This window comes from Ranitomeya variabilis, chromosome 1, assembly GCF_051348905.1.
Source record: "Ranitomeya variabilis isolate aRanVar5 chromosome 1, aRanVar5.hap1, whole genome shotgun sequence".
NCBI classification, from domain to species: Eukaryota; Metazoa; Chordata; class Amphibia; order Anura; family Dendrobatidae; genus Ranitomeya; species Ranitomeya variabilis.
In genome coordinates, this window is record NC_135232.1 from 911,312,545 (window position 1) to 911,456,723 (window position 144,179).

A 144,179-nucleotide genomic window follows, 5' to 3' on the forward strand; every position below is an offset into this window, starting at 1 on the left:
CCGCCCTATTTTACTCTTTTTCTGTTCTGTTAAAACCAATGAATACACTTGAAATAAAGAAAAAAAAGGTTTTACTACTGAGTTCAACATTCTGCTGTCCTGCAGCCTCTGCAGATTGCCGTCTGGTCGTTGGCGCCTCTTCTGTTCACCATCTAACGTCTTGCACATTCTCTTTTTAATCTTCATTCAGGCTAGGTCTTCTGGCCTGAAAAGGTATTGGCGCCACTTCGCGATATCACCTGAGTTACAACATGGTGCACAAGGAAGTCTGTCTGAAGCTTTGTTGTGTTGTAATCCATGGCCTGGAGTGAAAAAGGCAAAAGAAAATGCGCATGACAAGGGAAGAAGAAAAGAATAGGCACCAAAGACTGGACAGTATGGACAGAAGGACGGGTGATCGGTGAAGGCAGTATTCCTTATTTTTATATCTTACATATACTACACTTAGGAGTTTGGAGAGACCATAGAACATAATCTGGAATGTTCAATTAGCTGAGAATAACATTGTTGAAAATCAATTATTCTTGTAAAATTGATAAATTTGAATCTCCGCAGATGCATTCATCATCACTAGTATAATTGACACACTAGCTTTATTCTCTGAGTCAATATGATTACGTCGACACACCAAACTCATAATAAATCATTTATTTGTTGGCCACTATATTCCGAGTTATGCTTTTTTTTGGCTGTAGCTTTCATTTTTATCATTTAAATGCATGTACAAAATAGTATGGAAACCTGGGAACTAAAAACATTTTTTTATGGTGTTTACTGTGCAAGTTGAATGAGAATTTAAAATAGTCACTGTTGACAAACCTGACATTAAAAAAGAACATTTTATTAGAAAAAATCCTCTTTCTCTTCTTGTGACATACACTTTTTTCATCCCCTCTTCACGCTAAACTCATCATTGTCTTTAACATGCTGCTGAAAAAATCCACGTTGTGAGGCTAGTAAGAACTTCAGCTCACTGAGCGATCAGGTTACATGCAGATCTGAGAATAACTTATGAGGTGGTAAGATGGCAGCAACTAAAGCAACTGATGAAAGTGAAGAAGACAAAGGACCACATCTGCAAGGAGTTTGTATGTTCTCCCCGTGTTTGCGTGGGTTTCCTCCCGATCCTCCCACATTCCAAGACATACTGATAGGGATTCTAGATTGTGAACCCCATCGGGAACAGAAATGGTAATGTGTGCAAACTGTAAAGCGCTGCGGAATATGTCAGTGCTATATAAAAATAAAGATTATTATTATTATTGCTATTAAGACAAGAGAGACACATATAGAAGTGTTTTATCTCTCTCCAGACCTGGATTTCCAGCTGCAATGTTCAACACTGTTAGATAATGTCCTCCATGCCACTGCTGCCTCTGATGGTATTCTGCAGAGAATTAGAGAAGGATCTCCTCTTTTCTGTATTGTATTTTTCCTGTAGTGTATGGAAAACATTTACGCAATTAGTCTTCACCTCCTAAGTCAGGGACAAATAAAATTAGATATGGATTCTGAAAAGAAGAAAACTGGTGAAAATGCATGATACGAGTTATATAATGGCCAGAAATAGTGTTATTCCTCATGCACAGACAAGGCTTCTTAATCCTAAAAGTCATCTTATTGTTTTGGTAATCTCTAGACATGGCAATACGAATTACATGTAATTTTTTAATGAAAGAAGGCATGTTTCATTGTCACAAAAGAGCATTACAGCATAGAAACCACAAAAAAATTCTTAACTGATCATTGCAGTGACTTCGGCAAATAAAAATAATACAATAACAATAAGCAGAAACAAAAAGTAAGAGAAATAATAAACTATTAACATAAGGGATGTAGGGAAGAAAGAAGCTCCAGGAACCAGAGCACTTGGAAGACAAGGTATGCCGCCCAAACTGATGTAGTTACAGTTGGATGTAAGCAGGGCTGTATTTAGGGTTTCTGCTGCCCTAGGCACTTTTAGTGCTGCCTCCCCCTTTGGTGAGTATGACACTATCGGCAGTGACTTTAGCAAGAATTGCTGATGTGAAAGTCGCCTTTTGCAGCAGATCCGTCAGTTTTTCTGCATGTGCCGCGTAACGGATCACTTACAGCAACACTGTGTTCGGCCTCATTCCTTCCTTATGGGATTTGCGGCACTTGCCATGATCTGGTAAATGCGGTACCATACCTCCCAACTTTTGAAGAAGGGAAGGAGGTATAAAGTGTGCAAATCTTAGGCCACGCCTCTGACCACACCCATTTCACAACTAGTCACACCCATATCCACATCCTAACCACAGCCATTTAGCACTGCTGATCACACTATTTTATATACAAAAATTATAAACGAAACAATATGGCCACAGTGCTCCATACTGTATAATGGCCACACATGATGCTCCATACTGTATAATGACTACACATGATGCTCTATACTGTATAATGGCCACACATGATGCTCAATACTGTATAATGGCCACACGTGATGCTCCATACTGTATAATGGCCATTGGCCACACATGATGCTCCATACTGTATAATGGCCACACATGATGCTCAATACTGTATAATGGCCACACATGATGCTCCATACTGTATAACGGCCACACATGATGCTCAATACTGTATAATGGCCACACATGATGCTCAATACTGTATAACGGCCACACATGATGCTCAATACTGTATAACGGCCACACGTGATGCTCAATACTGTATAACGGCCACACATGATGCTCAATACTGTATATCGGCCACACGTGATGCTCAATACTGTATAATGGCCACACATGATGCTCCATACTGTATAATGGCCACACACAGTTCTCCATACTGTATAATTACCCCCCCTCGTGTATGCATGGCTCATGTTCCCCCCTGTATGCATGGCTCATATTCCCCCCCTGTATGCATGGCTCATACTCCCCCCCTGTATGCATGGCTCATACTCCCCCCCTGCATGCATGGCTCATACTCCCCCCGTATGCATGGCTTATATTCACCCCCCTGTATGCATGGCTCATCTCTCCACCCCCCCTGTATGCATGGCTCATCTCTCCACCCCCCCCTGTATGCATGGCTCATAATTCCCCCCTGTATGTATGGCTGATGGCTCATATTCCCCCATATGCATGGCTCACAATTCCCCCCCCATATGCATGGCTGATGGCTCATAATCCCCCCCCCCTGTATGCATGGCTGATGGCTCATATTCCCCTGTATGCATGGCTCATAATTCCCCCCCACCATATGCATGGCTGATGGCTCATATTCCCCTGTATGCATGGCTCATAATTCCCCACCCCCCATATGCATGACTGATGGCTCATAATTCCCCCCCTGTATGCATGGCTGATGGCTCATATTCTCCTGTATGCATGGCTCATAATTCCCCCCCGTATGCATGGCTGATGGCTCATAATTCCCCAGCTTTATGAATGGCTGATGGCTCATATTCCCCTGTATGCATGGCTCATAATTCCCCCCCCCATATGCATGGCCGATGGCTCATACTCCCCGGTATGCATGGCTCATCTCTCCACCCCCTCCCCCGCTCCTTCTCCCATCTTGCATGGCTTGGGCGGCTTACCTTCCTCCTTCATCCCCCCGCCCCCCGTACCCCATCCCTCATACTCACCTGTCAGCTGTCCCACACACCGCGCAGCTGCGCCGACATCCTCCCTCTGGCTCTGTCCCGCCGCAGCGCCTTCTTCCTGAGTGAGCGGTCATGTGGTACCGCTGATTAAGGTCATGAATATGCGCATATTGATGACCTTAATCAGCGGTACCACATGACCACTCACTCAGAACGCGCTACAGACGCTGAGAGCAGGCATCGCTGGAGCAGGGTGAGTATCGTCTTCAAGGAGGGTGGGTGGGACTCGGAGGCGGGCGGGGGCGGGGCGGTCGTTCACCTTGCTCAGGTTCCGCCCCCGCAATGTCGCCGCCCTAGGCACGTGCCCTCGAGTGCCTAGTGGCAAATACTGCCCTGGATGTAAGGGAAAGGAACTCTAAACATGATTGGTCCAGCCATAATGACACACCCTATATTGCACTTAATGAAGGTGCGAGAGTTTTGTGGGGGTGGTTCAAATGTTTTGTAAATCTTTAATGTTACATTCTTTACATTTATTTCCATAGCAAAAACTCATCAAAAACACATGTATTGGATACACAAAAAACGAATGCCGCAGTGTTTGTAAAAAATGATCATATGTCCATGAAATTAATTAAAATTAGATTTAAAAAATTATCAATTTCATTCCGTTTCTTTCTGAATGGAAAAAAAACTGCCTTTGTGCACAGCCTCCTGGGACTTGTGAATTTTAAAAAAATTACTCAAATCAGATTTGCAATGAATCAAATTGCATTTGTCCTTTGTATTTTTTTACGTTAATGTAGTAATCACAGATGCTTATTTGCACAATATTCATCAAAATGGCATTCGAGGTTCTAACGTTTTTGTGACTTTTTATTGCAAAAAGTTGTACGTTTGGCTAAAATATCACAAAATTTGCACCAAAATTTTAGATGTACATATAGAATCACTCCAGAGGACTGAAGTACAATTGTGAAATTTTTTTCAACTTTTTCAAAAATTGTAAATGATGAATCAGGTGAAAACTTCTCAAAATCCTAATCCTAAACTGCGCTCACAATGGCGAATGAATAAAACTGATGCATAAAAATATATCTTGTAAAAATGGAAAAATGAATATGGTGCAAACAAAAAAAGGCACAAAATACCAAAAAATTCGACAGAAAACAGGTGCAAACGCATTAATTCATCAGTTACTATGTTCCTCAAAAATACAGCATGCCCCACAAAAAACAAACACTCATGTAGTTACCAGCAAATTCAAACAAATCTCAACTCAATTACAAAATTAAAAAAAAGTAAATTACCACAATGAGTATTGCAGATGACTGCATCAGTCAGAGAAGGCTAACAATGACAAGAATTTGTCCTGGGACTCCCCAGGAAGAAGGCACACAAGCGGAAACGCGCTTTGGGGCAGTGGCACCGCAGGTCTTAGGTAAACACTTTGGGATATATGGCTTTATTCCCCTTCCTAACCTCCACATATTGATACTACTTGCCAGTAAACTTGTGTATTTCATTTTATCAACACATACATGGTTAAAATGTATTAGGAATTAATTTGGCAGGGTGCTGATACAATTGTTATGGTTATTTGCCTTTGACCTGTGGTCCCATTTAGTAGTTGTTTCCATCTTTGAATCCCGTAGTCAGGGCCGGACTGGGACCAAAAAGCAGCCCTGGCACAAAAAAAATTCACCAGCCCACATACAATGAATTACATACACTTCATATATGATGTACACCACACACATGCTGGACAACACAACCTCATTATATACACATCAAATAGTCACACAGACACACACATACATGTACACAGCACACATGGTGGACAACACAGGCTCATTACATACACATCATATAGTTACACACATCATACATGTACACAGCACACATGGTGGACAACACAGGCTCATTACATACACATCATATAGTCACACACATCATACATGTACACAGCACACATGGTGGACAACACAGGCTCATTACGTACCCATTACTCATTATTACACACACACGCAAGTATTATACACACACACACAAGTATTACACACACGCAAACACTACAGATACCACACACATTACACACACACTACAGATACCGCACACAAGTATTACACTACAGATACCGCACACACATTACACACACTACAGATAACGCACACACATTACACACACACACACTACAGATACCACACACACAAGTATTACACTACAGATACCGCATACACATTACACACACACACACTAGATACCGCACACACACTACAGATACCACACACACATTACACACTAGCACACTACAGATAACTCACACACACTACAGATACCACACACATTACACACACACACTACAGATACTGCACACACACACTACAGATACTGCACACACAAGTATTATACTACAGATACCGCACACACATTACACACTCATACACACTAGATACCGCACACACACTACAGATACCACACACACATTACACACTACAGATAACTCACACACACTACAGATACCACACACATTACACACACACACTACATATACTGCACACACAAGTATTATACTACAGATACCGCACACACATTACACACTCACACACACTAGATACCGCACACACACTACAGATACCACACACACACACACTACAGATACCGCACACACATTACACACTCACACAGACTAGATACTGCACACACACTACAGATACCACACACACATTACACACTAACACACTACAGATAACTCACACACACTACAGATACCACACACACACTACAGATACTGCACACACAAGCATTACACTGCAGATACCGCACACACATTACACACACACTACAGATACCATACACTCATGTTTTACACACTCACAGACTACACACACACTTCTGTGGTGCAGAGCAGGCTGATATCCATGCGCAGCTCTTCAGGTTCTCCCGCTCACAGCAGCTCTGTCCCGGAACCTCCCCCGGGCTCTCCTTCTCTGCCGGGAATGAAAGCAGAGAGATCAGAGCAGGAGATAATGTGACTGCGCTGACTGTGTGCTTCCAGTGAGAGCTAGGGAAGCAGTTATTACCTTTCAGCTCGCATGTTGCTGTTCTCTGCCACTGTTCTCTGATGCTGGTACTTGCCACTCAGCCAGCATGCGCCGATTGAGCGGCCCACTACACGCATCGGCCCTTCTGGCATTTGCCCGAAGTGCCCGATGCTCAGTCCGGCCCTGCCCGTAGTTGTTATTACTCATGATATTTTACTAATTATGTATTCAATAAATGTATTGTTTTTATTATCTGGATCCCTTAGTGTATTTTTCGTATGGGTTTAAGCATTATAGAATGCTGTATATCAGCCCTGAAAGGCGATTTCCTTAACTCGTGTCAGCCTAATCTGGTGACAGGTTCCTTTTAAAAGATGGAGCTCCACATTGCAAAAAGCACACATGTAGCCCTGTATGAAAACATATGGCGATGTCAGAAAACAGGAGGCTGGAATAAGATCTCAATGTGTATTGTGAGAATACCTGTAAGATAGCTGACAGAATGGCTAATAATTCATAATAAATGCAGCTTCTCACAGAATGCTTGCACACAAGTTTGACATGTTTATAGTAGCCTAATCTGGAAAATATGGCGATGTCAGAAAACAGGAGCCTGAAATAAGATCTTGATGTGTAGTGTGAATATGCTTGTGGGATACTTTGCTGTATAACCAATCCTTCACGTTACAGGCTCACATATTTGATTGACATTTTTATAGTAGCCTAGTCTGGAAAACAAAAGAGTAAAATAAATATATGGTGTGAACATACCTGTAAAAAAGCTCTCAGTATAACTAATTATTCAAAATCAATGGAGCTCCACCTGAATAGCTCACACATTTCATTAATATTTTTATAGCAACCTAATCTGGAAAATATGGCAATGTCTGGAAACAGGAGGCTGGAATAAAGTCTCAATGTGTAGTGTGAACATGCCTGTAGGATAGTATACAATATAAAAATAAAATACCCAAAATTAAAGACCAAAAGAGCAGAATAACTCGGTACACTTCCTAAAGTAAGATAGCCCAAAGAAGAGGGAAGTACAAGACCAAAAGTAACACTAAACAAAGTTTATTCATAATTAGTAAAATCAATAATCATTAATATAAGTAGGGAAATTGAACAAGGCAGATTGAACTCCAAACATTCCACAAAAAGTAATAGCAACACCCACACTGAAGATCATAGGGACCAATAAGTCTCAAGTAAGTACAAATGTCCAGTGGTGTGGATGTATATAGATACAACAACAGGCTAGGGGGTTGAAATAATTCAACTTCAGAAAATGATAGCATACAAGCTAAAGTGCAAATGCATAATTAATGAGTAAACTTGTCCAAATATCAAAGACTAAGAGTAAATACCCCACAAAAACAGAGTGTGACTAGTGCCATATTGCAAGTGCCAAGTGCTAAATGAGCGGTAACATCGTGTTGTTTTACCTGCAGGGTGAGGATTGTAGGGAGAAAGAGACCCCGATGAGCGTTTCACTAATCGCTTCTTCCTGGGGGATCACACATTTCATTAACATTTTTATAGTAACCTAATCTGGAAAATATGGCAATGTCAGGAAACCGGAGGTTGGAATAAGGTCTCAATGTGTAGTGTGAACATGCCTGTATGGTGATTCACATTATGTCTGATCAGCCATAGTGAATACAGCTCTGCATTACAAACTCACCCATTTAATTGATGTTTTTGTAATAGCCTAGTCTGGAAAAATGGTAGTGTCAAAAACAGAAGACTGGAATGAAGTCTCAATGTGTAGTGTGAACATGCCTGTAGGATAGTTTGCAATATAACTAATCCTTCATAATAGATGCAGCTCCACAATACAAACTCGTATCTTTAGTTGACATATACCGTATTTTTCGGACTATAAGACGCACCGGACTATAAGGCGCACCCAGGTTTTAGAGGTGGAAAATAGGGAAAAAAAATATTTGCAGCAAAAAAATGTGGTAAAATATTTAATAACATAAATAACATACTATTATATGTGGTGTTATTACATATAATAGTATGTTATTATGTTGGAAGCTGCAGGACCTGTGTGGTGTCTGTGAAGTATTATATGAAGATGCTGGAGGGTGAGTATAAGAATGGGGGCACAGGGCTTATATTGAAAGCTCCACTCCAGCACTGCAAAATAGCACTGGAGGGCTGCTTTAAAATCCCATGGGAGAACTATAACTCCAAGCATGTCCTGCAGATCCTATGACATGCTGGGAGTTATAGTTCACCACAGGAGTGGCAGAGTGCTTTATTGTGTTTTGTAAAGACTAACCTCTTAATTGTGGCAGCCTGCCAGCCACTGTGGTGAGGTAAAAGCATCCCATGACTGCACACAGAGGCCTCCCTCTTGTTGCCTCTCCACAGCACAGGTTTTGAGGAAGCCTGCAGATTCTAGTGGAGAGCCTGAAGGACCTGTGATGATGTCAAGAAGAGGGAGGGCTCTGAGCTGCCATGTCATGCTCCAGCCCGCCCACTCCCGACATCACACAGGTCCTGTTTGTGCACAGCACTCGGCATCCAGGCATGGCAGGCAGGTACGCAGCGATCTCCTCTCCGCTCTGGCCCCTGCTGCTGCTGCCTCCTCCCCAGGACACACAAATCTCCCTAGCTGCTGCAGCAATCAGCGCTGAGGAAGCCATGCGTGTCCCTGCTTAAGTGCAGTATTCATTTGCTGCTCCCGGCTCACCGCTCAGCTGATCGGTGGGCGGGGAATAGCTAAAGAATATTCACTGCACTTAATCATCGGGACCACATGGTTTTCCCAGCGCTGATTCCGGGCAGCGGGGACATCCTGAAGTGGGATAACAGTGCGATCCCACTCACTGCTGCCCCCTCACCACATGCTACATCCCTACCATAAGACGCACCCACACTTTCCTCCCAAATTTGGAGGAAAAAAAGTGTGTCTTATGGTCGGAAAAATACGGTATGTAGTAGCCTAATCTTTTAAATATGGCACTGTTAGAAAACATTAGAATGGAGTAAGGCAGTGCTCGGTCCAGTCCTCAAGAGCCACCAACAGGTCATGTTTTTAGTATTTCCTTGGTATTGCACTGTGTTGACTGCATCACCTGCACAGGCAATAATTCCATCACCTGGGCAATACTAAGGAAATCCAGAAAGCATGACCTGTTGGTGGCTCTTGAGGACCGGAGTTGGGGAACACTGGAGTAAGGTCTCAAAGTGCAGTGTGAATATGTCTGTAAGATAGTTCTACGTATGCCTAATCATTCATAACAATGCACCTTACAAGCTCGCACGTTTGATTAACAATATTGTTGAGGCTTAGTTTAGAAAATATGACAATGTCAGAAAACAGGAGCCTGGAATAAAAAAGTGGTCTTAATATACATAGATTAAATCATTTTTAGAATTCACCCCATTGGGATATTTAGTGTATAGAGTCAGGATCCTTCTCTCCGTTTCTCAACCTCACCTTCTCTCTCTCCGTCCCTCTCTCTTGATAAAGAAATAAGCAAGATTGGATAAAGTAGATTGGATACAGTTTTGGGGAACTGCAGAATACTATACATGGCTTCTTAAAGCATTTGGATTTGCTATAAAAAAAATAGTCGAGAAATTTGAGAATCAAATTTTGGGGAAAAATTCACTGAAACTGAGAAATTGGAAATTTCTAAAGGTTCCATCATCTCTGCTACTGACCCGTAAGATAAATATAACATGTTATTTATGCCACATGGTAAATGTAATAACTGTAAAATACTAACATTTCAGACTTGCTGCGTTTGTTCATTGTCTGTTTCCTTAAGGGGTTAAATGATAGCTTTTTTTTCTGAAATAATAATGGTAATAAGTGTTCTCTTGAAGTAAGATATGTTTATAGTGTGTTTTATCTGTTTTCAGGCTGCCATGAAATGATGTATGGACTGTAAGTTAGACACCAGACCACACAGAACCTGTCTATAGCAATTTACACTAATACAAAACCCTCGCCTTCAGTTTACAATAGCAGAGGAAGTTCATCAATCTGGAACATAGATGACAATGTTGTCATGCATCACCATGTCTTAGTCTCTGGCAACACAAAACTGCAAGCCTCTGCCGTCATGTCTGCTGAGAAAACATGTAGCATATGCACATTATTCTGTAATTAGAACAGTCATACAATGACAAATATGACATGCTCATTTGCATTTCCACAGTTCATAACGTAGGTTCTGTTCTCCGCCTGTTGTGTCTCTACGACATGTTTAGTCAGCTGTAGATGAAACTTTAGTTTTACCATATGCTCATTACCATTCTTACAGTTGTAGACCTAGTTCATTTATCACTGTATCAAATTATATAAATTCATAGCAGAAAATCAAATCTTAAAATGTAGCTTCATTTTTGCTTAAGTGTCTCTGTCTTCTACTAACTGGAAGAAACAATCACCTGACACCTACCCAACTGAAAGAGCAATCCAAGAGACGTGGGAAACACAGACCGTAGAACAAAGGTGCTGCGGAGCTCTGGTAGGTGAGAATGTTTTTTATATTTTTTTAATCGAGACCACCTTGAGTTCATTATTAAAAAAACTATTAGTTGTTAATAAATTGAAAAAAAATATTTGCATGGTCATTGTCTAGCAGATACATCAGTACTTCATGGCAATCGGTCCAAAGTCCATTTCATCCCCAGCACCTCTTCTCGTGAACCAAAACAAAAAAAAATGAGTCAGAGCCTATGTTGATAAATGTGCAATGGATAGGTGTGTATTCACATTGTGGCTATTTAACAGATAGAATTCAAGATAAGAACAAAAATCATGGGGGGTGGCTTTCACTCTTTTTTGTATTTTTTGATCATAATAGTGCTAAGTACTATATTTTATTTTTTATGTAACGTACTACTACTGTTTATTATTTTTACTTATTTTAGACTCCTTTTTTGGATTACTTTCAGGTTTTTTTGCACTTTGTACAAACAGGAGAGTGTCTCCTTTTTGGTTTGTCCATTTTGTTTATATAGCTTTCCACAGATGGGTGGCTTCACATTTGAGACCAGGTTCTGCTGTGCCCTTATCTATTTGGACATCTGCTGACACACATTGAGGTGATCTACAAGAGACTCAAATGGGCTCATTTTATTTTGTTGTTTTGTTTCTTTTTTGTGTACTTAGTACAAGAAGGGGCGTGTCTCTGGAATAAGACATCAACAAATATCAAGGTATCAATTTATTCAGCTTCCTCTGACCTGCATGTCCATATAGACGGCTTAGGAGGAATGACCCTATTGACAGATTCACTTTAAGGAAATCCTATTATCAGGTTAAAACCTTTGCCCTCTGGAGATTTCTCATGTTCTCTGGTGACGAAGTCCAACTCTAGTTATTCAAAGTCCTGCATTGACCAAAATATTCTTGGTCACCCTTAGTATTAGTAGAATATTGTCACAGAGCAATTTGACATGGTGAAAACTAGAAACAATAGTGTGCTGATACTTAAGAAAATCTTTATGGTTTCAGCCACATCTATTTTCTATGCTGTGAATAGAGTGCTAATAATTTTCCCTTAAGGTACCTTCACACGAAGCGACGCTGCAGCGATAGCGACAACGATGCCGATCGCTGCAGCGTCGCTGTTTGGTCGCTGGAGAGCTGTCACACAGACCGCTCTCCAGCGACCAACGATGCCGAGGTCCCCGGGTAACCAGGGTAAACATCGGGTTGCTAAGCGCAGGGCCACGCTTAGTAACCCGATGTTTACCCTGGTTACCAGCGTAAAAGTAAAAATAACAAACACTACATACTTACCTGCGCGTCCCCCGGCGTCCGCTTCCTGTACTGTGTGAGCGCCGGCCCTAACAGCAGAGCGGTGACGTCACCGCTGTGCTTTTACTTTCACTTTAGGGCCGGCGCTCAGTCAGAGCAGGAAGTGGACGGCAGGGGACGCGCAGGTGAGTATGTACTGTTTGTTTTTTTTACTTTTATGCTGGTAACCAGGGTAAACATCGGGTTACTAAGCGCGGCCCTGCGCTTAGTAACCCGATATTTACCCTGGTTACCAGCATAAAACATCGCTGGTATCGTTGCTTTTGGTGTCAAACCTAACGATACACGCCGGTCTGACGACCAAATAAAGTTCTGAACTTTATTCAACGACCAGCGATATCACAGCAGGATCCAGATCGCTGCTGCGTGTCAAACACAAGGATATCGCTATCCAGGACGCTGCAACGTCACGGATCGTTGTCGTTCTCGTTGTAAAGTCGTTTCGTGTGAAGGTACCTTTAGGCTTTGTTCACTATGCTTTTGCTGGGTGAGTTTTTTTGCTTGGGGGTGGGGGGGATAGTGGGGGGATTTTCTGGCAGACACCTTTGAGGTACTGTAAGCAGTTAATAGGTGCCACTGAGTAGCATCTGTCACCCAAAAGCTATGTCATCCATTGTATTTATACTTTGTGAAAAGCACATGACAGTTCATGATGTATACACTGAACTCTAGGCTCCAGTGTTATACCAGCTGGAAAGAAGCCAAACGGACACGATTTATGCTTCTTAAAAGATGTCTTAACAGTAGAGATGATCAAATTGGTTTGCTGCAAATAAAATTTGTGCTGAATTTTTCGGAATCATCTATAATGGCTGCCACCATTTTACACATTGAAACACACTGCACTGGCAAAAGAGGGCTAACTAGTCTTCAGGTATGGTTGGATGGGCTTCCCCATAATGCTTTGCAGTTACCACATCACATAGTATAGCCCAGCCAATCAGAAAGGACTGTTATAGCCCATAAAAAAGCAGCCATTTTTGTGATAAATCTGGAAAGTAAGAGGACATTTCAGCTAACAGATTAGTCATAAGTCATAAAAATCTTAATCTAATGTACAGGTAGTATTTGACAGCAAAACAGTGAAAGACAGTTATCATCCACTCACCCAAAGCCATATATGTTGAGGTCAGTTTGACATTATTAACTCCTTAGTTTTGCTAAAGAGCTTGAAAGCAATTGGAAAGCAATACATACTGTATAAAATTATATATATAGTGCTGTGCAAATTAACCGGGACAATTAAATGTTATAATGCACTGTCACATACTAATTCTGAAGATTACCTTTCTCCACTGGCTAGTTGACCAAGATTTATTTATTATATATAAAACTTGCTTGAATCACTGACTGGTAACCAACTTGCGATTTTGCTTAAATAATGCTTTGTCCAAATCAATTTGCACAGCACTGTGCATATATATATATGTGTATATATATATATATATATATATATATATATATATATATATATATATATATATATATATATATATTTATATATATATATTTATATATATATATATATATATATAGCTGTACAAAATAAAGGGAACATTAAATCCCACATCCTAGATATCACTAAATTAAATATTCCAGTTGTTAAAGTTGTTAATCTTTATTCATTAATGAAATATTCCAGTTGTGAATCTTTATTCATTACATAGTGGAATGTGTTAAGAACAATAAAACCTAAAAATGATCAACTTAAATCGCAACTAATATCCCATGGAGGTCTGGAGTTGGAATGATGCTCATAATCAAAGTGGATGGTCTCCTGAGAGATCTCCTCCCAGACCTGTACTAAAGCATCCGCCAACTCCTGGACAGTCTGTGGTGCAATGTAATGTTGGTGGATGGTGCGAGATATGATGTCCCAGATGTGTTAAATTGGATTCAGATCTGGGGAAGGCCAATTCATAGCTTCAATGCCTTCATCTTGCAGGAACTGCTGACACACTCCAGCCACATGAGGTCTGGCATTGTGCTGCATTAGGAGGAACCCAGGGCCAACCACACCAGCATATGGTCTCACAAGGGGTCTGAGGATCTCATCTCGGTAGCTAATGGCAGTCAGGCTACCTCTGGCGAGCACATGGAGGGCTGTGCGGCCCTCCAAAGAAATGCCACCACACACCATTACTGACACACTGTCAAACCAGTCATGCTGAAGGATGTTGCAGGCAGCAGATCGCTCTCCATGGCGTCTCCAGACTCTGTCACGTCTGTCACATGTGCTCAGTGTGAACCTGCTTTCATATGTGAAGAGCACAGGGTGCCAGTGGCGAATTTGCCAATCCTGGTGTTCTGTGGCAAATGCCAAGAGTCCTGCACAGTGTTGGGCTGTGAGCACAACTCCCATCTGTGGATGTTGGGCACTCAGACCATCCTCATGGAGTCAGTTTCTAACCATTTGTGCAGACACATGCACATTTATGGCCTGCTGGAGGTCATTTTGCAGGGTTCTGGCAGTGCTCCTCTTGTTCCTCCTTGCACAAAGGCTGAGGTAGCGGTCCTGCTGCTGGGTTGTTGCCCTCCTACAGCACCCTCCATGTCTCCTGGTGTACTGGCCTGTCTCCTGGTAGCACCTCCAGCCTCTGGACACTACAGCAAACCTTCTTTCCACAGCTTGCATTGATGTACCATCCTGGATGAGCTGCACTACCTGAGCCACTTGTGTGGGTTGTAGAGTCCGTCTCATGCTACCACGAGTGTGAAAGCACAACCAACATTCAAAAGTGACCAAAACATCAGCCAGAATGCATTGGTACTGAGATGTGGTCTGTGGTCCCCACCTGCAGAACCACTCCTTTATTGAGTGTGTCTTGATAATTTCCAATAATTTCCATCTGTTGTCTATTCCATTTGCACAACAGCATGTGAAATTGATTGTCAAACAATGCTGCTCCCTAAGTGGACAGTTTGATTTCACAGAAGTTTGATTTGCTTGGAGTTATCTTCTGTTGTTTAAGCGTTCCCTTTATGTTCTGGAGCAGTGTATGTATACTGTATATATATATATATATATATATATATATATATATATATATATATATATATACACTCACCGGCCACTTTATTAGGTACACCATGCTAGTAACGGGTTGGACCCCCTTTTGCCTTCAGAACTGCCTCAATTCTTCGTGGCATAGATTCAACAAGGTGCTGGAAGCATTCCTCAGAGATTTTGGTCCATATTGACATGATGGCATCACACAGTTGCCGCAGATTTGTCGGCTGCACATCCCAAAGATGCTCCATACAAGGCAGGATGGATCCATGCTTTCATGTTGTTTACGCCAAATTCTGACCCTACCATCCGAATGTCGCAGCAGAAATCGAGACTCATCAGACCAAGCAACGTTTTTCCAATCTTCTACTGTCCAATTTCGATGAGCTTGTACAAATTGTAGCCTCAGTTTCCTGTTCTTAGCTGAAAGGAGTGGTACCCGGTGTGGTCTTCTGCTGCTGTAGCCCATCTGCCTCAAAGTTCGACGCACTGTGCATTCAGAGATGCTCTTAGGCCTACCTTGGTTGTAACGGGTGGCGATTTGAGTCACTGTTGCCTTTCTATCAGCTCGAACCAGTCTGCCCATTCTCCTCTGACCTCTGGCATCAACAAGGCATTTCTGCCCACAGAACTGCCGCTCACTGGATTTTTTTTCTTTTTCGGACCATTCTCTGTAAACCCTAGAGATGGTTGTGCGTGAAAATCCCAGTAGATCAGCAGTTTCTGAAATACTCAGACCAGCCCTTCTGGCACCAACAACCATGCCACGTTCAAAGGCACTCAAATCACCTTTCTTCCCCATACTGATGCTCGGTTTGAACTGCAGGAGATTGTCTTGACCATGTCTACATGCCTAAATGCACTGAGTTGCCGCCATGTGATTGGCTGATTAGAAATTAAGTGTTAACAAGAAGTTGGACAGGTGTACCTAATAAAGTGGCCAGTGAGTGTATATATATATACACTGCTCCAAAAAATAAAGGAAACGCTTAAACAACAGAATATATACACTGTATATTTATCAGAAAATGTAATTATTTATAGTTAGGAGCTTTCCTAGAACATGACAAATTTACTGCTAGTGTGAAAAAAGTCTAACCTGACACACACAATAAAAAATCAGGGTATGGAAAAGTCAGTGCGCCATGATCGAAAGTTTTGCCTTGTACTGGATGCATTGGAAATCTCATGTATTTCTATATTTGAATACACCAACAACATTCCTAATAAATAAATAAATATATATATATATATATATATATATATATATATATATATATATATAATTTATATATATATTTCTATGTATATTGTGGGATTTCACTCGCTCAAGTGTGACGGCTGACACTTAGGAGGCACGTTCCAACAAAAGTTCAAAGGTTTATTGCTTCATAAACCATATAGCAAAACAGAAAAACAAATAGCCATTAGCTTAGGCAAAGGAAAGAAACAAGTGTCCAGTCCTTCAGGCTCAGTCCTGGAGCCTCAACAGACTCTGGAGGCTAGCACCTCCACACATATCTGCTGTGTCAAGCATTAGGCTTTCTTTTATAGGTCTAACCACACCCAGAACCCATCACATGATTAGACATGTGGTTGTGATATCACCACAGGTCCTGAAACACATATAGATAGCTACGGTTACATCACAGCAGCAAGCCATCTATGTGACATATATCCCATCGATTAGACACCCTTTAGCCACGCTACAATATATACAGTAAAGGCCAAAAGTTTGGTCACACCTTCTCATTTAAAGATTTTTCTGTATTTTCATGACTATAAAATTGTCATTCACACTGAAGGCATCAAGACTATGAATTAACACATGTGGAATTTTATACTTAACAAAAAAGTGTGAAACAACTGAAAATATGTCTTGTATTCAAGGTTCTTCAAGGTAGCCACCTTTTGCTTTGATGACTGCTTTTCACACTCTTGGCATTCTCTTGATGAGCTTCAAGAGGTAATCACCGGAAATGGTTTTCACTTCACAGGTGTAGCCTGTCAGGTTTAATAAGTGGGATTTCTTGCCTTATAAATGAGGTTGGGACCATCAGTTGTGTTGAGCAGAAGTCTGGTGGATACACAGCTGATTGTCCTAATGAATAGACAGTTAGAATTTGTATTATGGCAAGAAAAAAGCAGCTACGTAAAGAAAAACGAGTGGCCATCATAACTTTAAGAAATGAAGGTTAGTCTGTCTGAAAAATTGGGAAAATCTTGAAAGTGTCCCCAAGTGCAGTTGCAAAAACCATCAAGTGCTACAAAGAAACTGGCTCACATGAGGACCGCCCCAGGAAAGGAAAATCAAGAGTCACCTCTGCTTCTGAGGATAAGTATATCCGAGTCACCAGCCTCAGAAATCAAGGAATGGACATTAGACCAGTGGAAATCTGTGCTTTGGTCTGATGAGTCCAAATTTGAGATCTTTGGTTCCAACCATCGTGTCTTTGTGCGACGCAGAAAAGGTGAACGGATGGACTCCACATGCCTGGTTCCCACCATGAAGCATGGAGGAGGAGGTGTGATGGTGTGGTGGTGCTTTGCTGGCGACACTTGGGGATTTATTCAAAATTGAAGGCATACTGAACCAGCATGGCTACCACAGCATCTTGCAGTGGCATGCTATTCCATCCGGTTTGCGTTTAGTTGGACCATCATTTATTTTTCAACAGGACAATGACCCCAAACACACCTCCAGGCTGTGTAAGGGCTATTTGACCAAGAAGGAGAGTGATGGGGTGCTGCGCCAGATGACCTGGCCTCCACAGTCATCAGACCTGAACCCAATCAAGATGGTTTAGGGTGAGCTGGACCACAGAGTGAAGGCAAAAGGGCCAACAAGTGCTAAGCATCTCAGGGAACTCCTTCAAGATTGTTGGAAGAGCATTCCTGATGACTACCTCTTGAAGCTCACCAAGAGAATGCCAAGAGTGTGCAAAGCAGACATCAAAGCAAAGGGTGGCTACTTTGAAGAACCTATAATATAAGACATAATTTCAGCTGTTTCACACTTTTTTGTTAAGTATATAATTCCACATGTGTTAATTCATAGTTTTGATGCCTTCATTGTGAATTCACCACTTTCATAGGCATGAAAATACAGAAAAATCTTTAAATGAGAAGGTTTGTCAAAACTTTTGGCCTGCTCTGTCTGTGTATGTATATATATATATATATATATATATATATATATATATATATATATATATATATATATATATATATATATATATACAGTTATATGAAAAAGTTTGGGCACCCCTATTAATCTTAAGCTTAGTGTTTTATAAAAATTGTTTTTTTGCAACAGCTATTTCAGTTTCATATATCTAATAACTGTTGGACACAGTAATGTTTCTGCCTTGAAATGAGGTTTATTGTACTAACAGAAAATGTGCAATCTGCATTCAAACAAAATTTGACAGGTGCATAAGTATGGGCACCTCACCAGAAAAGTGACATTAATATTTAGTAGATCCTCCTTTTGCAAAAATTACAGCCTCTAGTTGCTTCCTGTAGCTTTTAATGAGTTCCTGGATCCTATTTTTGACCATTCCTCTTTACAAAACAATTCCAGTTCAGTTAAGTTTGATGGTCGCCGAGCATGGACAGCCCTCTTCAAATGATCCCACAGATGTTCAATGATATTCAGTTCTGGGGACTGGGATGGCCATTCCAGAACAGTGTAATTGTTCCTCTGCATGAATGCCTGAGTAGATTTGGAGCGGTGTTTTGGATCATTGTCTTGCTGAAAGATCCATCCCCTGCGTAACTTCAACTTTGTCACTGATTCATGAACATTATTGTCAAGAATCTGCTGATACTGAGAGGAATCCATGCGTCCCTCAACTTTAACAAGATTTCCGGTGCCGGCATTGGCCACACAGCCCCAAAGCATGATGGAACCTCCACCAAATTTTACTGTGGGTAGCAAGTGTTTTTCTTGGAATGCTGTGGTTTTTTGCCGCCATGCATAACGCCTTTTTGTATGACCAAACAACTCAATCTTGGTTTCATCAATCCACAGGACCTTCTTCCACAAAGAAATTGGCTTCTCCAAATGTGCTTTTGCATACCTCAGCCGACTGTTTGTGGCGTACTTGCAGAATCGGCTTCTTTCGCATCACTCTCCCATACAGCTTCTCCTTGTGCAAAGTGCATTGTATAGTTGACCGATGCACAGTGACACCATCTGCAGCAAGTTGATGCTGCAGCTCTCTGGAGGTGGTCTGAGGATTGTCCTTGACTGAACTCACCATTCTTCTTCTCTGCCTTTCTGATGTTTTTCTTGGCCTGCCACTTCTGGCCTTAACATGTTCCTCACAGTGGAAATTGACAGGTTAAATCTCTGAGACAGCTTTTTGTATCCTTCCAATGAACAACTATGTTGAATAATCTTTGTTTTCAGATCATTTGACAGTTGTTTTGAGGAGCCCATGATGCCACTCTTCAGAGGAGATTCAAACAGGAGAACAACTTGTAAGTGGCCACTTTAAGTAGCTTTTCTCATGATTGTATACACCTGGCTATGAAGTTCAAAGCTCAATGAGGAAACCAAAAAAGTGCTTTAGTAAGTCAGTAAAAAGTAGGTAGGAGTATTTAAAACAAGAAAATGATAAGGGTGCCCATACTTATGCACCTGTGAAATTTTGTTTGAATGCAGATTACACATTTTCTGTTAGTACAATAAACCTCATTTCAAGGCAGAAACATTACTGTGTCCAACAGTTATTAGATATATGAAACTGAAATAGCTGTTGCAAAAAAACCAATTTTTTATAAAACATTAAGCTTATGATTAATAGGGGTGCCCAAACTTTTTCATATAACTGTATATATACAGTTGAAACTAGACAAAATTGTTAAAAGGCGTAGTAATCTTGGTGTATGTAAACTTTTGACTTTGCAGTAAGTAGTAAAAATGCCTTAAAATATTCTCTCTCTCTCTCTCTCTCTCTCTCATTATTCTGGCATTTGGCAAATATTAATAACTAGCTGAAGAGCCCGGCGTTGCCTGGGCATAGTAAATATCTGTGGTTAGTTATAGCACCTCACTTCTCTTATTTCCCCATCATGCCTCTCGTTTTTCCCCTCACATCTTTCATTTTCCCCCTCACATCTCTCATTTTCTCCCTCACACCTCTCATTTTCCCCCTCACTCCTCTTATTTTCCCCCTCACTCCTCTCATCCCCCCCTAACACTTGTCATTTCGAGCTCACATCTGTCATTTTCCGATCACTCCACTATTTTCCCTCACTCCTCTCATTTTGCACTCACACCTTTTTATTTTCACCTCACTCCTCTCATTTTCACCTCACACCTGTCATTTTCACCTCACACCTGTCATTTTCCCCTCAGTATATACATGTTTGTCATCTTCCTTATATATAGTATACACCTGTATGTCATCTCCTGCATATAGTATATACCTGTATGTCATCTCCCCTGTAAATAGTATGTACCTGCTGTATGTCATCTCTTCCTGTATATAGTATATACCTGTATGTCATCTCTTCTGTATATAGTATATACTTGTATGTCATCTCCTCCTATATATAGTATATACCTGTATGTCATCTCCTGTATATAGTATATACCTGTATGTCATCTCCCCTGTATATAGTATATACCTGTTGTATGTCATCTCCCCCTCTATATACCTATGTGTCATCTCCTCTTTTATATAGTATATACCTGTAAGTCATCTCCTCCTGTATATAGTATATACGTGTGTCATCTCCTCCTGTATATAGTATATACCTCTAAGTCATCTCCTCCTGTATATAGTATATACCTGTGTGTCATCTGCTCCTGTATATAGTTACATAGTTACATAGTTATTAAGGTTGAAGGAAGACTTTAAGTCCATCTAGTTCAATCCATAGCCTAACCTAACATGCCCTAACATGTTGATCCAGAGGATATAGTATATACCTGTGTGTCATCTCCCCTGTATATAGTATGTACCTGTATGTCATCTCCTCCTGCATTAGACCTCGCTCACATGTTATTTGGTAAGTATTTTTACCTCAGTATTTGTAAGCTAAATTGGCAGCCTGATAAATCCCCAGCCAACAGGAAGCCCTCCCCCTGGCAGTATATATTAGCTCACACATACACATAATAGACAGGTCATGTGACTGACAGCTGCCATATTTCCTATATGGTACATTTGGTGCTCTTGTAGTTTGTCTGCTTATTAATCAGATTTTTATTTTTGAAGGATATTACCAGACTTGTGTGTGTTTTAGGGCGAGTTTCAAGTGTCAAGTTGTGTGTGTGTTGAGTTGCGTGTGGCAACATGCGTGTAGCGACTTTTTGTGTGTCGAGTTGCATGTGACAGGTTAGTGTAGCAAGTTGTGTGCTTCAAGTTTTGCACAAGGCGAGTTTTGCGCGTGGTGAGTTTTATGTGTGGTGCGTTTTGAGTATGTGCAAGTTTTGTGTGAGGCAACTTTTGCATGTGTTGCAACTTTTGTGCATGTGGCAATTTTTCCGCAAGTACAAGTTTTGCGTGTGGCGAGCTTTCCATGAGGTGAGTTTTGCACGTGTGGCAAATTTTGCACGTGGCGAGTTTTGAGCGGTGACTTTTGTGTTTCGACTTTTATGTGGTGAGGTTGGTGTATGTGTGGGGAAATGTGTGCTGAGGGTGGTATATGTGTTCAAGCATGTGGTAGTGTGTGGTGCATTTTGTGTGTGCGTTCATATCCCCATGTGTGGTGAGTATCCCATGTCCGGGCCCCACCTTAGCAACTGTATGGTATATACTCTATTAGATCATGGTAATCCTAATTGACCTAAACAGGAAAGGGTTATTCTGATTTCATGTCAGATATTGAGAAAAACATGCATATGTGTCTTTTTATATACTGTATGTAAACTTCTAGTTTCAACTGTACATAGAAATATATATAAATACATCAGTATATATATATATATATATATATATATATATATATATATATATATATATATATAAAATCTGAACACACTGAAATGTTACATAGCGATTGAGGTAAAGTTTCAGAATTTTTGCTTTTTGCTCCAATAGTGTTGTCAAGAGGAAACATGTTGTGATTTGTGATGTGAGATTATTTTCATCCTAATCATTTTCCTGCCAGAGTAATCTGGTTGATTCCGCTTCTCATACATGTTTGATGCTAGTTTATTTAGAGTATCCATAACAACAGATATCGTAGCTTGTGAAGTTATTGCAAGAATTGTAAGCTTTTCCAGGCTAGTACATCGAGAGCTGATAAAGGTGGTATTTCCGCTCTAGTAGTTTTCGGTTCAGTGATAGCATATGCATTTGCATTCATGAATTATTTGCTTTTAATCTTTTTAAATTTGTAATTGAATCTGCATAATTGCATTATTTTAGAATAAATATAACTTTTTTACACAAAAAAGTTTTTATGAACTGAATATTCAAATATCAAAAGACTGATCCTCACTTCCAAACATAAATCAGGTGTGTACAGGTGCTTACTAAGAGTAACCATCTACATATACAAACAACAAATAAATTAGCACTCTGTAGCGCTAAAGCATGCAAACATGAAATATGAATTTTTAATTGCATTTCTGCTCTAGAAAATATGAAAAATTAAGAATACTTTAAATACATAAATTGGCACCATTTGCTATTCGATTTGCCAGGATTGCAAAAAAAATGCTCAGTGCAGTTTCACACACTGATGAAGATTGCAGCAGCCAGAGAGTTTCCCATAATACCTTCCAGCGATCACATAACATGGTGTAGCACAGTTAATATAGGGAAGCCATCACAGACACTATAAAAGATGAGGGCCAGCCAAGCAGTCAGTTTAGGATTTTGCAACCAAGGAACAGTAGGTCAGAGTGCACAGAGTGCACAGCTCACTCCACATAGGTTTACAAAAAAGCCTATGGCTGGGGTCACAAGGCCATCGATTCCCTCACTTAATTTCTCCATTATCATTATCTGCAGATGTCGAACTGCACATGGATGACATCTAAGTGCAGTCCAATGTTTTACACAGACCCACAGACTTGTATGGGTGCACATTATCCAATTATCGGATGCACTTGCTGCATGCTGCAATTGTTAATGTTATATATATATATACAGTTGAAACTAGACAAAATTGTTAAAAGGCGTAGTAATCTTGGTGTATGTAAACTTTTGACTTTGCAGTAAGTAGTAAAAATGCCTTAAAACATTCTCTCTCTCTCTCTCTCTCATTATTCTGGCATTTGGCAAATATTAATAACTAGCTGAAGAGCTCGGCGTTGCCTGGGCATAGTAAATATCTGTGGTTAGTTAATATGATTGTGGCATACTATTGAAATTCTGAAGCACACTGAACGCGGGAGCGGTCGTCTCAGTCAGTGAATAATGATCCATAGATTCAAGTGATAGGGAGGTGCTGGACCTGCAGGGTCAATGTAATTGTGAATTGAATGGTGATATACTGCAGTACAGCACCTTAAAAATAGCTTTATTTTTATGCTTCACATATTGCAAAAAAGGATGGTAGTCAATACTCTTATGTGATAAGTAAAAACCTGAACCCAAACTTTGTGTGAGAAAGTGTGTTTCTGGGCCTGTGAGATGGATAAGCCATATTTTTTTTTACCACAAAAGAAAACTCGAAACATGTCAGAAATTCAAACACAACTGTACAACAAAGCATGGCTGTTGTTAAAAAAAAAAATACATCAACAGAATCAGGGCCTATTACAGGTCCTCTCTTTTGGGATGTGAACTGACCTATCTTTTCTTGTTTCATCCATGTATTAGGTTTTGAATAACTGTTTTAAGCCCTTTCCAACATCCGGCATAATAGTATGCCGATGTCAGACTCCCACTGTTTCCGAGCACATGACAGCTGATTTATACAGATGACATGTGCCTCTAACAGCCGCAGGTGAAATTACGATCCACCCGCGACTGTTAACTCGTTAAATGCCACTGTCAAACTCTGACAGCGGCATTTAACATATGCTTCCAGCAATCAGCTGGAAATCCCGCTCATCATTGATCTCGTCACATGATCATGGGTCACTGATGGGTTGGCATGACTACCAGGGGTCTCCAGCTGATCTTTATGGTTGTCATAGCAAGTCAGCATTCCTGCTACATAGAGGCAATCTGATCATCACCTGTGTGTAGCAGAGCCAATCAAAGTACGGCAGCTCCTAGTCTCCCATGGAGACTATTTAAGCATGCAAAAGGTAAAAAAATGTTTTTAGAAATATATATATATATATATATATATATATATATATATATATATATATATATATGTTCAAATCACCCCCACTCACCCCATTTAAAATATAACAATAAAAAAATCAAATGTACACATTTGGTATTGCCGCCTTCAGAATCGCCCAATCTATCAATATAAAAATAAAATTAACTCTATAGTTAAACGGCATAAGGAGGAAAAAAGTCACTTGAACGTTTTTATCGTGCCGACGGTCCGCCAAAACACGATGGATCCATTGCACGACGGATGCGACGTGTGGCCATCCTTTGCGATTCGTCGCTAATACATGTCTATGGGTAAAAAATGCATCCTGCGAGCACATCTGCAGGATCCATTTTTTCCCAAAATGACGGATTGCGACGGATTGCTAAAAACGCAAGTGTGAAAGTAGCCTTAGAAACATCGGCCTTTCTATTATATATCTATGGATATATCTATCTGTAGACATATTTATAGATAGATACATCTATTGATACATAGAAGCATTTTTCCATATATCTGGCTGCTTTCACACATCAGGTTTTTGCTGTCAGGCACAATCCGGCGGACCCGTACCGACGCAAGTGTGAAAGAGGCCTTAATGAGCGTTGAATTAAAAAAAAAAAATGGAAAAAAATGGCGTGGGCTCCCGTGCAATTTTCTGCGCCAGAGGGGGAAAGCCAACGGCCGGGGGCCAATATTTGTAGCCTGCTATGAATATCAGCCCGCAGCTGTCTGCGTAGCCTTTACTGGCTATTAAAATAGGGGGGCCCCCCAAAAAATGACGTGGGGTCCCCCTATATTTTATAGCCAGAAAGGCTACGCAGACAGCTACGGGCTGATATTCATAGCCTAGAGAGGGGCCATGGATATTGCCCCCCCGACTACAAATACCAGTCCGCAGCCACCCCGGAAATGGCGCATGTGTAATTCCGGCACTTAGCCCCTCTCTTCCCACCCTGTGTAGCGGTGGGATATGGGTTAATAAGGGGTTACTATCACCTTGCTATTGTAAGTGACATTAAGCCGGGTTAATAATGGAGAGGCGTCAATAAGACGCCTATCCATTAATCCAATATTAATAAAGGGTTAATAAAACAGACACACATTAGGAAAAAAGTATTTTAATATTCTTCATTTAACCATACTTGCCATACTTCAGAGCCTGCAAAAAAAGTAAAATAATAAACCGTATAATACGTGTCCGCCGTAGTCCAATTAATAACGAGTGTCCCACGACGATCTCCCCTATAGAACAGTGACATCGGGGGATGTCACTGCTCTATAGGACCCTCAGTGACACACTGACAGGAGACAATGGCTCCTGCAGTGTATCACTGAGGTTACTATAGTTCAAAGTCTCACTTTATGGCAATTGCTGTGTGGGAAAATTTCTCACACAGCAATGCCATAAGTGAGACTAGGGACTATTTTTTTTACAGCGGCGGAGGAATACAGTGCGAAAGGATACCTTCCTCCCGTCATTGTGTTCCTGGAGCCCTGTGATAGAAATATATATATCATGTAGATCTCACTTGCATGTATTCTCCTCTATAATCAAATATATACTTATATGCTCACAGCTAATATATACATTATAATCAATGGTTTAAAATGGCTGACACGAACTGATATAACCCAGACAGATCATAAAATGGCTGACATGAACTGATATAAGCCTGATATAACCCAGACAGATCATATGGGGTTTTCCATCCCAAAAAGCGGAATAGTGTCAGATGTATTGACTGCTGATCAAATGTCTCAACTCTGTCCTACATGCAGAGAGCTACATTTTACTTGCTTGGTCAGCAGTCATATGAGCATTAATCACAATATTCCATATATGTTTAGATAACCAATGACAGAGGAGCTAGACAATATGGTAATTAACTAACCACCCCTGACAGCCCCTAACCACTCCTTTCTATGTGAAAATATAAAACTATGTATGTACAATAAAGTTTCAGTATTGATGGATTGTTGTTCTGTCACAGTTGTGTACAGTCCAATCTTGATGAGCGCTCAAAATACTCGGTCTAATTGGGAGCGGCCGCAGCACACACAGAGGGATAAATTTATCCAACCCAAATATTTCCATAACATAATGGCGCCCAACAGCGAGGCAAAAGGACAAAACGCACGGGATTCTTCTGACCGGAGACATGGAGGTTTTGGCCGTGGCCTTGGTTCAGGGGATGGAGACTGCGCAGCTCCATAAGGTAAGAAAATGTTATCATCTTACCTGAAAGTCCCCTGTGCCCAGTCCGGGTCTATACCTCTTGCCGGTCAGGTGTGGTCACCAATTCCCAGGTAGTGTAAAAAGTCCGAGGCCGAATCCTAACCCTGGGAGGTGTCTGCTGTGTGCCGTGTATGCGTTCTGTGTTTGTGTAAAATCCGGGAGAGGAAGGAAAAAGTGACTTTTGTTTTTGGTGGCTGGGTAACAGACTGCAGGAGGTCAAATCGCTCGATAAGTTATTGCAGGATTCCCGTGCATAGGAAGGACAGGTAGTCCTGGGGCAGGTAGTCCCATGTTCCAGGCACGGGTAGTGATAACTTAGAGGGCTACTGCAGATTCCCGTAGTGCCGGCGATCCAGTTAGGATGACCGGACCGGGGTGGTAGATTTCCCGCTTGTTGTGCTTCTCACTCAGGCACTCAGGCGGCCCGGGCGCAGGTGCGTCCAGTGCGATTGGCAGTAGTCTGTTCCCAGCGCAACCTGCACGTGTCACAGAATTTAAAAGGGCATCTCTTGGATTGTCTATCTGTTTCTGTCTGTCAAGTGTTGCTTCTTTAAGAAGCATGAAATAGTAAAAGAAAGTTTGTGTTTTTTTTTTCCTCTCTCTTGAACTTCCTCTTTTTTCAGCTGCGAGCAGAGATGTATTGTAAATCACACTGTCACATCTGTTTTTTTCCCTGACTGTTTTCAGCTGCAATGCCGGCTATGTGTAGCTATTTGTGAAGAAGTGATTGTATCTATCATTTTTGGTGCGACATACGTGTTTTCAGATACGTTATTTTAGTGATATTTGATACAGCAGCATATAAAAAGAGGAAGTGTGTCTCTGACTGTATTTGAGCGCAGAGATTCTAAAAGAAAAAAGGAGAAGAGAAAAGCCGTTTTAATTTTTAATTTTTTTTTTTTTATTCTCTTAAAAGGTCTTTTTCTTTTTTGCGGCATTTTAAAGTTTTTTAATTAAATTTTCCTCAGTCTTCAATCTCTTTACCTTTTTACTTTTTTTTGGGAAAAAGTTTTTTTCCCCTTCCTTTTGTATCAAAATTTTGAGTTTTTGGTTGTGAACTAAGTTTTTGACGGTTTTATTGTTTTGGGGTTTTTTTTGAGTTTTTTAAATACTCATTTTTAGAAGTTTTTTTTAGTACCGTTTTTTTTTCATTTTTGTGTGTTTTTCATTTTTTTGCTTTTGCCATGGGGAATAAAGTGGCCAAGCAACAGGAGAGTCTTTTATTTCCTGATGAGCAAACAGCCCCTAGATAGTGGCAGAACACGAAGGTGTTAAGTATGTGAAGATTTTGGAAGGTATAAAGTACGTGAAATTCATTAGAATGGCAGACTTCAAGCTGCGGAATGGCATGACGTAGAAGGGAAAATAAGGGAAGTTAGCTGATGTTAGATTGCTGAATACTAATACATGGTATGAAGTAGCAGCAGAGCTTACATCGTTTAGGTGGTACAGAAAGTTATGTGAGCAAACCAGGAAGTGATTTTTGTGGGTATAAGATGGGAGAATCTGCGCAGTAGGTAGTTATTTTTTGCACAGTATGTGGCGCGCCCCGTATCTCCCTACAGGGAGAAGGCATAATTGCTCCTCTCTATTATTCTTGTTGTTCTCCTCTATCCTCCTTTTTCTCTGTCAGTCTTTTCTCTCCGCATTCTTCTCTCTCTCTCTCCTTTCCTCTCCTCTTCCTCCACACTTTTCTCTCTCTCTCTCCCCCTCTCTATCTCTCTCCTCCATACCCTCCATCTTCTCCTCCCTCCTTCTCCACTCCCCCACCACACCTTTCTCCTCCTTTTCCTTCTCCACACCCATCTCTCCTCACCCTCTCTCTCCCCTCCTTCTCCACTCCTCTCTTCTCCTCCCTCTTCTCCACATTCTCTCTCCCCTCCTACTATTCCTTTGTCTCACTCATCAACCCCTCCTCCTTCTTCTTCCTCTTTTTTTTTCCTCTTAGTTGCCGGCTGGGCCAACGCCCAATTCAAACAATATGGTGCTTACAGCACAAGGTTCCCCTTCCATGTCCCTGGCACAGTCTAGCCATTGCCATTTGTGATATCGGGGAAAGAAGGTGAAAGCCCCCCCTACAGTGGGCAGCCCCAGACACATCAGGTAGCAGACAGCTCAGCCCTGGGTGCAGAGGGGGGAGGACTGATATCACCATGTATTGATGGTGTACAGCTTCAGCACCGGTCAGAGCTGCCTACATTCACACCAACATAGAACTATAAGCCTAATCCATCATAGCTTCAGCAAGGGGGGAGACATCCTCACATAAAAAAAGCAACTTCTAAGTCCAATATCAGTCAGTGTACGACCCCAGTACAAGCTATCACAACTATTCCTCTGATGAAGATGAAGAGGGAACATCATACATGCTGTCCAGTACTAGAAAAGAAACCCACAGGCACCAAGAATGCAAGGGCAGATAGAGGCACCACCATTACACTATGTGCACTGCACTTCAAGTCAGGTGACAATCTTCCAGACCCAGGGATGCATCCCATGCCATTTTACCGAAGAATGTAGCAGAAGCAGTAAACATATGAAGCCACCTGATATGCAGCCACCTGGAATGATCTCTGGGCCATGAATGAAAATAGAAGCAGGTGATGAACTCTGGCCAATCATGAAGGAGCAATTCAAACTTCCAGCAGAATCAGACGTACGCGCTTGGGAGTCAGAGCCACAGCTAATTGAACAGCTCAGAGAGTGGGCCAAAGGCAGATTGGCAGGACAAGCCATGACATGAGCCAAGATAAGACAAAGTCTGTAAAGAAGTTTCATGGCAGAGTAATGCAAGTATTCCAAGACTTGGGCTTCACCATTCATGACCAGATACACAGGCCTTTGGGCATGGACTGAGACAGCCAATCAGGAAACCACTGATAGTGGCTAGGCCTAGGAACAGGTCAATAGCAGTGGACTGGCCCAGAAAAAAAATGTTTCATGTGCCCCTAGGAGACTGTTTATTGCTAATTGTTGCCAAAACTGCCACCATTATAGCACCACAAAGAGCGCAAAGAAGGAAACGGGTGCCGTGCTGCTGAGAACGCCGGAAGGGGAGCCAGAGGTGAAGATGCTGCAAAGTGCCGATCAACACACCGGAAGAACCGCTGCAGATTCCAGAGAGGAGACAACGATCTCAATAAGGTTAGCAAAGGGGAGAAGCTATGTCAGACCAGGGGTAAGAAGTGATGGCAGATGCAGCCGCAGCCCCTGTAATGCCCCAAGACCTTGGGTTGGATGCAGCCGCCGGTCTCATGGCACCCCCGGGCCTCGCCACGAATGCACCTGCAGGCCCCGTCTTACCACCGCAGCTTCAATCAGCAGGCCGGACCCCGCTGCCGCTGCAGTACCCATCATGCCGTTGTCCACAGTAGCCAAAGGGATTGAGTCCCAACCAGGGGTGCAGAAGACACCCCTCTCATGGTGACCACTAACCTGGAAGCGCAACCACCCTACAAAGACAGAAGAAGTGTCAAGTGTTACATCTGTGGCAAGTTTGGCCATTATTAGAACCAGTGCAAAGCACCCACACCCCCGAAGAGACTGGACCCATGCAACCCAAGAGTTGGTCCAGAGAAACAGGTCAAGGAAGAAGTGCAGAAAGCAATGAAGTACCCCGTCCATAGGACAGAGGCAAGCAAGCCAGGTCCTCAAGACACTATGCTCCTGACATGTAAAACTTCATCTGCAAGACCAATACCTCAAATTACCCTTAAAATGGATGGCGTTGTCAGATCCAATGTGGTGCAGCCAGAAGTGTGATGACACCTGTGGAACTCACTGATCCCACCTGCCTATCAGAACCCTCTGTGTCTCGCATGGGCATTGATGGTCAAGTCAGACATTCTCAGCTTACAAAGCCACTGAGCGTGTGCACTCAGCCAGGACACTCTATCCTGTCCCAGTTTGTGGTGTAAAGGACCTGCCACTCAACCTGCTGGGAGCGAACCTACTGCAGAAGCAGAAGGCAACCACAGTGTTCCAGGAAGATGGGACAGTGACACTTTCTTCATCCCTGACCCGAGAAGAGTCATGCTGGCGGCCCTACAAGAACATTAAACAATCGATGAGGCCTACCCAAGGAGGTACTGGATGTAGTACCAGAAAGTCTATGGTCTAAGGGACCCCAGCACATGAGAAAACCTCAAGTTGCCCCAGTACGGGTGTCACTCAAGCCATGTACCCCGTACCCTCGTAAGGCCCAGGCCAGGCCTAGAGTCAAGCTGCCTCTGACCAACTTAAGGTCTACCTGGAAATAGGAATCATTGTTCCTCTCAAATCGCCTTGCAATACCCCGCTTTTCCCCGTCAAGAAAAAGACTGTAAAAGGAGAGCCAGCCAAGTTCAGAATGGTATATGACCTGAGAGCTGTGAATGACGCCACGGTGTTTGAAACTGAAATTATGCCGAATCCGCACACTCTGCTCTCAAATGTGCCTGCCACAGCAAAAGTGTTCACAGTGAACAACCTGGCTAATGTTTTCTCCAGTGTTCCCCTTCATCCGGAAGACCAGTTCCTGTTTGCCTTAATGCACCAGGGGGGACACCACACATGGACAGTGATGCCACAGTGGGCCCAGAACAGCCCTCCACAGTTCACCAAAGCAATGTCCACAGTCCTCACCAACTGGGTCACAGACCATGCAGAAGTAACCCACCTACAATACATGGACGATCTACTCCTTTGTGCAATTGACTTTGACACGTGTAAAGCCCATTCCTTGTATCTCATACTCTACCTGGCGGAGCAGCACTGCAAGATCTCAAAGAGCAAGGTCCAGTGGTGTCTGAAGCAAGTTACGTTCCAGAGACACTGTATTGCTCACCAGGCGAAACGCCTGACAGATGACCGGAAGACCACAGTGGAGAAGATGGTTCCTCCAACAACTCCGAAGGTGCTACAGGCCTTCCTTGGTCTAGTTTCGTATTGCAGAGCCTGGATCCCTGATGCTTCCGTCCTAATGCAGCCTCTGTGTGAATATGTCAGCGTGACCCCGTTCCTCCAGACAGATGTGGCCTTCAGTTCGTTCAAGAAGTTAAAAGGCTCTGTAGTCTCAGCGCCAGCACTAGGCCTATCTGACTACAAGAAGCCATTCCGTCTCTACTTGATGAGAAAAGAAGGCCTTGCTACTGGAGTCCTGACACACCTTCAGGGGGGAAAGCAGAGACTTTTGGACTACTTTTCAGCTCGCCTGGATCCAGTTGCAAGGGGAGCCTCTTCCTCCCGCTTGAGAGCAGCAGTTGCAGCACACGCCCTCCTGGACAGGACTACTGACATCAGTGGAAAAAACCATTGGAAATCCTGGCTCTGCATGACATCTGAGCAATCCTCAACCAAACCCAGCCAAAACATCTCTCCACCGCCAGGCATCTTCGCCTCCAGTGCTCTCTACTCCTGCCCGACAATGTCACCAACTGCAGATGCACAGTCCTCAATCCACCCACTCTACTCCCACTCCCAAGGGGGGATACAGATACGGATCCTCAGATAAAAAGTCTGATCAAAATCTGCATGATACCTTCTGCAGGGATCTGAATTTGCTCCGGACGGATGACCATGATTGCTTCAGCATCATGAAACAGGAAACAGCAGGACTACCCAAGGTGGCAGAAGAGCCACTGACCAACCCAGGGTTGATCCTCTCTGTGGATGGCTCCAGATTTGCAGATGATGAAGGAAGATTCCACACGGGATGTGCAGTGACCAGCAATCAAGAGATCCTGTGGTCCAGAAGTCTGCCGCCCAGTCTGTCAGCCCAGGAAGCAGAACTGATAGCGCTGATGAAGACCTACCAGATGGCAGAAGACAAGACTGAGAAAATGTATACCAATTCGAGGTACTCGCATGGCATAGCACACGACTTCGGACCCATCTGGGCTGCAAGGGAATTCATCACAGCAAGTGGAACAACCGTGAAGCATCATGGAGCCATTACGGACCTGCTGAATGCACTTCAACTTCCAAAAGTGATGACAGTACTAAAAGTCAAAGCGCGTGGAAAACTAAGCACAGTAGAGGCACGAGGCAACAACATGGCGGATATGGCAGCCAAAGAAGCAGTCAAGGGAAGACAATATGGAAAAGTGGAAGAGGTCGTAGAGCCGGACAGCTACTACAGGACGGCTGAAGACAGGAAACCTGACAAGATGACATCCTGGGATCTGCTCAAAAAAGCTGCAAGAGCAAGCCCCAAAGGACAAGAAGGAATGCTGGATGCAGAAGTGAGCAACACATGAAGAAGGAAGGGTATACTCAATAGACTACAAACCTTGTTTACCCCGAAGCATGTACCCTATGGTGGTCCAGTGGGCACATGGGCCCACACACAGATTAAAGACACAGATGAATGATCCGATTGGTGCTTACTGGTTCGCCCCAGAAATCTCCACCCTAACAGCCAAGTTCATAAACAGCTGTCTGACCTGTGGCCAATGCAACCCTGGAAGAATGGAAAAAGTTCCCATACATCATCTTGCCAGACCACCGTACCCCTCCCAGAGGATCCAGATAGACCACATCCAAATTCCGCCAAGTGAAGGATTCGAATATGCCCTTGTGGTCATGGACGTGTTCTCAGGATGGCCAGAAGCTTTCCAGTGAGTGAGGAACCAGTCAGCAGAGACTACTGCAAAGAAGCTACTCTCAGAGACGAGATATGCAGCTATGGGGTCCCAGAAGTGATAGAGAGTGACCAGGGACCCACATTCACAGCAAACCTCACATGAGAGATCTAGTCAGCAGTAGGGTCAGACTTAGGCCTACACACTCCCAATCACACTACTTAGTGTAAGGCATACATCCAGAGGCCCAGCAAAGCTGTCACCGTATGAAGTTTTATTTGGGTCTAGTCCCAGGTTAGGGGTATCCTTTCCCTCAGCAGCTCATTATGTAATATGATACTTTGTCTGCTTATGTAATTGAAATCACCAAGAAACTTGCTAACATCCATTCTCGAGTTTTTTTCTTCATTGCCAGATCCAGATTCAGTGTCCGGTATGCACTCCTCGAAGCCGGGAGACTGGGTGTTGGTGAAAAAGTTTGTAAGGAGAACACCACTCGATCCCAGATTTAATGGTCCTGTTCAAGTGCTGCTGATGACACCAAACTCTGTGAAACTGGAGGGAAGACCCGCTTGGATCCACTCATCGCATTGCAAGAAAGCTCCCCTACCAGAAGATGACACCCAAGCCAGAATGATGTTGTGGATGCCCTGCCTGACCGAACAGATGACCTACCTGATAAAGACTACACATCGCTCACCACACATGCTATTGACTAAGAGACTGATTGCAACGAACCCCCATTAGGGACAGATCTCCTGACCGCCCATTTGCGAAAAGTCTGTACGGAGTGGAACACAGGCGTTAGGCTTGTGTCAGTTCGCCGACAGCACAAAAGAGTTGCAGCGCTTTGGGACAGGAGGCTAGGATTAGGGCAAGTGATATCTAAGGGGGGCTTGTGATAGAAATATATATATCATGTAGATCTCACTTGCATGTATACTCCTCTATAATCAAATATATACTTACAGTGGGGCAAAAAAGTATTTAGTCATTCAGCAATAGTGCAAGTTCCACCACTTAAAAAGATGAGAGGCGTCTGTAATTTACATCATAGGTAGACCTCAACTATGGGAGACAAACTGAGAAAAAAAAATCCAGAAAATCACATTGTCTGTTTTTTTATCATTTTATTTGCATATTATGGTGGAAAATAAGTATTTGGTCAGAAACAAAATTTCATCTCAATACTTTGTAATATATCCTTTATTGGCAATGACAGAGGTCAAACGTTTTCTGTAAGTCTTTACAAGGTTGCCACACACTGTTGTTGGTATGTTGGCCCATTCCTCCATGCAGATCTCCTCTAGAGCAGTGATGTTTTTGGCTTTTCGCTTGGCAACACGGACTTTCAACTCCCTCCAAAGGTTTTCTATAGGGTTGAGATCTGGAGACTGGCTAGGCCACTCCAGGACCTTGAAATGCTTCTTACGAAGCCACTCCTTCATTGCCCTGGCGGTGCTGCTTTGCATCATTGTCATGTTGAAAGACCCAGCCACGTTTCATCTTCAATGCCCTTGCTGATGGAAGGAGGTTTGCACTCAAAATCTCACGATACATGGCCCCATTCATTCTTTCATGTACCCGGATCAGTCGTCCTGGCCCCTTTGCAGAGAAACAGCCCCAAAGCATGATGTTTCCACCACCATGCTTTACAGTAGGTATGGTGTTTGATGGATGCAACTCAGTATTCTTTTTCCTCCAAACACGACAAGTTGTGTTTCTACCAAACAGTTCCAGTTTGGTTTCATCAGACCATAGGACATTCTCCCAAAACTCCTCTGGATCATCCAAATGCTCTATAGCAAACTTCAGACGGGCCCACACATGTACTGGCTTAAGCAGTGGGACACGTCTGGCACTGCAGGATCTGAGTCCATGGTGACGTAGTGTGTTACTTATGGTAGGCCTTGTTACATTGGTCCCAGCTCTCTGCAGTTCATTCACTAGGTCCCCCCGCGTGGTTCTGGGATTTTTGCTCACCGTTCTTGTGATCATTCTGACCCCACGGGGTGGGATTTTGCGTGGAGCCCCAGATCGAGGGAGATTATCAGTGGTCTTGTATGTCTTCCATTTTCTAATTATTGCTCCCACTGTTGATTTCTTCACTCCAAGCTGGTTGGCTATTGCAGATTCAGTCTTCCCAGCCTGGTGCAGGGCTACAATTTTGTTTCTGGTGTCCTTTGACAGCTCTTTGGTCTTCACCATAGTGGAGTTTGGAGTCAGACTGTTTGCGGGTGTGCACAGGTGTCTTTTTATACTGATAACAAGTTTAAACAGGTGCCATTACTACAGGTAATGAGTGGAGGAAAGAGGAGACTCTTAAAGAAGAAGTTACAGGTCTGTGAGAGCCAGAAATCTTGATTGTTTGTTTCTGACCAAATACTTATTTTCCACCATAATATGCAAATAAAATGATAAAAAAACAGACAATGTGATTTTCTGGATTTTTTTTTCTCAGTTTGTCTCCCATAGTTGAGGTCTAACTATCATATAAATTACAGACGCCTCTCATCTTTTTAAGTGGTGGAAATTGCACTATTGCTGACTGACTAAATACTTTTTTGCCCCACTGTATATGCTCACAGCTAATATATACATTATAATCAATGGTTTAAAATGGCTGACACGAACTGATATAACCCAGACAGATCATAAAATGGCTGACATGAACTGATATAAGCCTGATATAACCCAGACAGATCATATGGGGTTTTCCATCCCAAAAAGCGGAATAGTGTCAGATGTATTAACTGCTGATCAAATGTCTCAACTCTGTCCTACATGCAGAGAGCTACATTTTACTTGCTTGGTCAGCAGTCATATAAGCATTAATCACAATATTCCATATATGTTTAGATAACCAATGACAGAGGAGCTAGACAATATGGTAATTAACTAACCACCCCTGACAGCCCCTAACCACTCCTTTCTATGTGAAAATATAAAACTATGTATGTACAATAAAGTTTCAGTATTGATGGAATGTTGTTCTGTCACAGTTGTGTACAGTCCATTCTTGATGAGCGCTCAAAATACTCGGTCTAATTGGGAGCGGCCGCAGCACACACAGAGGGATAAATTTATCCAACCCAAATATTTCCATAACAGCCCCTGCAGAGCGGTTGCATCAGCTGATGCTGCCGTTCTCTACGGGAGATCGTCGTGGGACACTCGTGGATTTCTGCGGACAGGGAGTATATTGGTTGTTTGTTATTTTAATCTTTTTTACAGATGACACTGGCTTCGGGGAACAAAGTGACAAGTAATGGTAAGTATATAATCTATGTTTAATGTACTGTATGTCTGTATGTATGTTATGTATGTATGTATGTAGTATGTAGTATGTATTTTATTTTTTTTTTACATTCAACACATTAGCCGGATGATGGCACTACTACTGTCCCATCATTGGCTAATGTGTCAATCACTGTCACTGTAGCAGGCATCGTCTGATGGGATGGGACTTGTAGTCCCATCGGACGATGCCTGCACACAAGCACAGACCTCCGGCAGCTCGCACAAAGCCCCGGCAGGCTGCACAGACCCCCGGCAGGCACACACATGGCCCTGGCAGCCCACACAGAGCCCCAGCAAGCCCACACAGAGCCCTGGCAGCCCGCACAGACCCCCGGCAGCCCGCACAGACCCCCGGCAGCCCGCACAGAGCCCCAGCAGGCATACACAGAGCCCCGGCAAGCATGCACAGAGCCCCGGCAGGCATGCACAGAGCCCTGGCAGCCCGCACAGAGCCCCGGCAGCCCGCACAGAGCCCCAACAAGCCCGCACAGAGCCCCAGCTGGCACGCACAGACCCCTGAGAGGCCTGTACAGATCCCCGGCAGGCCCGCACAGACCCCGCCCGCACACACAGACATGCACAGTGTCTGCCCACGCACCGCCCACACTCTTCCCCTCTCCAGAACAGGATGTAGAAGGACTGAAAGGGCTTATTTACATTCCGATATTTTTGTCCCATTGACTTGCATTGGTATCGGGTATCGGTATCGGCGATATTGGATATTTTTTTGGATATCGGCTGATCCAATCCGATACCGATACTTCTGGATATCGGAAGGTGTCGCTCAACAGTACCAAGGAATTATCTTCAGGACCAAAAATTTCCACCTAATGCGATGTTGCCGTCAATGTCTGTCATGTCTTTAACCCAACACTCGCTCCCCCTCATCCTTCAGTACAAAACAATGTGATAAAGCAGCAATCTAATCATTCTTAGTATCAGGGAGATCAACAGCTTCAGTAAACCAAGAGGAAAAGTCAAAACCCAAACACCAAGAGAAAGAGTGTGTCTCCTGTGACACAGAAAGAGACACTGACCACAGAACATGGTTAAATGAATTTAATGACCATAAAACTATAAGTTTGATGGATAAATAATTGTTGTACGCTTAGACTTAAGAAAGTTATAAGACTTTTTTTCCAATTTTGAAGGTTTTCAAAGGCCATCTTGAAAATATCCAGATGAAAGATTTTGATAGTTTTTTTATATTGATCTGTATCCTTGGTAGAGACAAAAACCTTTTGCAGACGTTTTGCTGGAATGTGTTTTATTCACCCTAGCAAGTGCTCTGTTCAGTTTACCTTCTCTGCCACCATAACACTTCATGTTGTTCATAGCTGAGTTTCATTTTCACGAATAGCACCTAACCACAGCACCCTGGGGACTAAGGAAAAGAAGCACTAAGGATGCACTCTGAGCCAAACAACAAGGTGGAAATGTGGGGAGGGAGGTTAAAGCGGTTAAGTAGTTCCAACCATTTTCTGCACAGACGCACAGAGATGATTGATAATCATAATAATGATTCTGGGATGGAAAAGAACTGAGAAGGTATGTTGTCATTCACACTATATAGCACTGGTGACTTGCAGTGAAAAGATTCTCTGGGCCAAAAACTGCTTTTTGTATGATGAGCTCTGGAGCAGGTGATACCACACATGCAGTGGGTGAAGAAATTTATTCAGAATCTGAAAGATCTGGTGGATGTTGTGGCGAGTTGCACATGTGGGAAGATATTTTGCACACTGCTGCCAGATAATTCTTTGGCAGTCTCTGCTAGAGGAAAATAAGTGGACTTCCCAGCTCATCAAAACTTAGAATTATGGCTCTCTATCAGCACATGAAGTAACATCAATCAGTGAAAGCATCAGATTGTCAACCTCCTCCTCATCATGCTTGTCTTTCTGTCAGCCAAGCACCATCCTCAAGTAGTGCACTGTGCAGGAGACTTGCACCTTAACCCCTTAGTGACACAGCCAATTTTGTACTTAATGAGCAAGCCAATTTTTACAATTCTGATCACTGTCACTTTATGAGGTTATAGCTATGGAATGCTTCAACGGATCCCACTGATTCTGAGAATATTTTTTCATGACATATTGTACTTCATGTTAGTGGTAAAATTTCTTCAATATGACTTGAGTTTGTTTATAAAAAAAACCCAGAAATTTGGCAATTTTCAAACTTTCAATTTTTGTGCCCTTAAATCGGAGAGTCATATCACACAAAATAGTTAATTAATAACATTTCCCACATGTCTACTTTACCTCAGCACAATTTTGGAAACATAATTTTTTTGTTAGGATGTTATAAGGGTTAAAAGTTGACCAAGAGTTCTCATTTTTCCAACAAAATATACAAAACCATTTTGTTTAGGGACCACCTCATATTTGAAGTGAGTTTGGGGGGGTCAATATAAAAGAAATTCCCAAAAGAGATATCATTCTAAAAACTGCACCCCCCCCAAGGTGCGCAAAACCACATTCAAGAAGTTTATTAACCCTTCAGGTGCTTCATGAGAACTAAAACAACGTGGAAGGGAAAAAAATAAGATTTTACTTTTTTCACAAAAAAAACAATTTTTTTTTTTGCAAGGATATCAGGAGAAACTGGACCAAAAAATGTGTTGTGCAATTGTGGGAAAGCCACTGTTTGAGTGCATGGTAGGGCTCAAAAGGGAGGGAGCACAGATTTGGAGACCCCCTGATGTACCTAAACAGTGGAAACCTCCCAATTTTAACTGCAACACTAACACTGCCCTAACCCCAACCCTAACACACTCCTAACCCTAATTTCAAGCCTAACCATAACCCTAACCACAACCCAAACCCCAACACCACACTAACCCCAACACAAGCCTAAACCCAACACAACCCTAACTCCAACACAACCCTAACCCCAACCCAAGCCCCAACCCTAACCCTAGTCCCAACCCTAACCCTAGTCCCAACCCTAACCCTAGCCCACCCCTAACACTAACCCTAGCCCAACTCTAACCCTAGCTCTAACCCTAGCCCCAACCCTAACTCTAGCCCAACCCTAACCCTAGCTGTAAATCCAACCCTCACTCTAGCCCCAATCCTAACCCTATGGAAAAATGGAAAAAAATACATATTTTAATTTTATTTTAACCTAATTAATGGGGTGATAAAATGGGCTTAATTTACTGTTTTTTTTTATTTTGATCACTGTGATAGACCCTATCACAGTGATCAAAATGAACCAATAGAAAAAATCTCCTATTGTTGCCGGGTGCCGGCTGGCAGATCTTGGCGGGTGCACTGTGCATGCGTAATAAAGTTGCTTAATAAATTAAAATGAAATATATGTTCTAAAAGCCAAGTAGCGCTAATTCCTAACTGATTCCAGTCATGAGATCAACAGTAGTGTACAACTACATATGGTGTACTGCCACATTCAGGAGATATTGTATAGCATATTACGGGATCCTATTTCTCATTACCCTTAATGTTTCTCAGGTAACAAAATCAAACCAGGCCTTTTAAAACAGGTTCTAAAAAAAGTCCAGTGATAAGGTACTTATTAGCATCGTCCACATTTTCCTCAAGTTGGTCAGGAGATTTTGTCTACTTCACTTGGCTGAGCTTTAAGTATTTCTCATTTTCTGTGCTCCTGACATCAGTGCTACAGCCATCATTAATTCAAAACTCAGTCTACCTTGCTAGGTGTTGTCTACTCTAATCTCTCAGCATGCAAGATATCAGCTCCTCATAACTGTTCTCCATCCATGTCACACCTGGCCCTTGCAATCAAGGTAATGCATCTCTTCAAGTGTGCCTCCAGTTTGCATTTACCTTTCTGCAACATTGCTGTAATTAACCATTGCCCTGCTGAAATATACATGTTTGCATTTACTTCTCTGTTAAATGGCTGCTCCTAACCATTGCCCTGCTGGAAGATATCAGATTGCCTTTTTTCTGTATTACACTACAGACATAAACCATGCCCTGCTGGAAGATACCAGATTGTATTTATTTCTCTGTTGACTACTGATGTTAGCTATTGTCTTGCTGGAAGATACCAAACTGCATTTACTTTTCATTCACTCCTGTGTTTAACTATTGCTCTGTTAGAAGCGATCAGAATGCATTTCTGTGATTAACTGCTTCCCTGTTGAAAGATATTATTTCCTATAGTTACAGTTCTTCTTTCTTATTTGTCTGTAATTTTCTCATACACTGCTGTCCTGGTCCTTGCTGATTTCATGTGGTAGGTTAACACTCACTCCACAGGTCCATTGACTTCTGCTCACCCAGGCATGCAGCTTAGATAAACCACAATGAACTCACTTCACCTTTCTGACGTCAGCGTGAACGCTGTGGAAATTTTTGCAGGTTGAAATCCTCCAAGGGAAATAAAAAATAAATAAAAAAGGAATTCTTATAAAAAATAAAAAACTAAAGGTTAAATATATTTGGCATTGTTGCATCTGTAAAAGACCAATTTATCAAAATATAAAGCTAATTAACCTGCAATCCTCTTCTCCCACTCTTGACACACTGGTAGCAACACTGCAGAAGAAATGCTAGCACAGGTTTCCAGTATCCATTGTTTCAAATGCTGGGGTCATCTGAAGGCAATTGCCTATGCTGTGAAGATACGAGATGTGCAGCATCTGAAACAATGGATACTGGAAGCCTGTGCTAGCATTTCTTCTGCGGTGTTGCTATCAGTGTGTCAAGAGTGGGAGAAGAGGGTTGCACTGACAATCCAACACAATGGGCAGCACTTTTAACACATTTTAGAAGTGGTCATAAACTTGTAAATAACTCATGAAAGAATTAAGTCATGTTAAACGCAAGCACAACATTGTTTTTCTTGTAAAATTTTCAATAAGTTTGATGTGTCACATGAGCCTCTTCGCAATGTTGCCAAAAATGAGAAGCTTCCCAACACATGACATCATCTCTTAGGCAGTACAGCATTGTTTAAATGCATAGTAATCCTAGTTTATGTAAACTTTTGACTTTGCAGTAAGTAGTAAAATGCCTTTTAAACATTTTTTCTCTCTCATTATTCTCGCATTTGGCAAATATTAATAATTATGGTAATCCTAATTGACCTAAAACGGGAAAGGTTTATTCTGATTTCATGTCGGGTATTGAGAAAAACATGCATGTATGTCTTTTTATATAGTGCATGTAAACATCAGGTTTCAGCTGTAAATATGTGTGAAAAATTCCATTTTGGACATGTTGCACATGTATAATATACACTGCATAATATGTAGTGACAATGGTGGCAAATATACAAAAAGCAGGCACAAAGTGATGAGGAATCAAAGTACAAAGTATATTACAAGTATAGTATTATAAAGCTATAATTAACATATATTAGATGGGTGGAGCATGCACATTCCAGCTCCATTCAAGGACTTTGACCCTGATGGACTCTGCTGAGGACACTGGTTTGGTGCTTCCATCAGTCCTGTAGGCTTTGAATAGAGCAGTTGTGGATATGATCAATCCACTGATTTAAACTTGTTTACTGCAGTTGTACAGTCCAAAGTAAGTGTACCGTCACACATTGAAATTTCCATCGCTACGACGTTACGATTCGTGACGTTCTAGCGATATCGTTACGATATCGCTGTGTCTGACACGCTACTGCGATCAGACACCCTGCTGAGAATCGTACGTCGTAGCAGATCGTTTGGAACTTTCTTTCGTCGCTTGATCACCCGCTGACATCGCTGGATCGTTGTGTGTGACAGCGATCCAGCGATGTCTTCGCTTGTAACCAGGGTAAACATCGGGTAACTAAGCGCAGGGCCGCGCTTAGTAACCCGATGTTTACCCTGGTTACAAGCGTAAACGTAAAAAAACAAACCGTACATACTCACCCGTCGGTGTCCTTCAGGTCCCTTGCCGTCTGCTTCCTGCTCTGAGTGCCGGCCGGAAAGTGAGAGCAGAGCGCAGCGGTGCTGCGCTCTCTGCTCTCACTGTACGGCTGCACTCAGAGCAGGAAGCAGACGGCAAGGGACCTGAAGGACACCGACGGGTGAGTATGTACTGTTTGTTTTTTTACGTTTACGCTGGTAACCAGGGTAAACATCGGGTTACTAAGCGCGGCCCTGCGCTTAGTTACCCGATGTTTACCCTGGTTACCCGGGGACTTCGGCATCGCTCCAGCGCCGTGATTGCAACGTGTGACCGCAGTCTACGACGCTGGAGCGATACTCATACGACGCTGCGACGTCACGAATCGTGCCGTCGCAGCGATGAAAATTTCAATGTGTGACGGTACCCTTAAAGAGAACTTGGAATTTGCTGTTCTAGCTATCAGTCTTCATCATCTATCCTGATAGACCACATTTTATATTATGAGGTTCATTGGGCACTAGTGGTATTACAAAGAAAAAGAATGATTTCACCGTGATTCCTACTGCTCCTTTTGTTGTTTAAAGGGAGTCTGTCAGCACAGAATGACTGTTCAAACCAAGTACAGGAGCTTGCTGTTTCGTGGTGGGGCCAAACATATAAGTTGACATTCTCTTCTGCTTGTTTTTGATCTATCTCTGTCCTTCTCTAACTATCAATCCAGAGCTGTCAATCAAAGAAGAGAGGGGTGGGGAAAGAGAGAAAACAAGCAGGTGGGAAGGTTCACTTAAATGTTTCGCCATGATATGATGCACCAAACTCCTGTCCTTGGTTTGAACAGGAATTTTGTGTCGACTGAATAGGTTTAAGCACTTTTGCATGGATACCCTCGAACTACACATTGCAAATATGTCCCAAAAAATCCAGCACAAAGGAGAATTCTTAAAAAAACTTTGCTTTTATTAAATGCACATTAATACCTACAGAGAGATGGTCAATTTCATTTTTGCATTTCAGAAATTAATTGCTTAGTCATAGGCTATAACCAAGAAATAACTTCTAAAATGTGTAAGCCAAGTTTACTCACATTTTACTTCTTCACATACCATATATGAAATAGGCACATGTTCACTGTACACACAAAAGACTGTTCCCTTTCATATACTGGATGTGCAGTTATGTTGATGTATAGCACATGTAATTTCTATTTTTGCTCACAATAATTATTGTCAGCAGCATCATGAACTGGGAGCAAATAATCATGGAACTGACCATCTACTTAAATTCATTTGACAGCTATGGTAATGCCGGTTTCTGAATTCAAATACTGAGCTAACCAAAGACTTCAAAGAAAACTTAAGTATAAAGAGGACTCCCCAGCGCTTTTCATTATTTTGATAATTTCCACAACGTACATGACTTGGAAGGACACCAGTGCAGAAAGTCTTGAACTATTTCAGCTTGTGGAACTGTTTTATTGAAGAGCCTGAAAATAATAATTAAAAAACTAAATGATTAGAACTCAAAAGAAAATAATAAAGACAGGCTAATTTGAGCTGACATGTCATTTGTAAGGAGTAATTCTGAAACCTGCCAAATTTAGCTAAAAAAAATAAATAAAATACATCGCCTCCATTTCATCAAACCAAGTTTGCCCGAAATCTGGCGTAAATTGATTTGAAAAGTTGCAGTTTGTCTAATTCAATCTTCTAATTCAATTAACTCGTCTAATCAATTCTGCATTGAGCAGGGGGTTGGACATAATGACCCTCGAGGTCTCTTCCATCTCTAACATTCTATGGTTCTTTAGCAGCCATAGTGTTCCTCATGCGATAAATCTTACTTCGGTAAGATTCTTGGCGTGGCGCACGAAAGCACACACCACTTGTCAGACACTTCAGATTCATGGAGTGGCCTGCACCTCTTCATGAATCAGAAAGGTCTGACTCCACCACTCCCCCTCATCAAGACTGGCAAGAAAATCAACGGTCTTCATAAATCAGGACCATAAAATTGAAATTTGTACAGCTTCATGCTTGCTTTATAATTTAGAAATTGGTGTAAAATAGTAAATTATAAATTAGTAAGTTCCATAACTTAACATTTTACAGTTTTGCAACAGGTACATTAAAAATTTCCAAATCTTAAAATTGAATTTTTTTTTATTAAAATGCTTGTTTGACATACAGTATAATAATACAATAACACAACAATTCAACTGAACAACAAAATCCTCATTCAAATATTGTATGGAAGACGGACCAAACTTAACTAGACGACACTCGTTCTTCCAGTATATCCAACAGATGCTTGAAAAGACTAGGATCTCAGAAATTTGAAGGTTTAGTCAAAATCTTCAAATCTTTGTCATGTTCCACAAATAGGTTTTGAACAATTTTTGCATCATAGCAGGACTTGCCTGCACTGGGAGGAACCCAGGGTCCACTGCACCAGCATAACATCTTACACTAGCTCCAAGGATTTCAGCAGTCACAGTGCCATTGGCTATCACATGGAGATTTGTTTGACCCTCCAATGATCTGCTTCCCAAGAACATCATGCACCCACCACCAAATTGGTCATAATGGATGATTTTATGGGCAGCATAGAATTCACTATATTGTCTCAAGAATCTTTCTTTTTGTCATATGTGATAAGTCTGAACATCTACAGTATGAAGGTAAAGGATTGACAATAATTTGGTGTTTTCTCAACAGTATGGTGCTTGGCAGTTAATCCAGTTACCCCTACAGAATATTGAATGGTCATGCTACCCTCATCTTGTCTGTCAATTTGATCAGAAACATACATACCAATAGCCCATTACAGGCCAATTTGTAATCCTCCCATTTCTCCTTGTCTAGAAAGAGGTACTAAACGTTTTTTCATCTTGGTTCATGTCATTCAATTGCTCTGTTTGTCACTGCTTATCTAAATTCTTGTAACTAGTATCTGCTCCATAATTGTGAGACTGTGGTGCAGATGCAACAAATCTTTGTATTATGACATTTATTCGCGTGCGATTCTGGAGGAGCTGGACAAACAGAATATCATGCATCAGGCTACTCATAGTGACAAAGACACTGGTAAAATGCTAAACTAGAGAAGAAACAACCTAGAAGGATAAGGAGAAAGTAAATGTCTATAGCCCCTACCTGCAAAAGCATTCCTTTTGGGGATTGTCTTGCTGCTGCCTCTCCAGTGCATTTCCATTAGCACCAAAGCAGGTAAAATTGATTCGGATTCGCAATCACTTATGCGTTCTAACTAAACACATTGATATTCCTAGACTTTATTTGACATGGGGTTACATTGTGATGTGTAAGTGTTCCCTTAATTTTTATGAGCAGTGTATACACTGTATATATTGTTAGAAAATCCTCCCTCTGATTCCTTTTTAGTTTTTGTATGCCATGGTCACCACATCATGATGTAGTGTCTGCACCCCATTCAAGTTGCACAGGTAGTACAGCTCCCCCAGAATGGCATGTCCATGAGTGAAAAATAAAGTTTTCTGTGTCTCCTAACACAGTCTCAGTCTCAAGAGCACAGAGCAGATAATAAGACGAGACATTACACAGGAAGAGCAAATCAGGGCCATAGAAGGACATCAACCAAGTAGCAGGAATGGCATATGCTCCTTTGTACAAGGAGGAACATGTAAAGTACTGCAAGAGCTGTACAATATGACATCCACTTGGCTAATGGTCAGCATGTTTTTTTACCAAATTGTCAGAAACAGACTCCAGGAGGGTGATATGATGACTAGTGTTGAGCGATACCTTCTGATATCGGAAAGTATCTGTATCGGATTGGATCGGCCGATATTCAAAAAATATCGGATATCGCCGATACCGATACCCGATACCAATGCAAGTCAATGGGACCAAAATATTGGAATTAAAATAAACCCTTTCTTTCCTTGTAGGTTCATTCTACATGAAGGAAAACAAATAAGAATAATGTAGGATGTATTGGGGGAGGTGGAGGAGACATTAACGGCATATAGGTTGAGCCCAATCAAATAGAATAGCAGGAATTTTAATTTTTTTTTAAGACGTTCGGAGTTACAAAGATATTGACTATGTTAAGATTTTTTTTATTTTGTCAGATATTGATGTTTCACTACTCCCATGCCCTTCACCTTCTTTTTTACTTCTTTGACACTTTCTTCTTCATCATCCTCAGCAGCAGCATATTTGACATCAACTTCTTCTTCACCTTGTACCGATAAAGAGCAACAATTGGAGGAGCAATATCCAGTATAAATCATTTATTAATAGAAATGTTCACAATACTACATACATTTAAGCAGAACAATTGTAATACAAAAGAGTACAACTTGATGGAACAGTCCATCAGTGGATGGGTATCAGCAGAAATAGAAAATAACGGAAACAGAATTCCTGGCCCAACAGACCAACTTTAAGAATATCCCCAGGGTGATCTGGTAATCTGCCCTGAGTGTTTGTGCAATCAGCAGTCTAATATTGTATTACACCCAATAAAAGAGCAATTTATAACATCTCATGTAGCCCACTATTTATTGCACCAGCCCTATAGCCTAAGATGTCAATCAGACCTATTTTAAACCAATATCATAAGGCATAAGGGAAAACATCAAACGGTTTGTGTAGTACCTGTGGTCATGATGGCCAGAGCGTCTGACCCGTACTAATACACCTCGACGCGCGTTTCTCCACGCCTGTGGCTTCGTCAGGAGGTAGATAGGCTGTAAATGTGGCCTCTATATATATATGTGATGGCTTAAATTCTAAATTGTAATCAGCTTGATGTGGCGCGCTTCCGCCATGTTGCGTCACCGCCGAGTAGGACGGCGCTCATGATACCCGTCACCACGTCACGTGTAGCCGGTCAGCTGACCAGCCCCGTGACCATGGCGACGCATCATCATTGTAGAGCGCCCTCCACCTCAGCGAGAAGCAGCGCATGCGCGGTGCGCGCACCAGCTGATAGAGGGAAGGGTGAGTAGATCAAACTATGGAATCCCGTTGTTTACATGTGACGAAAATAGTTATTACTATCGCCCTCTGGATGTACCTGACCACCTTAAAAAATGACTACTAAATTAAGAGGATGGTTCCCACATATAAATAACAAGTATTAATAGATAATGAAATAGGTACAGAAGGTTGTGTGTCTGTGCACACACTGTTTACACTGCCATACTATCTCCCAGTATTATAACCTGTTGTTGATTGTCTAAAGAATACATATATATGTAACCTGATCCTCATTACATTCAAACGGCTAAAACAGTAGGTGGACTGCTGTATGCAGGGATGATAGATAGACGAGCCGGCCATATAGGTAAACTGACGTCCATGAAGTCTTTTCCAGGGTTCCTTATTTCACCTCCTCCATATATTCACCAGACAATTCAAAAAATGTATTTGTATATGACAATAATATGGACCTAAACTGTATTACAATAAATAAATAGTAAAGAGAAAAAAATGACAAATTAGATATCCCATAAAACAAAATACACCCAATAAAAACAAACTCAAACCATAATTAGATAGTCAAAAAGACCATACTATATAAAAAATTTAAAATTAGCGCCTACTTATCATAGAAAGGACTTAAAGCTTATGGCCTCATTCAGGCCTTTGGGGGTCACCGTGTCGAGGCAGACCATCCACCTAGTTTCCTTTTTCAATAGTTCCTTTTTATAGTCCACTCCACGGATCCCCAACTGCACCCTATCAATACCCTTGACCTTGAATTTTTTGGGATTGCTATTGTGGTGGATCCGAAAGTGTTTGGGAATTGACTTTAATATTGAGAGGTCACTAACAGAAGCCGCATTTTTGATGTCCCTGACATGCTCTAGGGTTCTAACCCTAAGCTGTCTTGTTGTCATGCCAATATAAATTAATTTGCATGGACAATAGGCGTAGTAAACCACCATGTCTGTAGTACACGAAATGTGATGTGTAATTTTATAGGTCCTAGTCTCATCACTGTTGTTAAAAGTAAATGACCTTTCCATGTATTGGCATGCTGAACAGTCACCGCAGCAAAAGGACCCCCATATCGGACCCACCCTTGTCGAGAAATAAGATCTCTGTGGAGCTACATAATGGCTTTGAGTCAACAGGTCTTTTAGATTTCTGGAACGTCTCCAGGTTACCGAAGGGTTAACAGGTAGATATTTACTTAGATCTTCATCTGCTTTCAAGATGGACCAATACTTACGCAAAACTTCCATAACATCGGTCCACCTTGAATGAAATGTTGTGATCAATCTGATCGGTTCCTCTTGTCGATGTTGTGATCTTTTTTTGACTAATAGTTGTCCTCTCTGTGTGCTCATAGCTCTCCTATAGCCTTTACGTATATACTTATGATTGTAACCACGCTGTTGTAACTGCTTGGTGAGGATTCCTGCCTGATTCTGAAATTTATTTTCATCAGAACAAATGCGTTTCATACGGAGGAATTGACCCACCGGAATCGCCCTAGTTGTCTGGGGATGATGTGCCGAAGAGGCATGAAGGAGGGCGTTTACCGCCGTGCTCTTACGATATACATCTGTAGTAAGAAGACCATTACTGTCCGTTTGAATGAGGACATCTAAAAATTCAACCTCCTTTTTACTAAATTTGTAAGTGAGTTTTATATTGAACGGATTATCGTTCAATTTAGACATAAATGTCATCAACGATGCTTCAGAGCCCTGCCATATAAATAGTATATCATCGATATATCTGGACCATGAGATCACGGCAGAGAAGTCCTCCATTTCATATACCACCTCTTTTTCCCACAGCCCCAGGAAAAGGTTAGCGTATGAGGGCGCACAAGTCGCCCCCATCGCGGTTCCCTGGAGCTGTAGGAAAAATCGGTCCTTGAATGTAAAAAAATTATGAGTTAAAATAAATTTCAAAAGATCCAAAATAAAGTAAATTAAGGAGTAATCTAAATTAGTCATCTCTAAGAAGGACCTCGATGCCGCGATCCCATGGTCATGAAATATCGATGTATACAGTGACTCCACGTCACATACCACAAGATACATATCTTGCTCCAATTGCACATTATTGAGTCGTGTAAGGATGTCTGTGGTATCCTGAATGAATGAAGGCAGGGTCTCTACGCAGCGTTGGAGGTAAAAGTCAACAAAGCGGCAAATGACCTCATTGATGCCCCCTATCCCCGAGACTATAGGGCGACCCGGTGGGTTAGTCATGTCCTTGTGTATTTTAGGTATCAAGTAGAATGTTGGGATGACCGGTGTAGGGGTAATCAGCCCCTCCAACATTTTACCCGTAATGATACCATCTTGATGTGCTTGCTGTAAAAGCTCATCAAGCTCCTCCTTATAGCGCTCTAATGGATTGCTGTCTAATCTTCTATAACACTGCTTGTTATAGAGCTGTTTGAAAGCCTCTCGTTCATACATTGCATTAGGCCAGATCACAACATTTCCCCCCTTATCAGCAGGCTTAATAACTACCTGCTTAAGGTTTCGTAGTTCCTGGATAGCCCTATTCTCTGTGGAAGTGAGATTATAGGACCCTCTATTTTCAGGGATTTGTACAAGGTCCTTTTTAACCAATTTAAGAAAAATATCCACATTGGAACAAATACCTGAAGGGGGGAAATGCTGTGACCGGGGATGCAGATCGGAGACCTCGTGTCCTCAGTGATAGACTGTTCAGCAAGGCCTGAATGAGGCCATAAGCTTTAAGTCCTTTCTATGATAAGTAGGCGCTAATTTTAAATTTTTTATATAGTATGGTCTTTTTGACTATCTAATTATGGTTTGAGTTTGTTTTTATTGGGTGTATTTTGTTTTATGGGATATCTAATTTGTCATTTTTTTCTCTTTACTATTTATTTATTGTAATACAGTTTAGGTCCATATTATTGTCATATACAAATACATTTTTTGAAGTGTCTGGTGAATATATGGAGGAAGTGAAATAAGGAACCCTGGAAAAGACTTCATGGACGTCAGTTTACCTATATGGCCGGCTCGTCTATCTATCATCCCTGCATACAGCAGTCCACCTACTGTTTTAGCCGTTTGAATGTAATGAGGATCAGGTTACATATATATGTATTCTTTAGATAATCAACAACAGGTTATAATACTGGGAGATAGTATGGCAGTGTAAACAGTGTGTGCACAGACACACAACCTTCTGTACCTATTTCATTATCTATTAATACTTGTTATTTATATGTGGGAACCATCCTCTTAATTTAGTAGTCATTTTTTAAGGTGGTCAGGTACATCCAGAGGGCGATAGTAATAACTATTTTCGTCACATGTAAACAACGGGATTCCATAGTTTGATCTACTCACCCTTCCCTCTATCAGCTGGTGCGCGCACCGCGCATGCGCTGCTTCTCGCTGAGGTGGAGGGCGCTCTACAATGATGACGCGTCGCCATGGTCACGGGGCTGGTCAGCTGACCGGCTACACGTGACGTGGTGACGGGTGTCATGAGCGCCGTCCTACTCGGTGGTGACGCAACATGGCGGAAGCGCGCCACATCAAGCTGATTACAATTTAGAATTTAAGCCATCACATATATATATAGAGGCCACATTTACAGCCTATCTACCTCCTGACGAAGCCACAGGCGTGGAGAAACGCGCGTCGAGGTGTATTAGTACGGGACAGACGCTCTGGCCATCATGACCACAGGTACTACACAAACCGTTGGATGTTTTCCCTTATGCCTTATGATATTGGTTTAAAATAGGTCTGATTGACATCTTAGGCTATAGGGCTGGTGCAATAAATAGTGGGCTACATGAGATGTTATAAATTGCTCTTTTATTGGGTGTAATACAATATTAGACTGCTGATTGCACAAACACTCAGGGCAGATTACCAGATCACCCTGGGGATATTCTTAAAGTTGGTCTGTTGGGCCAGGAATTCTGTTTCCGTTATTTTCTATTTCTGCTGATACCCATCCACTGATGGACTGTTCCATCAAGTTGTACTCTTTTGTATTACAATTGTTCTGCTTAAATGTATGTAGTATTGTGAACATTTCTATTAATAAATTATTTATACTGGATATTGCTCCTCCAATTGTTGCTCTTTATCGGTACATATGTTCATGTGGAGGTATATATATCCCTCTTTTCCTTTTGCCTTTTAGATTGGTATATGAGGCGCTCTCTTTTGGTGTATTCTTCTTCACCTTATTCATCTTCTTCTTCATCTTCTACCTATTATTTTTTTTGTTACATTCTTCATATTCTTTTTATTAAACTATTATTCTTCTTCATATTCTGCTTCTTCATCATATTCTTATTTGTGACAGGCATTCCTGTAGTTGTTATCTATAACAGTTTGAAGATTACACCTTCCGTTCTACCTGTCACAAAAGAGTTACAACAGGATTTGTCCGCGTTCAGTTAGGCCTGCAGCAGCAGGCTTTTTCCAGGGGCACCACGAGGAGGAACGGACTCACCCCCATACACTGCTTAGTCTTCTTCTGCTTATAATTTAGATAATATCTTTTGCTCTGATGTTTTAGTCTTGTGCTTAATGTTCTTCTGCTCTTTGTTCTGCAGCCTCTTGTTCTTCTGCTTCTCGGTCTTCCGGGTCGTCGTCTTTAGGGTCTTGAACTTGGAAATGTAGCAGAAGGTACAAGAAGGCTGAGAAAATGCCGATAACCAGCTGATGGAACTGGAACTCGGATGGCTACCCGAAGGTCCAAGAGCCAATGGAACTACCGAGGACCAGCTGACGTTACTGGAACCCGGTTACTAAGCAGGAGGTACCTGTGCCAGAAAGCACTACCAAGAACCACCTGACATTGGTGGAACTCAGATACCCAGAAGGAGGCACCTAAGCCAAAGGCTCTGCCCAGAACCAGCTGATGGTACTGGAACCAGGATGGGGAGCAGAAGGTAGAAGAGCAAAAGACACTGCCGAGAACCAGCTGATGGTACTGGAACCCGGATGGGTAGCCGAAGGTACAAGAGCCAATGGAACTACCGAGGACCAGCTGACGTTACTGGAACCCGGTTACTAAGCAGGAGGTACCTGTGCCAGAAAGCACTACCAAGGACCACCTGACGTTGGTGGAACTCGGATACCCAGAAGGAGGCACCTAAGACAAAGGCTCGGCCCGGAACCAGCTGACGGTACTGGAACCAGAGCGACCTATTCAAGATTGTCTTCCTAGAGCCCCAACTAGCGGTGTTAGAGCCAAGGGTCAGCAGGGGGAGCAGAGTGTAGGCCGAAGCCTGCACTGGAGGCAGCTTATTGTCTGTTGTGTCTGCGTGGCGTTTGCAGGACACGTTGTCGGCTACACAGCAGTGGAACAGCTGGCGTTACTGAACCCCACTGACACAGTGGCAGGTGTTTTTCTCTGTGCAGCCAGCACTTCCGGGCACCAACTGGCGGTGTTAGAGCCCAGGGAATCAAGGAGGAGCAGAGTGTAGGCCAAAGCCTGCACTGGAGGCAGTTAAATATCTGTTTTGTCTGTGTGGCGTTTGCAGGACACGTTGCTGGCTACACAGCAGGGGAATAGCTGGCGTTACTGAACCCCACTGACACAGTGGCGGGTGTTTTTCTCTGTGCAGCCAGCACTTCCCGGCACCAACTGGCGGTGTTAGAGCCCAGGGTCAGCAGGAGGATCAGAGGAGCAGAGTATAGGCCGAAGCCGGCACTGGAGGCAGTTTAATATCTGTAGTGTCTGCGTGGCGTTTGCAGGACACGTTGCCGGCTACACAGCAGGGGAACAGCTGGCGTTGCTGAACCCCACTGACACAGTGGCGGGTGTTTTTCTCTGTGCAGCCAGCACTTCCGGGCACCAACTGGCGGTGTTAGAGTGCAGGGTCAGCAGGAGGATCAGAGGAGCAGACTGTAGGCTGAAGCCTGCACTGGAGGCAGTTTAATATCTGTTGTGTCTGCGTGGCGTTTGCAGGACACGTTGCTGGCTACACAACAGGTGAACAGCTGGCATTGCTGAACCCCACTGACACAGTGGCGAGTGTTTTTCTCTGTGCAGCCAGCACTTCCAGGCACCAACTGGTGGTGTTAGAGCCCTGGGTCAGCAGGAGGAGCAGAGTGTAGGCCGAAGCCTGCACTGGAGGCAGTTTAATATCTGTTGTGTCTGCGTGGCGTTTGCAGGACACGTTGCCGGCTACACAGCAGGTGAACAGCTGGCGTTGCTGAACCACACTGACACAGTGGCAGGTGTTTTTCTCTGTGCAGCCAGCACTTCCAGGCACCAACTGGCGGTGTTAGAGCCCAGGTCAGCAGGAGGATCAGAGGAGCAGAGTGTAGGCCGAAGCCTGCACTAGAGGCAGTTTAATATCTGTTGTATCTGTGTGGCGTTTGCAGGACACGTTGCTGGCTACACAGCAGGGGAACAGCTGGCGTTGCTGAACCCCACTGACACAGTGGCAGGTGTTTTTCTCTGCGCAGCCAGCACTTCCGGGCACTAACTGGTGGTGTTTGAGCCCAGGGTCAGCAGGAGGATCAGAGGAGTAGAGTGTAGGCCGAAGCCTGCACTGGAGGCAGTTTAATATCTGTTGTGTCTGCATGGAGTTTGCAGGACACGTTGCCGGCTACACAACAGGGGAACAGCTGGCATTGCTGAACCCCACTGACACAGTGGCAGGTGTTTTTCTCTGTGCAGCCAGCACTTCCGGGCACCAACTGGCGGTGTTAGAGCCCAGGTCAGCAGGAGGATCAGAGGAGCAGAGTGTAGGCCGAAGCCTGCACTAGAGGCAGTTTAATATCTGTTGTATCTGCGTGGCGTTTGCAGGACACGTTGCTGGCTACACAGCAGGGGAACAGCTGGCGTTGCTGAACCCCACTGACACAGTGGCGGGTGTTTTTCTCTGTGCAGCCAGCACTTCCGGGCACTAACTGGCGGTGTTAGAGCCCAGGGTCAGCAGGAGGAGCAGAGAAGCAGAGTGTAGGCCGAAGCCTGCACTGGAGGCAGTTTAATATCTGTTGTGTCTGCATGGAGTTTGCAGGACACGTTGCCGGCTACACGGCAGGGGAACAGCTGGCATTGCTGAACCCCACTGACACATTGGCGGGTGTTTTTCTCTGTGCAGCCAGCTCTTCCGGGCACCAACTAGTGGTGTTAGAGCCCAGGGTCAGCAGGAGGATCAGAGGGGCAGAGTGTAGGCCGAAGCCTGCACTGGAGGCAGTTTAATATCTGTTGTGTCTGCGTGGCGTTTGCAGGACACGTTGCCGGCTACACAGCAGAGGAATAGCAGGCGTTGCTGAACCCCACTGACACAGTGTCGAGTGTTTTTCTCTATGCAGCCAGCACTTCCGAGCACCAACTGGTGGTATTAGAGCCCAGGGAATCAAGGAGGAGCAGAGTGTAGGCCAAAGCCTGCAATGGAGGCAGCTTAATATCTGTTGTGTCTGCGTGGCGTTTGCAGGACACGTTGCCGGCTACGCAGCAGGGGAACAGCTGGCATTGCTGAACCCCACTGACACAGTGGCAGGTGTTTTTCTCTATGCAGCCAGCACTTCCGGGCACCAACTGGCGGTGTTAGAGCCCAGGTCAGCAGGAGGATCAGAGGAGCAGAGTGTAGGCCGAAGCCTGCACTAGAGGCAGTTTAATATCTGTTGTATCTGCGTGGCGTTTGCAGGACACGTTGCCGGCTACACAGCAGGGGAACAGCTGGCATTGCTGAACCCCACTGACACAGTGGCGGGTGTTTTTCTCTGTGCAGCCAGCACTTCCGGGCACTAACTGGCGGTGTTAGAGCCCAGGGTCAGCAGGAGGAGCAGAGGAGCAGAGTGTAGGCCAAAGCCTGCACTGGAGGCAGTTTAATATTTGCTGTGTCTCAGTGGTGTTTGCAGGACACGTTGCCGGCTACACAGCAGGGGAACAGCTGGCATTGCTGAACCCCACTGACACAGTGGCGGGTGTTTTTCTCTTTGCAGCCAGCACTTCCGGGCACCAACTGGCGGTGTTAGAGCCCAGGGTTAGCAGGAGGATCAGAGGGGCAGAGTGTAGGCCGAAGCCTGCACTGGAGGCAGTTTAATATCTGTTGTGTCTGTGTGGCGTTTGCAGGACACGTTGCCGGCTACACAGCAGGGGAATAGCTGGCGTTGCTGAACCCCACTGACACAGTGTTGAGTGTTTTTCTCTGTGCAGCCAGCACTTCCGAGCACCAACTGGTGGTATTAGAGCCCAGGGAATCAAGGAGGAGCAGAGTGTATGCCAAAGACTGCACTGGAGGCAGTTTAATATCTGTTGTGCCTGCGTGGCGTTTGCAGGACACGTTGCTGGCTACACAGCAAGGGAACAGCTGGCATTGCTGAACCCCACTGACACAGTGGCGAGTGTTTTTCTCTGTGCAGCCAGCACTTTCAAGCCCCAACTGGCGGTGTTAGAGCCCAGGGTCAGCAGGGGGAGCAGAGAGTAGGCCGAAGCCTAATTGGAGCAAATTGAAAGGGAACCTTTAAACCCCCCAGGCGTTAGTAACTAGAAGAGCTATCTTGTGCAGTAATGCTGCACAAGTTAAAGGTGGCTCTTTTAATTACGTTCCTTACACATGCTGAATGAAATACTTCTAAAATTTTGCCCCTCATACCGTGAAACCGTCTCGGAGGTGGGAATTTCCTTCTTAATGAGACGAAGAACAGTTATAAAAAATACCCCCTTGGTGCTGGGCGCAGCCTCCTGAGCGTTGTTTTTTTGTGTTCCGGAGTCTGCGCTGTTGTGTTATCCCTTGGCCATGCGCTGTTACTGTGCATGCCCATGAATCCCAACCCCGCAGTGTCTTTCGATTTATTCACACTGCGGGGATGGGATTCATGTCCTTGCGCAGTAAATATCTTCGCCTCTCACTCATGTCCTTACACCTGCTTCAGACTGTGCGGCGTCAGCTGATCCCTTATCGCATACCACGGCCGTGAAGCCGCACAGTCTGAAGAAGGCAGAAGGAGATGAGTGAGGTGCGAAGATATGCACTGCGTATGCCCATGGATCCCAGCCCCGCAGTGCCTTCTGATTTATTCACACTGCGGGGCTGGGATTCATGGCCTTGCGCAGTGAATATCTATGCCTCTCACTCATGTCCTTACGCCTGCTTTAGACTGTGTGGCGTCAGCTGATCTATTATCGCATGCCAAGGCCGTGAAGCCGCACAGTATGAAGAAGGCAGAAGGAGATGAGTGAGAGGCGGAGATATGCACTGCGCATGCCCATGAATCCCAGCCCCGCAGTGTGAATAAATCAGAAGGCACTGCGGGGCAGCTTAGTGTCTGTTGTGTCTGTGTGGCGTTTGCAGGACACATTGCTGGCTACACAGCAGGGGAACAGCTGGCGTTGCTGAACCCCACTGACACAGTGGCGAGTGTTTTTCTCTGTGCAGCCAGCACTTCCGAGCACCAACTGGCGGTGTTAGAGCCTAGGGAATCAAGGAGGAGCAGAGGAGCAGAGTGTAGGCCAAAGCCTGCACTGGAGGCAGCTTAGTGTCTGTTGTGTCTGCGTGGCGTTTGCAGGACACATTGCTGGCGTTTGCAGGACACAGCAGGGGAAAAGCTGGCGTTACTGAACCCCACTGACACAGTGGCGGGTGTTTTTCTCTGTGCAGCCAGCACTTCCGGGCACCAACTGGCGGTGTTAGAGCCCAGGGTCAGCAGGAGGAGCAGAGGAGCAGAGTGTAGGCCGAAGCCTGCACTGGAGGCAGTTTAATATGTGTTGTGTCTGTGTGGCGTTTGCGGGACACATTGCTGGCTGCACAGCAAGGGAACAGCTGGCATTACTGAACCCCACTGACACAGTTGCGAGTGTTTTTCTCTGTGCAGCCAGCACTTCCGAGCACCAGCTGGTGGTGTTAGAGCCCAGGAAATCAAGGAGGAGCAGAGTGTAGGCTGAGGCCTAATTGGAGCAAATTGAAAGGTAACCATTAATCCCCCCCCCCAGGCGTTTGTAGCTGAAAGAGCCATTTTGTACAGCACTAATGCTGCAAAAGGAAAAGGTGGCTCTTTTTATTATGTTCCTTGCAAGCACAGAACTAGACACTTATGAAATGTGTCCCCTCACACCTTGAGACCGTCCCAGAGGTGGGACTTTCCTTCATAATGGGACGCAGCACAGCCGTCATTCCTCCCCCCTTGGCGACGTGCGCCGCCTCCTCAGCGTTGTTTTATTCTGTACCGGAGCCTGCACTGTTATGTTATCCCTTGGCCATGCGCAGTTAGCGCTGCCCGTCTTCTGCCATCATTTGGTGTCAGGCTGGCTGCGCCTGTGCGGCCGCGCTGCCCGAGATCCCACCTCGCAGTGTCGTCTAATGTAATCACACTGCGGGCCTGGGATCCCTGGGCATGCGCAGTGCATATCTTCGCCTCTCATTCCGGCTTTCTCAGACTGTGCGGCGTCACAGCCGTGGCATGCTATTAGGGATCAGCTGACGGCACACAGTCTGAAGAATGCGGAGGGAGATGAGTGAGAGCCTGAGGTGAAGATATGCACTGCGCATGCCCATGGATCCCAGGCCCGCAGTGTGATTAAATCAGAAGAGACTGCGAGGTGGGATCTCGGGCAGCGCGTTTGCACTGGCACAGGCAGCCTGACAACAAATGATGTCAGAAGACGGGCAGCGCTAAATGTGCATGGCCAAGGGATAACATACCAGCGCAGGCTACGGGACAGATTCAAACAATGCTGAGGAGGTGGCCCATGGTGCAAAGGGGGTAGGAATCACGGCTGTGCTGCGTCCCATTACGAAGGAAAGTCCCACATCTGGGACGGTTTCATGGTATGAGGGGACACATTTCATAAGTGTAAGATTCAGCGTGTGCAAGGAGCACAAAGAAAAGAGGCACCTTTTCCTTGTGCAGCATTACTGCTGCACAAGATGGCTCTTTCAGTAACAAATGCCTGGTGGGGACAGGTTCCCTTAAATTTCTGTAGTTGTGTCAGTGTGGCGGTCGCAGGACACATTGCCGCAACACAGCAAGGGAACAGCTGGCGTTACTGAACCCCAATAACAGAGGAGCAACTGTTGACTGTGCAGAAAGCACTTCTGGGCAGCAACTGGTGGTGTTAAAGCCCAGGGACAGCAGGAAAAGCAGGCTGGATGTATTGCCGCAACACAGCAGGGGAGCAGCTGGCGTTACTGAACCCCAATAACAGAGAAGCGACTGTTGACTGTGCAGACAGCACTTCCGGGCAGCAACTGGTGGTGTTAAAGCCCAGGGACAGCAGGAGGAGCAGGCTACAGTTATTGCTGCATCACAGCAGAGGAGCAGCTGGCATTACTGAACCCCAATAACATGGCAGCAAGTGTTGACTGTGCAGACAGCACTTCTGGGCAGCAACTGGCGGTGTTAAAGCCCAGGGTCAGCAGGAGGAGCAGGCTACAGTTATTGCCGCAACACAGCAGGGGAGCAGCTGGCGTTCCTGAACCCCAATAACAAAGGAGCGACTGTTGACTGTGCAGACAGCACTTCCGGGCAGCAACTGATGGTGTTAAAGCCCAGGGACAGCAGGAGGAGCAGGCTGGAGGTATTGCCGCAACACAGCAGGGGAGCAGCTGGCTTTTCTGAACCCCATTAACACAGCAGCAAGTGTTGACTGTGCAGACAGCACTTCTGGGCAGCAACTGGTGGTGTTAAAGCCCAGGGACAGCAGGAGGAGCAGGCTACAGTTATTGCTGCAACACAGCAGGGGAGCAGCTGGCATTACTGAACCCCAATAACATGGCAACAAGTGTTGACTGTGCAGACAGCACTTCCGGGCAGCAAATGGCGGTGTTAAAGCCCAGGGACAGCAGGAGGAGCAGGCTGGAGGTATTGCCGCAACACAGCAGGGGAGCAGCTGGCGTTACTGAACACCAATAACAGAGGAGCCACTGCTGACTGTGCAGACAGCACTTCTGGGCAGCAACTGGCGGTGTTGGAGCCCAGGGACAGCAGGAGGAGCAGGCTGGAGGTATTGCCACAACACAGCAGGGGAGCAGCTGGCATTACTGAACCCCAATAACAGAGGAATGACTGTTGACTGTGCAGACAGCACTTCCGGGCAGCAACTGGCGGTGTTGAAGCCAAGGGAAAGCAGGAGGAGCAGCGTGTAGGCTGAGGCCTAATTGGAGCAAGTTAAAAGGTAACTAGTGTTGAGCATTCTGATACCGCAAGTATTGGGTATCGGCCGATACTTGCGGTATCAGAATTCCGATACCGAGTTCCGATACTTTTGTGGTATCGGGAATCGGTATCGGAACCATATTCATGTGTAAAATAAAGTATTAAAATAAAAAATATGGATATACTCACCTCTCCGGTGGCCCCTGGATCTTACCGCTGTAACCGGGAGCCTTTGTTCCTAAGAATGAGCGCGTGAAGGGCCTTCAATGACGTCGCGGCTTCTGATTGGTCACGTGACCGCTCATGTGACCGCTCACGCGACCAATCAGAAGCCGCGACGTCAGCCGCAACGTCATCGAAGGTCCTTCACGGGCTCATTCTTAGGAACGGAGGGTCCCGGTTACAGCGGAAAGATCCAGGGGCCACCGGAGAGGTGAGTATATCCATATATATCCATATACTCACCTCTCCGGCGGCCCCTGGACCTTACCGCTGTAACCGGGAGCCTCCGTTCCTAAGAATGAGCCCGTGAAGGACCTTCGATGACGTCGCGGCTGACGTCGCGGCTTCTGATTGGTCGCGTGAGCGGTCACATGAGCGGTCACGCGACCAATCAGAAGCCGCGTCACATTATTAGTGGCTGTAGTGACATTTACAGTAATTGGATTTGCCTCTGATTTAAATTCTTTAGAGTAATTTTTAGGGTGATTTTGCATCCAGCTGTCATGAATCAGCTGCCGGGTGACCCGGGACCAGGGGCTCCTTCCCTGTCCTCACCATTAGGAGGTGCCCTATTCCAAGGGATACTTCTGAAGGTGAATATGCCATGGTCACCACCCTTGCCTTATCTTGTGAATCAGACCACTGTCTGTTCTCTTCCCCCACCCAGGGAAGAGGGGCACTATTGTGCGCCGCAGTACACCAACCCAACGAACAAGACAACACAAACACAAGGGTAACTGAAAATATCATATAAAAGAGGAACCCACCACGCAACAGTCAGTCACAGATAATTCTTCCAAAACTCTTTATATATACAACTCTCCTCCAAGCCATGCAGCAAAATCTAGCTCTGACTGGTTTGAACCTGGAACCAGATTGTAAAGGGGATCGGAGTAGCTAGCAGAGCTCCGCTGAGAGCTCATATTACCAGAGTTTCCAACATGGCCGATTAACCCCTGTTCTGCCAAAAGAAATAAACACCATTTAAAAAGGAGAGGTACTTCTTTTTGGCACAGGAGTAGGCGCAATCCAACGCTGCGGTCTTCTGGCTCCTCTCTGTTGTGGTAACCCTGTGACACGAGCCCTCAAATGGTTGATGATTTTGGTCAACATTGACCATTGATATGTCATTTTGTTCATCCCGAATATTTTGCTCATTTTACACATGAATATGGATCCCAGGGCCTGAAGGAGAGTTTCCTCTCCTTCAGACCCTGGGAACCATTCCGATACTTTGCGTCCCATTGAAATGCATTGGTATCGGGTATCGGTATCGGCGATATCCGATATTTTTCGGGTATCGGCCGATACTATCCGATACCGATACTTTCAAGTATCGGATGGTATCACTCAACACTAAAGGTATCCTTTAACCCCCCCCCCATCAAAGCAAAAGGCGGCTACTTTTAAGAACCTAGAATATAAGACATATTTTCAGTTGTTTCACACTTTTTTAAGTATATAATTCCACATGTGTTAATTCATAGTTTTGATGCCTTCAGTGTGAATGTACAATTTTCATAGTCATGAAAATACAGAAAAATCTTTAAATGAGAAGGTATGTCCAAACTTTTGGTCTGTACTGTACGTATAAGTATTATTTTTTCGACAAACTAAACAACAATGCAGCTTCTTGTTACACAATTCAGGTTAATGACCAAGTTCTTGAATTCTTCACATAAACAAGTTTACAAGATTTGGATTTGTAAAGTATTGTTTTTTTAATGTCAGGCAGTACTCCAGCATTACAGTTTTTTACCATCTGCTAGACTTAAACTAACTCTAAATGACAATTCTACTTTACACACAGATTATCTTTAATACGTGCTTACTGGATAATGTTCAGTATGGGATTATAAGCGATCTGCATTACCTGACCATATTGTTACATTTTTTTTGTGAGATACGTCAAAATATTAAAGTGTACATATATGGAAGCAGGACGCTAAAGTGCGTCCTGTTTGTGCAAAAGTTTGTGTAAATTTTTTTACACTTTTGCATCTTTCTTCCATCAGTGTACACTTTAATGCAGATAGTGTTATGCCTCTTTTAGAAGGATTAGAATCTACCCCTAGGATCATAAGTTAAATTCAAGGTTGATTTGCTCAGGGTATTGGGGCATTGCAAACATGCGCTATGGTCTAGAGATTAAGTGATATGGGCAATCAGCGTCGGACTGGAGCACCTTGAGGCCCACTATGTAACTACGTAGATATAAATACAAGACCACCAATTGTGTGGTAAAACACGCTAATATCAGGGTATAATATAAGGTAGTACACACATCTTAATTATGTAGCAGGGGCTGGGGTAGAATCATATAAGTGTAGCCCCCTCATGGAATATAATGTCGCCCCCTCATAGAATATAATGTAGCACCCTTATAAAATATAATGCAGCCCCCTCTCATAGAATTTAATGCAGTACCCCACAAAATGTAATGCAACTCCCTCAGGTATAACGCAGTCCCCACCATAGAATATAATATAGCACCCTCATAGGGTATAATGCAGCCTCCCTCATATAGTATAATGCAGCCCACTACAGAATATAATGCAGCCCCCTCATAGAGTATAGTGTAGCCCCCTTATAGGGCATAATGCTGCCCCTCTCATATAGTATGATGTAGCCCCAGAATATAATGTTGTCCCCTGATAGAATAATGCAGCCCCACCACAGAAGATAATGCAGCCCCCATACAGTATACTGTAGCCCCCTCATATAGTATGATGTAGCACCCAGAATATAATGTAGCCCCCTCATAAAGTATAATGCAGCCCCTCTCCACCCCCATCATTGTCCTCATCACCACCTCCATCATTGCCTTCTCCCTTCTCCCCCACCACCACTATCATTCTCCCCCACCACCCCATCACTGCCCATTCCACCACCTCCATCATTGCCTCCTCCCCACCACCATCATTGCCCATTTCATCACCTCCATCATTGCCTCCCCCCACCATCATTGCCCATCACCTCTATCATTGCCTCCCCCCACCGCCATCATTGCTCATCACCTCTATCATTGCCTCCCCACCATCATTGCCCAATCACCATCATTGCCCATCACCTCCATCATTGCCTCCCTCACCATCATTGCCTATCACCTCCATCATTGCCCATCACCTCCATCATTGCCTCCCCTCATCATCATTACCCATCACCTCCATCATTGCCTCCCCACCATCATAGCCATCACTTCCATCATTGCCTCCCCTCACCATCATTGCCCATCACCTCCATTATTGCCTCCCCACACCACCATCATTGCCCATCACCTCCATCATTGCCTCCCCCACCACCATCATTGCCCATCACTTCCATCATTGCCTCCCCATACTGCCATCATTGCCTCCCCCTACCGCCACTATTGCCCATCATCTCCATCATTGCCTCCCCCACCATCATCATTGCCCATCACCTCCATCATTGTCTCCCCCACTGCCATCATTGCCTATCACCTCCATCATTGCCTCCCCCCACCACCATCATTGTCCATCACCTCCATCATTGCCTCTCCCCAACGCCATCATTGCCCATCACCTCCATCATTGCCTCTCCCATCGCCATCATGCCTCCCCCCAATGCCATCATTGCCCATCACCTCCATCATTGCCTCCCCCTACCGCTGTCATTGCCCATCACCTCCATCATTGCCTCCCCCATCGCCATCATGCCTCCCCCCACCACCATCATTGCCCATCACCTCTATCATTGCCTCCCCCACCACCATCATTGCCCATCACCTCCATCATTGTCTCCACCCACCTCCATCATTGCCTATCACCTCCATCATTGCCTCCCCCCACCAATATCATTGTCCTTACCCACCACCCCTCTCCCACACACACACACACACACACAAAGCACCACATCACTCTCTCACACTCACACAAAGCACCGCACCACATACACACATATGCAGGCACAAAGACACACAGCACAGCTCACCTCCCTGCAGCAGCAGCTCATCCCAGCAGCCTCTACCTCGCCGGCAGCTTTCTGTCAGAGTCAGCGTGCTGGATGATGACGTCATCCAGCTGGGCTGTCTCAGACAGGAATCAGGATGCCAGGATGTGCTGCGCTGTGTGTCTGTGTGCCTGCATCTGTGTATGTGGTGTGGTGCTTTGTGTGTGCGTGTGTGTGGTGCGGTGCTTTGTGTGTGTGCATGTGTGGTGTGGTGGGGCTTTACATGCGGGCAGTGTTAGCTGCAGCCTGCGGCTAACGCTGCCTTGTATTAAAGAGAAATGGTACCCACACCTCTCCGTGACCATAGCGGCGCAGAGAAGCGTGAATATTCATTTTGCTTTAGCAGCGGGGACAGAATCCTGTCTCCAGCTGCTGCTAGGCTGGCACAGGGTGGGCACCCTTGACTCAGGAGCCCCATAGCCACTGGCTGGAGGCCCCTGGAGCAGTGGGGGCCCTTGAGGCAGTGGGAGCCCTAGGCAGTTGCTGGCCAGTATGCCAGCAGGTGTCAGTGCCTGGGCCCACCGGAGAATCCTGGCCAGGCTGAGCCTGTCGGCAATGGTGCAATCATTTTAGGAGTGGAGCCTAAACTTGATTATGACTGTTTTTGAGAGACAATAACCACTCACCTCACTAATAGAGATCATGTACCTGAATACATTGACAATATTAATACACTAGAGGGAATGCTTGATTCACACTATATGGTCCTTTAGTGTCAGTTCCACTACCAGCTAGTTAGAGGCGATTTGTGCAATTTGAAGATATCACTCTTTTGGGCAATAGTGAAATCGATTCAGGAGTGGAGCTTAACTGTCTGATTAACCTTTAGTGCAGTATTGGATTGAATATTTATAGGCAATAGTCTTTTTTAGAGAAGTCTACTTGCCTTAACATACTGATATATTAGAGGTAATTGTTGTTGGACTTTGGCCATATGGCTTCTGTAAGTCAGCTCCACTGTCAACTAGGCAACTGCGATATGTGAAATTTGAAGATATCACTGTTATGTATGCACTTTATATATCAATTAACGTATATACTCGAGTATAAGCCGAGATTTTCAGCCCAAATTTTTGGGCTGAAAGTGCCCCCTCGGCTTATACTCGAGTCACGGTCGGCGGTGGGGTCGGCGGGTGAGGGGGAGAGGGCGCTGAGGCATACTTACCTAGTCCCGGCGATCCTGTCGCTCCCCCTGCCCGTCCCACGGTCTCCGGGTGCAGCAGCTCTTCCCCTGTTCAGCGGTCACGTGGGACCGCTCATTAGAGAAATGAATAGGCTGCTCCACCTCCCATAGGGGCGGAGCCGCATAATTCATTTCTCTAATCAGCGGTGCCGGTGACCGCTGACAGAGGGAGAGGCTGCGGCACCCGGAGACCAGCTGTCCGGGAGAAGGAGCCAGGGACGCCGGGAGCAGGTAAGTATGACATATTCACCTGTCCTCGTTCCACACGCCGGGCGCTGTCTCCATCTTCCCGGCGTCTCTCTCTCTCCACACTGACTGTGCAGGTCAGAGGGCGCAATGACGCATATAGTGTGCACGGCACCCTCTGCCTGATCAGTCAGTGCGGAGAGACGCCGGGAAGATGGCGCCGAGGAGCTGCAAGCAAGAGAGGTGAGTATGTGTTTTATTATTTTTATTGCAGCAGCAGCACAGCTATGGGGCAATAATGGTGCAGAGCACTATATGGCACAGCTATGGGGCAATAATGGTGCAGAGCACTATATGGCACAGCTATGGGGCAATAATGGTGCAGAGCACTGTATGGCACAGCTATGGGGCAATAATGGACGGTGCAGAGCACTGTATGGCACAGCTATGGGGCAATAATGGACGGTGCAGAGCACTGTATGGCACAGCTATGGGGCAATAATGGTGCAGAGCACTGTATGGCACAGCTATGGGGCAATAATGGTGCAGAGCACTGTATGGCACAGCTATGGGGCAATAATGGTGCAGAGCACTGTATGGCACAGCTATGGGGCAATAATGGACGGTGCAGAGCACTGTATGGCACAGCTATGGGGCAATAATGGACGGTGCAGAGCACTATATGGCACATCTATGGGGCAATAATGGTGCAGAGCACTGTATGGCACAGCTATGGGGCAATAATGGTGCAGAGCACTATATGGCACAGCTATGGGGCAATAATGGTGCAGAGCACTATATGGCACAGCTATGGGGCAATAATGGTGCAGAGCACTGTATGGCACAGCTATGGGGCAATAATGGACGGTGCAGAGCACTATATGGCACAGCTATGGGGCAATAATGGTGCAGAGCACTGTATGGCACAGCTATGGGGCAATAATGAATGGTGCAGAGCACTATATGGCACAGCTATGGGGCAATAATGGTGCAGAGCACTATATGGCACAGCTATGGGACAATAATGGTGCAGAGCACTATATGGCACAGCTATGGGGCAATTATGAACGGTGCAGAGCACTATATGGCACAGCTATGGGGCCATAATGAACGGTATGGAGCATCTATTTTTATTTTTGAAATTCACCGGTAGCTGCTGCATTTTCCACCCTAGGCTTATACTCGAGTCAATAAGTTTTCCCAGTTTTTTGTGGCAAAATTAGGGGGGTCGGCTTATACTCGGGTCGGCTTATACTCGAGTATATACGGTACTTACAATCTAGGCTATGTTATACCCATCACACTAAATGGTGAATGTCCCTTACAAATCTATGGGATACACCTAATAGGCTATGTGTGTATGAATATTGTTTTTATGGGCTATAGTCTCTCTTCCAATAGTAATAGTTTATAGTGTTTCCTGATGAGTTGCTAAACAAAGAGCGACAAAACGCAATGAGACAAAATACATGAATGATATGGTATTTTTGTGTATCACTTTAGTGAGATTCTAGGTTTATGTTTTTGTTCTGCTAGTCCAGTCACTTCCTGAGTTTTCAGGATTTAAGTTACTTAAAGGGGTTGTCTACTACTAGAAAACACACCAAAAACAGGCAAAGATGCTTACCTGTCTAAATGGGCCTCAATACAATTGCGCAGACTGGGTGCAGCGGACCCAAATAAAATGGCAAATGCACAGGAGCAATACCTAATGAAACAACCAGCCTTCAATCAGGGATTGGCCGTGTGGTACACCAATGCACTAAGATACATACTCTGTATGTGGCGTGTTCACACAAGGAATGCAGAGCATCTGGCTCCAGCCTATTACTAACGCCCTAAAACGCTTACCACCTGCTCAGAGCACCAGCAAGCAAAAAAAAATAAAAAAAAGGAAATGACCCGTTGAAGCGTATACCACGCGAAACGGCCGTAGTCCATTAACCTAAACAGTTCATCTTGCAATTACCCTGCCCTCTGTAACCATGTCCACAGCACGTTGTTAAAATAAAGGACAAAGGTTTTTTTTACAGGAAGACTCGTGTGGTGCTGCTATTTTCTTCCTGTTTGGATTTCCACTCATGTTTTTTCAAGCAAGCACGCCTTATTCCAGTGGATTACCGTTTGGTGGGGTTGTCGACTCAGCTCATCCTACTGGACTCTGTTAAGACTGTTCACACAGTGAGTACTCACCTGTTTCTTAGTGCTTTTTTCTTGTTTTTTTATGGACAAGAAAGCACTGTGTGTTGTGAAAATTCACGTTTGCTGTCACATAGAATGACTTCAGACTTTTACCCTAAGTCCGGACAACCCCTGTAAACTGAACTGTGCTGTTCAGCTCCATTTATTTTTTACATCTGGCAACAGCCAGAGCCATACCTCCCAACTTTTGAAGATGGGAAAGAGGGACAAAGTTTGCGGCACGCTTCGCGCGCCGCGGCAAATTTTAGGCCATGCCTCTGACCACACCCATTCATAATTAGTCACACCCATATCCACATCCCAACCACACCCATTTAGCACTGCCGATCACACTGTTTCATATACAATAATTATAAACAAAAAAAATGGCCACACAGTGCCCCATACTGTATAATGGCCACACATGACGCTCCATAATATATAATGAACACACATGACGCTCCATACTGTATAATGAACACACATGATGCTCCATACCGTATAATGACCGCACATGATGCTCCATACTGTATAATGACCGCACATGATGCTCCAGACTGTATAATGACCGCACATGATGCTCCATACTGTATGACCGCACATGATGCTCCATACTGTATAATGACCGCACATGATGCTCCATACTGTATAATGACCGCACATGATGCTCCATACTGTATAATGACCGCACATGATGCTCCAGACTGTATAATGACCGCACATGATGCTCCATACTGTATAATGACCGCACATGATGCTCCAGACTGTATAATGACCGCACATGATGCTCCATACTGCATAATGACCGCACATGATGCCCAATACTGTATAATGACCGCACATGATGCTCCATACTGTATAATGACCGCACATGATGCTCCATACTGTATAATGACCGCACATGATGCTCCATACTGTCTAATGACCGCACATGATGCTCCATACTGTATAATGACCACACATGATGCTCCATACTGTCTAATGACTACACATGATGCTCCATACTGTATAATGACCGCACATGATACTCCATACTGTATAATGACCGGACATGATGCTCCATATTGTATAATGACCACGCATGATGCTCCATACTGTATAATGACATACAGGCACGCAGCTCACACACAGGCACGCAGCTCACACACACGCTCACACACGCACGCAGCTCACACACGCACGCAGCTCATACACGCACGCAGCTCACACACGCAGCATCACAAACGCAGCTCACAAACACATGCAGCTTTGACACAAATGCATCACACACGCAGCCATCACACACACACACACATGCAGCCATCACACACGCAGCCATCACACACGCAGCCATCACACACACACGCAGCCATCACACACACACACACGCAGCCATCACACACACACATGCAGCCATCACACACACACACGCAGCCATCACACACACACACGCAGCCATCACACACACACATGCAGCCATCACACACACACGCAGCCATCACACACACACGCAGCCATCACACACATACACATGCAGCCATCACACACACACACAGCCATCACACACACACGCAGCCATAACACACACACACAGCCATCACACACACACACAGCCATCACACACACACACGCAGCCATCACACACACACACATGCAGCATCACACACATCACACACAGCCATCACACACACACACGCAGCCATCACACACACACACACAGCCATCACACACACACGCAGCCATAACACACACAGCCATCACACACACACGCAACCATCACACACACACACATGCAGCATCACACACATCACACGCAGCCATCACACACACACGCAGCCATCACACACACACGCAGCCATAACACACACACACAGCCATCACACACACACACGCAGCCATCACACACACCCATGCAGCCATCACACACACACGCAGCCATCACACACACACACAGCCATCACACACACACACGCAGCCATAACACACACACACAGCCATCACACACACACAGCCATCACACACACACGCAGCCATCACACACACACACATGCAGCATCACACACATCACACACACAATCTCCTCTGTGATGCAGGGGCGGCTGATGTCCATGTGCAGCTCTCTGCTGAAGTCTTCAGTCTCCTGCTCACAGCTCTGCACTATCCCTGCACCTCCCCCGTCTCTCCTTCTCTGCCGGGATAGCAGATAAGAGCAGGAGAAGCCGGAGCTCCGTGCACACACAGCCAGAGGTAGTGAATCGCTGACCTTTCTTCTTGATTGCTGCAGGCTCTCTCCCTCAGCGTGGCAGCGCCGCACAGGGGGCAGGGGGGGGGGCGCGGGCGGTCAGGAGACAGCTTTTATTAAAAAAAAAAAAAAACTGCCACAAACCTGTTACTCAGGTGCCGCCCCCTGCATTGTCCCCGCCCTAGGCACGTAGTGCGGGACAACTAATGTCCCTCCCGGGATCCCGGGGCTGACTGTCAAAATCAGGACAGTCCCGCGGGATCCGGGACTGTTGGGTGGTATGGCCAGAGCTGATCACCACTTTTCTAAGAATTGGTCATCAATATCATATGCCCAGACAAGCCCTTAAATTGGAGACTTTGTCCACATTATCATTAAGATTCTTCACTATGTGATGCTTTCCATTACTTTTAACAGTGAGAATCTGTGCTGCATTCAGCCTATTGTTACTGTTAAAATGAGGGAAATTTTCATGACACTCCAATGGACCTGATAATAACAAAACGATTGATCGCTCTTTGGATCCATTGTACAATTTGAACAAAGTTCATTAAGCTAGTGTGAACAGAACCTAAGACCAGGGTGCCTTCAGATTTACCTTAAGTGAACCTACATTGTAATGCAATACTCCTGCTAAATGAAATATAAAACTAAAGATGAAATGTGCCACAAAATGCAAAATGTAAAGTTCCTCAGATACTTGGAGATCTCCCTCTGTATATAAGACTCTAAAAGGTTTATCAAACAACATCAAGTTCAAGCGTCTACAGAACGCAGCTGCTTTCTTACCAGTGTCTTTCTGCTTAACATCTGGAGGAAGCTGGCCTGGAACATACAACTGGTAATCTGGCTACACAGAATAATAAAACCTTATTACAACAATATGGACTTCATGAATACTTCAAACAAAAACTCAGCAGCAAGCTTAAAATATAAACACGGTAAAGGACTTTTTGTTTGTCGTGCAGAAGTAATTTAGATCAATCCTTCTTGGCTCAAAACAACCACTGTTGTAGCTCATTGGGTTGTTTTCTGTTTTCCCATGAGATGTACTTTGGCTGTCTGTACCCGTCATAAACATTTTATATGTACCACAAGATGAAATCCGCAAATCACATATTGGAATAATTAATTAACACACAGAGACAAAGGAATAGTGAGAATCAGGCACTAGGTCTGCAGACTGCCACACAGGAAAGGGGAATGACTGGGCCTCTGCTTATCTGAATATTCACTATTGATTAAAACACTATTGATAGAAAACTCCATACAAAAGTGAAAAAGTACTCTTTCAGCATATTGTTAGCAGATGGTTTTGTCTTAAAGCACAAGGCGTATAAGGAAAATGCATGATGTGTATGGGAAGGAGAGATGAGTGAATTATTTAAAATTATGTTCTCCGCTGATTCCTCAAAAACGGGAAAGATTTTGTCCACAGATTTATGTACATATCATGTAGGCTATATGTAGTTATAATAACAGTAAAATACAATTGTCTGAAACACTAAAACACAATTCATAAAAAGGAAGAGAAGAATTATTCAACTCACCTTCCTGTCGGCCAGCATTCACAGGAAACACTGTTCACAGAAGCACTTGTGAGAGTCAAACCCAGACCAAAGGTTCCAAGGTAGTAGGGGATCCAGCATAAAAAAGGTCTATGAGACTTGGGATTTATGTGTTTTGGACCCCTGAATTCCCTGGTTCCTATTAGTGATGAACGCGCATTCTCGCTACTGCTTGTTACTCGAATAAGTATTGTGTGTGCTCGAGCACCATGCTCTAGTCCCCACCCCGCATGTTTGGCTCCTGTTAGGCTGCTTTCACATTTGCACATGTGTGCGCAGTGATTGATCCTCATAGATGCACATGCGTCATGCATGCATGTATCTTTAACATGGTGTACGCAGGGACAAGCATTTGCATGCGTTCGCTTGCGGAGTGCGGCGGTGTCCGGCGAACACAGCATGTTGCATTTTTTGAGGAGTTTATTGTGCACAGCCATTCGCATGCGGATGAGTGTGTATGAAGTGCGTCGAAACGCATTACTGTCTATGGGACTGCATTGGTATGAAAGTACATGAGTACGCATGCGTTTGCTACGCACGCGTACTTCAGATTAAATATGTTCAGGAACTGGTTTCACCAACTCACAACAAAGGGGTATAAAAGGGGGTGAGGACAAAGGAAGTTCATTACTCTCAAGACTCTTGATGCAAGCCAGTGGATCAGCTGTGATGACTCTGGATTTCTCTCTGGATGTGAGTATAGAAGCTATGAAAATGTCTGTCTGTCTCTTTCACTGCAGTCTGTACTCACTTCTGTTTCTCTTGCAGCCTTCTTCAAAGATGTCTTCAAGTGAAGAACAGAATGCCTCCCACAGTGGACAGGAGACTGATGAAGTGAGGACATTTGCTATACTATGTACTAGGAGGCCTCCAGGAGGAAGCAGATGCGAAACGCGCGTTGGGGTAGCTGAGGTCCAGCGTGCCACAAGGCAGGGGAACGGCAGTAGAATTCAGGTAATATGTACCGAGCAGATTATACATAGTATTCATGCATTATTTAGCTATACGTTTTGTGTGGTGTTTATGAGGACGACGGGAGGTACAATAGCCCCATAGGTTACAACCTGGGGCAGCGTGTTTTTCTGGTCCTCGGGTGATTATACCCATAATAACAGGACCTATTAGGTTAGTAAAAGTCTGCGGCTTACTGATTACAGGGCAGCTGCAGGACATATGGGTTCATGATGCCTGGTGGCTCTGTTTGGAGCGTCTAGGGGTGGACAATTGCCCCTTATAGTCGTGAAAGATGCTTTTTTCTGGCTATTGATATTTGTTTTACTAGAATAACAACTATCTAGGAACATTATGCACTTGCACCTTTCTGTGGTTTGACCTAGTAGTGACTACTTTGCACTGTCACTTTAAACTTTGAATATTTGCTGTGAAAAAGAAGAGGATTGCCTTCAATAATTGTGTTTGATGAAGGATTGGTGTTCGATGAAGGATCGCATCAATAAGGTCATGAGAGAGGAGAACCAAGTTCGAAGTGGTGCTGCTCGAAAAATAGGAAAATACAAGTACCATCGTATGCTCTCCTTCCTGAAGCCTGCAATTAGTCATCAGACGTAAGTATTTTTGTGTTGTATTCCATGGTATACATCTGTATTTTTCTATTCCACAGGATATGTTGGCACTTTCAAAATGTTTCTTTTTTTATAGTAATGTTTTCATTTCTTTTCCATACAGAACCTGGAGCAGCATCACCGAACCTGGATCGTCCTCTGTTGGAGCAGCCCCTCATCGATCAGCCAATGAATAGTTCCAGTCATCCACCAGCAATGCAGCATGTGGGCATGCTTCACATGCTGGGGAACAGGCAGCCGGTCCAACAGGTTTTCCCCTCTCACAGTCCTATGCCACTGTTTTTCTAGGGTCTTCTCGCCAGCGGCAGAGGGCCTGTGACAGGCCAGTCATGCCAGACTTTCTTCACTTAGGCTCGGTCTTCCAGAATGGGCTGAAGGTGATTGGACACAGACTAGAAAGTGGGTTTACCCATGTTAACACAATTTTCCAGGAAGTCAACCGACATATTGATCACCTGGAAGCCGACCTTCAGAGACTGGCACAACATTATTTTTTCTGCTATAGAGCGGGGCATGCCGGAAAACCTTACACCTGAGCTCCAGCTGAATGTGATGCAGGGCTGCCAGGCTGCCTACAGCCAGGCAATGCAGCATTCCCAGTACTACCAGCAGCCACACATGGCATTTTCTACACGGCAACAAGGGCAGTGGCAGAAGACCTATGTTCCACCACCGCTGTACACCAGGGCTATTCCACCACTACCCAGTTATACCACCATGTGGAGCCCAGCAGCACGCCAGTCTGAAGCCACCACCATGCCAAGTCCTGCAGCATGCCAGTCTGAGGCCACCACGATACCGAGTTCTGCAGCACGCCAGCCTCTAGCCACCACCATGCTGAGTCCTGCAGCATGCCAGCCTCTAGCCACCACCATGCCGAGTCCTGCAGCATGCCAGCCTCAAGCCACCATCATGCTGAGTCCTGCAGCACACCAGCATCAAGCCACCACTCCCACACACCCATGGAACAAAACCTGGAAACAGATGCCCAGTACCAGCTCTCCTCAGCACCACCAGAAGAGGAAGACTAGGAGCACCAAACGTCACCCCAAAACTGTCCAAGCACCACCACCCTCACCTCCCAATGTGTCTGTTTTCTAATTTGTCTCTTCCTTCCAATGTGTCTCTCCATTCTCATGATTCCAATCCTAATGTGTCTACTCCCATCCACAACCTCCCAGACCCCATGCATTTTATAGGCCCTTCCCCTGGAACCCCTTCATCATCCACTGATGGCAGCCACTCAACCCAGCTCCACACCCCCCATGTACATGATATATCACCCTCTGACATGCCCCAAAGCTAAATTTATGATTTTATTGTTAAATAAAAAATTAATTTTGTTTGCACAATCACTTTGTTTTCTTTGTCTCTTTATGAGCCACAAACACACACATGTGTGTATTGTATTGTTGAGGTAACTTGTAACAGGTGTTTCACTAGAGGTGTTTTTTTATTAAAGTCACCAAACATTACAGGTACATAACGTTACAGGTATATTTTATCAGCTTAAACTATTTCTTCTTGCGACGCCATACATCAAATATCTGAAACAAAGTAGGCAGCAAATGTATTCCTCATTTGGGCAACTTCCACTGTAGTCCTCAGAGGGTGATCTTGGTGATCTTGCAATGTGTTAGCAACAGGTTTATCAAGTTCTAAGTTTGGTCACTCTTTTACTTGTAATTGTGCAACACATGCTTTCACAACCTCAATTGTCTCAGTTTTTAGATTGATGGGTTTTCCCAAAATGCGCCATTTAGATGCCAGCAAACCAAAGGCACACTCCACAGTTCTTTGTGTCCTTGTCAGTTGGTAGTTGTAAATCCGTTTGGTGTGATTCAAGTCCTGACTTGAGTATGGTTTTATGAGGTTGCCACACATTTGAAATGCCTCATCCCCAACCACAACAAATAGCATTGGTGGTCCTTCAGTGTTCAGAAGAGGTCGTGGCATAGGAAAATTGAAATTATTCTCATACAAACATTGGCCAATGTCAGAGTTTTTGAAAGTCTGTGAGTCATTTCCTCATCCAAATGAGCCAACATCCACAGCGAAAAATCAACAGTCAACATCTGCAATCCTCATGATAACAATGCAAAAATATCTTTTGTAATTGAAATACACGGATCCACTTCCAACAGGTTTCCTAATCCAAATGTGTTTGCCGTTCACAGCCCCCAAACAGTTAGGAAAATTACAAATATCTTGGAATTTTGCAGCATTTTAGAGCCAGAGGTCAGTTTTGGGTTGGTATAGGAACTCCTCACGCAGAACATCACATAAAGCATGGCAGGTGTCTCCAACAATCCCAGAAAGGGTGGACACTCAAATGCGGAATTGAAAATGTAGAGATGATATGATCTCTCCGGTAGCCAGGAATCTGCAGAAGAAAAAACATGAAAAAAAAATCAGTACATGGCTTTTAGAACAATAATATTATGACAGGTGTTTCTTGTTCAAAATTATGTACCTTAGGGTCACCACTCAGACGTTCCTCAGTAGGAATTGCTCAACGTAGTTGTATGTCCTGCCTGGTGATGGATCCTTGGACACGTAGCAGCAAGTCATCGAAGCTCTGTTCCGACATCCTGTTGTAGCCGATAAAATAATGAGGGTTTGCACGTGGCTCGGTGTACAAGGAGTGGTAGGTTCCACTGCTCTCTCGGAATTCAATGATATGGTGTTGCCAGTAGCGATGACGACGCCTTCTCCGTCTTTCTCTTCTTCTTTCTTCTTCACAAGCCACAAAAAAGGCAACAGGCAATTTGAAGTCCAAGAAGCTCTCATGCCTTGATCCATCTTGCAGCTGGATACAGCAGCATAAGTTGAGGATTTCATCTGTACAAGGGTCTTTATACAGAATTTCCATGAGAAACGCCCATTGGACGTGGCTTGTGTCAAGGAAATTCTCCTGGAAAAGCATTGTCCTATCGAACGCATGTGCATAAATAACGCAAATGCATGCCAAATCGCATGCAGACGCATGCACACGCAGCGGTTTTTTGCATCATGCATAAGCTGATGCAGACAAAAAATGCTGCGTTAGCATGCACTTTGGCATGCATTTGCGCATGCAGATGATACGCTGTGCACATATAAGCAAATGTGAACTTAGCCTTAGACAGCTTATAAACTTTCAGGGATTGTGTGACGTAAACGGTAATACCACAGGCATGTAGTTAGACACTGGCATTACTGTGATTGGCCGGCCACATAGCGTCATGGATTTTTTTTTTTAGAAGACCCTTTGACGCAATGGTCGGCAAACTGTGTTCAGGGAGCAGTTCAGGGAGAGATGTTATAGGAGGGAGAGCATATTTTAGAGCAGGCATATAGAATATGCAGTGTTTAATATTGCTGTATTTGTACACTGCTACTGCAGCATTAAAAGAAAAATTCTTTTCAGGGCTAAATATTTTCCTTTCTCTAGTAAAACCTGCATTCAGTGGAGAGGTAGCTTTGGATTAAAGGCACCTAGGCAGGGTTTAATATTGCTACTGCATTACTTCTATACCACTGCAGCAGCATTAGAATAAAAGTCCTTTTCAGGGGGTTAGGCAGAGGCTTTCACGACAATGCGGTAATGAGGCAGTGACCCAAGATAGTTCAACTCAAATGTCTTTATTTTGACAACTTTCAAAAATAAACTCCAACATTATCCTCCGGTTTGCAGCCATTTATTCAGAATCAATCCTTTTTTTACGTGTAACTCGTGAGTTACTGACCTACACCGAGCTCCTGCTCTGTACTTGCAAACCCAAATACTGACACACCCAAACATTAATTGAAAGTTTAAATGGGAATCATGCACATAGGACACTCCCAAGACCCGGAATGGAGGTAGAGATCTGTCCCACTACCTTCGTACAGATCTCTCCAAAATTAAAAGCCCATATCAGGTTTTTCTAAATCTGACTTAGTCAAATAGCTTTACCAAGTCCACACTCTCCTTTATCTTGCATTGTAACCACAGCTGTGACTGTTATTATAAAGCTCAGTATTCTTCTATGCACATGTAACACCCTAGAAGGAAGGCTTCCGATTCCACCTGGCTAAGAGGATTCCTGAGTAAAAGAGACTGTAACTTGTGTCCTCTATTATTTTCTACACAACCTACCATCTTTATCTACTACATCGGGAGCCCTGGGAACCCAGCTTCACCTGTGGGAAGCCATACCATCCCTGCTGCCATAACATCACCCCAGTGGACCCGCTTAAGCAGCGTCGGTCATCCCTGAACGAATACCACAGGTGGCGTCACGAGCAAACTTTATAAACTTTATTCCCATTCACTTCTACCCCTTTTATGGATGCCCAGGGCCACGGACCGGGTCACTGCCACCATGACACATCCCTTTAAGAACTGGACCGGTACCGAGTATCCCTTGGCCCTGGCGGGCCCTCCAACTTGGCATCACGAGCAGGATGGACCGACTCGAAATATCAGGTCCTGTGTGCCATGGACTGTATTGCATTGTTTAATGGCCACCATTGTTACACCACGAGGCGGTTGAGGAACGGAGAAGATGTGCTGCCACGGGTGGAGCCCATGGATGGGCACGAAAGCTGAACCTGCCCATTACAGAGACTTTAATGCCAAAAGAACATGTCTGTCAGGAGGATGGATCCGCCTCCGGAGATGGCTGGTGCGAAAGTGGAGTAAAGGCCACTTATGAGAGGAGGAAGGCGCAGGAAAGTGTGGCCACAGCATGGCTGCACACTACCCAGTAAAAGTGATGGTGGACAGCAGTGGAGAGCTGCCTGAACCTGCGGACAAAGGAGTGGATGACCCCGGTCAGCCATAAGAAACCCCGGACCAGATGACAGCATTGGATCTGGAGCTCCTTGGCGCAGAGATGGAGGAGCTGGCCTGACAACTCCTGCGGACCAAGCTGGCAGCAGTGACTGCATAGAAGGAGTCCCTGCTAAAAAGAGTGATGACCGTAAAGCACCAGACCTTGCCACCAGTGCTTACAGCCCCAGCGGAGCCAGAGAAAGAGGCACTGCTCAAGAGGATGGCAATGCTTATGAAAGACCTGGAGCCTGTGCCCTCAACCCCAGCAAAGGAGGAGAGGAAGACCAGCACTAGAGAGACAGGTATGGAAACTGTCCAGGTAGCTGAGGAGATCCTGGTGGGACCCTTAGAACCCCCTCCAACTATTACATGCAGCCAGGTAGTGACAACAGTAACCTGGGACTGCATGACAAACCTGGGGGTATACTTACAGGGCCCACTGGAACCCTTGTTCCTGGGGGCATGCAGGCAGGAGAAATCCATACACTGGAGGCACCCTAAGACAGACCTTATGGGATTCCCAGAGGAGGCCCAGGCAGGGGCAAACAAAGTGGAGATTGTGGAGAAGGAGGAATACTGCCGGTGGCAGATCTTGAAGCTAGCCACAGAGGAGAAAGAGCACAGAGCCAAGTGGGAAGCTATGGAGGAGCGCAATATGCTGGCCAAAGCCCGGTCCCGCAACACTAGACACGGGGATCGAGGACAGATAGAACAGGGAACTGTGGTTTATTTCAACCTAGAGAGAGGATGGCGGTTCATTAGAGAGCATGGAGAGCCTTCAGAACTCTTTGTTAACTGTAGAGACGTGGAATCGCATCTCTTAAAAAGACACCCATACTGTGACCTTTACCTTGGAGACAAAGTGGCATTCACCCGGCACAATGGTGAAAGAGGATACTATGCTCTGAATGTAAAAAGGTGTACAGGACAGACAGCTGATCTAGATGTAGCCACTGAGAGTAACAGTCAAACCCAGGCTACACAAACTCCAGTTGCTGGACTGTTTTCAATTGAGTCACCTGTTGTGACACCCAAAGTACACTGTTCCCAACCACGAGTTTGCAAATGTGAAAACCTGCCCTGGAAGAGAAAATAAAGACCAAGAACCAACAGAAAATGACAGTTCTGGTTTAAAGTTAGTTACCTGTTTAAGAATGTTGTAAAAATTTAAAGGACAGTAGGGTAATGAACGGTGTAATACCTGAAAACTCTCCGATGTAAATAGTTGGCACCTCTTAAGGTGCCCCTTATTGGTTTTACGAAGCGCTGGCAGCGAGAGTGGAACCCTGTTTGCTTCCTAAGACCAAAGAAAAACCGTTTGGTGTGGCCGAAGACAAGGTCTGGATGCTATGCCTTGCAGCCCGCCCAAACCTACATTGGGGGGTTAGAACGGGTTCCCCACATCGTTATAATTGGTGCACCAGGACATTAAAAATGTTTGCACTGTTGAAATACTTAAAATGTTTGCACTTTTTGCAATTTTTCTATGATTGCAACGTTCTAAGGCAATAACCTCCCATAAAGGGAATCAAAAGTTTTATACCTGTTTAACCTGTTACATGCATGTCAAAAATGTTTTGCAATATCTTTAACCTGTATTGTTGTTTTTCTTTTCCCAGTCCAGGAGTACTGGATTTAACGGGGGGCACTAAAATGCTTGGGCGCTCGTTGCTCGGGTGGAGCAAATTGGAATACTCGGTACTTTACAGTAAAGGTCTAAAAACATCAGAAAATGATGGAAATACTGCTCAAATGACACAGGAACATTATGGGTATTACCCCTGGAAGCATTTCTGACTCCTAGGTCACAGCTTTAAGCAAGTGCAGCGCCCCAGAGTCCTGGTCATTGCAGTACTGTTGCTCCGCCACTAAGGGGAGTGATGGTACGTCTGATGGCACTTAAGGAGTTCACCTGACCAGGTATCACAGTCACACATTACTCTTCACACTCTGGCCTCCAGGGAGCAAAGGTTTCTATGTATTAGGCCACTCCTCACAATCTGGTAAAACAGGGGGTTGGATAGGAAGTTAGTGAGAAGCTGACTGGGTTTGATCCAGGCAACATCCTGTGGCAGAGGGTGTTGCAGGGGAAGATTCAGGGGGGTCCCTGTCAGGAGTGGGATCCTGACAGAGGCCTAGCGAAAAGAACAGAACGTTACGGAACCGCACCTGCACCTGATTGCGGCGGTATCTTAAGAAAGGATAAGAAGCGAGGTTTATTGTGGAGAAGTGAGAAACGAGATCACAGCACAAAGGAGAATAGAACCAGTAGGAGTAGTGCCTTAAGATCGTGGCAACATCCTACTGAGGCGTGTAGCCGGTGGCCGGAACGCCGAGGAAGTATTGGGCTCCAAGCATTACTTCAAACAGCGGCAGGGCAGTTGACTTTAGGTTGGCTGTCTCACCTAAATCACCTAAGCAGACATAGGAGGCAATTGTGGGAGAGGGGCGACTCTAGTGTCCTGGAAGAACTCCATGCCTACCCGTCATATGGGTGCGTCCTAGCCATATCATCTGGGGGACGGAGAAAGAACATCAGAAACAGACACAACAGTTGTGTGGACTATCCCGTGGTGCTCAGCAGGGAGGTACTACAACACACAGGCGCTAGAAGGTAGGCACTGATTTCCACCTGCAACGGGAACTCTGGATGTGCCTTCGGACTGGCCAGTCTCAGCCAGCCCTGTTAGCAGTGCTCTGGATTGCGGACCCTGAAGCCTTCAGTAAAGAGGTAAAGACACTGCAACCCTGTGTCCTCGTTATTCATCGCGACTTGCACCACGCACCACCATCACACCTTTCATTAAACGCCCCTTAGCAGGGTCACGGACCGGGTCTAGCCACCATGACAACCCCAGGACCGAGACAGAGAGGCCCGGTATCGAGTACCCCGCGGCCCTGCGTCTGGGGGTGCTCCACAATGTTGTCAGAGTTTCACGCCATTTTTACAGGTGCACCAAAAAACATACAAAAACGTAACAAAAATGGATTTTGCTGGGAATATGTTAAGGTACATCCTTTCCAGGCTAATGACTTGTATATAAGGCAAAATAATTAACCCCAGAACAAAATGTTCCTCCACATGTTCACACGCAGCGTTTTTGATGCGTTTTTCAACTTTAACATTGCTTTCAACCAATACAAATGCATTCACTGGGAAATGTCATTGCAGCATTAAACAACTGTAGCTGGCCATGTGGTGTGTGACACATAAGGAGACACATCATGTTTCATTTATGAAGGAGGGACTCTTAAAGTCAGAAAGCCTATTTTTAGAGGGGTATCAGGCGGCATTAATATTCTTAAAGGGCCATTATTAAACAGTGGGTCTCCTATGCTGTTATTGCCTATGCAGTGAGTAGCTGGGCTGCCAAGAATTACAATGCACCCCAATATTCCTTTCACCAGAGGTACAGGAAGGCCTCCTAAAAAAATGTTGCAGTGAATGCAAGGCCTGCCCTGCTATCAAGTCATATGCACCTCAATAAGCCTTTGACCCTAGATACTGGATGGCCACAGGAAGACCCACTTCACAGTCTTTATTTGATCCTGCCATACAGTTTCCTTATGCATTGACTGCGAGGGCCACCTTGACCCAAATTTGCACACACCCCAATCCCCCTTTGAAGAAACATGGAGGAGGGCCTCCTAAAAAAACTGTCCCATTACAAAGGAGCAGATCTCCTAGACTTGTAATGCCCATACACTAAGTGTATGGGCTGACAAACATTTCCCCATGGGGAGTACATTATGTAAACAATTTTTTATGGGGATCATAGACACACTTTCCAAAAAATTGACTGTCTGTAGCAGCACGGAACACATTAACCCTGGTAACATTTAAAAAAAAAAATCAGCCCAAAATTGTGCTTACTGTTTAGAGCTAGGGTAACACACAGCAAAAAAAAACATGACTGGAAGTCTGAAAAGCACACTTTGTAGACCAAAGATACATGAGGCATGTCACGGAGATACCACACTGTAAAATATGTGGCCTGTGTTTTTATTTTGGCCCCAAAAATAGTGTATATAAATCTGGTCAATGACAGTAAATACAGTGGAATGTAGCCCTGAAATACCACAATTTGTAGGCCACAGATACATCTGGCGTTTAAATGAGATACCAGACTCTTCAATAGGTGGCCTGTATATTTATTTTTTACTGCTAAATAGTGTTTTGAGATAGGGTAACATACCGCAAAAAAAGAAGAATGGAAGCCTCAAAAGCACACTTTGTAGCCCAGAGATAGAAGAGGCGTGTCACGGAACTACTACACTGTAATATGTTTTTTTTGTTTTGTTTTTTACCCTGATAGTGTATAGACCTAGGGTATTAGACAGACCAAAAATTGGAATGTATGCATGAAAAACAACTATTTTTAGACCACGCATAGAACGGGCGAAGATAACAGACTGTTTCAATATGTGGCCTGTATTTTTTAAAAATTTTAAAACCACAAAATTATGTATACACCAAAGGTATCAGACCAAAAACTGGAATGTATGGCTGAAAAGCCAAGAATTGAAGACCACAAATAGACCAGACTTGTGACTGAGATAACAGACTGTTTCAATATGTGGGACATATTTTTTTAAATTTTAAAAACAACTAAATTCTGTATACACTAAGGGTAGCAGACCAAAAACTGGAATGTATGGCTGAAAAGCCAAGATTTGAAGACCACAGATAAACGAGACGTGTGACTAAGATAACAGACTTTCAATATGTGGCCTGGATTTTGTAAAAAATTTTAAAACAAAAAATTCTGTACAAAGCAAGGGTAGCAGACCAAAAAATGCAATGTATGGCTGCAAAGCAAGGATTTGCACACCAAAGATACACCATGCATCTGACGGAAAAAACAGAGTGACCAAAATGTTGCCTTGATCTTTTTGGGACCACCAAAATTGTGTCAATAAAACATTTTGAGTACTAAAATTGTACAATATTTAGCGCAATGATATGCGATGCGTGTGGCGTACAAATCACAGTGTAAATATAACAACTGTAGCTAAATAATTTTTTGCGAGCTAAAGATTTTTTGGTCACCAAAATGTTGTCCAAAACTGTTGTAAGACACTCTAAAAAAGGCCAGAATTTTATGCGCCCTCACATCTGATGCCTGGGACAAAAACAACTGTTTTAAATTGTTAGATTTTAATGCTCTTGATTTAAAATTACCTGGCTGTAGTATGCAGTGTGACCAAGCCAATTACATTTTTGTGGCATTGCTCCATGTCCCCTGATGAACCCCCAGGATTCCAACGGGGGGAAACACGTCGGGCAGTATAGGGAGGATATCCCGGCAGGAGACCAGCGGAGCTGTATGATTGTATGACCACCCACAACGCCTCTGGGATGCAGATGAGTAGAAGCATGTATTATAGTATTGAACTATGGGGTGTTGTCTGTTTGGTTGTTTAACCTGCTCTGGTGGTCCTTTGTTTGTTGTGGGGATGTCTTTGTGTTTATGTGGGCCGCAGTCCTATTGAGGACACTGTATATCTGGGAGTCATCTGACCACTTGAAAATTTTGGATACACATAACTATACATAGGAATGTGGGATGGAGTGGCCTGCTGATATATTTTTTGGATAAACGAGACACTGATATTTTCACCCAATAGGTGTGATTTTTCTATTACTCCCTATTAGGGACCTTTTTGTCTGGTACTAAATAACAATTTTGTTTTTTCTGCTGAGTTCATTTTTTTGCTTTTTAGTCCATGAGCCGGGCCAGATATCGGTACCACCCGGAGTGACTAATTTTCTTTGGTATTTTTAGGTAGATGCATGTCTGTAGTTTATTTTTTGATATGATAGCCCTTACATATACGTAGCTTATTAACCCCTTCAGCCCTAGGCCTATTTGTACCCAAGTGCCTAAGCCAATCTGACCTGTGCCACTTCATGGGCTAATAACTTTGGAACGCTTTCACCTATCCAAGCCATTCTGAGATTGTTTTCTCGTGACATATTGTACTTCACGTCAGTGCTAAATGGGAGTCAATATATTTTACCTTTCTATATAAAAAAATGCTAAATATTCGGAAATTTTGGAAAAATCGGCAATTTTTTAACTTTGAAATTCTCTGCTTTTTACAAAAATACTGATACCCCCCATAATAGTTATTAATTTACACTCCCCACATGTTTACTTCATATTGGCATCATTTTGAAAATGAAACCTTATTGTTTTACGACGTAATAGGGCTTATAGTTTTATGCGCAATTTTTCACATTTACAGCAAAACCCACTTTTCAAAGGACCAAGTCACTTCTGAAGTCACTTTAAGGGGCTTACATAACAGAAACCACCCATAAATTACCCCATTTTGCAAACTACACCCCTCAAGCTGTTCAAAACTCATTTTTAAAAACTGTTAACCCTTTAGGTGTTCCACAGGAATTTTAGCAGAATGAAGGCGAAATTTCAAAATTTCATTTTTTTTCCAGATATTACATTGTAATCCAATTTTACCTGCAACCTAGCAAGGGTTAACGGCAAACCCAAACTTGGTTACCCTAATTCTGCAGTTTATAGAAACACCCCACATGTACTCGTAAACTAAAGTATGGGCACACAGCACAGCTCAACACGGAAGGAGCGCTATGTGGTTTTTGGGTGGCGGATTCACTGGAAGAAATCTAGGGGGCCATGTCACATTTGAAGGCTGCCTGAGGTACCCCCACAGTGGAAACCCCAAAAAGTGACCCTATTTTGGAAACTACACCCCCAAGGAATCTTTTAGGGGGTATAGTGACCACTTTGACCCAACCAGTGTTTCACAGTAGTTGGAAACACTTGGTTGAGAAAATGGAAAAAGTGCATTTTTTACATGAAGGTGTCATTTTAGGCTCATTTTTTTATTTTTAAGAGGTGTACCAGCAAAAAATGCACCCCACTATTTGTTCACCAATCTCTCCCGAACACAACAACACCCGATATGTTGTCGTACACTGCAGTATTGGGGAACGGCAGGCCTCGGAAGGGAAGGAGCGCCAAATGACTTTTGGAGTGCAAATTTTACTGGAAGAAATCTAGGGGGCTATGTCACATTTGAAGACACCCTGAGGTGCCCCAACACACGCACACACACTGACACATACACGTTCTGTGCTGAACAGGACTCTCCGGTCTTCTCTGCAGAGCTCCTATCTCCCTCTGTAGAGGCTGACACCTCCCAGGCTTGTGACTGATCACATGGCCGTGACATCACCACAGGTCCTGTAGTCCTGTACTGTGTGCTGCTGCTGGTAAGGAACTTGTGGAGAGAGGGGGAACAGTCACCTAGCACCAGCGCTCCCAGCTCTAAGAACGAGCGCCTCATGAAGGTGGGCCCCTGCCTCCTCCTTCCCTGCGCGGCGGCCTTTCCCCCCGGCGGCTGTATTCGGCGTATAAGACAACCGCCCTCTTGGAGCCATGTTTTTCATGGCTAAAAAGTCGTCTTATACGCCAGGAAATACGGTAAATAAAATTTTAATGTTTTTCTTTGTGTTTGCAGGTGTTTACTGACTATCTAACGGCATGATGGAAGTACCAGCAAGGAAGAAATCACGGATCGACTGTATCATACACTGCTCTAATGATGACAGCGATGATCTGGCGTCCCTTAAGGATTTGGACTCCTGGAAAACATTGCTTAGGGCTGCAGAGATCAGGCAGCATGAATCAGTCCTGGTAGCAGCTAAGGGCCTTGAAGAAGGAGAAATACCACACATACAATATCACCGTAAATGTCGTAGTATCTTTACAATGAAGAAGTCACTGGATTCTATCCTTGGCAAGGGTGTCAATGTCGAAACAGCAAGCAAAATCTCCATGAGGAAGCTACCGAGGGGTGCCCCCAGTGATAGCAGGGTGTATGCCAAAGTATGTATCTTCTGTGAGAAGTCAAGCAAGTACCTAAAAGGAAAACAAACAAGGGAGCCAATTGTCCAGTGTGTTGAGCTACGAGCAGATGAGACGATCCGCAGAGCAGCGATAAGGAAAGGCACACAGAGAATACTTGGTTTACTTAGCAGAGACCTTGTTGCTGCAGAGGGGCACTACCACAAGTCGTGCTACAAACTATTCACAAAAGATGATTCCCAAGTGGCCTGTAGGTCTAGTGCAGCTGAAAATCAGGTCGAAAGCGAGGAAGTACGCTACGAAGAGGCAGAGAAAGAGGCCCTTGAAGAACTCTTCTTGTATATAAGGACTAAATTGTTCCCAAACCCAGAAGTACTGCCTATGATAAACCTCACATCTAGGCTTGAGAGATTAATGATATCCCGTGGTATCATCCAACTGAAACCATCGACAAAGAAACATGTTCGACGAAAACTTGAAACAGAGATTGGGGAATCACTCCGCTTTCTCTCAGATGAGAAAGGTTAACTTCTAGTCTATCCATGTAGCCTATCAATGGACGACCTTGTCCGGCAAGTACACAGCATGACAAAAGATCTGCAAGAAGCAAGAGCTGCTAACTCTGGAGATATCGTAACCAAAGCAGCAATGCAGCTAAGGAATGAGATCAAGAAGCAAGATGTGAGTCAGCCATGGCCTCCCAATACAGATCAGAATGTCGTTCCTGCATTAGTCACTCAATTCCTGCAAACCCTGCTTACAGGAGATTGTGAGTGCCAAACTACCTGTGAAAGAGCTCAACGTCTTGCCACATCCTTCGGCAGTGACTTGGTTTTTGCTGTTACCAATGGAAAGACAAAGCCACCAAAGCACGTACTGCTATCCTTTGCAGTTAAGTCTTTGACCGGCAATACAGAACTGATTCGAACTCTGAATCGTCTTGGCCACTGTGTGTCATATTCAATGGCTGAGGAGATCGATACAGCCCTTTGTATCCAGAAGTTGGAATGTTCAAAGGATGACATCCCAATGCCAGCAAGTATCTACCCAGGTGTGTTCACAACCCTGGCCTGGGATAACATTGACAGACTTGAGGAGACACTAAGTGGAGCAGGTACATCTCATAGAGTCAATGGCATTGCTGTTCAGTCCAATGTTGCATGCTCTGTGACAAAGAAAGTCCTGCCAGATGTAACCAAGTCGAAGAAAAGAAGCATAACTCTGACAGAATTAATGCTACCGATATACAATGTTGGGCAGCGGGGAGAGCCACCCAGGATTGAGACTTCGAATGTTAACACTACCAAGGAGGTCCAGGATTCAAAAACCAAAAACCATATCTGGCTTCTGGCTAGAATGTCAGACCATGAGGATCAGACCACCAGCAGTTGGACTGGGTTCAACATAAAAATCCGCAGCGACATTGTAGTGGCCCAGGACACTGTAAGCTACCTGCCCACTATCAATGCTCCTGCAACAGCCATGTCCACTGTGAATGAAGTCTTGGAGCAAACACATGCCATCATGCAGACCCTGAAGCTTAACAGAATTGTGTGTGTGTTTGATCAAGCACTCTATGCCAAAGCTGCCGAGGTTATCTGGAAACAGGAGAAGTTCAAGAACATTATAATTAGAATGGGTGTCTTCCACACAATCTGTAATCTCCTCTCTATCATAGGGAACAGATTTCAGGATGCAGGCCTTAGAGATCTGTGTGTTGAATCCGGTGTAATCGCTGAAGGATCAGTGTCTGGAGTGATGGACGGCCGGAGGTACAACAGAGCAGTGAGACTACACAAGCTGGTCTATGAAGCACTTATGAGGCTTGCATGGAAAAACTTCCTTCCATGGCTAGAAGAAAACCATGCAAGGGACCTTCACCATCTGGATGAAACACTGAAGAACATCACAAACTTTCGCATCAGTGTGTCGCAGGGATCCTTCGAAAAGCTCTTGGATAATGAATCTTGCACACTTACCCTGAAGCTCTTTCAAGTTTATCTTGAGACCCTCAGAAATGAACAACTCTCAGCATTCTGGATGTCATACTTGGACATGGTCGAGACTATGCTGGCCCTGGTTCGAGCTTCAAGAGAAGGCAACTGGATGCTTCACCTAGGAGCAATCCGACAGATGATACCATGGTGTTTTGCCTATGACAAGGTCAACTATGCCCGATACCTAACCTATTACTATGCCACAATGTCTCGGCTGCCCATAGAACACCCAGAGGTCCATGAATACTTCATGCAAGGTGGCTTTTCGGTCCAGATCGGTAGCAAGAATCCTTTTGGACGAATTCCTGTGGACCAGACCATTGAAGAGACAATCAACAAAGACACCCAGACACCAGGGGGCACAAAAGGCTTCAGCCTCAAAGTTGGAGCTGTTTCCAGGTTCTACCTGACATCAGAGTACCGCAGTATGTACTTGAGGCAGCTGAGGGCCCTGGTAGGCCAACAATATACTGACTTCAGCCATTCAGACCTACAGGTGTCTAGGATTAGAAGAGATGAAGCCGATGTCCAATCTTTCGTTCAACTGCTGGAGACAGGTTGGGTGAACCCCTTCAACAAAGAGCATAATGGTGAACTTATCAGTTTGTCAACAGCGACTGTAGCACCACCAGATGTAGCCAAAGACCTTCAAGGGGCATACAGTATAGGAGAGGATGCATATCAAACATTCAAGGATGAGCGTTTGGGTACCGATAAGCCAACTACATTGTTTCATGACAAGATGACGAAGAACAAACTTAAAACGTTCTCTAACATCCAAATGAAGACACGCAGACAAGGTCTTGGCAAGGAGGTAATTTTGAAGGCTGACAGAAACCTATTTGGCCAGATGATACTTGTAGCTGAGAACAGAAAGCTACAAATGAGTGATGTCTTGACTCATCCCCTGGGTCCATTGCCATGGGCACTTGCCAATGGTGATGGGTCTATCCGCAAGACCAACAAGGCTGCCCTCGCAAGGGAGTTGGAGAGGAATGCTCGTCCTGCAGAAGTGATCCCCGAGCCCTCTGCAACCATCATTGATGGGATGAGCCTGGTTCAGAAACTGAAGGGAAACAATGCAACATTTGGCCAGCTAGCAGGCACAGCAATGAGTCGCGCTATCCATGAGGGTGCTAAGAGCAAGCGCATTGATATTGTCTTTGACGTCTACAAGGAGACATCCATCAAAGATACAGAAAGAGTCAACAGATATGAAGGCACAGGGATCCATTTCAAGAACATTCAACATGGGCACAACATCCAGCAGTGGAAAAAGCTTCTAAGTAGTTCCTCCAACAAGGCAAGTCTCATAAAGTTTCTGGTAGAAGAATGGAAGGCGAAACACCACAGGGAGAAGCTTGAGGAGAAGGAGCTGTATGTCACATGTGAGCAGCTCTGCTTTAAGATCACCAAAGAACAGTGGGAAGAGGCTGCTGACCTTAAGTCAAATCAAGAAGAAGCAGACACACGCCTCCTTCTCCATGCTCTTCATGCAGCAGAATCTGGTTACAAGTCGGTCATCATCACTTCGGAGGATACTGATGTCATGGTCCTGTGTCTGGGCATGTGCCACAAAATCCCATCCCACCTGTTCCAGAAATGCGGTACACAGAACCGGACAAGATTCCTGGATATCACCACTCTGAGCCGAACATTGGGAGGCAGCGTATGTGATTCATTGATTGGTATGCATGCATTTACAGGCTGTGACACCGTCAGTGCATTCGCTGGCCGTGGGAAGATGACGACACTCAAGCAGTTGAAGATGAACAAGACATACCAGGATGCCTTTCAGGAAGTTGGTCGTTCATGGGAAGTGTCTACCGAACTTTTTGAGAAGTTACAGGAAATCACCTGCCACATGTACCTGCCAACTACCCAAACAACTGAGGTAAACAGGCTCCGTTATCAGCTGTTCTGTGCCAGACGTGGAGTGGTAGAGTCAAGTCAACTCCCTCCTTGCCAGGACTGCCTTTTCATGCATGCACTGCGTGCAAACTACCAGGCTGCGATCTGGAGGAGAAGTCTGCAGAGCCAGCCATGGGTTGCAAACCCAACAGACTGCGGTTGGATGATAGATAACGACGGAAAGCTTGTTGTCAAGTGGATGCAAGGGGCACCAGCACCAGAAGCTATTATACAGCTACTGTCCTGCAAGTGTGTGCGGTCATGTGAACTTCCTCAGTGTACTTGCCTCAGCAATGGCCTGAAGTGCACAGACATGTGCAGATTACAGACATGCCAGAACAAGGGTACTGAAGACGAGCCAGTAGAACAACAGTCAGATTCAGAGTCCGATGTTGAAGATATTATGGAGTAACATATATATATATATATATATATATATATATATATATATATATATATATATATATATGCACATGACATGTTCAGTGTGTATTTACATAACTTGGATTAAATTTTGTTACAAATACTACATCTAGTCACTCCGGGTGGTACCGATATCGTCATATTTGGTTCTTGGCTCATGCTAAAATTCCTGTGGAACACCTAAAGGGTTAACAGTTTTTAAAAATGAGTTTTGAACAGCTTGAGGGGTGTAGTTTGCAAAATGGGGTAATTTATGGGTGGTTTCTGTTATGTAAGCCCCTTAAAGTGACTTCAGAAGTGACTTGGTCCTTTGAAAAGTGGGTTTTGCTGTAAATGTGAAAAATTGCGCATAAAACTATAAGCCCTATTACGTCGTAAAACAATAAGGTTTCATTTTCAAAATGATGCCAATATGAAGTAAACATGTGGGGAGTGTAAATTAATAACTATTATGGGGGGTATCAGTATTTTTGTAAAAAGCAGAGAATTTCAAAGTTAAAAAATTGCCGATTTTTCCAAAATTTCCGAATATTTAGCATTTTTTTATATAGAAAGGTAAAATATATTGACTCCCATTTAGCACTGACGTGAAGTACAATATGTCACGAGAAAACAATCTCAGAATGGCTTGGATAGGTGAAAGCGTTCCAAAGTTATTAGCCCATGAAGTGGCACAGGTCAGATTGGCTTAGGCACTTGGGTACAAATAGGCCTAGGGCTGAAGGGGTTAATAAGCTACGTATATGTAAGGGCTATCATATCAAAAAATAAACTACAGACATGCATCTACCTAAAAATACCAAAGAGAATTAGTCACTCCGCTTGGTACCGATATCGTCAAATTTGGTTCTTGGCTCATGGACTATTTTTCTATTCTAATTTTTGCATTTTTTTGATTTTTTATATTTGTTTCACTTTTTTCTGGTAATTATTAGGTCTCCTTTAGGGAATATAGGGTGTATTTAGGGCTATTAGGGCCAGTCGTCGAGGAGCGGGGGCGCCTACCGCAGAAACTTAGGGTGTCAACCTCCGCTGTCAGGTAGGGAGCAATAACAGGACACCTGACAGGGTAAATTAGGTTAGTTATTATTCTCTGAGCTATTTTTCTGAATATCATTGTCTCTTATATTGGAGCAAACTGTTTTTAGCTTTTATAATTATTAAAAGTTATATTTTATTGTTTTTTGGTTTTTGGTTGTTTCTAGGATTCTAATAATATCTGTTTTGAGTGGTTCCTTTTTTCCCAGTGGGGCTTTGCAATAGCTCCGCCCCTTCTCTGAAGTGCGGTCACGTGACCGCAGGTCTTGTTGGTGCAAAGTACTCCAGAACACCTCCACTCTCCTCACGTCCCGGCTCCTGGCTGCTGATAGATCTACGATAGACTTCGGACCCTCGACCCATTGTATCTGCGGGTAAGAGTCCTCTTCATTTCCCTTTCTGCGTCCTCTGTAGCTGGGTTAGTGGTTACCAAAGGTCTTTACCTGACATGCCTGCCCTGTGATCTAGTGCCCTGGACTGTGGATGCTGAAGTCTTCAGTAAAGGTAAAGAGACTGCAACCTTGTGTACTCGTTCTTCTCTGCACCTCGCACCATTCACCATCTACACACCGGGAAGCCCTGGGGACTTACTTCACCTGTGGGAAGGTATACCATATAGCTGCCATAACATCACCCCAGCGGACCCCTTAAAACAGTGTTGGTCACCCTGACCAAATACCACAGGTGGCATCACGAACATTCCCTTTAAAGACCTTTCCCTTTAACACGGATGTCCCAGGGCCACGGGAAGGGTCAGCCACCGTGATATCCCCCTGTGAACTGCAGGACCCGGTACCGAGTACCCCACGGCCCTTGGGGGGGCGATCCATAATAGTATTTCAATATTTTTATATTGGAGAGGTATACATTAGAACTTAAGAGGATGGTCCAGAGATAGGAAAAATGGAAAATATAAGAATAAATGGGAAGAATATAAGTACATCTCATTTTTATAAGAGTCAGCCTGTCAGCATTTTCAGTTGATAGGCAGATGCGCTTACTTATCTGTTATAATTTCACCAGTGGCGCTAAAAAACGCTCTGACAGGACGCTAGCAACAGGACAAGCCAGGACCTTCAAGGCGTAGAGAGCCAGTTCATGCCACGTGTCCAGCTTGGATACCCAATAATTAAAAGGCACAGAGGAATCACAGAGGACGTTTGTACGATCTGCAAGGTACTCCCTCAGCATCTTCCCAAACATTTAACCTATTACCATGTAGTCCAGGTACGCGATATCATAATCATGTTATTTGTGCATACTGGACTAAATAGATATAAAAAGAAGCAAAGAATAGCATATAAATGTCAAATAATAACAAACTTTATTAATAAAGTCAAGAGTTTACCAGAATCACAAAAAATAATTATTAACTTACGAGAAGCACCAGAGACAAACTGAGACAAAAAGTAATGCCACAGTAGCAAGGCTAGATTGGGGTATCTTCTATACCACAGGCACTAGAGATGACAAACATGAATAACCTCAAAATGAGGGAGAAATATATATCTATGATAGGATATATACTGTAGATCACTATGAATTACGATAGGATTTTAAATTATATAACAGGTCAGGATAAGGAGACCATATCAAGAATCAATCATTAATATGGCAAAATGCCACAACAATCAGCAAGATGTTGGTATCAGAGAATTCATGCTCAGATACCATCGCCAACCTGTGGGAGTAAAATGACCGATCATGGTGTCAAATGCATTCATGTAGTTCCTGTGGCCATGGCTGGAAAAGGTGGATATCCCTTGCTGCCATGCTAGCGGGCACCTCGATGCACGTTTCGCCAATAGGGCCAATAAGGCAGTTCTTGTGACAGCACCCCTTGCCTTTGTGCCGGCACGATGGGAGGGTCTGAGAAAACTGTCCTAGAACTTTGCCATTGTTCCCCTTCCTGAGCTGGATTGTACTTCTGTCTTTCTCGCTTGGACTCCTTAGTTGTACAACAAACTCTGACGTCTGCTGCCAGCGTTCTCAGATGAGAATGTTTTAAGTAATTCTGCTATAAGGGTCCTCTGGTACTGCTACATTTTATTACACTTGTCTGCCTCTGGTAGAAGAGATTGAAAGTTCTCCTAGTAGTTTGGGTCTAGAAGTGTCACCAACCAGTTATGAGTGTCACCAGAAATTTTAATAATGCCAGACTGCATGCCAGACTGCTAACAGGCAAGACTTCCATGTCCTCACTAACAGGACGACTGACCATGCTGTCGTCCTCCACCTCATCCTCCTCCTCCCTGTCCTCAGGCCATCACTGCTGAACAGACGGTATGACAGCTGTGCTTGTAGTACCGTCTATAGCGCATGAAAGTAGCTCCTATTCTTCCTCCTCCTTCTTCTCATTGTCTACCAATCCACGTTCAGACGACATGATGCTTGGCTGAATGTAATTACCCTGTATGGTTCCTTGCTCCATGTCCTCGTGCTCTGCCTGCAATGCATCCTCTTTAATTGTGAGCAGAGAGGTTTTCAGAACGCAGAGAAGCGGGATGGTGACACTAATTATGGCGTCATCGCCGCTCACCATCTTGGTGCAGTCCTCAAAGTTTTGGAGGATGGTACATATATCTGACATCTATGATGTCACAGATAACAGACTGATCAAAATGTGGCCTTGATATTTTTGGGCACACCAAAATTGTGTCAATAAGTTGGCTATGACACCAAAAAAATAAATTGGAGTACTAAAATTTTAAGATATTTAGCGCAATGATGTGCAATGCGTGTGGCGTACAACTCACAGTGATAAATATTAGAACTGTAGCTAAATATTTTTGGCCCAACTACAGATTTTTGGGGCAGCAAAATGGTGTCCAAAAATGTTGGAAGACACAACAAAATATTAGATAGTACCAAGAAAAAAAGGACAGATTTTTTGGCGCACTCATATCTGATGCCTGGGACAAAAAAAAATGTACTCTCTTCTACTGTAATGGTCTGGCTGTTTTCTGCAGTGTGACCAAGCAAATAAATGTAGAAAAAAGGGCGCTATTGATTGCTTTAGAATAAAATGAGCAGGTATAAGCTGCAAAAAAAAAAAATTGCCACACATAATTGCAGCTAGGTAGACATTAAATAAGCAGTATTCAGTGAGATCTATGTACTCACATGCAGTGCCTGCAGGCCTTGCACTGATGTGGATATGCTGTGCCCTGCCTACCTAGCACTGCAATCTCTGTACCCCTGAATTAGCCCTAAAAAGGACTGTTGGTTTCTCAGGATTTGTGGACTGAACACTAGCAGACCCACACTAACTATTAAAAGCACAATTCTGACCTTATCTCAGCAGCAGCTCTTCCTACACTAGCTGAGTCCGGAGCAGAATGCGGCGAGCAGGGCGGCGCCAGGTCTGTTATAGACCTGATGATGCTGTGCGGCCAGCCAATCACTGCAAGACCACAACAAAGATGGCTGCGGTGTTACAGTGCATGGCAGCCAATACCTGCATGTTGATTGGGTCTCTAAAGTCCACCAAAAATGCAGGGTGGAGAACCGAGCTCCCGCCGAATAATCCCAGAAATACTCAGTGCTCGCCGAGTACACCGAGCATAGTGATACTCGGCGAGTACCGAGTAGTAGTGAGCATGTTCGCTTATCACTAGTGTTGAGCGATACCGTCCGATACTTGAAAGTATCGGTATCGGAAAGTATCGGCCGATACCGGCAAAGTATCGGATCTAATCCGATACCGATACCCGATACCAATACAAGTCAATGGGACTCAAGTATCGGACGGTATCCCTGATGGTTCCCAGGGTCTGAAGGAGAGGAAACTCTCCTTCAGGCCCTGGGAACCATATTAATGTGTAAAATAAAGAATTAAAATAAAAAATATTGCTATACTCACCTCTCCGAGGGAACCGGCAGCCTTCTTTGCTTAAAATGCGCGCTTTTCCTTCCTTCCGTGACGTCACGGCTTGTGATTGGTCGCGTGCCGCCCATGTGGCCACGACGCGACCAATCACAGCAAGCCGTGACGTAATTTTCAGGTCCTTCTAGGCATTCAGTATTTTAAAATTATGTTCCGGCTTTGTGATTGGTCGCGTCGCGGTCACATGGGCGACGCGACCAATCACAAGTAGTGTTGAGCGATACCGTCCGATACTTGAAAGTATCGGTATCGGAAAGTATCGGCCGATACCGGCAAAGTATCGGATCTAATCCGATACCGATACCCGATACCAATACAAGTCAATGGGACTCATGTATCGGACGGTATTCCTGATGGTTCACAGGGTCTGAAGGAGAGGAAACTCTCCTTCAGGCCCTGGGAACCATATTAATGTGTAAAATAAAGAATTAAAATAAAAAATATTGCTATACTCACCTCTCCGACGCAGCCTGCACCTTACCGAGGGAACCGGCAGCGTTGTTTGCTTAAAATTCGCGCTTTAACTTCCTTACGTGAAGTCCCGGCTTGTGATTGGTCGCGCGCCGCCCATGTGGCCGCGACGCGACCAATCACAGCAAGCCGTGACGTAATTTTAGGTCCTTCAGTATTTTAAAATTACGTTCCGGCGTTGTGATTGGTCGCGTCGCGGTCACATGGGCGACGCGACCAATCACAAGCCGTGACGTCACGGGAGGCAGGAGACGCGCGCATTTTAAAATGCGCGCGTGTCCAGCCTCCCGTGACGTCACGGCTTGTGATTGGTCGCGTCGCCCATGTGGCCGCGATGCAACCAATCACAGCAAGCCGTGACGTAATTTCAGGTCCTTCAGGATTTTAAAATTACGTTCCGGCGCTGTGATTGGTTGCGTCGCGGTCACATGGGCGACGCGACCAATCACAAGCCGTGACGTCACGGGAGGCTGGACACGCGCGCATTTTAAGCAAAGAACGCTGCCGGTTCCCTCGGTAAGGTGCAGGCTGCGTCGGAGAGGTGAGTATAGCAATATTTTTTATTTTAATTCTTTCTTTTACACATTAATGTTGTTTCGATACCGATACCCGATACCACAAAAGTATCGGATCTCGGTATCAGAATTCCGATACCCGCAAGTATCGGCCGATACCCGATACTTGCGGTATCGGAATGCTCAACACTAATCACAAGCCGTGACATCACGGGAGGCAGGAGACGCGCACATTTTAAAATGCGCGCGTGTCCAGCCTCCCGTGACGTCACGGCTTGTGATTGGTCGCGTAGCCCATGTGGCCGCGATGCAACCAATCACAGCAAGCCGTGACGTAATTTCAGGTCCTTCAGGATTTTAAAATTACGTTCTGGCTTGTGATTGGTCGCGTCACGGTCACATGGGCGACGCGACCAATCACAAGCCGTGACGTCACGGGAGGCTGGACACGCGCGCATTTTAAAATGCGCGCGTGTCCAGCCTCCCGTGACGTCACGGCTTGTGATTGGTCGCGTCGCCCATGTGACCGCGACGCGACCAATCACAAAGCCGGAACGTAATTTTAAAATACTGAATGCCTAGAAGGACCTGAAAATTACATCACGGCTTGCTGTGATTGGTCGCGTCGCGGCCACATGGGCGGCACGCGACCAATCAGAAGCCGTGATGTCACGGAAGGAAGGAAAAGCGCGCATTTTAAGCAAAGAACGCTGCCGGTTCCCTCGGTGAGGTCCAGGCTGCGTCGGAGAGGTGAGTATAGCTATATTTTTTATTTTAATTCTTTCTTTTACACATTAATGTTGTTTCGATACCGATACCCGATACCACAAAAGTATCGGATCTCGGTATCGGAATTCCGATACAGCAAATATCGGCCGATACCTGATACTTGCGGTATCGGAATGCTCAACACTACTTATCACTAATCACATCACATTTGATGTGATTTTGATGGGCCTACAGTATATGACAGAAAATACCCAAACTTGACACCATTCTAAAAACTGCACCCCTCAAGGTTCTTAAAACCACATTCAAGAACTTTATCAACCCTTCAGGTGCTTCACAGGAATGTGGAAGTAAAAGAATTAACTTTTTTTTTCACAATAAATTTCTTTTAGACCCAATTTTGTTTACTTTCACATGGGTAACAGGACAAAATGGACCATATAATTTGTTGTGCAATTTCTCCAGAGGATGCAGATACCCAATATATAGAGGAAAACCACTGTTTGGGTGCACGGCAGGGTTTGGAAGGGAAGTAGTACCAATTGACTTGTTAAATGCAAAATTTGCTGAAATAATTAGCAGTTGTTTCACAGAACTTTATAACATTGAGCTGTGAAAATTTAAAAAAAAAACATTTTCCCATAAAAATGTTTTTTAGCTCCAAGTTATGCATTTTCACAAGGGTAATAGGAGAAAATTAACTCCAAAATTTGTTGAGCAATTTCTCCTGAGTTCACCGATACTCCATATGTGGTCAAAAACTACTTTTGAGGCACAATGCAAAGCTCAGAAGTGAAGTAGCGCCATATTACAGTGCAGATTTTGCTGCACTGGTTTGAGCGTGCCATGTCACATTGACAGAGCCCCTGAGGTGTCAGAACAGCAGAACACCCATAAGTGACCCAATTTTACAAACTACACCTCTCAATGAATTCATTTAAAGGTGCAGTGATCATATTGACACCACAGGTGTGTCACAGAATTGTTTATCATTGGACAGTGAAGGAAAACTAATTTACATTTTTACCAAGATTGCGTTAGCGCTAAATTTTACATTTTCATACTAGGAAATGGGTAAAAATGGCACCAAAATTTGTCCCACAATTTCTGCTGTGTGTAGAAATACCCTATATATGGCTATACTGTACTACTTAGTCAAACTACAAGCCTCGGGAGAGACAGAGCGCTATTTTCCTCCTGGAGCACTAATTTTTCTAGAAGAGTTTGCAGAATCCATATGCAGAGTCTTACAGATTGTCTATTTATTACATTGTCTATCAAATGTGGTGAAGTTGTCTGTGCGTACAGTGAACAAACATTTAAACCTTTTTGCTTTTAGCAATACCAATAACAAAAGAAATGACAAGCACTGCTTATAACAGAGGTGCACAACCTGTTTTGGTCTGAGTGGGAAATTTTGTGCCTGTACCACTCCCAAGGACTGCATATCACTTAAATGGATATTCTGATCCAAGGAATATATCAACAGTACTATATATACCATAATATAATAAATGGGGGTTCCATTTCTGGAACTTATATTTTTGTAGACAAAAAAGGGCCCTCTGCTCCCTAATCAGCATTTCTTTAAAAAAGAGTCCATATGACCATACAATGAGCACAGCTCTACCCAAAGTTAATGAGGGTAAATGAGCGTAGGTGAGTCAGAAATGGCTGGGGGATACACAGAATGGCATTGCAGACTGCATGTTACCCTGAAGATTGCACATCCGTCGTGTCCTATTGGAATCCATAGGAATCAATATTTTGGCACAGGTGGAATTTGGAGAAAACTGTACAGCTAAATTTTGCATGTAAACGTAAGGGCTCGTTCACACAATCATGTTTGCTGTGGAAAATACGGACAGCACTCAAACCAATGTTATTCAATGGTGCAATGCAGCTGAGTGTTTTTGTTTCACTGACCACATCTGTGACCAAAATTAGTTTACATAAGCCCTTTAGGTGAATAAAATATATGACACACAGATCTACCTCTCTGGACCAGATATGACCTCAGTCACTACTAGTGTTGAGCGATACCGTCCGATACTTGAAAGTATCGGTATCGGATAGTATCGGCCTATACCCGAAAAGTATCGGATATCGCCGATACCGATACCAATACAAGTCAATGGGACACCAAGTATCGGAAGGTATCCTGTATGGTTCCCAGGGTCTGAAGGAGAGGAAACTCTCCTTCAGGCCCTGGGATCCATATTAATGTGTAAAATAAAGAATAAAAATAAAAAATATTGATATACTCACCTCTCCGACGCAGCCTGGACCTTACCGATGTAACCGGCAGCTTCCGTTCCTAAGAATGAGCGCTTGAAAGACCTTAGATGACGTCGCGGCTTGAGATTGGTCGCGTGACCAAAACGCTTTAAAACGCTTTATTGAGGGAATAACTGAATCAAAAACTAAAAGAGCCACCTTGTTAGACTGCAGCATTACTGCTGCACAAGGTGGCTCTTTTAGTTTATAACGGCTGGAGGGGGTGACAGTGGCCCTTTAAGAAACCTCTGTGGCCTTTATTATTCTCATACCTTGCAAAGATCCTGAGCCTGTAGAGGTTTTTTTTTTATATAATAAATGAACTTTTGTGTTAAGGCTACAGTGCATATTGGAGGAGAACAAACCTTCTCACAATAACTTACCCCTTGATGATGAACCTTCATGTACAGGTTTTATGTGCTAGTACTTTATCCTTCATTTAAGTTCACTCAGCATATAACTGAAATAAATGAAGCAAAGTGGATATAGTATATGTCTACAATTGAGTGCACAGCCACATTATTATCGTATGACTGCCCCTGCTGAGTCACATCTGGTTTCACAATATTAGTGACTTTCACATGTTTATAAGTTCTACTGAATAAAGTTAGAATTCAGGAGAATTCAACATTTCACCATATTATTACACACCCTCACTACATATGCTTCAGTTGTGAGTTTTAACTTTTTTAAGTTTTATTTCATAGCCTTCAATACAATAGTCCCTGCTGTTTGTTATCTTATGGCCAACAGATCTTAGGCAATAATTTATATTATCAACATATAGAGGATATTGCAATAATATTGATTATGTAAACTTTGTTTTCTAAAGAACCAAGTGGATATTAATTATGTTATGTAAGTGCGTGTAATGTAGTGTGAGTGTATTAATATAGTCACCTACCACTGCTCTCTCCAATGTCCAGCAGTTCTTCTCTGCTTCTCTGTGATGTCACTGCTCTGAAGACTGGACAAATCACGCTGCACTCTGCGTGACCCAGAAGTGGCTTTTACAATGAAAGCCTATGGTGTGTCAGAATGAGGCTCCATAAGCTTTCATTGTAAAAGAAACTTGCTGCTCATGCATAGCACATAGAAAGAGCCAGCTAGTTGGAATTGCAGTGATGACATGTAGAAGCAGAATGGCACTGGACATGGGACACAGCGGTTTCAAAGATTTCTCTTTCTTCTAACATGATATGCATGTCAGAGGAGAGATAAATGATACCCCCAAGATCCTATGGTAGTGCTGCCACCGCCCGTTCCCTCCTGATCAGTCCTCAAGCCTGGCGTTATCTTCCTGAAAAAAAATGGTGGGAGCATGCGCAGTGCACCATCCAAGATCTGCCAGCTGGTACCCGGCAACAATAGGACATTTTTCCTATTGGTTCCTTTTGATCAATGTGAAAGACCCTATAAAAAATTGTAAATCAAATCCTCGTTTGTCAACCCCTTAGTTAGATAAAAATGATAACATATTTTTTTATTTTTTCCTTTCTGGGCAGTTGGTCTTATTGTTAGGGTTGGGGTTAGAGTTAGGGTTGGGGATAGGGCTGTGATAGGGATGTGTTAGGGTTGGGGTTAGGGGTGTGTTAGAGTTGGGGTTAGAATTGGGAGGTTTTCAAAAGTAACAAAAAGGCAATATGGCTTCTAGTGTTGAGCGCAAGTGCTCACTACTTGAGTTTGCATCGGGAGCTCGGATATGCATGGAGTATTGAAGATCTCTGCATGCCTTTTTTGGGTTTCTAACAGCCACGAAACATGTGGAGTGGGGACTCGAGCATGTAACTCTAAGCACCTATGATATTTGGTGCATATCCGAGTACCTGATGCAAACTGGAATAGCAAGCACTTGTGCTCAACACTAATGATGGCACATTCAATATGACGACCTAATATTATCAAATTCTGTGTAGTACCTGTGAGTTCAAAATGCTCACTATACCCCTGGATAAAATCCTTGAGGGGTGTGGTTTCCAAAATGAGGTCACATATGGGGGGTTTCCACTGTTTAGGCACATCAGGAGCTCTCCAAATGCAACATGGTGTCTGCAAATTATTCTAGCAAATTTTACATTGAAAAAGTCAAATGCACTCCTTCCCTTCTGGGACCTACAGTACAAACAAACAGTAGATGTCCCCCACAAACAAGATAGATGCATATTCAGGAGAAATTGTGCAACAATTTAAGGGTCTACTTTCTCCCATTACCCCTGTGAAAATAAAAAAAAGTTTGGGTTCAAAGTAAATTGTGAATTGTGTCACTTTTGTGCATTTTCTGTCATATAGATCCCTCAAAGTCACTTCAAATGTGATGTGGTCCCTAAAAAAATGGTTTTGTAAATTTTGTTGGACAAATTAGAAATCGCTGGTCAACTTTTAACCCTTATAACTTCCTAGCAAAACAAAATTATGTTTCCAAAATTGTACTGATGTAAAGTAGACATGTGGGAAATTTTATTAATTAACTATTTTGTGTGACATGATGTTAGGGCTAGCAGAACGCACCAAATAATATAAAGGAAGATATAAGGTGCGTTCGCAGCCCGGGGTCCACCATGCAGAGATATTACCTGCTGCTCGGTAATGGCGGACACTATATGGCGGTATAACACACACGGGTTAACGTCACCTGGTATATATGTAGACGGTCCATGTTGTGTCACAGAGCCGCTATACCGCTTAACCCCTTCCTGACATCAGACGTACTATCCCGTCGAGGTGGGGTGGGCCCGTATGACGGCCGACGGGATAGTACGTCATCACCGATCAGCGGCGCTCACGGGGGGAGCGCGGCCGATCGCGGCCGGGTGTCAGCTGCATATCGCAGCTGACATCCGGCACTATGTGCCAGGAGCGGTCACGGACCGCCCCCGGCACATTAACCCCCGGCACACCGCGATCAAACATGATCGCAGTGTACCGGCGGTATAGGGAAGCATCGCGCAGGGAGGGGGCTCCCTGCGGGCTTCCCTGAGACCCCCGGAGCAACGCGATGTGATCGCGTTGCTCTGAGGGTCTCCTACCTCCCTCCTCGCCGCAGGTCCCGGATCCAAGATGGCCGCGGCATCCGGGTCCTGCAGGGAGGGAGGTGGCTTACCGAGTGTCTGCTCAGAGCAGACACTTGGTAAGCCTGCAGCCCTGCACAGCAGATCGCAGATCTGGCAGAGTGCTGTGCACACTGCCAGATCAATGATCTGTATTGTCCCCCCCTGGGACAAAGTAAAAAAGTAAAAAGAAAAATTTTCCACATGTGTAAAAAAAAAAAAAAAAAATTCCTAAATAAATAATAATAAAAAAATATATATTATTCCCATAAATACATTTCTTTATCTAAATAAAAAAAACAAAACAATAAAAGTACACATATTTAGTATCGCCGCGTCCGTAACGACCCAACCTATAAAACAGCCCCACTAGTTAACCCCTTCAGTAAACACCTTAAGAAAAAAAAAAAAAAAACGAGGCAAAAAACAACGCTTTATTACCATACCGCCGAACAAAAAGTGGAATAACACGCGATCAAAAAGACTGATATAAATAACCATGGTACCGCTGAAAACGTCATCTTGTCCCGCAAAAAACAAGCCACCATACAGCATCATCAGCAAAAAATAAAAAAGTTATAGTCCTGAGAATAAAGCGATACCAAAATAATTATTTTTTCTATATTTTAGTTTTTATCGTATAAAAGCGCCAAAACATAAAAAAATGATATAAATGAGATATCGCTGTAATCGTACTGACCCGACGAATAAAACTGCTTTATCAATTTTACCAAACGCGGAACGGTATAAACGCCTCTCCCAAAAGAAATTCATGAATAGCAGGTTTTTGGTCATTCTGCCTCACAAAAATCGGAATAAAAAGCGATCAAAAATGGTCACGTGTCCGAAAATGTTACCAATAAAAACGTCAACTCGTCCCGCAAAAAACAAGACCTCACATGACTCTGTGGAGCAAAATGTGGAAAAATTATAGGTCTCAAAATGTGGAGACGCAAAAACTTTTTTGCTATAAAAAGCGTCGCTGGTTTCACACTTGCGTTTTTGTCTGCAGCGTTTTTTGCACAAAAAAACGCATGCGTTTTTTCCCTATATTTAACATTGAAAACGCATGCGGTTTTTTTGTACGCATTTGGTCGCGTTTTCAAATGCATGTGTTTTTTTTCTGCATGCGTTCATTTTCAGAAATACAACCTGCAGTATTTTCTTGCGTTTTTAAGCACATGCGTTTGTTTGCGTTAAAAACGCATGCATTTTTATCGAAAAAAAACAGAAAACACACTGAAAAGCCACCCACCACCATCAAGGTGATAAAGGGATCCAAACCCTAACCCTAACTCTACCCCTAACCTCACCCCTAACCGTTTAATGAACATTTTCTGACAGTCATAGTGCCACGTATTTCAGTGCCACGTATTTCAGTGCCACGTATTTCAGTGCCACGTATTTCAGTGCCACGTATTTCAGTGCCACGTATTTCAGTGCCACGTATTTCAGTGCCACGTATCACGTATTTCAGTGCCACGTGTTTCAGTGCCACGTATTTCAGTGCCACGTATCACGTATTTCAGTGCCACGTATTTCAGTGCCACGTATTTCAGTGCCACGTGTTTCAGTGCCACGTATTTAAGTGCCACGTATCACATATTTCAGTGCCACGTATTTAAGTGCCACGTATTTAAGTGCCACGTATTTAAGTGCCACGTATTTCAGTGCCACGTATTTCAGTGCCACGTATTTAAGTGCCACGTATCACATATTTCAGTGCCACGTATTTAAGTGCCACGTATTTCAGTGCCACATATTTCAGTGCCACGTATTTCAGTGCCACGTATTTCAGTGCCACGTATCACATATTTCAGTGCCACGTATTTCAGTGCCACGTATCACGTATTTCAGTGCCACGTGTTTCAGTGCCACGTATTTAAGTGCCACGTATCACGTATTTCAGTGCCACGTATTTCAGTGCCACGTATTTAAGTGCCACGTATTTCAGTGCCACGTATTTCAGTGCCACGTATTTCAGTGCCACGTATTTCAGTGCCACGTATTTCAGTGCCACGTATTTCAGTCACGTTTAGGGTTAGGGTTAGGGGTAGGGTTAGGGTTAGGGTTGGAGGTAAAGTTAGGGTTAGGGTTTGGATTACATTTACGTTTGGATTAGGGTTGGGATTAGAATTATGGGTGTGTCAGGGCTAGGGGTGTGGTTAGGGTTACCGTTGGGATTAGGGTTAGGGGTGTGTTTGGGTTAGGGTTTCAGGTAGAATTGGGAAGTTTCCACTGTCCAGGCACATCAGGGGCTCTCCAAGCGCGACATGGCGTCCAATCTCAATTCCAGCCAATTCTGCGTTGAAAAAGTAAAACAGTGCTCCTTCCCTTCCGAGCTCTCCCGTGCGCCCAAAAAGGGGTTTACCCCAACATATGTGTTATCAGCGTACTCGGGACAAATTGAACAACAACTTCTGGGGTCCAAGTTCTCTTGTTATCCTTAGGAAAATAAAAATTTGGGGGGCTAAAAATCATTTTTGTGGGAAAAAAAAGATGTTTTATTTTCACGGCTCTGCGTTATAAACTGTAGTGAAACACTTGGGGGTTCAAAGTTCTCACAACACATCTAGATAAGTTCCTTGGGAGGTCTAGTTTCCAATATGGGGTCACTTGTGGGGGGTTTGTACTGTTTGGGTACATCAGGGGCTCTGCAAATGCAACGTGACGCCTGCAGACCAATCCATTTAAGGCTGCATTCCAAATGGCGCTCCTTCCCTTCCGAGCTCTGTCATGCACCCAAACAGTGGTTCCCCCCCACATATGGGGTATCAGCGTACTCAGGACAAATTGGACAACAACTTTTGGGGTCTAATTTATCCTGTTACCCTTGTGAAAATACAAAACTGGGGGCTAAAAAATCATTTTTGTGAAAAAAAAAAAGAATTTTTATTTTCACGGCTTTGCGCTATAAACTTTAGTGAAACACTTGGGGGTTCAAAGTTCTCAAAACACATCTAGATAAGTTCCTTGGGAGGTCTAGTTTCCAATATGGGGTCACTTGTGGGGGGTTTGTACTGTTTGGGTACATCAGGGGCTCTGCAAATGCAACGTGACGGCTGCTGACCAATCCATTTAAGTCTGCATTCCAAATGGCGCTCCTTCCCTTCCGAGCTCTGTCATGTGCCCAAACAGTGGTTCCCCCCCACATATGGGGTATCAGCGTACTCAGGACAAATTGGAAAACAAATTTTGGGGTCCAATTTATTCTGTTACCCTTGTAAAAATACAAAGCTGGGTGCTAAAAAATCATTTTTGAGAAAAAAAATAAAAATTATTTTCACGGCTCTGCGTTATAATCTGTAGTGAAACACTTGGGGGTTCAAAGCTCTCAAAACACATCTAGATAAGTTCCTTAGGGGGTCTACTTTCCAAAATGGTGTCACTTGTAGGGAGTTTCAATGTTTAGGCACATCAGGGGCTCTCCAAACGCAACATGGCGTCCCATCTCAATTCCAGTCAATTTTGCATTGAAAAGTCAAATGGCACTCCTTCCCTTCCAAGCTCTGCCATGCGCCCAAACAATGGTTTACACCCACATATGGGGTATCAGCGTACTCAGGACAAATTGGCCAACATTTTTTGGGGTCCAATTTCTTCTCTTACCCTTGGGAAAATAAAAAATTGGGGGCGAAAAGATCATTTTTGTGAAAAAATATGATTTTTTATTTTTACGGCTCTGCATTATAAACTTCTGTGAAGCACTTGGTGGGTCAAAGTGCTCACCACACATCTAGATAAGTTCCTTTGGGGGTCTACTTTCCAAAATGGTGTCACTTGTAGGGAGTTTCAATGTTTAGGCACATCAGGGGCTCTCCAAACGCAACATGGCGTCCCATCTCAATTCCAGTCAATTTTGCATTGAAAAGTCAAATGGCGCTCCTTCCCTTCCAAGCTCTGCCATGCGCCCAAACAATGGTTTACACCCACATATGGGGTATCAGCGTACTCAGGACAAATTGGCCAACATTTTTTGGGGTCCAATTTCTTCTCTTACCCTTGGGAAAATAAAAAATTGGGGGCGAAAAGATCATTTTTGTGAAAAAATATGATTTTTTATTTTTACGGCTCTGCATTATAAACTTCTGTGAAGCACTTGGTGGGTCAAAGTGCTCACCACACATCTAGATAAGTTCCTTAGGGGGTCTACTTTCCAAAATGGTGTCACTTGTAGGGAGTTTCAATGTTTAGGCACATCAGGGGCTCTCCAAACGCAACATGGCGTCCCATCTCAATTCCAGTCAATTTTGCATTGAAAAGTCAAATGGCGCTCCTTCCCTTCCAAGCTCTGCCATGCGCCCAAACAATGGTTTACACCCACATATGGGGTATCAGCGTACTCAGGACAAATTGGCCAACATTTTTTGAGGTCCAATTTCTTCTCTTACCCTTGGGAAAATAAAAAATTGGGGGCGAAAAGATCATTTTTGTGAAAAAATATGATTTTTTATTTTTACGGCTCTGCATTATAAACTTCTGTGAAGCACTTGGTGGGTCAAAGTGCTCACCACACATCAAGATATGTTCCTTAGGGGGTCTACTTTCCAAAATGGTGTCACTTGTAGGGGGTTTCAGTGTTTAGGCACATCAGGGGCTCTCCAAACGCAACATGGCGTCCCATCTCAATTCCAGTCAATTTTGCATTGAAAAGTCAAATGGCGCTCCTTCCCTTCCAAGCTCTGCCATGCGCCCAAACAATGGTTTACACCCACATATGGGGTATCATCGTACTCAGGACAAATTGCACAACATTTTTTGGGGTCCAATTTCTTCTCTTACCCTTGGGAAAATAAAAAATTGGGGGCGAAAAGATCATTTTTGTGAAAAAATATGATTTTTTATTTTTACGGCTCTGCATTATAAACTTCTGTGAAGCACTTGGTGGGTCAAAGTGCTCACCACACATCAAGATAAGTTCCTTAGGGGGTCTACTTTCCAAAATGGTGTCACTTGTAGGGGGTTTCAGTGTTTAGGCACATCAGGGGCTCTCCAAACGCAACATGGCGTCCCATCTCAATTCCAGTCAATTTTGCATTGAAAAGTCAAATGGCGCTCCTTTCCTTCCGAGCTCTGCCATACGCCCAAACAGTGGTTTACCCCCACATATGGGGTATCAGCGTACTCAGGACAAATTGTACAACAACTTTGGGGGTCCATTTTCTCCTGTTACCCTTGGTAAAATAAAACAAATTGGAGCTGAAATAAATTTTGTGTGAAAAAAAGTTAAATGTTCATTTTTATTTAAACATTCCAAAAATTCCTGTGAAACACCTGAAGGGTTAATAAACTTCTTGAATGTGGTTTTGAGTACCTTGAGGGGTGCAGTTTTTAGAATGGTGTCACACTTGGGTATTTTCTATCATATAGACCCCTCAAAATGACTTCAAATGAGATGTGGTCCCTAAAAAAAAATGGTGTTGTAAAAATGAGAAATTGCTGGTCAACTTTTAACCCTTATAACTCCGTCACAAAAAAAAATTTTGGTTCCAAAATTGTACTGATGTAAAGTAGACATGTGGGAAATGTTACTTATTAAGTATTTTGCGTGACATATGTCTGTGATTTAAGGGCATAAAAATTCAAAGTTGGAAAATTGCAAAATTTTCAAAATTTTCGCCAAATTTCCATTTTTTTCACAAATAAACGCAAGTTATATCGAATAAATTTTACCACTAACATGAAGTACAATATGTCACGAGAAAACAATGTCAGAATCGCCAAGATCCGTCAAAGCGTTCCAGAGTTATAGCCTCATAAAGGGACAGTGGTCAGAATTGTAAAAATTGGCCCGGTCATTAACGTGCAAACCACCCTTGGGGGTGAAGGGGTTAATGAATGCTAGTGTTCAGTCACAGAACTCTGCTCCAAGGACACAGGGTTAGAGTCCCTCTAGACCCACTAGCGTTCACCGCCACACCTGCTATGCCAGGGAAAAACTATGATAATAATAGATTTAGTGCACTGAGTGCATGCAGTGCTGCACTGATGGACGCCACTAACCAGTCAATCTAAGGACTGAAAAGCGTACTAGTTGCGCACGGCGCCACACTGGTGAATGCTGCTGAATAGACGCTGAAGAATGGTGCCTCGTGCTGGATGGCACTAAACTGGAGCTAGTCAGTTCCAAACACCCAACCACATACAACAACGCTAAGTAAGGGGATGATTAGGAGCTTTCACCAGATAGCATACACACATCCACACACACATGATTTCTGTTTATACTAGCGCATGGCCGAGTGGCCATGCAAACCTTTTATTATGGCAGCCTTCCCAGTGGTCCAATCAGGACCTGAGCATGTGACCTCCAGCCTACAATGAGTGGTCGTCCCATGGGCATGCTCAGTTGACAAAAAGGCAGGACTTAGTCCTTGGAGAGTCTGCTCACCACTGATTAATACTGTTTACAATAGCTGAAGCTGGGACTACAGCAGTAACCAGCCACACAGCATTGGCTTGAAGAAGACACTGTGACAGATGTCTCTGATGAGCAGGCACCTCTGTGGCTGGGGAAGAATGAGATACGGCAGAGGGCATGGTTTGAGATTACCCCTGTGCAGCAGTGGGAACTCGACACCTAACACATGACTCTGATTTAAGGCACAAAAATAAAAAGTTTGAATATTGTGAGTGTGACATTTTCAAAATTGTCGCCAAATTTCCATTTTTTCTCAAATAAACGCACGTCATATCACATAAATTTTACCACTATCTTGAAGTACAATATGTCATGAAAAAAACATTCTCAGAATCTTTGGGATTTATTGAAGCGTACCTGAGTTATAGCCTCATAGTGACACTGGTCAGAATTGTAAAATTTGGCTTGGTAATTAAGGTCAAAATAAGCTGGGTCATTAAGGGGTTAAAGCGGGTCTATTGTCTATTATTGTCGGGGTGATCCTCGACTCTGCCCTCTCTTTCAAGCCACATATCCAAGCCCTTGCCTCCTCCTGCCGCCTCAAATTAAAAAACATTTCCCGGATCCGCGCATTCCTTGACCGTGACACCACAAAAACACTAGTGCATGCCCTTATCATCTCCCGCCTCGACTACTGCAACCTCCTACTCTCTGGACTCCCCTCTAGCACTCTGGCACCACTCCAATCCATCCTACATTCTGCTGCTCGACTAATCTACCTGTCTCCCCGCTATTCCCCAGCTTCTCCCCTATGCCAAGCCCTTCACTGGCTTCCTATTGCCCAGAGACTCCAGTTCAAAACCCTCACAATGACCTACAAAGCCATCCACAACCTATCTCCTCCATACATCTGTGACATGATCTCCCGGTACCTACCAACACGCAACCTCCGATCCTCTCAAGACCTCCTTCTCTACTCCCCTCTCATCTCTTCTTCCCACAACCGCATCCAAGACTTCTCCCGTGCTTCCCCCATACTCTGGAACTCTCTACCCCAGCACATCAGACTCTCGCCTACCATAGAAACTTTCAAAAAGAACCTGAAGACTCACCTCTTCCGACAAGCCTACAGCCTGCAGTGATCCTGAACCTACTGAACCGCCGCACAACCAGCTCTGCCCTCTCCTAGTGTATCATCACCCATCCCCTGCAGATTGTGAGCCCTCGCGGGCAGGGTCCTCCCTCCTTATGTACCCGTGTGCCTTGTTTTTTTTTTGCTCATGTCTAATGTATTTGTCTATATTTGCCCCGTATTTCACATGTAAAGCGCCATGGAATAAATGGCGCTATAAAAATGAATAATAATAATAATAATAATATTACACTAAACAGGGCCATTTTTAATCAGAGTAGAAAAATGTAAAGTTTTCTCTACTATTAGCTCAGATTTCACAAATTTAGTTTTGACAAATAGTAGGCAGCAATGTCAGCATATAATGTACTCATAGGCCCTATTTTCATGCCGGTCTGAATGAGGGGTGACGCTGGAATCGGATGATTCTGATTTTTTAAGAAGCGCACTCTTTCTAATGAATCAAATGCATCTGAAAAATGAGATGTGTGCCTTCGTTTACATCTCTTCACAAATCTCACTCCAGACTGAAACTGAAGTAAGGCTGGGCAAAAATGTTGCAGTTGCACAAAAATGTTTCCACTTTTCAAAGCTTTTTACTCAAGAATTAAATTTCAAAAGTGTGATAAATCAGGTCCATAGTTTTAAGTTTGCTGTTTTCTTGAGGTCAGCAAACTGCCAGTCATTGCTTAGGGGGTAAAGAAAGACAAAAGAAGCGCTTCCCTCATGAGTATAACAGACTGATAACTATGATGCGACTGCAGGGTTGTCAACTGGATTTTTTAATTATTCTAGACAACTTTAAAAAATTAATCAAAGCCAATTTTTTTTTACCAAAACATTGAATAAGCCATAAGAAGCAATTAAGATTTAAAGTTATATACTTGAGACAAGCGAAGACTAAAATGCTCGGGTGGTCGTTGTTCGTACCAAGCAATTTCTAACACTTGCATACTTATTTTGAGTAATGAGTATAATGGGAGTCTATGGGACAGCCAAGATTTTTCCTGAAAGACCCTTCAAATAAGTCTGGGGGCAGTGGAAATGTTCAAGTGGGCACTTTTAATCTTCCTTAAATTTGAAACCGATGAGAAATTGCATTTTACAGGAAAAAATGTTAAGAAACATTTTTTTCCTGTATAATGACTTGCATATAAGGCAAAATTTAAACAGGATTTTGAAAAAATATAATTGAAGTATATTAAAATAGATTTTTTTTCTAAAAAATAGGAAATTCCAGTGTAATTTATGAAGAAAGCAAGAACTGCCAAAAATAAGGGACTCAGATACACCCTGTATCAGACACAATCGACGGCCTCATAATCTTTGTGTTCAAATTCTCATGTATTGGTACTCCTTTAGGCCGGAGTCACACTAGCGAGTATTACGGACGTATGAGAGGTGCAGAAAATACGGATTGCATACGGTACAATGATTTTCTATGGCCCAGCTCCTATCTGCCGTATTTTACTGATCCGTGTTATACGGTCTTGTACGGCCGTAGAAAATCGCAGCATGCTGCGTTTGTCACCGTATTGCGCAAAAAATCGCCAATGAAAGTCTATGGGGGCGAGAAAAATACGGATTACACTCGGACCATGCGTGTGACTTGCGAGAAATACACACCTGTGTTCTCTAGAAAAGCCGGCAATTCAGTGCCGTGTACAGTAAAATCAAACTGACAGAATAGAATAGGTAGAATAGGTAGAATAAATGTTTACACATACAATAGGTATATATATATATATATATATATATATATATGTCAGTGAGACACATATATGTATATATATATATATTTATATTTCATAGAGCGCTAGATATCATAAAAGCCAGTAATTCAATTGCCGGCTTTTTCTTTCTCCTTCACAAACCCGACAGGATATGAGACATGGTTAACATACAGTAAACCATCTCATATCCCTTTTTTTTGCATATTCCACACTACTAATGTTAGTAGTGTGTATGTGCAAAATTTGAGCGCTGTAGCTGCTAAAATAAAGGGTTAAATCGCTGAAAAAATTGTCGTGGGCTCCCGCGCAATTTTCTCCGCCAGAGTGGTAAAGCCAGTGACTGAGGGCAGATATTAATAGCCTAGAGAGGGTCCATGGTTATTGGCCCCCCCTGGCTAAAAACATCTGCCCCCAGCCACCCCAGAAAAGGCACATCTGGAAGATGCGCCTATTCTGGCATTTGGCCACTCTCTTCCCACTCCCGTGTAGCGGTGGGATATGGGGTATTGAAGGGTTAATGTCGCCTTGCTATTGTAAGGTGACATTAAGCCAGATTAATAATGGAGAGGCATCAATTATGACACCTATCCATTATTAATCCAATAGTACGAAATGGTTAATAAAACACACACATTATTTAAAAGTATTTTAATGAAATAAAGACACAGGGTGTTTTAATATTTTATTATACTCGTAATCCACCTAAAGACCCTCGTTCTGTAAAAAAGGAGAAATAAAAAAACAACAATATCCCATACCTTCCATTGTTCAGGTCACGTCCCACGATGTAAATCCATCTGAAGGGGTTAAATCATTTTACACCCAGGAGCTCTGCTAATGCAGTGCTCATGGCTGTAAAACCCCGGGGAATGAATGGAAAGCAGGGGAATGTCCTGTAGTTACCTTGAGTCGTGATGATGCACCCCCTGCTAGATGTCCTCATATGAACTCGAGCGTGGGAAATTTTCCCAGGCTCGAGTTCATATGAGTTCATCCAGCAGAGGGCGCATCACCACGACTCAAGGTAAATACAGGACATTCCCCTGCACTCCATTCATTCCCCGGGGTTTTACAGACAGGAGCGACTGCTTTAGCCGAGCTAAATGATAAGGGTATGTGCATACTCCGAGAAAAATTTCTGCACCATGTCTGCATCTCTTGGCAGGAAAAATGCAGCTGCAAAAATGCACGTGTTTGGTGTGCACAGAGAATTCACACGCTGCAGATATTCTGCACCAAATCTGCAAGTCAAAAATACTCAACGTGTGCATGACATTGCAAGTTTCTCATTCACTTTGCTAAGATCAGGTGTTGCTTCAGGTTTTGTCTGTGCAAAAAAAATGACAAAAACGCACCAAGTCTGCAACATTTACACACAGCCTAAATTTTTTAGCATGTTTTTTGAGGGTTGCATACTGATGAAATGTATCCAAGAAGATGTAATACCCTATAGAAGGGCAATATAAGACTTATACATTTTTAAACAAGTTTTTTGATGGTTATATACAGCGAAATGTACGCTAGACCAAGGAATAGTCTATGGATGAGAAATATAATACCAATACATTTTTTAACAAGTTTTTTTAGGTTTTTATAGCAACTAAATGTATGCAAGAAGATGTAATACCCTATGAGTGAGCAATATAATATCGATACATTTTGAGAAAGTTTTCTGAGGCTTATATAGCAACAAAATGTACTCCAGACCATGGAATAGTCTATGGATGAGCTATATAATTCCAGTTAATTTTGAACAAGTTTTTTCAAGGTTATATAATAACGAAATGTACTTCAGACAACGGAAAATAAAATTCATGAGCATTATCATACTGACACATTTTTTAACACGTTATTTGAGACTTTTATAGCAATGAAAAGTACCCAAGAAGACATAATAACCTATGGGTAAGCAGTATAATTCTGATAAATTTTGAGCATGTCTTTTGAGGCTTATATAGCAAAGCAATATACCCAAGAAGATGTAATATCTTATGGATGAGCAATATAATACAAATAAATTTTGAAAACATTTTTTGAGGCTAATATAGCAATGTAATTTACTAGAAAAAATGTAATACCCTATGAATGAGCAATATAAAACCAATACATTTTGAACACGTTTTTGAGGGTTATATACCAATTAAATGTACCCTAGAAGTTGTAAAAGTTGTAATATCCTATGGGTGAGCAATATAATACCGATAAATTTATGAACAAGGTTTATATACAGTGAGGAAAAAAGTATTTAGTCAGCGACCAATAGTGCAAGTTCTCCCACTTAAAAAGATGAGAGAGACCTGTAATTGACATCATAGGTAGACCACAACTATGAGAGTCAAAATGAGAAAACAAAAGTATTTGGTCACTAACAAAATTACATTTCAATATTTTGATATATATCCTTTGTTGGCAATGACAGTGATAAAACATTTTCTGTATGTCTTCACAAGGTTGGCACACACTGTTGGTGGTATGTTGGCCCATACCTCCATGTAGATCTCCTTTAGAGCAGTGATGTTTTGGGCTTGTTGCTGGGCAACATGGACTTTCAACTCCCTCCAATGGTTTTCTATGGGGTTGAAATCTGGAGACTGGCTAGGCCACTCCAGGACCTCCATATGCTTCTTACGAAGTCACTTTTTTGTTGCCCCGGTGGTGTGCTTGGGATCATTATCATGCTGAAAGACCCATCCATGTTTCATCTTCAATGCTCTTGCTGACAGTAGGAGGTTTGCACTCAAAATCTCACGATATGGCTCCATTCATTCTTTCATGAACAGGGATCAGTCTTCCTGATCCCTTTGCAGAGAAACAGCTCCAAAGCATGATGTTGACACCCCCACAGTAGGTATTCTTTGGATGCAACTCAGCATTCTGTCCCCTCCAAACATGATGAGTTTTGTTTCTACCAAACAGTTCTACTTTGGTTTTATCAGACCATATGACATTCTCCCAATACTCTTCTGGATAATCCAAATGCTCTCTAGCAAACTTCAGACGGGCCCGGACATGGACTGGCTTAAGCAGGGGGACACATCTGGCACTGCAGGATCTGAGTCCATGGTGGCATAATGTGTTAATGATGGTAGCCCTTGTTATGGTGGTCCCAGCTCTATGCAGCTCATTCACTAGGTCCCCCCATGTGATTCTGGGATTTTTCCTCACCATTCTTGTGATTGTTTTGACCCCACGAGGTGAGATCTTGCATGGAAATTTTAGACATATTTATTGGTGATTTGCAAATGTGCTTCGATAATGTCTTATCCTTGCCTGCTCGGGTGTTATCTTAGTATCTTGGGCATGCTCGTTTATTATGTTCCCATCTCAGTGGCTGCATGTGTAACACCCCAGGAAACTGGCTGTAACAGTGGTGTCACTTTCCTTTCAAGAAGGATGATGTCATGCCTGGAAGCGAGGAAGATCCCTTTAACAGGTGGTATATACATGCAACTTGTTCTGACTCCAGGCCAGAAGGGGGAGCTCTAGACCCGGTTCAGGGGAGCTTCCCTAGATATATATATATATATATACAGTGGGGCAAAAAAGTATTTAGTCAGTCAGCAATAGTGCAAGTTCCACCACTTAAAAAGATGAGAGGCGTCTGTAATTTACATCATAGGTAGACCTCAACTATGGGAGACAAACTGAGAAAAAAAAATCCAGAAAATCACATTGTCTGTTTTTTTTAACATTTAATTTGCATATTATGGTGGAAAATAAGTATTTGGTCATAAACAAACAATCAAGATTTCTGGCTCTCACAGACCTGTAACTTCTTCTTTAAGAGTCTCCTCTTTCCTCCCCTCATTACCTGTAGTAATGGCACCTGTTTAAACTTGTTATCAGTATAAAAAGACACCTGTGCACACCCTCAAACAGTCTGACTCCAAACTCCACTATGGTGAAGACCAAAGAGCTGTCAAAGGACACCAGAAACAAAATTGTAGCCCTGCACCAGGCTGGGAAGACTGAATCTGCAATAGCCAACCAGCTTGGAGTGAAGAAATCAACAGTGGGAGCAATAATTAGAAAATGGAAGACATACAAGACCACTGATAATCATCCTCAATCTGGGGCTCCATGCAAAATTCCACCCCGTGGGGTCAGAATGATCACAAGAACGGTGAGCAAAAATCCCAGAACCACGCGGGGGGACCTAGTGAATGAACTACAGAGAGCTGGGACCAATGTAACAAGGCCTTCCATAAGTAACACACTACGCCACCATGGACTCAGATCCTGCAGTGCCAGACGTGTCCCACTGCTTAAGCCAGTACATGTCCGGGCCCGTCTGAAGTTTGCTAGAGAGCATTTGGATGATCCAGAGGAGTTTTGGGAGAATGTCCTATGGTCTGATGAAACCAAACTGGAACTGTTTGGTAGAAACACAACTTGTCGTGTTTGGAGGAAAAAGAATACTGAGTTGCATCCATCAAACACCATACCTACTGTAAAGCATGGTGGTGGAAACATCATGGTTTGGGGCTGTTTCTCTGCAAAGGGGCCAGGACGACTGATCCGGGTACATGAAGGAATGAATGGGGCCATGTATCGTGAGATTTTGAGTGCAAACCTCCTTCCATCAGCAAGGGCATTGAAGTTGAAACGTTGCTGGGTCTTTCAACATGACAATGATCAAAGCACACCGCCAGGGCAACGAAGGAGTGGCTTCGTAAGAAGCATTTCAAGGTCCTGGAGTGGCCTAGCCAGTCTCCAGATCTCAACCCTATAGAAAACCTTTGGAGGGAGTTGAAAGTCCGTGTTGCCAAGCGAAAAGCCAAAAACATCACTGCTCTAGAGGAGATCTGCATGGAGGAATGGGCCAAAATACCAACAACAGTGTGTAGCAACCTTGTGAAGACTTACCGAAAACGTTTGACCTCTGTCATTGCCAACAAAGGATATTTTACAAAGTATTGAGATGAAATTTTGTTTCTGACCAAATACTTATTTTCCACCATAATATGCAAATTAAATGTTAAAAAAACAGACAATGTGATTTTCTGGATTTTTTTTTCTCAGTTTGTCTCTCATAGTTGAGGTCTACCTATGATGTAAATTACAGACGCCTCTCATCTTTTTAAGTGGTGGAACTTGCACTATTGCTGACTGACTAAATACTTTTTTTCCCCACTGTATATATATATATATATATATTCTGGCTTGGAGGAGGAGTTAGTTAGTGCAGTTTGGAGTTGGAGTCTGGAGCAGACAGGGAGTTGGTCCTGAGAGACCAGAGGAGAAGGAAGACAGACAGAGAGAGAGAGAGGAGCTGGGGCCGTGTAGCCATGTGGTGCTGCAGCTCCAGGCCAGAGAGGAGAAGCAGACTGGTTGCATCTGTAGAACATGCCAAAGGGGAGAAGCACAGGAGAATCAAGGAGCTGGAAGGAAGCTGCGACTGAGCTCCATCCATGCTGGAGGGCAGTAACCGGGCACCAGGAGCCAAAGGCTGTGTGGAATTGTATGTCCCATTGCAGAACCGGAGGGCAGAAGATTTTAGGTCGTCTGTCCGCACCCACACCCGAAGGTACAGCAACATACAGAGCCTGGAGTCATCTGAGAGACACCTGCAAAAAGGCTTGCTTTGCCTACCATGCGGGTACTGTCTTAAGGCAGGGAAAGAGAGAACCTTGTGTGAGGCCTAAGGCAGCAAGGGACTCGCCTTACAGCACTAGAAGAAAGGCTTATAACTAGTGTTGAGCGATACTTTCCGATACTTGAAAGTATCGGTATCGGATAGTATCGGCCGACACCCGAAAAATATCGGATATCGCCGATACCGATACCCGATACCAATACAAGTCAATGGGACACAAGTATCAGAAGCTATCCTGGATGGTTCCCAGGGTCTGAAGGAGAGGAAACTCTTCTTCAGGCCCTGGGATCCATATTCATGTAAAAAATAAAGAATTAAAATAAAAAATATGGATATACTCACCCGTCCGGCAGCCCCTGGACCTTACCGATTGTAACCGGCAGCCTCCGTTCCTAAGAATGAGGAGTTTAGGACCCTCGATGACGTCGCGGCTTGTGATTGGTCGCGTGAGCGGTCACATGAGCGGCACGCGACCAATCACAAGCCACGACGTCATCGAGGGTCCTAAACTCCTCATTCTTAGTAACGGAGGCTGCCGGTTACAATCGGTAAGGTCCAGGGGCCGCCGGATGGGTCAGTATATCCATATTTTTTATTTTAATTCTTTATTTTTTACATGAATATTGATCCCAGGGCCTGAAGGATAGTCTCCTCTCCTCCAGACCCTGGGAACCATACACTGGGAACTTCCGATTCCGATTTCCGATACCACAAAAATATCGGAACTCGGTATCGGAATTCCGATACCGCAAGTATCGGCCAATACCCGATACTTGCGGTATCGGAATGCTCAACACTGCTTATAACCTCACCTGAAAAAGGAGATCCATAATCGCTTCCAGGCCGAATGGACCTCACCAACACCTGATACCGGTACCCTGGACTGTGGCCATGACTCACCAGCAAACAGGTAAAGAGACTGCAACCCTGTGTCATCTGATTATATCTGACACCACACCATCTTTCTGTACTACACCAGGAGCCCTGTGGACCCAGCTTCACCTGTGGGATGCCATACCATCCCTGCTGCCGTAACATCACCACTGTGGACCCCTTTAAGAAGCATCGGTCACCCCACAGGTGGCATTATGAACATTCTTATTTCCAAAAACCCCTTTATAGACCTTTCCTTCATTTTGGATGACCAGGTTCATGGACCAGGTCGCTGCCACCGTGACCACCCCTTTAATGACGACTGGACCCAGTACCGAGTACCCTTAGGCCCCTGGTGGGCGCTCCACATGATTTGTGGCGGTTACACAGCCTGAACACGTGGGGATTGTCTGTTTGTAAGGGAATCCCCACATGTGCTGAGGCTATCTAACAGCCGCAAATCATGCAGCCACAGGGATTCAAACATAATATACAAGAACTCCCTGATGCTCGGATAACACCCGAGCATGCTTGGATAAAACATTATCCAAGTACGTTCGCCCATCACTAATATTTGTGACTAGTTTTTGACAGTCTGTAGTGCAAAAAATGATTATACCACTTCCAAACTGGGGAGGTTTGATATGTTTAACATAATAATTATTATTATTTATTGTTATAGCGCCATTTATTCCATGGCACTTTACATGTGAGGAGGGTTATACATGTTAGAATCTATTTCTTTTTTACCATCCTCCATCTTGTTGTGGTTTTCAGGCTGCTGGTCTTTTTCCTCTGGTGCTGGGTTAGTCCTAGATCTGGTGATTGCATCACCCTTTATTACCCAGAACCTGCCTCCCAGTGCTTTCTGAACGACAGTGATAATCTGCTAGTGTTCTGGCTTGGTGCCTTGTTAGCTTTCAGTGTTTGATATTGAGCAGTTCTGGGATCTCTAGTTCTACCAGTTTTGTTTTTGGCTTTCCATTCGTTTCTGCAGCTTGCTCTATTTTCTTACTAGGAGGTTACCTGTTTTTGTTCCCAGTCCCTAGATTGTTCAGGGAAACCCTTCCCCCCTACTTGTAGGTCTTCGTTTGAGTTTAGCCTAGGAAACGTCGGTGGATATATTCACAAGGAATAGGTCGCCCACTCCATCGTAGGGTTTCAGCCTAGTCCTAGTGCAGGGTTAGCTGTTCCCCCTTCTAGCCTAGTTCTGAGTTGCATATCCGTAACAATACATAATAAAAAAACAAGCACAGTAATCTTAAACAATACAAGTCAAGACTGGCACAGAAGGAGAATGGACTCTGCCCATGAAGACTCACGATATACAAGGGATTGGTGAGGATAGAGTAGGTAAGAGTAGAGCTGGTCATGCAGTGGTTTGTTGGTTACTGCAGGTTGTAGGCTTGTCGGAAGAGGTGGGTGTCAGGTTCCTTTGAAAGATTTCCATGATAGGGGAGAGTCTGACAAGCTATGGTAGAGAGTTCCAGAGTAGGGGGATGTGGGGGAGAAATCTTTCTGCGATTGTGGGAGAAGAAGATAAGAGGGGAGTAGAGAAGGAGATCTTGTGAGTATCAGAGATTGTGTTTAGGTATGTACCAGGTGACTTGGTCACAGATGTATGAAGGACACAGGTTGTGGATGGCTTTGTATGTCATGGTTAGGGTTTTGAACTGGAGTCTCTGGAAAATGGGGAGCCAGTGCTGGGATTGACAGAGGGAAGAGGCCAGGGAATAGAGGGGGAACAGGTGGATTAGTTTAGAACAGATTGGAGGGGTGCACGAGTGTTAAAGGGGAGGCCTTAGACCAGGAGGTTGCAGTTGTCAAGGTGGGAGATGATAAGGGCATGCATTAGTGTTTTTACAGATTGCTGGTTGAGGAATGTGCAGATCCGGGAAATGTTTTTGAGCTGAAGTCGGCAGGAAGTGGAGAAGGCTTGGATATGTGGTTTAAAGGTGAAATCAGGGTCAAGGATTACCCTGAGGCAGCGATCCTGTGGGACTGGGGAGAGTGAGCAGCCTTTACCACAATTCACCATTTACATTGAAGAAATATCAAATTTGAAGTTACGTTTTTCTGAAAAATCACTCCTATTAATTATGTGCAAAATGTACAGCAAAATTATCATTATTATTAATAATATTGTACACAGTTTTTGTTCATGTATTTGTAACACTTTCAGAAATATTTTATACAATTTGACTTCTGAAATCAATTTTACTTGAAAAATGAAATATTTTATGAAAAGTCTAACATTGACTGTAATTTCAAGATTTATATATATAAATTTTGTTTTTTGTACACTTGCTTTACTATTCGTGCATGTATGCATGTACAGAGGTAGTGTAAAGTGTGAAAATATTACATTAATTCTAACTTTTGGACAAAATTTATCAATGTATGTGCAGAATTATAAGTTTGCACAGGGCAAACTTAGACAATTTTCAGAAATATGCTTTAATGTCTTATACAACCAGTTAAATATATGCTTATTTCTACTCTCTAAATGCCTAACAATTTGAACTATCATACATATAATTAAAAGGGAAAAAGAAACAAGAGTAGCATAATGATGCAGATGGTTGTGTACATGACAATGATTTTATGTGTTTCACAGTAAAATACTCTAGAACTGACTTTTAAGCAAACAATGAAATGCACATTAATTTTATAGTAAATTGCTGCAGGGAAGATAAGCATTTGCACAGCTGTTCCCCCTGGTGATAACAGATGAAAATGTCGGCCTCCAGAACTCCCTGCGATCCCTTTCTCAAAAGGAGGATCATTAAAAAGGAACCTAAAGTAAACATCTAAACAATCCATGTAAATTCAAATGTTAAATATCTATCGCTCTCTCTCTTTATTATCTATCTATCTATCTATCTATCTATCTATCTATCTATCCATCAATCTATTATCTATCTCTCGATCATCTATCTATTATCTATATATCTAATTATCATCTATCCATTTCTCTATCATCTATCTATCTATCATCTATCTTTATATATATCTATCCCATATCTATATATCTAAGAATAAAATGGGAAGCAGCACTCCAAAAGTTTCAAAAGTAAAGGTGAACTTTATTAGGTCCACATGGCGGGGCGACGTTTCGGCTTCCAAATGCTTTCTCAAGCATTATTTTTTGTATCTATCTGTAATGACCAGGCCGAAAGTTCCCAGCTATCCACCCCCACACGGTGTCTGCAGCCGAAGGAATTATGACACACACCGGTTTCGGGGATAACAGTTGATTTTACTTCAGTAGTAACGAGAATTATAACTTGGAACAAATAAGGAACCGTCTCTCATGGATAGTTCACGGCAATTACAGTTCACACTTAAATGCTGAGATGTGATTGGGGTCTGGACGATTTAAGAGCACTCAACAGTGTCCTTTGATAGCTTACAGAAGGAGGTAGATGCAGCAATTAGAGGTTACAGACCTGTACTCGGGGTCAGCTCCACAGTGTGTCACGGCACGTCCAGAAAAATTTATAGGTGAATGTAAAAACTGAGGTGATTCCAGTCAGAAAGACTTTAGAATGATGTCTGTACAAGTTAGAGAGGGAACCCAGGCTCTTAGACCTGCAGGAGATCTCGTAGTGAAAACAGCCTCCAGATGTGTTCTGCTCTCCCTTAGGGCATCCCTCAGTCAAAAGAACATTCTAGACTTGCCTGGAAAAGAGCTCCTCCTATTGACTATGTGACTAGGAGCTGGACAATAGGACACCAAATTCACATCTCAGATCCTTATAAAACAATAATTATGAGTCATTGTACACTTTCTCTATTAGATGACCCAGAACACAGCATTGCATCGCACCACACACACACAGGAAAGCATGGATGGAACGGCAGAGCCCACCAAGCAGTAGAGGACAGAGCGCAGCGGCGGCAAGCACTGGGGGACAGAGCGTGGCGGCAGCACTCGGCAGCACCAGGGACAGAGCGCGGTGACAGCAACACCCGGAAGCACCAGGGACAGAGTGCGGAAGCAGCACTCGGCAGCCCCAGGGACAGAGCACGGTGACAGCAACACCGGCAACACTAGAGACAGAGCACAGCGGCAGCATCGGACAACCGCAGTGGCACAGCACACACCAGAACACCCCTCATCCTAGCCCGCGTCCTGCAGCAACGTTCCACTCCTGCCTTCTCCAGCAGCAAACCTGGGACCCCGCTTCACCGCAGTCACCACCCCTGGTAAGCGATAAGACTCATGGATTATAAGAAGCACCACCATTTTATTAAAAAAAGTTTTTTTCCTATTTTTCTCCTCAAAATTTGGGACGTCTTTTAATCCGGAGCGTCTTATAAAGCGAAAAATACTGTATATACACTCACCGGCCACTTTATTAGGTACACCATGCTAGTAACGGGTTGGACCCCCTTTTGCCTTCAGAACTGCCTCAATTCTTCGTGGCATAGATTCAACAAGGTGCTGGAAGCATTCCTCAGAGATTTTGGTCCATATTGACATGATGGCATCACACAGTTGCCGCAGATTTGTCGGCTGCACATCCCAAAGATGCTCCATACAAGGCAGGATGGATCCATGCTTTCATGTTGTTTACGCCAAATTCTGACCCTACCATCCGAATGTCGCAGCAGAAATCGAGACTCATCAGACCAAGCAACGTTTTTCCAATCTTCTACTGTCCAATTTCGATGAGCTTGTACAAATTGTAGCCTCAGTTTCCTGTTCTTAGCTGAAAGGAGTGGTACCCGGTGTGGTCTTCTGCTGCTGTAGCCCATCTGCCTCAAAGTTCGACGCACTGTGCGTTCAGAGATGCTCTTAGGCCTACCTTGGTTGTAACGGGTGGCGATTTGAGTCACTGTTGCCTTTCTATCAGCTCGAACCAGTCTGCCCATTCTCCTCTGACCTCTGGCATCAACAAGGCATTTCCGCCCACAGAACTGCCGCTCACTGGATTTTTTTTCTTTTTCGGACCATTCTCTGTAAACCCTAGAGATGGTTGTGCGTGAAAATCCCAGTAGATCAGCAGTTTCTGAAATACTCAGACCAGCCCTTCTGGCACCAACAACCATACCACGTTCAAAGGCACTCAAATCACCTTTCTTCCCCATACTGATGCTCGGTTTGAACTGCAGGAGATTGTCTTGACCATGTCTACATGCCTAAATGCACTGAGTTGCCGCCATGTGATTGGCTGATTAGAAATTAAGTGTTAACAAGAAGTTGGACAGGTGTACCTAATAAAGTGGCCGGTGAGTGTATATATACAAGTGCTTCTCACAAAATTAGAACATCAGCAAAAATGTTATTTATTTCAGTGCTTCAATACAAAAAGTGAAACTCATATTATGTAGAGTCATTGCAAACAGAGTGATCTATTTCAAGTGTTTATTTCTGTCAATGATGATGATTATGGCTTACAGCCAATGAAAACCCAAGTCATTATCTCAGTAAATTCGAATAATTAACAAAAAACACCTGCAAAGACTTCCTAATAGGGTTGAGCGAAACGGATCGGTCATTTTCATAAGTCGCCGACTTTTGGCAAAGTCGGGTTTCATGAAACCCGACCCGATCCCAGCGTGGGATCGGCCATGCGGTACACGATCTTCGCGCCAAAGTCACGTTTCATATGACGCTTAAAGCACCATTTCTCAGCCAATGAAGGTGCATGCAGAGTGTGGGCAGCGTGATAACATAGGTCCTGGTCCCCACCATCTTAGAGAAGGGCATGGCAGTGATTGGCTTGCTTTCTGTGGCATCACAGGGGCAATAAAGGGGCGTTCCAGCTGACCGCCATGTTACTGCTGCTGATCTGAGCATAGGGAGAGATTGCTGCTGCTTCGTCAGAAGCAGGGATAGCGTTAGGCAGGGTATATTAACCCCCAAACCGCTTGTGCTGTAGCAATTTTCACTGTCCAACACCACCTTTTGTTTGCAGGGACAGTGGAGGCAAGATTTCTGTGCATCAGCTCTGCAGCTTACAAGGCTCCCTGATCACTGCATTGCTGTGTGTACGCAGCTGTGCAAACCAACTGCTTTTTTAAAAGCACAAATCCTGTTGCTCCTTCCTTTCTGCACAGCTATCTTGTTTGTTTGTCCTCATTTTTTGTGTGCAGCAGTCCTTTTTATTGCTGCCTGCCATACTTTTCAGAGATTATTGTAGGGAGATAGTAATTGTAGTACGGTCCCTTTTTTTTTTTTAATATCTTCCAGCCACTTTCAGCCCCTGAAATTGTGTAGTGTAAAACAGTGGCCCTGTATTTTTCTGCACTGCCCACACCTAAGAAGGGAGATTTATGTTGCCAATCAGTGCATCTGTGCCAGTGCTGTCTGTGGTATCTGTCATTCATTTTGTGCCACAGGAAATATACTGTGATATAGTGGGCCTGATTTATTCACTTGTCTCCCATATCAAAAGAAAAAAAATAAAAATAAAGGGAGAATAATCTTGGCAAATCTGTGCCAGTGCTGTCTGTGGTGTCTGTCATTCATTTTTTGCCACAGAAAATATACTGTGATATAGTGGGCCTGATTTATTTACCTGTCTCCCATATAAAAAAAAAATTTAAATAAAGGGAGAATAATCTTGCCAAATCTGTGCATCTGTGCCAGTACTGTCTGTGGTATCTGTCATTCATTTTGTGCCACAGGAAATATACTGTGATATAGTGGGCCTGATTTCTTCACTTGTCTCCCATATAAAAATAAATAAATAAATAAATAAAGGGAGAATAATCTTGGCAAATCTGTGCATCTGTGCCAGTGCTGTCTGTGGTATCTGTCATTCATTTTTTGCCACAGAAAATATACTGTGATATAGTGGGCCTGATTTATTCACTTGTCTCCCATATAAAAAAAAAAATTAAAATAAAGGGAGAATAATCTTGCCAAATCTGTGCATCTGTGCCAGTGCTGTCTGTGGTATCTGTCACTCATTTTGTGCCACAGGAAATATACTGTGATACAGTGGGCCTGATTTATTCACTTGTCTCCCATATCAAAATGAAAAAAAAATTAAATAAAGGGAGAATAATCTTGGCAAATCTGTGCATATGTGCCAGTGCTGTCTGTGGTATCTGTCATTCATTTTGTGCCACTGGAAATATACTGTGATATAGTGGGCCTGATTTATTCACTTGTCTCCCATATAAAAAAAAAATAAAATAAAGGGAGAATAATCTTGCCAAATCTGTGCATCTGTGCCAGTGCTGTCTGTGGTATCTGTCAGTCATTTTGTGCCACAGAAAATATACTGTGATATAGTGGGCCTGATTAAATCCTGCATTCTCCCACACATAAAGAGGGAAATTTCTATTGACAGTGTGTGCATCTGCGTGCGTCAGTCCTGTTAGTGGCATATCTGCCAGCCTCTTTCTGCCAATCAAACTGTGTAGTGTAATCCAGTGTGCCTGATTGTTCCCTGCATTCTCCCACACATAAAGAGTGAGATTTCTATTGCCAGTGTGTGCATCTGCGTGCGTCAGTCCTGTTCGTGGCATATCTGCCAGCCTCTTTCTGCCAATCAAACTGTGTAGTGTAATCCAGCGGGCCTGATTGTTCCCTGCATTCTCCCACACATAAAGAGTGAGATTTCTATTGCCAGTGTGTGCATCTGCGTGCGTCAGTCCTGTTCGTGGCATATCTGCCAGCCTCTTTCTGCCAATCAAACTGTGCAGTGTAATACAGTGGGCCTCATTTTTTCCAGCATTCTCCCACACATAAAAAAGGGAGATTTTAATTCACAACAAGTTTATGTACACCTTCTACCTGCTTGTACAGGACCATATAACGGTTGTTAGTTTGGTTTAATTTTTCCAAGAATGAGGAAGTCTGGTGGAAGAGGTCGTGGCCGTGGGCGGTCATTGCCAGCTGGTAATGATGGTGGTGATGGTGGAGCATCTGGTGGTAGTTGGAAAAGCAAAATAGCACCTAAGGCTCAAGTTGTTCAGCCAGCGTCATCGTCTGGCTACACAAGGCCTCGAAGGCTCCCTTTTCTGGGAGTAGGAAAACCACTTTTAAAGCTGGAGCAGCAGGAACAAGTTTTGGCTTTCATTGCTGACTCTGCCTCTAGCTCTTTCGCCTCCTCCTCGGAAAGTGCAAAACGTAAAAGAAGTGCGTCATCAGTGGATGTTCCCGGTCAGGGACAAGTCGCTTCCTTTTGTTCTTCACCCAGAAGAACAGAGAAGGATGCATCAGGTGACACAACAGTTTACTCCATGGAGCTATTTACACATACCGTTCCTGGGTTAGAAAGGGAAATTGTTAACAAGCCATGCCCATTACAAGATGAATCGGACATGGAGTGCACAGATGCACAGCCACAGCCAGATTATTATGCTGTTCCTTTGACTCAGATCAGAACATTGCTCTCGCAGTGTACTGATCCAGAATCTGACCCTGATGACACTATTAAGCCCCGTCACGAACGCTATAGCACCGGCTTACACGGTGACCCAGAGGAAGGTGCCCAGGACATAGAAGAAGAGGTCATAGATGACACAGTTTTTGACCCCGATTGGCAGCCATTGGGGGAAGAGGGTGCAGGCGGCAGTAGCTGTGAAGCGGAGGAGGAGGAGCCGCAGCAGGCATCAACATCGCTACAGGTTCCATCTGGTCAAAAACGTGTGGCAAAACCAAAACCAGTTGTAGGACAGCGTGGCCATCCGGTTAAAGTAGATCAGTGTGCAATGCCTGAAAAGGTATCCGATAGTAGGAAGAGTGCAGTCTGGTATTTTTTTAACCAAGATCCAAATGATCAGTGCAAAGTCATCTGTAAGAAATGCTCAAGGACCTTCAGCAGAGGTCAGAATGTTAAAAATCTAAATACAAGCTGCATGCGTAGACATTTAACCACCATGCACTTGCAAGCCTGGACTAACTACCAAACGTACCTTAACGTTGTAGCACCCTCTCACAATGAAGCTAGTCAGCAACGCTACATCCCTTCCCTCACTGTAAGCCCACCGTTTACCACACCACCTGGAGTAAATGTGGCGGTTTCGTCGCAAGGCCAAAGCCGTCAGGTTCATGGTAGGAAACACTGTATGTAGGGCAACAGCAAGAATTCCATCACCAACACTCTCTCAGTCTGCCATGTCCACCGGCACCCCCGCTAGTTCCACCCTATGCAGCTCTCCAGTCCAGCTCACCCTACATGAGACTCTCATTAGGAAAAGGAAGTACTCATCCTCGCATCCGCGTACACAGGGTTTGAACGCCCACTGTTGTGAATTCCGTTCTCTGGCTCCCTCCTGTGGTCATGAGTGGTACTTTGTGAGTTCTGTTCATGGGCTCCCTCTGGTGGCTTTTAGTGTTACGGCTGGTCTGTAGCTGGACTCCAGCTGCCTCGTTTCCTGCTAGGCCTGCTGCCTATTTAACTCCATCTGGACCTTTACTTGTTGCCTGCTGTCGTTGTATTCAGTACTGGTTCAGATCTCTCTGGGACTTCCCTTGTGACCTGTCTCCTCGTGAGAAGCTAAGTTCATGCTAGTCCTTTTTTGCTCATTTCTATTTGAAAATGTTTCTCAGTATGTTATGAGTTCAGTCCAGCTTGCTTATATGCTATTTGATTGCTAGCTGGAAGCTCTGGGTTGCGGAGTTGCGCCCCTCACATCGTGAGTCGGTGTGGGGTTTTTTTTGTATTCTCTGCGTGGATACTTTTGTAGTAATTTATACTGACCGCACAGATTCCTTGCTATCTTCTGACTTTTTAGTTATTAGCGGGCCTCATTTGCTAAAACCTATTTTCATTTCTATGTTTGTGTTTTCCCCTTAAACTCACCGTTATTATTTGTGGGGGGCTGCTTACACTTTGGGGAAAATTTCTCTGAGGCAAGTGAGGCTTTGTTTCTCTCTAGGGGTAGCTAGTTTCTCAGGCTGTGAACAAGGCGTCTAGGCCGAGTTAGGAACGCTCCACGGCTGCCTATAGTGTGGTTTGATAGGATCAGAATTGCGGTCAGTAAAGTTCCCACATTCCCAGAGCTTGTCCGTATTTTTGGGTTTACTTATCAGGTCAGTTCATGTGTTCTAACCACCAGGATCATAACAGTACAGCAGGCCCATAAAGTGTTAATGCATCGCAAAAGAGGGATAAGAGAAACTCTGAGGTTTTTTTTTTTTCCTCTGCAGTGTGTTTAGCCTCTCTCCTCCCCTTAATCTCTGGGTGGTTCAGGACTCAGCTCCAGATATGGACATTCAAGGTCTGTCCTCTTGTGTGGATCAGCTTGCTACAAGGATACAAAGCATTCAGGATTATGTAGTTCGCAGTCCTATGTCAGAACCTAAAATACCAATTCCTGAGCTGTTCTCTGGAGATTGATCTAGGTTTTTGAATTTCAAAAATAATTGCAAATTGTTTCTTTCTCTGAGACCTCATTCCTCTGGTGACCCTGCTCAGCAAGTTAAAATTATTATTTCTTTGTTACGTGGTGACCCTCAAGATTGGGCATTCTCCCTGGCACCAGGAGATCCTGCATTGCTAAATGTGGATGCGTTTTTTCTGGCTCTTGGATTGCTTATGAGGAACCTAATCTAGTAGACCAGGCAGAAAAGATTTTGCTGGCTCTCTCTCAGGGTCAGGATGAAGCAGAGGTTTACTGTCAGAAGTTTAGGAAGTGGTCTGTGCTCACTCAATGGAATGAGTGTGCCCTGGCAGCAATTTTCAGAAAGGGTCTTTCTGAAGCCCTTAAGGATGTTATGGTGGGGTTCCCCACGCCTGTGGGTCTGAATGAGTCAATGTCTTTGGCCATTCAGATTGATCGGCGTTTGTGGGAGCGCAAACCTGTGCACCATCTGGCGGTGTTTTCTGAACAAAAGCCTGAGTCTATGCAATGTGACAGGATTCTGACCAGAATTGAATGGCAAAATGACAGACGTCAGAATGGGTTGTGCTTTTACTGTGGTGACTCCACTCATGTCATCTCTGATTGTTCTAAGCGCACAAAGAGCTTCGCTAAGTCTGTCACCATTGGTACTGTACAGCCTAAATTCATTTTGTCTGTTACTTTGATTTGCTCTCTGTCATCCTACTCTGTTATGGCTTTTGTGGATTCAGGCGCTGCCCTGAATTTGATGGATTTGTCATTTGCCAGGCGCTGTGGTTTTATCTTGGAGCCATTGCAATTCCCTATTCCACTAAAGGGAATTGATGCTACGCCATTGGCCAAGAATAAGCCTCAATACTGGACTCAAGTGACTATGTGCATGACTCCTGCACATCAGGAAGTTATTCGCTTTCTGGTGTTACATAATTTGCATGATGTTGTCGTGTTGGGTCTGCCATGGCTGCAGGTTCATAATCCAGTCCTGGATTGGAAAGCAATGTCTGTGTCAAGTTGGGGTTGTCAAGGGGTACATGGCGATGTTCCTTTGGTGTCAATTGCTTCTTTTACTCCTTCTGAAGTCCCTGAATTTTTGTCGGATTACCAGGATGTATTTGATGAGCCCAAATCCAGTGCCCTACCTCCTCATAGGGATTGTGATTGTGCCATAAATTTGATTCCTGGTAGTAAGTTCCCTAAGGGTCGACTTTTTAATTTATCTGTACCAGAACATACCACTATGCGGAGCTATATAAAGGAGTCTTTGGAGAAAGGGCATATTCGTCCGTCCTCGTCACCTTTGGGTGCAGGGTTCTTTTTTGTGGCCAAGAAGGATGGTTCTCTGAGACCCTGTATAGATTATCGCCTTCTAAATAAAATCACGGTCAAATTTCAGTACCCTTTGCCTCTGCTGTCCGATCTGTTTGCTCGGATTAGGGGGGGCTAGTTGGTTCACCAAGATAGATCTTCGAGGAGCTTATAATCTTGTGCGTATAAAGCAGGGCGATGAATGGAAGACAGCATTTAATACGCCCGAAGATCATTTTGAGTACTTGGTGATGCCTTTTGGGCTTTCTAATGCCCCTTCCGTGTTTCAGTCCTTCATGCACGACATCTTCCGAGAGTATCTGGATAGATTCATGATTGTGTACCTGGATGATATTTTGGTCTTTTCTGATGATTGGGAGTCTCATGTGAAGCAGGTCAGGATGGTGTTTCAGGTCCTGAGTGCCAATGCCTTGTTTGTGAAGGGCTCTAAATGTCTCTTTGGAGTCCAGAAGGTTTCGTTTTTGGGCTTTATTTTTTCCCCTTCTGCTATCGAGATGGATCCAGTTAAAGTCCAGGCCATCTATGACTGGACTCAACCTACATCGGTGAAGAGCCTTCAGAAGTTCTTGGGCTTTGCTAATTTTTACCGGCGCTTCATCACTAATTTTTCTAGTGTGATTAAGCCTTTGACGGATTTGACTAGAAAGGGTGCTGATGTGACTAATTGGTCTTCTGCAGCCGTTGAGGCCTTTCAGGAGCTGAAACGTCGGTTTTCTTCGGCTCCTGTCTTGCGTCAGCCTGATGTCTCTCTTCCCTTTCAGGTCGAGGTTGATGCTTCTGAGATTGGAGCAGGGGCTGTCTTGTCACAGAGAAGCTCTGATGGCTCGGTGATGAGACCATGTGCTTTCTTTTCTAGAAAGTTTTCGCCTGCCGAGCGGAATTATGATGTTGGTAATCGGGAGTTGTTGGCAATGAAGTGGGCATTCGAGAAGTGGCGACATTGGCTTGAGGGAGCCAAGCATCGCGTGGTGGTCTTGACGGATCACAAGAATTTGATTTATCTCGAGTCTGCCAACAAGGCCTTGGACACATATTTCCATGGATTTTATTTCGGATCTTCCAGTCTCTCAGAGGATGTCTGTCATCTGGGTGGTTTGTGATCGTTTTTCTAAAATGGTCCATTTGGTGCCTAAGTTACCCTCCTCCTCTGATTTGGTTCCGCTGTTTTTTCAGAATGTGGTCCGTTTGCATGGTATTCCGGAGAACATTGTGTGTGACAGAGGGTCCCAGTTTGTGTCCAGATTTTGGCGGTCCTTTTGTGCTAAGATGGGCATTGATTTGTCTTTTTCTTCGGCCTTCCATCCTCAGACAAATGGCCAAACCGAACGTACGAATCAGACCTTGGAAACTTATCTGAGATGTTTTGTTTCTGCTGATCAGGATGATTGGGTGACTTTTTTGCCATTGGCTGAGTTCGCCCTCAATAATCGGGCTAGTTCCGCTACTTTGGTTTCGCCTTTTTTTTGTAATTCTGGTTTTCATCCTCGTTTTTCCTCAGGTCAAGTTGAACCTTCTGACTGTCCTGGGGTGGATTCTGTGGTGGATAGGTTGCAGCAGATTTGGAACCACGTAGTGGACAATTTGACGTTGTCACAGGAGAAGGCTCAGCGCTTTGCTAATCGCCGTCGCTGTGTGGGTCCCCGACTTCGTGTGGGGGATTTGGTATGGTTGTCATCTCGTTATGTTCCTATGAAGGTTTCCTCTCCTAAGTTCAAACCTCGTTTCATCGGTCCTTATAAGATTTTGGAAATCCTCAATCCAGTGTCATTTCGTTTGGACCTTCCAGCATCTTTTGCCATTCATAATGTGTTCCATAGGTCATTGTTGCGGAGGTATGTGGTGCCTGTGGTTCCGTCTGTTGACCCTCCTGCTCCGGTGTTGGTCGAGGGAGAATTGGAGTATGTGGTGGAGAAGATCTTGGATTCTCGTATTTCGAGACGGAAGCTTCAGTACTTGGTTAAATGGAAGGGCTATGGTCAGGAGGATAATTCCTGGGTTGTTGCCTCTGATCTCCATGCTGCCGATTTGGTTCGTGCCTTTCATTTGGCTCGCCCTGATCGGCCTGGGGGCTCTGGTGAGGGTTCGGTGACCCCTCCTCAAGGGGGGGGGTACTGTTGTGAATTCCGTTCTCGGGCTCCCTCCTGTGGTCATAAGTGGTACTTTGTGAGTTTTGTTCATGGGCTCCCTCTGGTGCCCATGGGAGGATACACATACATGGGTAGGCAGTTGGATGGCAGACATGGAGTTGTCAGGTGTGCAGTGGTCGAAGCTACAAGACCTGTGTCAAGTCCTTCAGTGTTTTGAGGAATGCACATGGCTGGTTAGTGCAGACAACGCCATAATAAGTATGAGCATCCCCCTAATGCGTCTGCTGATGCAAAGTTTAACGCACAGGAGCAGGCGTCTGCAGCCGAGGACGAGGGAAGCCTAGATGACAGTCAGCCATTGTCTGCTCAGGGAAGTCAACAGGATGAGGTGGCGGTCGAAGAGGAGGAGGAAGAGGAGGATGATGGGGATGAGTATTTTTTGGATGAGGAAGCTTCTTAGGGGGCAACAGAAACTGCTGGCGTTGCAAGGCCGGGTTCTGTTTTTTTGAGGGAGACAAGTGACGTTGATTTGCCCGAAAGTGCTCCTCAACCCAGCACATGCACAGATTTGACAACTGGAACATTGGCACACATGGCGGATTATGCCTTGCGTATCCTCAAAAGGGACCCACACATTATAAAAATGATGACCGATGACGATTACTGGTTGGCCTGCCTCCTTGATCCTCGCTATAAAGGCAAATTGCAAAATATCATGCCACATGAGAACCTCGAACAAATATTGGCAACCAAACAAGCTACTCTTGTAGACCGTTTGATTCAGGCATTCCCAGCACACAGAGCCGGTGATGGTTCTCACACGAGCTGCAGGGGGCAACAGGGCAGAGGTGTTAGAGGTTCACAAATCAGAAGTGGTGTTGGACAGAGGGGTTTTCTGACCAGGTTGTGGAGTGATTTCGCAATGACCGCAGACACGACAGGTACTGCAGCATCAATTCAAAGTGACAGGAGACAACATTTGTCCGGTATGGTTACTAACTATTTTTCCTCCATTATCGATGTTCTCCCTCAACCGTCATTCCCCTTTGATTACTGGGCATCCAAAATAGACACCTGGCCTGAATTGGCCGAATATGCATTGCAGGAGCTTGCTTGCCCAGCAGCTAGTGTGCTATCAGAAAGAGTATTCAGTGCTGCTGGTTCAATACTGACCGAAAAAAGGACTCGTCTGGCGACCCAAAATGTTGATGATCTAACCTTCATTAAAATGAACCACTCATGGATTTCTAATTATTTTGCCCCACCTTTCCCGACTGACACCTAGCTTTCCTGAAAAAAGGTCTTGCTTTGGGACTGGTGTTACTGACTACTGTTCCAATCTCTAAATTTGCAGCTGCTGTTTGTACAGCATATGACATGTTTACACCTCCCTAAATGGCCTAACTCCCCCCACGGGGCCGTGGTCTCGCCACTTGGCGCAAGCACCCGTCAGAGTGCCGTTTGTCTGAAGAGGTGGGTGTGCCCACTTTTGGTCGACGGCACTGCCAATGGGTCCCTCATAGTACAATGATGTGTCTCTGGTGGTGGTGGCGCGCACCCAACATCAGACACACTGTTGTAACATGAGGGGCCCTGGGCCTGTACCGCCGGCCACGAGAGAGTGCCCCCCCAGCTCAAACAGTGCTCTACCACTTGCAAAATTATCTCTCGCTGCTCCACCACTGTTTAGTCTATGCGCTGAAATCCTTCAATGCCTGGCACTGACAATAACAATTTGTTGACATGTATGATGCTATTTAAAATAGGCAGGGGCCCTGTCTTACTTTTACAACAGTAAATACTTTGCGCCAAATTACAATGTCTGAAAGTCAGCATAGGAGCCCACCCCTGTACCGAAGGATGCCCCTCTTTTTTTTTTTTGGTGAGACATTGACATCTATTTAGTTTTTTGGAGTACTTACTGTCTGCGGTCCCTCCTTCGAATTGTCCTCCGCTGAGCAAACCAATCCTGCCTGTGTACCCCTGCCACATAAAGGAAGCTGCATAGAGCCTATTTTCTTATTTTAGGCCTACTAAGTCTGTCTGCGGTCCCTCCTTCGAATTGTCCTCCACTCAGCACACCAATGCTGCCTGTGTACCCCTGCCACGTAAAGGAAGCTGCATAGAGCCTATTTTCTTATTTTAGGCCTACTAAGTCTGTCTGCGGTCCCTCCTTTGAATTGTCCTCCGCTGAGCACACCAATGCTGCCTGTGTACCCCTGCCACATAATGGAAGCTGCATAGAGCCTATTTTCTTATTTTAGGACTACTAAGTCTTTCTGCGGTCCCTCCTTCGAATTGTCCTCCGCTGAGCACACCAATCCTGCCTGTGTACCCCTGCCACGTAAAGGAAGCTGCATAGAGCCTATTTTCTTATTTTTGGCCTACTAAGTCTGTCTGTGGTCCCTCCTTCGAATTGTTCTCCGCTGAGCTCACCAATGCTGGCTGTGTACCCCTGCCACGTAAAGGAAGCTGCATGGAGCCTATTTTCTTATTTTAGGCCTACTAAGTCTGTCTGCGGTCCCTCCTTCGAATTGTCCTCCGCTGAGCACACCAATGCTGCCTGTGTACCCCTGCCACATAATAGAAGCTGCATAGAGCCTATTTTGTTATTTTAGGCCTTCTACGTCTGTCTGCGGTCCCTCCTTCAAATTGTCCTCCGCTGAGCACACCAATGCTGCCTGTGTACCCCTGCCACGTAAAGGAAGCTGCATAGAACCTATTTTCTTATTTTAGGCCTACTAAGTCTGTCTGCGGTCCCTCCTTTGAATTGTCCTCCGCTGAGCACACCAATGCTGCCTGTGTACCCCTGTAACCTACTTTAAACTGCATAGAGCCTACTTTCCATTGTAGGCCTACTACCTGTGTCTGTCTCGGCCAGTCCACTCCTTGCAGTTGTCCTCCACTGAACAAAGCTATGCCGCCTGTGTACTCCTGTTACCAATTGTGAACTGCATTTATACTACTTACTTATTTGTGCCTAGTAACTGTGTAAGCCTGTCATAACAGTTGTCCTCCACCACAGAACCCAGCTATGCCACATGTGTACTCCTTTTACCAATTTTGAACTTAATATAGCCTTCATTTTTATTTTAGGCCTACTTCGTGTGTCAGAGCCACTAATTACACATGCCCTCCTCCGCTGAACCACGCTATGCTGCAAGTGTACTCCACTTACCAATTTTGAACAGCATTTTGCCTAATTACTTATTTAGGCCTACTTATTGTGTCTGTCTCCCATTACAGTTGTCCTCCACTGCACAAAGCTGAGCTTCAATCTACAGGCTCTCATTAAGTAGTTGTTGTTAATATGTGTGGTTGGGGCCTACTAACGTGTCTGCCGCTCCCTGGTGTTGTCCTCCACTGTACAAAGCTGAGCTTCAATCTTCAGGCTCTCATTAAGTAGTTGTTAATATGTGTGGTTGGGGCCTACTAACGGGGTCTGCCGCTCCAAGGTGTTGTCCTCCACTGTACAAAGCTGAGCTTCAATCTTCAGGCTCTCATTAAGTAGTTGTTGTTAATATGTGTGGTTGGGGCCTACTAACGGTGTCTGCCGCTCCCTGGTGTTGTCATTCACTGTACAAAGCTGAGCTTCAGTCTTCAGGCTTTCGGCCTATAGTATCAGATATTTAACTGCATTTGGCCTACTTGTCTGGTTGGGCCCTACTAACGGTGTCTGCCGCTCCTGGGTTTTCTCCTGTTTGGTTTTCTTGAGCTTCAATCTTCAGGCTCTCATTAAGTAGTTGTTGTAAATATAACACTGCAGTTGGCCTACTAGTGTGGTTGGGGCCTACTAACGTTGTCTGGCCCTCAATGGTGTTCTCCGGGTTTACTTGCCAGAGCTTCAATCTTCAGGCTCTCATTAAGTAGTTGTTGTTAATATGTGTGGTTGGGGCCTATTAACGGTGTCTGCCGCTCCCTGGTGTTGTCCTCCACTGTACAAAGCTGAGCTTCAATCTTCAGGCTCTCATTAAGTAGTTGTTGTTAATATGTGTGGTTGGTGCCTACTAAAGGTGTCTGCCGCTCCCTGGTGTTGTCCTCCACTGTACAAAGCTGAGCTTCAATCTTCAGGCTCTCATTAAGTAGTTGTTGTTAATATGTGTGGTTGGGGCCTACTAACGGTGTCTGCTGCTCCCTGGTGTAGTCCTCCACTGTACAAAGCTGAGCTTCAATCTTCAGGCTCTCATTAAGTAGTTGTTGTTAATATGTGTGGTCGGGGCCTACTAACGGTGTCTGCCGCTCCCTGGTGTTGTCCTTCACTGTACAAAGCTGAGCTTCAGTCTTCAGGCTTTCGGCCTATAGTATCAGATATTTAACTGCATTTGGCCTACTTGTCTGGTTGGGCCCTACTAACGGTGTCTGCCGCTCCTGGGTTTTCTCCTGTTTAGTTTTCTTGAGCTTCAATCTTCAGGCTCTCATTAAGTAGTTGTTGTTAATATGTGTGGTTGGTGCCTACTAACGGTGTCTGCTGCTCCCTGGTGTTGTCCTCCACTGTACAAAGCTGAGCTTCAATCTTCAGGCTCTCATTAAGTAGTTGTTGTTAATATAACACTGCAGTTGGCCTACTAGTGTGGTTGGGGCCTACTAACGGTGTCTGGCCCTCAAAGGTGTTCTCCAGGTTTACTTGCCAGAGCTTCAATCTTCAGGCTCTCGTTAAGTAGTTGTTGTTAATGTGTGTGGTTGGGGCCTACTAACTGTGTCTGCCACTCCCTGGTGTTGTCCTCCACTGTGCAAAGCTGAGCTTCAATCTTCAGGCTCTCATTAAGTAGTTGTTGTTAATATGTGTGGTTGGGGCCTACTAACAGTGTCTGCCGCTCCCTGGTGTTGTCCTCCACTGTACAAAGCTGAGCTTCAATCTTCATGCTCTCATTAAGTAGTTGTTGTTAATATGTGTGGTTGGGGCCTACTAACGGTGTCTGCCGCTCCCTGGTTTTGTCCTTCACTGTACAAAGCTGAGCTTCAGTCTTCAGGCTTTCAGCCTATAGTATCAGATATTTAACTGCATTTGGCCTACTTGTCTGGTTGGGCCCTACTAACGGTGTCTGCCGCTCCTGGGTTTTCTCCTGTTTAGTTTTCTTGAGCTTCAATCTTCAGGCTCTCATTAAGTAGTTGTTGTTAATATGTGTGGTTGGGGCCTACTAACGGTGTCTGCTGCTCCCTGGTGTTGTCCTCCACTGTACAAAGCTGAGCTTCAATCTTCAGGCTCTCATTAAGTAGTTGTTGTTAATATGTGTGGTTGGGGCCTACTAGCCGTGTCTGCCGCTCCCTGGTGTTGTCCTCCACTGTACAAAGCTGAGCTTCAATCTCTTCAGGCTCTCATTAAGTAGTTGTTGTTAATATGTGTGGTTGTGGCCTACTAACGGTGTCTGCCGCTCCCTGGTGTTGTCCTTCACTGTACAAAGCTGAGCTTCAGTCTTCAGGCTTTCGGCCTATAGTATCAGATATTTAACTGCATTTGGCCTACTTGTCTGGTTGGGCCCTACTAACGGTGTCTGCCACTCCTGGGTTTTCTCCTGTTTGGTTTTCTTGAGCTTCAATCTTCAGGCTCTCATTAAGTAGTTGTTGTTAAGATAACAGTGCAGTTGGCCTACTATTTCGGTTGGGGCCTACTAACGGTGTCTGCCGCTCCAAGGTGTTGTCCTCCACTGTACAGAGCTGAGCTTCAATCTTCAGGCTCTCATTAAGTAGTTGTTGTTAAGATAACAGTGCAGTTGGCCTACTATTTTGTTTGGGGCCTACTAACGGTGTCTGCCGCTCCAAGGTGTTCTCCAGGTTTACTTGCCTGAGCTTCAATCTTCAGGCTCTCATTAAGTAGTTGTTGTTAATATAACACTGCTGTTGGCCTACTAGTGTGGTTGGGGCCTACTAACGGTGTCTGCCGCTGCTTTCTGTTCTCCACTGTACAGAGCTGAGCTTCCATCTTCAGGCTCTCATTAAGTTGTTGTTTATATAACACTGCAGTTGGCCTACTATTTTGGTTGGGCCTAGTAACGGTGTCTGCCGCACCTTGGTGTTGTCCTGTGTTATTTTCCAGAGCTTCAATCTTCAGGCTTTCGGGATAGATTTGTAATATTAAACTGCATTGGGCCTACTAGTGTGGTTGGGCCCTTAAAACGGTGTCTGCCGCTCCTGGGTTTTCTCCTGTTTTGTTTTCCCGAGCTTCCATCTTCAGGCTTTCGGCCTTTATTTGAAATATTAAACTGCATTCGGCCTACTACTGTGGTTGGGCCCTTAAAATGGTGTCTGCCGCTCCTGGGTTTTCTACTCCACTGAACAAACCAATGCTGCCTGGTTAGTCCTGTTACCAATTTTGAACTGCATTTAGCCCATTTTATTATTTGGGCCTATATCTGTGTTTCATTCTCATCCTGCCCATTGCCCAGCCACTGCTAGATGAGTCTGCTGGTACATTGACCCAGACCACTACATTCCCCTTGCACGCTACACAGCCACAATCTGACCCTGCTGAAAGTCAGGTTCCCCTTCCCGCATACTATACCACCTTACACAGGGACAAAGAGGAAGGTGCAGATGAAAGTGCAGGTTCCTTCATCAGGTGGGGGGCGTACTCGTTGGCGATGTCACAGGCACAGGGCCCCTCAGAGTACGCAGAAGTGTCGCTGCCGGTGGGAGGCGCCCCCGCCGTGCAAACACACCACCGTACTTTGAGGGGCCCTGTGCCAGTGCCAATGCCAACGAGTGGGCCCCCCCTGCTTGCTCAGGATCACAGCACTTGCAAAGTTGAAATACTTACCTCTCACTGCTCCACCGCTGTGACGTAGTCCACGTTTCCTGGGCCCACTAAAAACTTGAACCAGCCCTACCCCCCACAACTTTAGCCAAATGACCCCCAATTTCCAATGCACAACTATTATTATAAAGTTAATTAAGATTGACAAGCTTCAGAAACAAGAATGGATGTTTTTGCCATTAAAATGGGCACTCTAGGTGTTTTCCTGGCCCCCACTCACTGCCGACTATGCTTCCCCATTGACTTGCATTGAGTTTCGTGTTTCGTTCGATCCCCGACTTTTCGCGATAATCGGCCGATTGCACTCGACTCGACTTTTGAGATAGTCGGGTTTCGCAAAACCCAACTCGACCCCCAAAAAGTAAAAGTCACTCAACCCTACTTCCTAAGCATTTAAAAGGTCCCTTAGACTGCTTCAGAAGGCTCCACAATCATGGGGAAACCTGCTGACCAAAAGGCAGTCATTGACACACTCCACAAGGAAGGTACATTTTGCATTTCACTTGGAAATCAAGGTCCCAGAGAGAAGAGAGGCACACAATGCAAGCTGCTTGAGGTCTAGTGTGAAGTTTCCACGATCAGTGATGGTTTGGGGAGCCATGTCATCTGCGGGTGTAGGTCCACTGTGTTTAATCAAGACCAAAGTCAGTGCAGCAGTCTACCAGGAAATTTTAGAGCACTTCATGCTTCCCTCTGCCGACAAGTTTTTTGGAGATGGAAATTTCATTCTCCAGCAGGACTTGGCACCTGTCCACACTGCCAAAAGTACTAATACCTGGTTTACAAACAACAGTATCACTGTGCTTGATTGGCCAGCAAACTGCCTTGTCCTTAACCCCATAAAGAATCTATGGGGTATTGTCAAGAGGAAGAGGAGAGACACCAGACCCAACAATGCAGACAAGCTGAAGGCTGCTATCAATCAGTTTTCAAGCTGGTGTTATAAAGTATTCTAATTTACTGAGATAATGACTTTTGGGTTTTCATTGGCAGTAAGCCATAATCAGCAACATAAACAGAAATAAACACTTGAAATAGATCACTCTGTTAGTAATGACTCTATATACTATATGAGTTTCACTTTGTATATTGAAAAACTGAAATAAATTAACTTTTTGATGATATTCTAATTTTTGAGAAGCACCTATCTGTGTATCTATCTATCTATCTAGCTGTCTGCAGGGTGGCTCAATGGGGTCATGGGTTCAAATCCCACCAAGGACAACATCTGCAAGGAGTTTGTATGTTCTCCCCGTGTTTGCATGGGTTTCCTCAAGGTTCTTCGGCTTCCTCCCATATTCAAAAGACATACTGATAGAGATTCTAGATTATGAGCCCCAATGGGGATACTGCCGATAATGTATGTAATGCGCTGTGGAAATAATGATGCTACATAAATGAATAAACATAAATAATTAAATCTATCTCTCTATCATCTATCTATCTATTATTTATCTATCTATCTAAAAATAGAAATTGGAACAGCACACTTAACCAGGTCCTATGTGAGTGCAACGCCTCCCATGCAAAAACATCCAACCTTTGCAAAATCTATACAAAAATAGAAAAAAGTAGGCAGCACTCCATTAGTTACCAACACAAGTGGATTTTATTGAGCCCATGAGGCTTGGTGATGTTTCAGCCCAAATGAACCTTTCTCAAGCAGTGAAATAGATATAAAACAAAAGTATATATAGGAAAATTTCATAATTTGTGCAATTTACAAATTCTATACAAAATAAGGATGGAAGCAATACATTAACTCCCGGAGCTTTTTTCGTTTTTTTGCTTTCGTTTTTCGCTCCCCTTTTTCCAGAGCCATAACTTTTTTATTTTTCTGTGAGTATAGCCATGTGAGGGCTTATTTTTTGCGGGACAAGGTGTACTTTTGAATGACATCATTGGTTTTTGCATGTTGTGCAACAGAAAATGGGAACAAATTCCAAGTGCGATGAAAATGCAAAAAAGTACAATCTTACACTGTTTTTTTGTTTGGCTTTTTTGCTAAGTTCATCAAATGCTAAAACTGACCTGCCATTGTGATTCTCCAGGTCATTATGTATTCATAGACACTAAACATGTCTATGTTCTCTTTTATCTAAGTGGTTAAAAAAATTCCAAATTTTGCTTAAAAAAAAAAATTGCGCAATTTTCCGATATCTGTAGCATCTCGGGGTCGGGTGAGGGCTTATTTTTTTGTGTGCCGAGCTGACGTTTTATAATTATACCACTTTGGTGCAGATACGTTCTTTTGATCGCCGTTAATGCATTTTGATGCAATGTCGCGATGACCAAAAACACGTAATTTTGGCGTTTTGATTTTTTTCTCGTTACGCCATTTAGCGATCAGGTTAATCCTTTTTTTATTGATTGACTGGGCGATTCTGAACGTGGCGATACCAAATATGTGTAGGGTTTTTTTCTTATTGTTTCATTTTGATTGTGGCGAAAGGGGGGTGATTTGAACTTTTATATTTTTTTTCCTTTTTTTATATTTTAAACACATTTTATTTTTAATTTTGGCATGCTTCAATAGCCTCCATGGGAGGCTGGAAGCATGCACTACTTGATAGCCTCTGCTACATACAGGTGATGCACAGATCACCTCTATGCAGAAGAATTACAGGCTTGCTATGAGTGCCGACCACAGGGTGGGCTCACCGCCAGAGACCACCTCAAAGCGAGGATACTGCCAGCTGACGTACTATCCCGTCAGCTGGCAGAAAGGGGTTAAAATTTGTGCAAACATGTATGTATCCAATTCACATGATAAAAAGTGCTAACTTCATAAAGTGGTATTGGAGTGCTGACTAGGGTTGAGCGAAACGGGTCGGCCATTTTCAGAAGTCGCCGACTTTTGGCAAAGTCGGGTTTCATGAAACCCGACCCGACCCCTGTGTGGGGTCGGCCATGAGGTCGGCGATCTTCTGAATCTGGTATTGGAATTCCGATACCGAGTTCCGATATGTTTGTGATATCGGGAATCGGTATCGGAATCCATATTTAAGTGTTAAATAAAGAATCAAAATAAAAAATATTGATATGCTCACCCTCGGACGCGCCCTGGTACTAACCGGCAGGCTTCCTTCCTAAGAATGGACAAGCCGCGATGTCATCTAAGGTCCTTCACGCACTCATTCTTAGGAAGGAAGGCTGCCGGAAAGAAGCAGGGCGCGTCCGAGGGTGAGTATATACCTAATAGGAATATACTCACCCTCGGACGCACCCTGCTTCTTTCCGGCAGCCTTCCTTCCTAAGAATGAGCGCGTGAAGGACCTTAGATGACGTCGCGGCTTGTCCAGGTGACCGCTCGCGACCAATCACAAGCCGCGATGTCACCACAGCTCATTCACGCGCTCATTCTTAGGAAGGAAGCCTGCCGGTTAGTACCAGGGCACGTCCGAGGGTGAGTATATCAATATTTTTTATTTTGATTCTTCATTTTACACATTAATATGGATCCCAGGGCCTGAAGGAGAGTTTCCTCTCCTTCAGACCCTGGGAACCATAGTATCCCATTGCACTGCATTGGGTTTCGTGTTGCGGCCGACCCCGACCCCGACTTTTTTATAGGATCGGCCGATTTCACTCGACCCGACTTTTGAGAAAGTCGGGTTTCGTGAAACCCAGCCCGATCCTATAAAAATAAAAGTCGCTCAACCCTAGTGCTGACTACAGTTTTTCTATTTTTATCTATCTATCTATCTATCTATCTATCTATCTATCTATCTATCTATCTATCTGTCTGTCTGTCTGTCTGTCTGTCCGTCTATCCGTCCGTCCGTCCGTCCGTCCGTCCATCCATCCATCCATCCATCCATCCATCTATCTATCTATCTATCTATCTATCTATCTATCTACAGTATCTATCTACAGTATCTATCTATCTATCTATCTATCTATCTATTATCTATCTATCTATCCATCTGTGTATATACTGTCTGCCTGCTTATACTTATTGGAAAACATATAAAGAAAAAATATAAAGATTATCAGTATTTGTATTTTTAGTTAACATGAAAGATTAGAGAAGCATACTTTGTCTCTATATGGGTAAATTCACACCTGGCTGATATTTGCTGAGTTTTTTTAAACTTTTTGACCTAAATGAGATTTGTTAAATGGGTTTTTCACTCTTTATTAACTTGTTGGCAAGTCATGCAGCTTGCCTATAGGATTTAGGATTTGCCTCCACTTCCAGCGAAGTTATCGCAAGTGTGTGAATTGCTTATTTATGGTCGCTGCCATTGCTCAAAGTTCTGTTTAGTAAAGTAGCCGATACCCTAGGTGGCATGTGGTCACAATAATGCAGATCACATACTTGTGTTCACGTGGATACCTCTGGAACCAGCAATCGTATCCGAATCCTAACTGTGTGAACATTACACACTCTTAGGATTTGTCAAGCTGCATGACTTGCTGAATATTTTAAATCTATGACTTTAGAACAAGTACAACTCCATTTAGAGATGGGGAACAGATTTTCAGTAGGAAACTTTACTGCAACAAATCAGTCACACGTAGATTAAAAACAGCAGTGGAAATTTAAAATGTTGTCAGGCACTATTTGTCTCATTCCTGGAGGGTATGTAGAAGCAAAATAAGTCAGTACAGTGTAAAATGATATATGTATACAGTTATATAGTATGAATTCAGTGAGTCACATAGATAGGCACAGATAAAATGTTACATTTATACTATGTGTATATGTATATATATTAGATGGAGGCCTGATGCTATCGCATCGGGAGGGTGGTAATGTCACGATGGGGGCAGGCATGTGGCGCTATTGTTGCCTAATGGCATCCTGTGATAATCTAATGACTTTTGCATCAGGAGACTCATGTGCTTGACACCTAAGCATATATGCATTGTTTTTGTCCCAGCGATGCTGTTGCTCTTCAAGAGTCTCATTTGCCCTTTGTTGTCTTTGACGTTGTGCCTTTGCTGATTTCCTTTCATTGTCATTTGCGTACTTTTTATGAAGAGCCATGTTGGCGTTGATGTTTGCTTTTTAAAAGGGTTTTCCCATGAACAAAATTTTATTTTAAAAATTGTCTGTGTCTGACCGTGTACCGAACATTCCACAGCTCCTGGGCACGGGAGGAAGCAAAAGACAATACTGACATTACAGCAGGAGATCGCAGAGGATACATTTTGTGAGGTAAAATATTTTTTGAAAACAGTCAGTTAAATATTTTACCTCACAAAATGAATCCGCTGTGATCCTCTGCTGTAATGCAGTATTACCTTTTGCTTCCTCCCATGCCCAGGAGATGTGGTATGCTCCTTACATGGTCAGACACAGTCAATTTTTAAAATGAACTTTCATTAGTGAGAAAACCCCTTTAATATGACCGGCTTCCTCTGCCTGTAGACACGTCGTGCATCAGTCGCCTGGATCAGCCAAATGATTCACTGCACCTGCGCGTAATTTGCGCAAGCGCAGTAAATCAGACTGCCGCCATCTTTGGGCAGACAAATAGCGGCGGTCACATTAAAACTGCGCATGCACTCCTCCTGTGCAAAGATGGCGGCAGTCAGTGAATCATTTGGCTTATCCCTGGCAGCGGCGTGTTTGCGATGGTGTTCCACTGGTGGTAACGCACAAGAGGCTGCGTGAGTGTGAGTGCGTGATTGTGTGAGTGTGTGAGATTGTGAGTGTGAGTGTATGCGAGTGTGGTGTGTGGTGCATGCGACATATAGACTGTGTGCATGTAGTGCCACGGTGTTCCACTGATGATAACATGGAAGAGGCTGCGTGAGTATGTGATTGTGAGTATTTATAAATATATATATACTGTATATATTGTGATGCAGTGACCCCTGTTACAGGTAGGGGGCACTGCATGGTCTCCCCAGAATACGCATGGAGACGCATTGAGGCCATAGGAATGCATGACAATCGCAGGTATAACTGTGGGGATGAGTCCGGCATTATTGTGAATGGCAGGTATGTGTGTCACAGAGGAAGACACTCTGCACTGCCAGCCAGACGTAAGGATGTTCTGGGACCTGTAGTCCTACAAGTAAATTGTGTTGTTTTAGAGGGAGGCTGGTAGCGCTAGTTCTGAGAGCTGGGCAGGTCAAACTAGCCACACACACCTCCCACCTGTGGATGGTGGTTACAGCTTCATAATGTGACCAGGGTGTTTGTCACATGGTGGAGAGTGTTTGGATCTGTATGGTCCGTATGGAAGGTCCCGGAAAAGCCTATGTGTTGGGAGTGCTATCTCCCTGAATAGCACATGCTGGCACTTTGGTACTAGTGGCCTGTGTGTTGGA

At 44.1% G+C, this 144,179-nt stretch overlaps 1 long non-coding RNA gene across 1 annotated transcript; it reads right to left on the bottom strand.

Moving 5' to 3' along the window:
* Nucleotides 1-221: 221 nt before the first annotated feature.
* Nucleotides 222-70,482, bottom strand: LOC143776505 (uncharacterized). The gene is made up of 4 exons (XR_013215857.1): nt 70,421-70,482; nt 44,014-44,084; nt 1,316-1,435; nt 222-302 (listed from the first exon to the last, which is right to left on the bottom strand). It is a non-coding gene; the product is annotated as an uncharacterized LOC143776505 (long non-coding RNA).
* Nucleotides 70,483-144,179: the final 73,697 nt, after the last annotated feature.